This window comes from Ictidomys tridecemlineatus, chromosome 3, assembly GCF_052094955.1.
Source record: "Ictidomys tridecemlineatus isolate mIctTri1 chromosome 3, mIctTri1.hap1, whole genome shotgun sequence".
NCBI lineage: Eukaryota > Metazoa > Chordata > Mammalia > Rodentia > Sciuridae > Ictidomys > Ictidomys tridecemlineatus.
In genome coordinates, this window is record NC_135479.1 from 25,524,562 (window position 1) to 25,648,202 (window position 123,641).

At 53.1% G+C, this 123,641-nt stretch overlaps 4 protein-coding genes and 2 long non-coding RNA genes across 15 annotated transcripts; 4 read left to right on the forward strand and 2 right to left on the reverse strand.

Annotated features, from left to right (window-relative positions):
* Positions 1-10,358: 10,358 nt before the first annotated feature.
* Positions 10,359-13,215, forward strand: LOC144375778 (uncharacterized). The gene is made up of 3 exons (XR_013435662.1): positions 10,359-10,601; positions 11,025-11,088; positions 11,263-13,215. It is a non-coding gene; the product is annotated as an uncharacterized LOC144375778 (long non-coding RNA).
* A 3,417-nt stretch (positions 13,216-16,632) lies between these two features.
* Positions 16,633-23,954, forward strand: LOC144376067 (uncharacterized). Its single transcript, XR_013436109.1, has 2 exons — positions 16,633-16,743; positions 23,185-23,954. It is a non-coding gene; the product is annotated as an uncharacterized LOC144376067 (long non-coding RNA).
* Positions 23,955-24,949: 995 nt separating this feature from the next.
* Itga3 (integrin subunit alpha 3) lies at positions 24,950-54,591 on the forward strand. 4 transcript variants are annotated; one of them, XM_078042202.1, is made up of 28 exons: positions 24,951-25,639; positions 30,075-30,259; positions 31,078-31,141; positions 32,610-32,737; positions 33,011-33,090; positions 35,004-35,253; positions 37,285-37,371; positions 37,771-37,978; positions 38,416-38,612; positions 40,163-40,251; positions 40,373-40,509; positions 40,676-40,762; positions 42,491-42,558; positions 42,631-42,767; positions 43,333-43,482; positions 43,566-43,663; positions 43,954-44,101; positions 44,287-44,355; positions 44,907-44,986; positions 45,068-45,145; positions 45,647-45,749; positions 45,905-46,087; positions 46,279-46,401; positions 47,134-47,247; positions 48,309-48,407; positions 52,025-52,150; positions 52,509-52,650; positions 53,361-53,594. In XM_078042202.1, the coding sequence occupies exons 1-27, from the start codon at positions 25,434-25,436 to the stop codon at positions 52,617-52,619; spliced, it is 3,405 nt and encodes a 1,134-aa protein (XP_077898328.1). In that variant the 5' UTR covers positions 24,951-25,433; the 3' UTR covers positions 52,620-52,650; positions 53,361-53,594. The 4 variants fall into 4 exon arrangements, with proteins under 4 accessions (XP_077898327.1, XP_077898328.1, XP_005321735.2 ...); XM_078042201.1 differs by lacking the exon at positions 52,509-52,650 and having other exon boundaries at positions 24,950-25,639; positions 53,361-54,591; XM_005321678.5 differs by lacking the exons at positions 30,075-30,259; positions 31,078-31,141 and having other exon boundaries at positions 24,952-25,639.
* Positions 54,592-59,404: 4,813 nt separating this feature from the next.
* Pdk2 (pyruvate dehydrogenase kinase 2) lies at positions 59,405-73,999 on the forward strand. Its single transcript, XM_005321674.4, has 11 exons — positions 59,405-59,656; positions 61,719-61,860; positions 69,219-69,290; positions 69,666-69,850; positions 70,284-70,373; positions 70,563-70,640; positions 71,320-71,396; positions 71,486-71,584; positions 71,687-71,794; positions 72,263-72,376; positions 72,937-73,999. The coding sequence occupies exons 1-11, from the start codon at positions 59,539-59,541 to the stop codon at positions 73,075-73,077; spliced, it is 1,224 nt and encodes a 407-aa protein (XP_005321731.1). The 5' UTR covers positions 59,405-59,538; the 3' UTR covers positions 73,078-73,999.
* Positions 74,000-74,226: 227 nt separating this feature from the next.
* Samd14 (sterile alpha motif domain containing 14) lies at positions 74,227-91,272 on the reverse strand. 4 transcript variants are annotated; one of them, XM_040268918.2, is made up of 11 exons: positions 90,575-91,272; positions 88,373-88,569; positions 87,099-87,153; positions 80,198-80,359; positions 79,523-79,811; positions 78,496-78,583; positions 78,340-78,414; positions 78,099-78,258; positions 76,949-77,068; positions 76,699-76,854; positions 74,227-75,895 (listed from the first exon to the last, which is right to left on the reverse strand). In XM_040268918.2, exons 3-11 carry the CDS (start codon positions 87,108-87,110, stop codon positions 75,740-75,742), a joined length of 1,218 nt encoding a protein of 405 aa, XP_040124852.1. In that variant the 5' UTR covers positions 87,111-87,153; positions 88,373-88,569; positions 90,575-91,272; the 3' UTR covers positions 74,227-75,739. The 4 variants fall into 4 exon arrangements, with proteins under 4 accessions (XP_040124852.1, XP_021579822.1, XP_040124851.1 ...); XM_021724147.3 differs by having other exon boundaries at positions 80,193-80,359; positions 90,575-91,268; XM_040268917.2 differs by lacking the exon at positions 88,373-88,569.
* A 2,937-nt stretch (positions 91,273-94,209) lies between these two features.
* On the reverse strand, positions 94,210-112,051 carry Ppp1r9b (protein phosphatase 1 regulatory subunit 9B). 4 transcript variants are annotated; one of them, XM_078042204.1, is made up of 10 exons: positions 110,159-112,050; positions 106,062-106,194; positions 104,002-104,122; positions 101,703-101,807; positions 100,533-100,668; positions 99,849-100,001; positions 99,720-99,773; positions 96,468-96,697; positions 96,042-96,138; positions 94,210-95,859 (listed from the first exon to the last, which is right to left on the reverse strand). In XM_078042204.1, the coding sequence occupies exons 1-10, from the start codon at positions 111,530-111,532 to the stop codon at positions 95,806-95,808; spliced, it is 2,457 nt and encodes an 818-aa protein (XP_077898330.1). In that variant the 5' UTR covers positions 111,533-112,050; the 3' UTR covers positions 94,210-95,805. The 4 variants fall into 4 exon arrangements, with proteins under 4 accessions (XP_077898330.1, XP_013212513.2, XP_077898331.1 ...); XM_013357059.4 differs by having other exon boundaries at positions 104,002-104,125; XM_078042205.1 differs by lacking the exon at positions 96,468-96,697 and having other exon boundaries at positions 104,002-104,125; positions 110,159-112,051.
* Between the last annotated feature and the right edge of the window lie 11,590 nt (positions 112,052-123,641).

Here is a 123,641-nt window from a genome sequence, read left to right on the forward strand (position 1 = left end):
AGGGCCAGATACAAGCTATTTGGACTGGCAAGCCATATGTTCTCTGTCACAACAAGAAAGCAGCCACCGACAGCACATAAATACAACTGAAGTTACAAAGGCAGCTCCCGGGCTGGATTAGCTTGTGGGCTGGAATTTGCTGACCCCATTCCTAGGACACCCTCTCGCCCTTGCAGGCTCATGGCCGATTGCAGACTGGAATACAGCCTCCTTCTTACCCTGGTGATCTTCCAATCCAGCCACCTGTGCTCCCTGTCACCCCATATGGGCACGATGATCAGCCCCATGGACAAAGCAATAAGTAGATGATCACTATGAATAGTGGCGGAAGCCCTTTCCAGTGGGGGAGCACATTGACGCACATCATTCTGCTCTTGGGTCAGCCCCAGCCTCACCTACCTTTAGCTGGGCTCCCTCGGGCCTTTCCCCTTGAGGCTGAGCCTTCCTGGTCCCTACCCTGGCTGATATATGGGGTGTCCATCAACAGCCTTGGTCCCCAGGAAGATGGGCAGACAGAAGGACTTAGTTGCTCTGATGGTTAATTTTACTTGGCAACTTGACAAGGTCCCCAGATATTTGGTCCAACACGGTTCTGGGTTCTCTGTTTATGGATGAGATTAGCATTTGTACCAGTAGACTGTGTGGGCAGAGAGTCCTTCCCAAAGTAGGTGGGCCTCATGCAATCAGGGAAAGGCCCCAATGAAACAAGCAGGCTGCGTGTCTCCTCCTGCCTGGCTGCCTTCCAACAGGGACATTAGCTTTTCCTGTCTTCAGGCTTGAAAGGAAACACTGGATTTTCCTGGGTGTCAAGCCAGCTGGCTGCTGGGATGGACCCTCACCATCAGTCCCCTGGGTCTCCAACTTGCCAATTGCCCTGCAGAGCTTGGGACTTGCCAGCCTCCATAATCCTATGAGCCAATTTCTTATAATAAATCTCTTCGTACACATGTAGACATCCTATTGGTTCTGGAGACAAGGGCAGGTGTTTCCCCAGAACACCTGGGAAGAGCGGATGTATAAAAAGCATAGAGATTCTGTTTGATGATAGGAAGGGGGACAAAGAAGATAACAGCCAAGACCTGGATTTATGCTCTTGTGGTTAGACAGGTGGTAGAACTGTTTGTGTGCAAGACTTCAAGCCTTGGGGCCCACACGCACATGCCTGAATGGAGCACTGCTCTGTTGCCAGAGACTGGCGGCGTCGGGAGCCTTGGGAGACAGCACCCTGGGGTGGGCACCACATTCTACCTACGGTACTGTCAAGGCCCCTTGGAGTGGCTTTGTGAATGAAGGACCTCAACTGGGACTGGAGCAGGGGAGGAGGAGCCATGCAGATGTCCCTGCACCTGTGGCTGTCACACAGGGTTGCTCATGGCCTCCCCTCTGAGAGCTCCAGAGATTCTAGCTCTGCCCCAAGTAAAAGTGAAATTCTGGGCTGGGATGTAGCTCAGGGATAGAGCACTTGCCTAGCAGCTGCGAGGCCCTGGTCTGACCCCCAGAACTGCAAAAGGAAAAAAAAAAAGTTGAACTCTGATCTAAAGAGAGAGGGAAGGACAGATGTCCGGGGTAGGCTACGGTGGTCCCACCTTCCTGCCTCTGTGTGCTGTACGGCTGGCTCTGGAGGCTGAAGAGCAGGACAGAGCGGAAGGTGGGGGGTGGCTGTGAAATCCCGGCCTGCAGGAGGAGGGAAGGGTGTGGATGGCAGCCAGGTACGGAGAGGCAGAGCCACCGACCAGCAGACCCAGAGGTGCCTCTGCTTATACAGCTGGGGAAACTGAGGCCCACAGAGGGGCAGAGACATGACCAAAGTCACACAGAGATGCCTCCCGTCTTGGGCCAGCGTATTTCCCTGCATCAAAGCCACTGACCTCACTGCTGACTCGAGTGGCCCTTACCACCCTCCTGCTCTGTGGGGTGAGCGGCGGAGTGTGGCTCTGGGCCCCAGGGAAGAGACAGGAGGGCAGTGGGGAGAATTCTGCCAGCCCATGGCCTGGGCCCTTCTTGGGTGGACCCTCCTGTGTGGATGGTGGAGAGAAGCCTTTTCATTCGCTCTCGGCCTAGAGGAAAAGAAGGGGAAGGGGAAATGGCTCAGACTCCCAGGTGGGCTCTTCTAACAGGCAAAGGTGAGGGAGGACTCTTTGCTCAGAAAAATAAAAGAATATTGCCTGGCACGGTGGCACACTCCTGGAATCCCAGATGCTTGGGAGGCTGACACGGGAGGATCGTGAGTTCAAAGTCAGCCTCAGCAAAAGTGAGGTGCTAAGCAACTCAGTGAGACCCTGTCTCTAAATAAAACACAAAATAGGGCTGGGGACAGGGCTCAGTGGTCAAATGCCCCAGAGCTCAATCCCTGCTATGTGGGGAAGGGTGAGGCCCGGCCAGACCATGGCTGCAGTTAGAGCAGCCACCACCAGGTGGCAGGCCTGCCCATTCCTAAAGGATTGGCGGGGAACCTCCAGGACTTGGTTGGTTGATGGATTTGCTTATTCATTCCTCATTTATTTATTCACTCATCATTCATTCATGGTTTTTATTCCCCAAGCACTTCTGAGTCCTGACACATGCCAGCAGGCATCGTGCAAGGTGTGGCCAAGACCCTATGGGGACTCTAGGCACCTAGCGCACCCCTTCTCCCTAGCAGCACCACCCCACCCCCCCCAGCCAGAGTGGGTAAGGACAGCCAGGTCTCCATGGACCAGGCCTGCAGCCTGCTGGCTTGATTCCCACGGCAGCCACGTAGCATGGTGGCTCTTCATTCTGTAGCCGAGCCAACGGGCAGTGGGCCCTGAGCAAGGTTTGGATGGCCTCCTGCCCAGTCTCAGGCCGCCCACAGCGGGTCTCAGGTATAGCCACACAGCGGTCCCTGGGGCTGAGGTTTTCCCCATCTCTGTTCTCCTTCTATCAGGCCCAACCTCAAACCACCAATTCGCTCCCCACCCCCTTCCTCCCTTCCCTCTGCTCCGTTTGGGCAGCTTTTCTGAAGTGTCCATCCAGAGAGCAGAAAGCGGGTACTTGGAGAAGGCCCGGATCCAGGGCCTCCAGACCCCTCAGACTTTCCTCCAGCCGTGCTCCTGCCCTGCCCTCTCCTGGTTCCAGGCCACAGTCACCATCAGGGCATTGCTTTTCCGTTCACTGGAAGCATCCACCTCTTGGCTATTATCACTGTCCCTACAGGAGGAAAGCACCTGAGGGCGGAGACCTTGGCTTGGTCAGCCAGCTCCGTGCACAGTGCCCACCACACAGCAGGTCTCTACAAGATGGGCTGCTTCGCTCTGTGAAGGTGGGTGGTGGGTGGGTGCCATGCAGTGGGGAGGCCACTCGGGTCCACAACAAGGCAGGGTAGGGCAGGGTGGACACTGAAGCAAGTGTCCCCGTGTGCTCAAGTAACTGCTCTCTCCTAGGACCCCCTGGATCCCAACGGGGGTCCTAGGAGAGCCAGTCTGCCTCCTAAGGGCTCTCAACCCAGCAAGGGTGGAGGAGTGCCCACTGAGGTCCCCTTTAGACAGAACCCCTGAGGCTTCCCTGCCCGGCAGCCATGGTTCCCAGTCTCCCTGTGGAGTGCCAGCCACTCTGCCTGGCTTCCCTCTGCCCTCTGCCCTCTCCTGCCAGAGCCACTCCTTCAGCCAGGCCCCAAGCCTCTGACTCACAGCACAGCACAGCTGGAGAGCATCTGGCCGTACCCACAGCCCTGGCATCTGGCCTATCTGCCCCATACGAGGGGCACCCTCCTCAGATCTTTCACGCAGTCCCTGCATTAGGGTTGTGGTCCCTAAAATCCCACCAAGAAAATCCATTCTGCTAGGTGGGGGTGGCATGGCTCCCCCCCCTTGCTCCGTGCCAGGTGGAGTGGGAGCCCCTGCTCTTATCAGCTCATCACATTCCGAACATTCCCAGTGGGCAGCGTGGGGGCGGGGTGGCCAGAAAAGGAAGAATGGCATTTGACTATAAAAGCTGCACTGGCTCCAGTTTCTCCCCGGCCCAGGCTCAGCAACCTCATGGGCCTCCCAGGTCCTCAGACCTTGGACCCCAGAGCTGACTTTCCACTCCCGGGGCTTCTTTTCTTTCCTGTCCTGTTCTATCTTCCTTCTCTCAGCCTACTCCTCTCTGTCATTCCTGGAGTTTGTGACCAGGCCAAGATTCGGTGCAGGATATTTGTCCCCCTCTGGCCAGACAGCCAAGGACTCTGGGTTTGGTCTAGTTCTGGCTGGTTACTATCTCCTGTGTGTCTTGGGTTCAGGACTTTCCCTCTTTAGCCACGGGATGCTCCCACTCCTGGGAGCACTGGGGTACTGGGGTCCCCCTCCTGGTCTCTAAGACCCTCCTGAGCATGTGGGATCATAGATGTGCACCACTAGCCCCAGTTGTGCTACATTTTGATAGAAGACATGTTGGGGGATCATTATAAAGTTGCTACCCTTTTTGAGGCAACTCTAATTTGTTTTTAATTGAGCTGGGAGCCAGCCATGGGCTCATGGTTGTAATCCCAGGGACTTGGGAGGCTGAGGCAGGAGGATCAGAAGTTTGAAACCAGCCTCAGCAAGTTAGTGAGACCCTAAGCAACTTAGTAAGACTCTGTCTCAAATAAAAAATAAAAAGAGCTGGGGATGAGTCTCAGTAGTTAATCACTCCCGGTTCATCCTTGGTACAAAAAAAAAAAAAAAAAAAAATCAACTGAGCTAGAAGTTCCCTCCCAGGGGCCCTCAGTACTTTTTTGCAGTGTTCCACACCCAGGACCTCAAATTCTACCCTTATCAGAAAGATGTGTTCAAATAAATAGCATTGTGAAGAGTTACTAACACACACACACACACACACACATCAGGCTTAAGGTGAAATATTGGAAGTTTTCCTGGGCCTGGAGCTATAGCTTGCCTCGAACATGTGAGGCACTGGTTTGATCCTCAGCGCTGCATAAAAATAAATAAATAAAATAAAGATATTATGTCCAGCTACAACTAATATATATATATGTTTTCCTACTAATATCAAAAGCTAGACAAGAATCTCACTATCACCACTTCTGTCCAGCACTACACTGGAAGTCCCAAACAGGGCCATAAGGCATAAAAAAATTATGGGAATTGGAAATGGAGAAATAAAACTACCGACCAGGTGTGGTGGCACATGCCTGTAATTCCAACTACTGGGGAGGATGAGGCAGGAGGATTGTGAGTTTGAGGCCAGCCTTGTCAACTTTGTCAGACCCTGTCTCAAAACAAAAATTTTAAAAAGGGGGCTAAAGACTGGGCACAGTGACTCATGCCTATAATCCCAGCAACTTGGGAGCCTGAGACAAGGAGATCACAAGTTCAAGGATAATCTGGGCAACTTAGTGAGACTCTGCATCAAAATAGAAAATAAAAAGGGCTGTTGATGTAGTTCAGTGGTAGAGCACTCCTAGGTTCAATCCCCAGTACCACCACCAAAAAATTTTTTAAAAAAAGGAAAAAGAAATCAAACTGCATAATGGTACATAGAGAAAATCCCCCAATATACAAACTATTAGAATAAATTATAAATAAGTGAATTTAACAAGGTCATTAGATACAAGATTAGCATATGGAATAATGATTCATGATCAATGTACAATTAGAAAAAGAAATAAAAGCACAATATTTATACACCATAAAAATCAATTACTTAAAAATAAATTTAACCAAAAAAGTGTAAGTCCACTCAGTATACAAAAAGACTACAAAATATTATGGTATACTTAAATTCACATAAGTTAATGAAAGGATATACCATGTTCATGGATTGGAATGCTTAATATTGTAAATATGTCAATCTTCTCCAAATCAATCTATATATTTAATGCGGGATTACATTAAATATATAGATTAATCCTGCTAGGATTACAGGCATGCCACTGCGCCTGACATAAAAAAGAGTTTTTAAATGTGACACTTGCAGTATGAACTATGAAGGGAAAAATCTTGATAAAGTGTTCTCCATTAAAATGAGAAGTTCTGTTTATCAAAACTCACCTTTAAGACAGTGCAGAGGCGAGCAACAACAGGGAGAAGGTAAAGGTATCTACTACACAGAAAACCTGCAACCAGAACATGCAAAGACCTCTTACAGATCCATAGGAAAGAGACAGTCAGCTCATGAGAGAATGGGCAGGAGATCTGAACAGGCACAGCCCGGTAAGGCTTTCTGAGTTCCCTGGCCTCCTTCGGGGAAGTGTTCATCATCATTAGTCCCTAGGGAAATGCAAAACCCATAGTGAACTAAAAGGAAAAAGACTGACATTACTGAAGCAAGTAAGTATTGGGAAGCAAGCAGCACTCTTCTACCTGCTGGAGAGTGTACATTGATACATCACTTTGGAAAACTAAATGATAGCACCAGATAAAATTGAAATGTATGGGGGCTGGGGTTGTGGCTGAGTGGTAGAGCACTCATCCAGCACATGCAAGGCCCTGGGTTCCATCCTCAACACCACATAAAAATAAATAAATAAAATAAAGGTATTGTGTCCAACTACAACTAAAAAACATTTTTAAAAAATCGAAACGCATGCCATCTCTAGGACCCAGCAATCTACATTGATACATGTATCCAACAGAAAAGCATAGATCATGCTCCCAAAACATGCATGAGAATTCACCACTGTACCAGTGCCACAGCCCCAAACTGAAAAAACAAACAAACAAAATCCCCAAACTCGGATTTCTATTAGCAGTAGAGTGGATACCCAAATGGTGGTATATTTCTGTTATGTATGATGGAATACTATACATCGGTACAAAGGAACAAACTGTAACTGCAAGAAACGAAATGAATTCATCTCACAATCTTAATGTTGAGTGGGAAAAAAATGAAGCCAGACACAAAAAAACAATATTTTCTTAAAAAAAAAAACTTCAAAAACAGACAAAACCAATTTATGGTGGTAGAATGAAAAGGGCAGTTACCTGCTAGGAAAATAGAGACTGGAGATGGCATAGAGCGGTTGGGGGATGCTAGAAATACTTTATTTCTCTACCTGGGTTCTGATTACACAGTGTGATCATTTTGTGAAAACCCACCCACTCTTGTCTGTGGGTATTGAAGTATAACAATAACTCAATAAAAACGTTATCATTCAAATTAAAATAAAGTGGCCCCAGAGAGACCTGTGAACCTTCCCAGATCACACAGCTTTTAGACAGTCAGTTAAAAGTCCTCAGTTCTTTTTCCTGCTTTGTTCCTCACTGTTAGACCCTAGGAAGCTCATTTTCCCTTCTGGCATTCAACTTTCTTCCTCTGTGTAGAGGAGAAAGAGAAAACAAAAACAAAAACAGCACACACTCATTTGCTGTTGAAAAGCTGTGGGCAGAGCTCCTGGGGGACACAGATCTGCTGGGGAACCACCTTGCTGGGCTCCTGGACGAGAAAGTGGAAGTGGGGTGCCAGTGGGTTTGGCCAATAGCCTGGGAGGACGCCGGCTTCAGAAGACCACTTGGGAGAGGACTTCCTGAGGACAGACGGGGTAGGAAGACAGAGAGGGAAGACCTACAGTGACAGTAGGCCACCAGGGTGGGACAGAAGCCCCGCCAGGAGAGCTGGTGGGTAATGAGAGCAGAGTAGTCAGCTCTCTCCCTCCTCCATCATTCCGAATCTCAGGAAGGGCCCTCCACCCCTTGCCTTGGGTGAAGGGCATCTGGGGAGGAACCAGGGGAAAGGGGGTGCATTCCTCAGCTCAGAGCCCACAGCCCAGGTGGGAGGCCCCCCCCCCCCCCCCCCCCCCCCCCCGAGGTGAGGCGGAGGGTGCTGCAGAGACTCTGGGAGGCTTTTCCAAAGGGAGGGGGAAGGCTGAGCCTGGCAGTGCGGAGGACCCAAGGCCCCTGGGGTGATGGACCCTGGGGTTGGAGGACCTGCAGGGAGACTGGATGGGTCTGAGCCCCTTCCCTGCTCAGGGCTGCAGAAGCTCCGCCCCTCTGGCCCCGCGGAGGGGGAGGGTGCTGGCGGCCAAGGGCTGCATTGGCTGGAGGAGGCCAGGAGGCCCTGGAGAGTCACCTCACCTGCCCAGGAAGAGCTCCCACTCCTGTCCCTGCCACAACCTCGGATGGAAGGACTCTGACCTCCAAACAAGCACAGGGATTAAATGCAGATCCCGTCCCCAAGGAGAGGCAGCTGGCCCTGAGCAGAGAGGAACAAGTCCCGCAGCAATTCAGGGGCAGCTTGGAGGGGCCGAGGCTGAGGGCCACAGAAGTGCAGGGGGAGCAGGAGCTGCACCCGCACTGTGCCGACTGCCCCTCACAGTGTGGAGGTGACCAGGTCTCTGGGGTCTGATGGTGCTGCGTCCCCAGAGACCTCAGCTCTCAGGAGGCTGTCACCAGCACAGCCCTGGCCATCCCCAGGGAAGCCGCAGGGGTCCTGTTCTATTGCACAGATGCAGTCTCTAGTGTCTACTGCACAACCCATGGCAGGTGGGATGAGGCCAGCCCCTGCAAGAGCTGCCAGGGGCGCTGAGGACTTGCTTTGTTCCAGTGGTTAAGGAGGTGCCAGGTAATATGAGGGTGAAGGACAGCAGAGTGGGCACAGCCCCAGACAGAGATGGGAGCCTGCCTTGGTGGGACCCTACTGGGCTACACCCATCTCCGAATGCCACCTCCTCCAGCAAGCCTTCGCAGATGCCTTCGTCGGAGACTGTCCCCCTTCTCATTTGATCTCCCCAACACCCCAGAACACGCCAAGCCCCCTACCCTGAGTGGGGGTGTCTCCCTGCCCAGTGCTGACTGGCCTCTGAGCAGGGGTGGAAAGGTTCCTCTGGGCCCCCAGGCACTCAGTGAGGCTCTCTTTTCTTCTTGCCCTGCTGGGGAATAAGCCCAGGGCCTCCTGCAGGTTGGACGAGACACTCTACCACTGAGCTAACCCTGTGCCGCACTTTTAAAATGAACCAGGGATGAGTCACTCCACCTGGAAGGCTTCCTGAGGGAGGGAGGGAGGGTGGCCGAGGGCGGGAGCCAGGGAGAAAGGAAGGCAGCTGCAGGAGCCGGAGGCAGAGAGTGAATGCTCAGGGCTAGGGAAGGGTGCTCAGGTGGCCCATGACAGTCCCACACTGACTCTAGGTTGGCTCCTTTGCTGCCAGCCTCAGGACTCCCAAAAGGTGTATAGAGAAGAGCCTGCAGCCCCCCGCCTGGCTGGCAGGCACTGGGAGCCTCTCCACCTCGCAGGTCTGACCTTTCCTGTGTCCAGTCCCAGGGAGGGAACCCCAGATCTGGGGGGAGCCGAGACAGTGATGGAGCACAGGTCCCGTCCTTTACGGGAGCCCTTGCCCAGAGGCCCAGGAGTTCTGCAGGTCTCTGGCCCTTCCCCACACTGGCCATGAGGCAGAGGGGGTCTCTCCAGGAGGCAGATGGGGATGCCTGCCCCCTTGTTCTCTGGAGCTTTCCAGGGAAAGGGGAGCAGATGTTCTCCTGGCCAGGTGAGGGTTTGCTACTTGAACCATGCCAAATGAGGAGATGCCTTTGGTTCCTCCCCACCCCCAACCTCCCAGGACACAGGTGGGGCCTGAGAGCGACAGAGGGGGCTGAGGGTCTGGGCTGTCCACGCTCCAGGAGAATCCACGACCACTTCTCAGGGCTCCTTTCCCCTCCTCCCACCAAGGCTCTTTTGGGTGGGTGGCACCTGGATTCCTGTCCCAGCTTGTCCTGCCGACAGGAGAAACAGAGAGAGGGGGATGGAGACAGAGAGGCAGAAATAGGTGGAAATAGGTGGAAGTGGGGTCATGGAGACAGATGAGGGGTGGCGCAGAAGGTGGGCAGGGCCCTGGGAATAGGCCAGGTGCCCAGGTGGACCTGGCCCAGAGGGAGAGGGCAGCGCAGAACTGGCCACTCTGCAAGGCCTAGAACCACCCCCTTCACTTGATGGGGGCCGCCCCAGACTCCATACCTGGGGCTTCTGGGTGTGTCTCGGAGCACGTGTGAGGTGACCCAGTGCTCTGGGAGGTGGCTGCTGTCAGGGCTGACGTGCCCTGGGCAGCATCCCCACCCTCAAGCTCCTTGATTATTTTTTCCTGTCGGCTCTGCCTCCAGGGACTGCCTCCCGCCCAGGATGTAAGGCAGGCAGCAGCTTGTCTGACCCAGCCTGGGCCTGGGGGAGCCCCCTCTTGCGGTTGGATGTTCTGAGCTAGGAGCTGAGAAAGATGGCTCCCACCCCCATCCTGGGAGCCGGGGAGGCCCCATCCCTGCCCCCAGCTCCTCCACCTCTCCGGAGAGCAGGCCCTGAGCCTTGGGATGCAGCCAGACTCCTGCCAGGCGGATGGGCTGGGGGAGGGATGGTAGCTACTGTTCCCAGCTCCCCACCCCCAGGCCCGGCAAGCCAGGCTCCTGCTCTTGCCTTCCCCTCCCTGCGTCCAGGGCCTGCTTGAGTGAGACAAGAGTAATGGACTCGGCGCAGGGCCTGACCCGAGGGCCTTGGCTGAGGGCCCAGCGCTAGGAACGCTGTCCGTAAATATTTGGGGAGTGAATAATGCCAGCCCCTCCCCTCTTGCGTCGTCAACTCCGCCGCAGGTCCAGAAGCCCTCCTTATGGGAGGACGCCATGGGGTCCATTCCTCTGCCTCCAACTGTGAGAGCATCAAGGATCAGTGGTCCAGACTACTGTGCCCAGGTTTGGCCCCAGACAGAAGCACACTGCCTTTGTCACCTGGGAGCAGCTCCATCTCGGCCATCTCCAAGCCTCTAGGCTGGCTAGCGTCTCTTCCAGCCTGGGGACTCTTTCTCTCTTGGGTACAGAAGCCCTTGCTGTGGAGGTTCTTTGTGAAATCTAGCGTCTGCCCTGCCAGCCGGCCTTACTTGGTTCTGGGATGGAAATACCCCATCGGCCCTTTGGGTAGTTCACTGTGGTCCTCACCTGCTCTACAGCGCCCCCTCCTGGAAAGCCGTTTCCCTGCGGGTCACCCCTTAGGAAGGGCTCCACCAGGGCTGGATGCCTGTAAGCTCCTTGGGGGTCCCCTTACCTGCCCCACCAAGAGTGTGTAGCAGGAAACAGCCCTCAAACTCAACCTTCCCCCGCCTTTCCCCTCTCCTCTAGCCTCCAATCAAGAAGAGGCTGTCTTGAAAGAACTCTCTTGGCACCAAGCACCTGAGAATTTGAGGTAAGCACCAGTCACCAGTCACCCAGAGGTGGTGGGGGAGGGGTCGCAGGGGGCTGGGTGGAGGAGCAGGAAAGCTGGGAGAGGGCAACTGTATGCTTTCCTAAAGTTGTCCCTATGTACAATTCCATCACTAACCTAATTTCTTTTTTTCTTTTTCTTTTTTTTGGTGCCCAGACTGAACCCAGGGGCGCTCAACCACTAAGCCACATCCTCAGCTCTTTCGGCCTAAGTTGCTGAGGCCTGGTTTGAATTCGTGATCCTCCTGCCTCAGTCTCCTGAGCTGCTGGGATTACAGACAAGTGCCACCATGCCCAGCTTCCAACCTAATTTCATGAGACTCCCTTGTCCTACTTCCTTGTTGTATAATATCAAGATCTTGAAACCCTCCACGGTCCAGTTTTCTCACCTTATAAAATGGGGATAACAGTTGGGCACAGTGGCACACACGGTAGTCCAAGCCCTGAGAAGTGTGGCACTTGTATGAGCTGTGAGTTTGAGACCAGCCCGGGCAACATAGTGAGATTCTGATCCCCCAATAAATAGATAAATAAAATGGGAATAATAATAATAGGACCTCCACATAGGATTTTTTAAAAATATTAGATGAGATATGCACACAAAGCAATTGGTATAAGATAGAGTATACAGTAAGTGCTCAATAAAAACTATGATACATAGTTTTTTTTGGGGGGGGGTACTAGGGATTGAACCCAGGGGCACTCTACCACTGAGCCACATCCCAGCCCTTTTTATTTTTTTATTTTGAGACAGGGTCTCACTAAGATGCTGAGGCTTGCCTTCAGCCTGTGATCCTCCTGCCTCAGCCTCTCAAGTCACTGGGAACAGAAATGTGCCACTGCTCCCAGCATGACTAAGAATTTTCAGATGCCAAGTTCCCTTCCCCAAGTTCCTGCAGCCCTCTGCTCTGCGTCAGAGGGGAGCAGTTTGGGAAGCTGTGCCCGGGACAGGACAAGACCCTCTGCTCCAGCTCACCTGGACCTGGTGAAGCCAGCCTGCTCCCACCCACTGTTGTCCCCATTCTTGAGATTCTCCTGGGTCCCAAATCCAGTGCCTCCCTCCCATACCCACCAGCCTTGCCCAGCGGGGCTGCCCATCCCACTTCTAGGAAGAGGGACATAAACACAGCTGGCGTGGAGCATCCTCTCCGGAAGCCTCAGGCAGCCAGGGGCTGCAGTCAGGGTCGGGGAGGGTCTGGGGAATTCTGGAGCTTGAGTCAGGAGGTGCAGGGTAAGAAAAGGCTCCCTTCCTGCAGCTGGGGGAGGGCAATCCTTCTGGGTACCTGAGGAGGCAGGACAGTCCCCTCCAGGGCTGCCTGTGGCTCCGCAGCCCCCCGCCTGCACTCCTAGTGGGTGTGATACATGCTCTGGCCTCTCACTGTGGTTGGGTTTGCATTTCTCTGGTGATGAACGCTGAGCATTTTTGATAGGCACACTGGCCCTCTGTATAGCTCCTCTGGAGAAATATGGATTCAGATTCCGTTTACCCACCTCACTGGCACCGCACCACTAGGCTGTCTCCACCGCTTCCAGTCCCCCTACTACACCCTGGCTTCCCTCAAGGTGCAAGTCTAGCCAGGCCTCCACCCCCGCCCCCCAACCTTCAATGACTCTCCATTGCTTGCAGCCAAACTTGCAAAATTCCATTTTGTGAAATATTTTCTGAGGGGTTCCTTTGAAGATGATTCCACTGTTAAACCATGATCAAAGTTTTGGGAAACGCTGTACATTCTAACCCACCCTAGGAGTTTACCCAAGTGCAAGGCAATTAGCATGTGCAAGACTAGAGAAGTCCCAAAACAGTTAATTGTCCTCTCCCCCACCCACCTCCACCCCCATCCCCGATTTCTTTTGGTACTGGGGATCTATCTCAGGGGCCCTTTACCACTGAGCCACATCCCCAGCCCTTTTTATTTTTTTTATTTTGAGACAGGGTCTCACTGAGTTGCTGAGGGTCTCACTAAGTGATTGAGGCTGACCTTGAAGTTGCAATCCTCCTGTCTCAGCCTCTTGAGTCACTGGGATGACAGGTGTGCACCACTATGCCCAACAACAATTCCCACTTTAACCCAGCACTTCCCAAACTAATATAATGATAAATTCACATGCACACTCTTGTATTTTCTTTTTAAGCTTTATTAAGATATAATTCACATATCATACAACTCATTTAAAATGTACAAGTCAATGGGTTTTTTGTAGCAATCATGTGCCTCATAGTGATGTTTAAGTCAACCAGAGACCATATGTGATGGCATGTACCATGCATGCAGCCCAGGTGGGCAGCAGGTCGTACCACCCGGGTTTGTGTAAGTGAGCTTTGCACCATGATGAAATTGCCTAGAAATGCATTTCTCAAAATATGTCCATGTCATTTTTTTAGGTGACACAGGACTGTATATCAAATATATGTAGATATCACTATAATCAAATTCAGAACATTTGTCAGCCCCAAAGAAATCATCTTCAACTTGCCTCCTTCATTTCTCTGTCCTCTGCCCTAGACAACTACTATTCTCCTACCTGTCTCCATCTTTGCCTGTTCTGGACACGTTTTGTTTATCACTCATCAGTTGAAGGATACTCAAGCTGTTTCCATTGGGGCTATTATGAATAATGCTGCTGTGAATTTTTTTTTTTTTTTTTTTTTTGGTACTAGGGATTGAGCTCAGGGTCACTCGACCACTGAGCCACATCCCTAGCCCTACTTTGTATTTTATTTAGAGGCAGGGTCTCACTGAGTTGCTTAACAACTTGCTTTTGCTGAGGCTGGCTTTGAACTTGTGATCTTGCCTCAGCCTCCAGAGCCTCTGGAATTACAGGAGGGCACCACCTCGCCTAGCTTATTGTAGTTTTGACTTGTGTTTCCCTGATGGCTAATGAGTTGAGCATCTTTCCATGGTGCTCACTGACCATTTCTCTATTCTCTTGGGAGGAACATCTGTTCAGATCCTTTGCCCATTTTTAAAGCTAGAGTTCTTTAAATAGTCTAGATACAAATCCCTCATCAGATATGTGGATATTTTGTTCCATTGTGAGGGTTGTTCTTTAACTTTTTTGTGTGGGGAGAGTGTTGGAGATTGCACCCACAGGCATTTAACCACAGAGCTACATCTACAGCCCTTTTTTTATATTTTATTTAGAGACAGGAGCTTGCTGAGTTGCTTAGGGTCTTGCTGAGTTGCTTAAGTCCTCAATAAGTTGCTGAGGCTGGCCTTGAATTCATGATCCTCCTGCCTCAGCCTCCGGAGCCCCTGGGATGACAGGTATGCACCACCATGACCAGCTCTTTTACTTCCTTCATGGTATCCTTTGAAGCACAAAAGTTTTAAATTTCAATGGTGTTCAGTTCATCCATTTTTCTTGTTGTTGATTGTCCTTTGGTGTTATATCTAAAAATTTAATACGAAACCCAAGATCTCCCAGATTGACTCTTATCTTTTCTTCTAAGAGTTGTACAGGTTTATTTCCTCTTTTTATTTCTTTGATCCATTTTGAGTTATTTTTGGGGTATGGTCTGAGGTCTGGGTTCATCTCCATTCTTTTCCATGTGAATGGTCAGTCCCCTCCCCTCTCCTTGTGTGTTTACAAAACTCACAGGACTCTGGTGCCCCAGGAAACACCAGCTGGGAAATGACAATTGGGCGAGCTCACAGGCCACCTGACCAGGAAGTCTCCGCTCTTTACAAAACACTGTTTTCCTATCAACCCTGGTTATCACCTCCACTCTGTTCACCACTTCATCGGTATGAAAATGTATTTTCTGAGCTCCGCCATGTATTTTGCTGAAATACCAAGTTAGCCAGTGAGCAAAAGAGTGAGCAGAACTGCACTGTCCCGGCTGGAAGGTGCCATTCTGGGACAGTAAGCTGATTGGAGGGATGGAAGGCCTCTGGGGGTCCCGGCCACTGCTGGGCCCAGGTCTCTTCACCTCCTGCCCAGTAGCTTCCACACCATGCTCTCGGCCCCTCCCCTGTGCTGGGCACACAGGACAAGACCTCAAGGACCCTGCCTTGTCCTCCTCCTCCTCCTAGGACACTGGAGAGGATTGGACCTAGAGAAGCTGGTCTGGGGCTTCAAGATCCTCCTGCCCCCATTCGGGACCACCCCTGGGGGTTCTGGTCCAGCTTTCTCTGTCTCCTTGGAGGGAGCACCGGGAATAGAAGGTGGCAGGCGGCCAGGGGCACAGGGCGGGCCGGGAGGAAGGGCCCCTGGTCCGGGTCATTTCCTGGCACCCTTGTTTGCCGCGTGCCCCTGACTTCTGGTGGTTGTTTCCACCCCACTCCACCCACAGCCTCCCTGGCTGAGTGGGCAGCTGGCCTGGGCAGGAGTCCTTCCCCCGTCGGGCAGAGCGAGTCGAGGATCCTGCTCCCTGCGCCGCTGTGTGCATGGGGGCCTCGGGTCCCCTTTCTAAAAAGGTCCGCATGGCGGACCTCAAGGGCTGGTCATGAAGAATAAAAGATGAATGTCCATAAAAAATCTAGCCCAGGTTTTTTCCAGGATGCCTACTTTCCCTTGTGTTGGGGTCTCCATCTGAGCTCTGGGAGAGCTTTTTGGGCACCTCTCCCCATCAGCTAGTGCTAAGTACTAGTGGCAGAACTCAGGGACCCTCAACCACTCCACCACATCCCAGCTCTATTTATTTCATATTTTATTTAGAGACAGGGTCTCACTGAGTTGCTGAGCACCTCAATTTTGCTGAGGCTGGCTTTTAACACAGGATCCTCCTGTCCCAGCCTCCCGAGCCGCTGGGAGTTTTTCCACGGGTCTGAGGAGGCAGTTCTTGATCTCCACTCCAGCGGGGAAGTGCATAGGGGCTACTGGCAGGGTGGAGGGAATGGGGTATGAACTTGCTTTCCTGAAGGTCAAGAATTTGGGGTCTAGACTAGTGCTGCTGCCCTCCACCACATTATGCCAATAAATGATAACATTTATTGAGTTATGTGCCAGGCACCTGGCACGTTTTCAGTTATTCTCTACAATGATTCTATGGTTAGGGTACAATTAGCTCCATTTATATATAAGGGAACGGAAGTGCCCAAGAGCTTCAGCAACTTGAGACAAGCTAATAGGTGACCAAATGTGACAAATACTCTATTGGAGGGAGAGCCAGGGTGAGGGCGGAATGAAAAGCATCCCGTTTGCCCCAGGGAAGGTGGTGAGGGAAGAGAAAATGCTGAAGGCAAGAGGAAGCCGGAGCCTGTGGGCAGAGGGAACAGATGAGCGAGGGAAGCAGGGGGTCCACCTCACAGCCAGGACTGTTTGGGGAGCACGGAGAGCAGGGAGGACCAGGACTGCAGGTAGGCAGGGTGGCTGGCCCAGGACCTTGGGCTGTGGCTGGGGAGCTGGGCTTACAGCGTGGTCTGTACCGCATCTGGGTTGGGCTGTGAGTGGCGTCAGATCTGAGGGAAAGAGAGGATCTCTCGGAGCCAGGTGACGATTGTCTTTAAGGAAAGAGAAGGGAAGGCGCAGTGTGCTGGGCCCCGTGCCAGGTGCTTCCCGTGGCTGACCTCACTCAGTCCTCTCTGCAGGCCTGAGAGTCAGGCATGGCTGTCAGCTCTTTGCCAATAAAGGAACTGAGGCTCAGAGGTGAGAGTCCCTTGGGGTGAGGGGACCCCGTGCCTCCGTTTGCACACTGGTGAGTAGGGTGGGCGAGCATCCCTATGAGTTCTTCTCAGGGCATCCTGGGTACAGAGAATGGAATGTCATGGAATGAAATGGGGTCCCTTGGGGCTACAGCCAGAGCCACCAAGAAAGCTGGAACCACAAGAGGGCTGGAAGTAGGGAAGGAAGGAGGGCGGCACTGGGGACAGGGGGTGGAGTCCAGCTGCAAGATGGTTAAAGGCCCATAGGAAGTGGGACCCTGGGAGCTGTCGTGGGTGAGCATCCTGTGGCCCAGCCCAAACACATGGAGCCGGGCTGGCAGGCCCCAGGCAGCCCCAAAAGGAAAAGGCTATAGGAACTTCTTTCTGCTGGTGGATTTGGGGTGGGCCGCTTTGGGGTCTCTTATGGTCTCTGGTCTCCCTGTCTCCATTCCTGTCCTGGGACCCTAGAAAGATTGCTGGCCGGTCCTGCCTCTCTACCCAGGAGACCCTAGGAATCCCACTAACTCACTGGCCAGCCTTGCTGCTGCCCCTCACCCTGGGGCCCCATCATCCCACTAGCCCCTGTCCTTGCTCATCCTCCTCCAAATGTATTTATGTCCATCCACATCTCTACCTCCCCTCGCCTGCAGGACAGACCCCCATCCCTTCTCCTGTCTATCCCTGCATTGCCCCACATGGTCTTCTTGTGTCCTTACCAGAGGAAGCTCTGAAATCCACCAAGGCTGTCAGTTTGTCCCCTTGGGTGACACCACCGGCTTCCTTCAGTTCCAGGCCAGCAGGCTGAAGCCCAGTTCCTGGGCCTGGCACAGTGTCCCCCTGAGCATGGCCCTTGGAGGCAAATGTGCTTGTGACTTCTGCCCCACTCTCCTGCCCTCAGACTTCACAGCCCCTTCCCCCTCCTCCTGCATCACACCTGCCTCTGCACCCCCAGGTGCCATTCCCAGATGAAGAGGACTGTGCCCGACTGCTTCTGAGCTACACATGTCAGGGTGGCTGCTCAGAGTGATTCTGCCATTTGAAGGACTAGCCTTGATGTCCCTTCAGCCTTGTATGACTGCTCACTCAGGGGAGTCCCTGAGGTCCAGGGCAGCTTGGGGAAGGGGACCCCCAGGAGGAAAGGGCCAAAGCCCTGGGGGATTTTGCAGGACATTCAAATCTCCTTTGCCGTTGTCTTCAGGTGCTAACAGTTACCAGAGAGGGGTGCATGTGCATGTGAGTGGGGTGCTGTCTGGAACCCTGCCCGGCCCCTCCCCGACAGGCCCCTCTGAGCCTCTCTCTGTCCAGCCTCCTCATGTTCTAGCCTCCCTGCCCTCCCCCACCGTCACAGTTGCCTGACTCATCAGTACTCCAGGGCCTATTCTCTGGCAATGCTGTCACATCCTGCTTCCTCTCTGTCAGGTTGCTGAGGCCACCTTACCAGGTAGGGCACCCTGCATTTAAAAAATTTACTTATTTATTATGGTGCTGGAGGTTGAACCCAAGGCCTCGTGCAGGTTAGGCAAGTGTTCTATCACCAATCTTCAGTCCCGGCCGTCCCCTCACCCCTTTTCTTGACACAGAGTCTTGCTAAGTTGCCCACGCTGTCCTCAAACTTGCCATCCTCCTGCCTCAGCCTCCCAAGTGGCTTGGGATTACAGGTGCAGACCACCTTGTTGGCCGCTCCCTGGATTTTAATAGGCCTCTGCCCTACCCAGCATCCCAGGGTGGCCAGGAAAGGCGAGAGCACCATCCTCAGCAGGAGGTACTTTCCTGATGCCCGAATCAAACTGCATAAAAGTGCCAGGCCTTGCACACCAGCTTGGGCTCCGGGGGGCCAGGCAGGGGGCCTCCACCCTCAGTCTGCCCCACAGGGCGAACACCTTAGCTGTGCTTAAACTTGCAAGTAGGTTTTAAACCCACAGCAGCTGGCTCCACGGCCCTCCTGGGGTCACAGGCTAGGATGAGGGACAAGGGCCTGGGGGAGGCTTCCACCTGTATTACTCAGACCTCTGTCGTCCACAGCAGGCAGGGAGGAGGAAGTGAGTCAGTGGTACAGCGATTCACGCCTCAGAATTCTGACTTTCCTTTTCAACCCACTGAGCCAAGACATTTGTCCCAACAGGATCCCGGGGTGGGGGAGGGGCCAGGAACCAGGGGATATTAAAGAGACAGAGCTGGCCTCTTGCTCACCTCCACTGGGTTCCTTAGTTCACCCATAATGACTGTGTGGCCGATTGGATTCAGCTGGACATACAGGGGTTGAAGACCTGCTGAATGTCAGCGTCTGTCATGGGGGGGAAGTGTGCTGGTGTCACCACACTGAGTGGGACAGTTATTACCTAGAGAGCAAGGAACATGCTTCTGGGCCCAATTTCTGCTTCTTCAACAAACTTGTGAGTTTGGTGTCTTCAAGTTCAATTTATGGAGGAGGAAACTGAGGTTTAGGGAAGTAAAGGGACTTGTTCAAGGCCACTGTCCCACCAGTCTATGATCATGCTACAAACCCACATTAGCAGTCAGTGCAAGGCCTAGAAGATCCAAGTGACCTTGTGTGTGTGTGTGTGTGTGTGTGTGTGTGTGTATTACATGCCGTGTGTGTGGGTGTGAGGAAGAGTGGGAACTCATGAGAGATTTCCAAGAAAAATTGGATATTCTCCAAGAGGACAAGTGGGTTAAGAATGTTCTAGGCAGAGCTCTCTTGACCTGCATGTGCAGAGGTGGGTGGCACCCATCAGCCCAGTGTGGTGTGTCCATGGAATCCTGGCCCCTCAGCAGGAGGTGCTCAGACAGAGGCTGGCCCAGGGGGAGCAGGTTGTGGGGCAAGGGGGACCCACGGGGAACCTGATGGACATGTGGCATCTGGGAGCCTGCAGCAGCCAGCTGGAGGTGGCTGGCGAGGAATCGAGGTCAGAGCTGGGTGGGTGTCATCAACATGTAAGAGAGTAGTGACAAACAAGGGTCACATGAGGGACCACAAGGAGAAGCCTAGTGGGCTGAGGAGTCCTGTGGGGGACAGCGCTGGGAGGAGAAAGGGAAGAGGACCAGAAGAGGATGGGGGGGTGGAATTTCACCAAAACACAGACCTGAGTTCAACAGATGGCTGCCACCACCCTAGAGAGGTTGGGACAAAGGATTAAGGACAACCACGGGATTTGCCCATCACAGGAGGCTGATGCCTAGTTTCTGTGAGCTGTCGGGAGCTGAAGCCAGGCTGGAGAGGTGGACAGGGCCCTGGTAACCCAAGGGCAGGATCCCTGGTCCCGTGGTGATGCAGGGAGAGGCTGTGGCTTCTGAGCTGTGGCTTCTAGAAGAAGAGCAGGTGGCCCAGATGACTTGGGGGAGGTGGGACAGTGGGATGCCTGGCAGTGGGAACAGCAGAAGGGTGGGGCAGATGCATGGTTCCTTTGGGAACAGCAAGGGACTCCTGTGTGTGGCTTTAAGCAGTGAGGTCATGGACAGATGGAAAGATGAGCCGGCCCTTTCAAGGAGGGCGCAGTGTCCTCAGGGCGGAGAGGAGCCAGGAGTGGTGATAAGGAGGAGAGTGAGGAGGGAAGTGGCTGCAGCTGCCGTGCAGATGTGGGGAGAGCTGGTGGCAGGGCAGCAATGGGAAAGACTGCAGTGATCCAGGGAGAAGGGACGGAGGGAAAGGTGGCAAGATACCGAGAAGGCGAACCCCGCCATACACAGGGATTGTCCCGGTTGGGTGGAGAGAGGGGGAAGTCCAGGCTTCCAACTGAAATGAACCCCTGGGAGCTGAGCAGGCTGGGGGGGCACATGTGGGTCACTTTGGTGTGGCCCGAGTCACAGCACCTGAGGAAATTCCCACCAGGAACTTGGGTTTAGTTGACAACATCCACAGGGGTTGGAACCCTGGAGAAAGCTGGTTCAAGAGTCATTGGGGGCGGGGCTGGGATTGTGACTCAGGGGTAGAGCGCTTGCCTAGCATGTGTGAGGCACTGGGTTCTATCCTCAGCACCATATAAAAATAAAGAAATAAAATAAAGGTCCATCAACAACTTAAAAAAAGTCATTACTGCAGGATAACTTTTACCTAAATCTCAGAAAGACACAATGGAGAAAGGATTCCCCACATTTTTAGTCTTTTATTTCTACCTGGGCAAATAACTATGTTATCCATTGTGTGATAGATACACAAGCATCATATCACATTTCAAAGAAGGTGACAAAACTCAGCTATTGGTAAGTCATGATGACATTGGTCTTCAGTGGGGCAGGTCTTAGGGTGCACAGACCAGAACTATGTACCATGTGCAAGCTGGATGCCACTGTCATTTATTTACCTAGCCCCTCTCTAGGGTCTTTCTGACCCTACCCAAGAGCCTCTGGCAGAAGGGTAAATACGGACAGGTGCACGTCTTACACCTTGTCCCTGAGGAGCCCACTATGGGGAAAAGGAGCAGACCTTGGAGTCAGGCAGCCCTGGGGGTAGTACCACGTATATCAGAGGAGTGCTCCCACCTGATGTACCTTGAGTATCTCAGTATTTTCATCTGTAAACTGGGAGACAACTACCTCAGAGGGTTCTTAGAAGGTAACATACATAAACGGATGGGCTATACATAGTAGGTGTTCCATAAATATCAGCTCCCTTCCCACATTCAAATATACATAAAATATCCAGAGACACGTAGCCACATAGGTGAACAGCTGTGAACACAGAGCCCATGTTCTAGTCCACATTTATGTGAAGCCCTCAGTGGGAAGGAGTGAGGGGTGAGGGCTTCACAGGAACCTTGGGAGATGAAGAGATGGAAGATGAAAGATGCCCACTGGTACCACCTGAGTACAGAACACAGGCAGTAAGAAGGCTTCATTTTTCCAGATGCCAAGGCTCCATAGCAGGGACTTGGAAGAGGGCCTCGCTCATTTTTGATAGACGTGGAGCGAGGGTATAGAGGGGGACTCAGTCCTGCACTGATATATCCCTACTGGTCTTGAGTGGAGGACTGAGGATGAGGAATTCTGAGCCAGAGGCTTGGCCTGGGCTAGGCCCACATCTGGGTCATTGGGGAAGGAAATCTGATAAACCCATTTATGCTTGGCCACTCCTCCCTCCTCCCTCCCTCCCTCCCCAGTAATTTGCATTTTCAATTCAAGTCAGAGAGAGAGACCTGAGTCTTAGTTCAATAGCAGAGATTTAGTCTATTTAGTTAAACACATACAAGAAGCCTTGGGACACACTGGACGCTGATTGAAGAATGATAAGGGATTTTTTTTTTTCTTTTTTTCCCCAGCCCTTTCATTTTTAGCAATAGAGTCCCAGAGCAGGAAGGGAATTTACCCAAGGAGAGATGGCTAGAGAGCATCTGTGCTCAACCCCTTGGCTCCAGCACACAATCCTTACCTCTCCTGGGGCTGTCAGACCAGGGCAAACACAGCAAGCACTGCATGAACAGGATCCGCCCTTAAAGAATATTGACATTGTCACTTTTCTGGCTGGGAAACTTCATCTCACACAGGGCCCTCACATTATCTTGCTGTTCTTCTCTCCTAAGGATCACCACAGCTGGCGACTCTTTCCCTCTTGTCCAGATACTCCCTGACCCTCCAGCCGAACCTAAAGCTTGCCCGTTGTTGTGGTCACCTGCAGAGACCGAGGGATCTCATCTAAAGTTTCTTTTGGATGTCAAGAGGAGAGGACGCCACACACACCCTCGAGGGCTTGAAAGGGTTTATTATTTACATGCTTGTGGTCTCAGTAGAGCAGGGCCAGCCTCTCAAGCGGGTCCCACAGGGCTTGAGAGCCAGGAGAGGAGGTGGACTCTGGTTTTTATCATGGTTGGGGCCAGTGTTCAGGCAGGAAGGAGCTTGTGAATCTGCCTCCACTGCCAAAGGAGGCTGTACCAGGTTTTCTTATCCGCTCATCACCTGTAGGACGCTAGGGGAAGCTGGAGGGCTGAGGCTTAAAAGCCACCAGCAAACGTCAGTGTGCCTGTGTTTCTCAGTCTGCATTACTAGATGGGTCCCTTCTACCTAGGGAAAAGTTGACCGATGGAGATGGCATGGTCACCTCAACTGGGGAATGAAATGAGGCTGTGGATGGGAATAAAATCCAAAGGACTTCCGGTCTGTGGCATGAACTTGGGATTTCTTTTTCCCCATCTCTCCAGCCCAGACCCTTCCAGTCTCCTAATCTCCCCTTACATGCCAAGTCCATCTCCCCCAGATCTGTCTGACACTCCCCTACATTCCTTAGCCAGGCCCTCCCCTTAGCAGTCGCCCCAGCTTCTGCTCCCACATTCCCTCTGGACACTCCCCTGGAGTGGAAAAGCCATCCCTCATCCCTTTCCTGCTCCCAGGCCCCAGATCGGACATGCTGCTCATTCCTGTTTGGGATGGTCAAAGAGATAAGGCCTGGCGTGGAGCCATTTGTCATCATAGGACTCCAAGCTGTTTGGGGCAGGACCCCTGCCCACACTGAATGTCCACCCTGAACCCTGCCCTGCTGACCCTGGCCATCTTCCCTTCTTTAGGAACAAGGTGGAGGAGCTAAGAGGCCACTGGAAAAGCAAAGGCAACATTCAGCTTTCGTCCAACTTCCTGTTCCTTGACCCTGGATGTCTCAAGACTGACCATGAGAGAAGCTGGGTCACTGCTTAGGAACAAATGCTATCCTAAGGGCAGACAGGGACAAGTGTCCTCTCCCCAAACACCACAGAGAGGACTGTTATCGCAGCTGCTATTGTTTAGGCACGTCTGCCTGGCTGAACCACATCTGCCTGGAGTTTGTCTCTTAAAGATACAGCTGTGTTCAGCGGTTTCCATCCATAGCCGGGTCTCTCCTGAATCACATGATGCTGTACATCTAGGTGACCTCCTGAGGTTTAGCTCTGACCTAAGGCAAATGAAATGAGAATCTTGATCTCACAAGGATGAAATGATTTGTAAACTGTAAAGTCAGGCTGGGGCCCCTTCCCAGGCTCTGATTCCAATTTTGTATTACTCGTCTTTTCATTCTATTCCTTACAGAGAGTGCCAAATTATACAAGCTTCAGGTCCCACCAAACCTGGATCTGTCCTAAGGATTGTACAACTGTTAATTATTAGCATAAGTGATTAAGAAGGACTTTAGGTCAGGTATAACACCGGAATCAGAAGTAACAGAGAAATCCTAGCTGTGTGGCCTTAGTCAAATTGTTTAACACCCCTGAGCCTACATTTTCCTCTTTTAAAACACAGTTAACATCTCAGTATGTGAGGGATTGATGATATTTATAAAGAACCTAGTGTATTGCCTGCTTTATATGTGCTTAATGTGTGGCATTTTCCTTCTTATTGTAAGAGTATACAGAAAAAAGACTGCTGGGGAAATGGGTCTTCGTGCGACAATAAGGGATTCAAAGTGCAGAGTTACCTTCTGAAATTCCCTTTCAGTTTGAGTCTTCTGTCCATTATGAGATCTTTGGCCTCCTCCACCTACCTCCATCTGGCACCACCTACTACACACCTGTGGGGGTTGGTGTCCCCGCCCAGTCTCCAAACATACAGTTTGAGCTATGGGATGAGGGAGGGGCCATTGGGATTCTGTTAGCTTTGGCCCTGAAGACAGGAGTGGATGAGAAATGGGCTGTCTGGACACAACTCTCTGGCCACGCAGTACGCTCTAAGGAGAAACTCGTTTCCATATCGACAGCCTTATCCCTTGATACCAGAAGGCTTTGCCCAGGAGAAAATGCTGTCTTTTTGCTAATTACAATTAGCGATGCTTGGTTATTACCACTGCAAAATATCTGTTTGGCTTTGCTGACGAACCATTCCCAGCTTGGAGCATGATGGGTGGGAGTGGGTGAGCAGGAGAAATAAATCCCGACCGACCGACAGCGAAGGTACTGGGTGCGAGAAGAACGCCCAGAGACCGTCAGTCATCCCTTAGGGATTCACGGCGCTGCGGAAGCCAGTTCACCATTCCAACCAGCTGCGCGCAGACGTCGATTCCCAGATATGCCATCGCCTCATCTGTCCAGCCCGGACAGCCGAGGTAGCCGCGCCTGGAACGGCCTTTCCAAGTGGCAGAAACGGCTTCAGCGAAGCGGCCAGACAAATCCCACCCCTGGCCCCGCCCGTTCAATCTGTAGTGCTCTGGAGGAGACGGTTCCTGGGAGAAGCGAGGGGGCGGGGAGAGGAAATTCAAGCCTTTAGGGGTTCCTGACAGGTGTCTGGGGAAGAGGGCGGAGCCGGGGTAGGAAGGATGAGAAGGGAGGGGCGGCGCTGCCCCTTTAAGAGGCGGTGGCGGGGCCGGGACCTTTTCTCTTTCCCCGGAAGGAAAGCGGAGCCGGGACTGGGCGCGCAAGGTGGGGAGGTGCGGGGCTGGGCGTGAGGAGGCGGGGCGCACGCCGCGGGGGACCCCTCCCTCGCGTCCTCCCTGTGGTCCACGGGTCTGCCTGGCCGGATCCGCCGCCTGGCCGGGATAGAAGGCGATAGCGCGGTCAAGGGGGCGCGGCCGGGACAAGCTGGGGGCCGGGTGCTCTGGGTGTAGGGACGGTGACCCGGCAGCCGGACAGGCGTGAGAAGAGATCCACGGACCTTAGAAGGCGATCCGAGGGCGCAGACCTGGGCAGATGTGAAACTGAGCCGGCTAGGAGCGAGAAACTGATCAGCTCCGGGCGCAACGGCGCGGCAGGCTCGAGTGTCCTCTGAAGGCGCCCGGAGCAGGTGAACAGGTCCTCACTGCCCGCACCGCGCCCTCGAGCGCCCTGGTCCCCGCCCCGGCTCGCGCTCAGTCATGGGCCCCGGCCCCAACCGCGCGCCCCGCGCCCCGCGCCGGATGCTCTGCGCGCTCGCTTTGATGGTGGCGGCCGGCGGTCGCGTCGCCTCCGCCTTCAACCTGGACACCCGATTCCTGGTGGTGAAGGAGGCCCAGAACCCGGGGAGCCTCTTCGGCTACTCGGTCGCCCTCCATCGGCAGACAGAGCGGCAGCAGCGATACCTGTAAGTCCGTCCGCGGGGGTGGGGAAGGAGAGAGTATGTGCGGGGGTGCGGATCCGGAGCTGGGTGGGAGCCCTGGGCCCTCGGTCTTCCAGACCCGCTGCCACTGGCCACTGTGACCCAGGATTAAGGGGGCGGGTACCCCGGCAGCTCTCAGACTGCCGGGTTTGGCGGGAAGTGAAGGATTGGGGAGCGGTAATCATTGGCGAGTGCTGACTCTGCCAGAACCTGTCTAGACGACACCTTTCCACCCTTCGGACCTCTCCCGAGAGCGGAAGTGGGGTCTCTGTTGCTTGAGCCGGCTACCTAGCATTGATCTTTTCTCTGCGGGACTGGAAGCTGGGGAAAACTGCAAGATAAACACCTATCGGACCCTCATTCCCCTCTGCCTGGGTAGAATCCGCAGCAAATGCATTTAAGCCCCACTTACACCTTGCGTTTAGTCTGTGGCCACACCAACCACGCCCTCTGCAGAGCCAGCCTGGACTGCCTTCTCAACTGCTTGGCATTGCAGTGAGGTGATGGGGAGTCTGGGTGTTTGGAGCTGTCCAGAGGTTCCCTCCGACTCCTAGAGGAAGGGGCAGTAGAAGGACAGGCTTGGTCTCTGGCGCCCACCCACAAGCGGAGGGCTCTCCCACCAGACCTCTTCCCTGCATTCCTCAGATTCATGTTGAACCGGCAGCCCTGAGTGTGTTTGTTTTGGTTTGAAGAGGGAAATGGTGTTTTTCTTTTCCTTCTGCCCTCCTTCCCCACAGCTGCAAGGAGAACCCGCCTGCGTGTGTGATCGGGAAGAGCTGGGGGTTTCAGAGGTTTTTCTGCATGGGCTCAGTTTGCTGAGGTTGGCAGCTGGGGAAAGAGGGTGGCTGGAGGAGATAATGTTGCCCGGGAAAGGGCAATGGCTGGGACAAATCAGGCAGGCCCCTTTCACCTAGGTGACCCGCTAGGCATCTTTCTCTACCTGGTCTCTAACTTGGCTAAACTAGAAGACCTGGTCAGCCTAAAACTGAGTTGAAAATGCTTCAGCTATAACTGAGGCCTGCAGAAACTTGAAGTTTGGAGTGTTCAAAGTCCAAACTCTGCTTCAGCTACCTACCTGCCCCTGCTCTGCTGGCCCAGCCCCTGTCCAGCCTACCTACCTGGACTTAGCCTCTCCCCCATCTGGCTTTCTTCTCAGAAGGTAGGGCCACCACACCCTTCCCAGCCGGGTTTAGCAGCTTCAGTCTGGCTTTGTCCAGCCTTCCATCATTTGAAGGCCCTGAGTGACCACCAGTGAAAGATTCTATAGCAATGTTTTTTTCTACCCTAGCCCAGAAAATAATTTTCAGTTTTTAAAATTTTATATATATATATATATATATATATATATATATATATATATATATATATTTATATATATATATATATATATATATATATATAGATGGACCTTTATTTTATTCCTTTATTTATATGTGGTACTGAGAATCGAACCTAGTGCCTCACACAACCCCAGCCCCGATTTTCAGGTGTTTTGATGCAGAATCTCCATGACATAAAGTAACACAGTGAAAGAGCAGATTGGACTGGAAAGAAAGAATAAAAACTGATTCTTCAGCCCTTCCCTCTCTACTATGTGATCTTGAGCAAGTATTTCCCTGCCAGTGGCCAATTTTTCCTTAAAAAAGCGTTGGACCTGAATCTATGTGTTCCTCCCCACCTCTGTTGGCCTATGAAAGGCAACTTGGCATTGTGGAGGGAGAAGCGGCTCAAAAGTCCTACTGCCAGAGTCTTGTCTTGGATCTGTCACTAACACCTGAGACTTTGTTTGCTCACATATCAGCAGAAGGGGAACGACATGCCTTTTCCACGGGGTTTTAGTGGGACTTTCATGGGATGGTGTGTGTAAAATGCTCTGTATGTGCCTAATTCTCCAAGGACCCTCCAGAGGCTCTCAGACTGAAGCCAGGATGGGGTACACCCACTTTGCCCATGGCCTCCACCCAAGATAGCTCAGCAAAGGGGTTCTTCTTTTTGGAGGAGTTTCAAAGTTGCTGAACCTTTGAGTGGCAGGTGGTTCTAGATAATTTCTGAGTCTCCCCATTGGGTATCCTCAGTCTCACCCAGGGGTCGTTCTTTCTCTATTTTGATTCATCTCATCTTACAGAGTGCAGCCCCCTGGCCCTTTGGAAAAGTCAGCTGGCCCTAGCTGGGCTTAGCTGCAACCAGCTGTGTAGCCAGATGTGAACAGCTGTCTGAGCACCGAGCTCAAGGGAGCTAGTAGGTCAAGCTGCAGGTTTCTATTCTTTTAGCCTCAAAGTCCCTTTGGGAGAACCAAAGTGTTCATATGGTTCTGAACAGGCCTTTTGTGTGGAGTTCACAGAAGGTCTCCAGGAGATGCAGGGACCCCTGAAATTATATGCAAATCATGTATATTTGAACCTAGGGACAGGAGGAGGGAAGAACACAGCTTTTGCGTTCTTAAAGAAGGCTTTGTTCCAGAAATGGCTAAAACCCCAAGGTGGACACTCCTTGCTGTGTCATCACCTTCATCTCTGCACTCGGGTTCCCCACCCACAACCCAGCCCCAAGCTCCCAGTCTCTGTAAGGGAGGAATGAGGACCAAAGCACATTTTGTTTGTTTCCTTGTTTGTTTGTTTGGTTTTTTTGTTTGTTTGTTTGTTTTGTTTTGTTTTGTTTTGTTTGGTACTGGGCATTGAACTTAGGGGCACTTAACCACTAAGCCGCAACCCCAGCCCTTTTTTGTTATTTTATTTAGAGACAGGGTCTCACTGAGTTGCTTAGTGCCTTGCTAAGTTGCTGAGGCTGGTTTTGAACTTGCGATTCTCTTGCCTCAGCCTCCCCAGCTGTGATTTAGAGGTGCCTGGCACTTTGGGCTTCTTAGCAAGAGGCATGAGGAGTCCTGGGAGGCAGAAGTACTGTTCTTCTGGGAGGTGGTTACTGATCCACCCCAGCACCTGCTTTGCCGTTCCCTGGTCTGGCCTGATCTTAGACTCTAGGGGATCCCTCTGGGCCCCCTCTCCTTTCCTCACTTGCTTGGAAATAAAGATGTCTGGGAGGCCTCAGGTGGGAGTGGCTGCAGCTCCTGGAAATGAGGTCATACTTGGGGCAAGGGGAGCTGGGCAACCTGTTGTGCTTTCCCAACACACATTTCCCTGGGCAGGCGGCCGGCAGCCTCTCCTGCTAGTGCCAGCAGAAGCAGCACGGCAGCTTCAGGCCGAAGGACTTTTCCCTGGACTCTCTCCAATGACCAGTCCAGGCCAGGGGGCTTCAAAGTGGGCAGGAGATAGGGAAGGCTGATCTTAGAAATAAGAAGCAGCGAAAGGGACTCCATCAGAGCTAAACCAAGGAGGAAGATGATATCCATTGCAGCAAGTGGGATTGAGGCTAGACGACTTGAAGAAGAATGCCCTGCGGGGTCAAATATGGAAAAATCCTGAAGAGCCGGGGAAAGGGAGAAGAAAAAGGAAAAATAGTCTGTTGTGCTTATTCCATTACTTGGAGCACCCCCCCCCCCAGCCTCTTTCTGCTGTCCTCATTTTCTCCTTCCCTCCAGCGTGTTGCTCTGGTTCTTGGGCTGAGTCACCAGGAGGAGAGGGGGCTGTGTGGGCAGCCTAAGGAGGATGGGAGGGCTGCAGTTTCAGCCTCCATAGGAGCAGCCTCTGGGGAGGTGGCTAATTTGGGCAGCAGGGCTGGCACAGGGCTGGCATCTGAGCATCTAGGAGCTGCCCCTTCCCACCCCAGGGCTTTAGGCCAGAGCAGATCCCCTCCCCCTCCTGCTTCCTGGCCTGGCATGGGAAGGAGCCCAGGGGCTAGGGACCCTAGGAATAAGGCAGGGGACTGAGTGCTAGATCCCCTGGCCTCCTCCTCTTTCCACAGGTTCCACCCACACTCCCGAGATGAAGGAGTCTGTGAGGTTGAATCATAGAGACTGTTTCTTTGAGCATCACCCCAGTGCCCGGGGGGCCTCCTTTTTGGAGTGAGCCAACTTGGTGCCCTGAACTCTCCTGGGCCCCATTCCCCAGCCTTCTCCAATTCTACCACTTTGTGCTGCTCCATTAGCTTCTGCTGCCCTGGAGTAACACAGGGGCTGGGTGAGGAAGAACTCAGGGCTCAGGGGGTCTCCAGAGGCCAGGAGTTGCCTTCAGAATGGAACAGACTCAAGGGTGAGGAGGCAGCTAGGTGAGAGCCCTTGAGCCATCTTTTCCTCCACACCCCGTCCCTCCCAGCCCAGCTTGACTCCAGGAGAGGCCAGGTCCACCTCCTGTTTTCCTAGAGCTTCATCGGGCCACCCTCTGCCTTCTGACTGGCTGGGAGTTGGGTTAACCGCTGATCTGAGAGGGGTGGGTTTTTGGACTGCCTGATCTGGACCAACCCCAGCAGCAGGTAGCTAGCTGAGGTTTTCATTTACATAACAATTTGTATCTCATTTGCATATTAGTAAGGTTCCCTGCAGCCTCTGGATTCTCCAGCCCTCACCACGCACACCTGGCTGTGACTCGGGAAGCAGGAACCTGACTCTCTGCAAACCTGCCTTCCCCTATGCACACGCAGGCCTCTGGCTGGAGACCCATTGGATCCTGGGCTGGGAGCCAGAGGGCCTTAAAGGGCCTCTGAGCCGGCCAAGTAAGAGCTAAAAATACTCCAGGGGGTGTGGGGGGGCTCCTGTGGAATCTCTGAGGGGGGGACCTAGGATGTGGGTTTGGGATTAAAGCATTGGTCCTGCCCCCTCCTCCATTTGTGGGCACAAGGCAGCTCTGGCAAGGGGGGTGGATATAGGTGGTATAGGAATTTGTTTAATCCAGTTGCCATTTATGCCCAGCTCTGCTGGCTCAGTACCTCAGGCAGCTAGAAGGAGGGTTCCCTCAGCTCCTCCTGGCTGAGGCCAGGGAGCTGGGAGGCAGAGAGACCCCATTCCTTGGGCACCTCCTGCCAGCAGCTTGGACAGGGCAGGAGCAGCATGAGGGCAGTATTTCCACTACGTTGCATGTCCTGGAACGCAACCTGGGCTCCTTAGGGTCCCCTTCACTGCTGAAGCCTGTACCCTTTCAAGGTCATCATAGGTGACCTCCACCTCCAGCTGATACTGTTTTTTTTTCCCTAGAATGACTCTAGCCACCAGTGCCCACACCCTCAGTGACTGCCTGGTATCGTCAGGCTGCGGGAGCCCTACTTGTGTCCAGTCCCCTGCTCCCTCTAAAGGATGGCAGTATCTGTTCCTTTCCCCTCTGCTCCAGGCCCCCTAACCTGGTAGGACTGAAATTCCTGGGGTCCCTGAAGGGAGTCTGGGGTCATGCTAGAGCCAGTCTTGGTGCCACAAGAAATCAGAACAGCAGTGACCACATCAGCCATGGCTTCATAGAAAGCTTTTTACCAAGTGAATCCATTTATTCCTCCAATAACCCCCAAAGATGGGTAAGACAGCTGCTGTTTCCATTTTACAGATGAGATAATCCAGGCTCTGGGAGAGGAAATTACCCTTGGAGACAGAATGGATCCTAGAACAAGGTCACCAGCTCCCAGGCTGTGATGTTCCTTTCCCACGGGCCCTGGCTTTCTTCATCTGTTAGGAGCCCTGGGGGTGGATGTCCCTGGGTGGTCAGGCAGTGGACTCACTGAGCCACCCTCCCCATCCCAGGCAGAAGGTGACTGACCAGGCCACTGTGGCTCCCTGTCAGCCTCCCTGCGGGGCTCATAATCTCATAATGTTACTCTTCTTGGGGAAGCCCAGCCCTCACTCCCAGGAACACTTCCCCAGGGTAAGGTTTGAGCTGCAGATGTGAGGTGCAGGCAGAGGGCCACGCCCCTTTCCAGCACCCCAGGCTGTACATTCCTGAATCCCAGTGGGAGGAGACACTCCAGGCCCCAGCTTGCCTGGCCCTACCCTACCCACTCCCTGCCTCCTTCATAAGTAGGTCCTTGGCAGGGGCTGCAGGCACAGCCCTTGCTTAGCACTTCCAGAGTCTGATGGGAGCCCTGGAGCCCAGTTCTGAGCCTGGGGCCTCAAGGTGATAATGTTTCTGGGGCCAGTTGGAGGAGCATCTGAAAGGTGCATCATCAGGATCGAGGAGGGGTCCTGGCAGAACATTGAGAGGCTGCAGGGACGCTTCTGGGGAGGAGGCATGGAAGAACTGGGTTCTCCAGCAGGGGTGCCCTGGATTCGAGAAGGTCAGTGGTGGGCTGAGGAATTTGCCTCTTTCACGAGGATGTCTGATGGTCATGGCCCCATGACTATCCTCAGAGATAATATTTCAGGGCTGATCCCTCTGGTTCCAGCCACCCCTTTGGTGTGGGATGGATTGCCAGGGCTCTAAGCACCCTTGTAAGAGCTCATTGTCAATGTCATGTCCCCAAAGATGGATTCTGGAGGCAAGGAAATAGTCCTTGCCCATCCACCGGAACAGGGCTGCTGGACCACGTCATTCAAAGTGTCAAGTCATTGGAACCCAGTTCTCGGACTCCTCCCCTCTACCTTCATCTCTGAGGCCAAAACATTCCTTTGAAAACCCAGATCTGACCATGTCATCTGGTTGGGTTGCCCTCTGCGGCTCCTCCAAGGCCCTTCCCACCCTCTCCTCCTGTCCCTCCCCGGATGTTCCTGGGCTCTGGCTCTATGGAGGGCCTGAGCTCTGAATCACCCTGCTTCCTCATGTTTCCTGGCCCTGGCACATGCAGTACCTTTGCCTAAAGTGCCCTTGCTCCCCTTCTTCATCGGGTGACCCCTGGTCATTGTCCTCAGACACTCTCTTCTGCAGGTCTCTCTGTGTCCTTTTCCTGTGGCACTCACTGTCTGTTCCTGCCTGCCTTCCCTTACCCTGGGCTCTTTCCTGGAGGGCAGGGGCTGGGGTCCATTCTTGTCCCAGCCCCAGAGCCTGGCACAGAGCCAATACTCAGTAACTGGGTGTTGAATGACAAGTTGGCTGGAGGGGAGATTGGGAAAGTCTGAGCTTGGAACCCCCTGCCTCCCTGCCCGCAGGCTCCTGGCTGGTGCCCCCAGGGAACTCGCTGTGTCTGATGGCTACACCAACCGGACTGGTGCTGTGTACTTGTGTCCCCTCACTGCCCACAAGAAGGACTGTAAGCGGATGGACATCACGGAGAAAAGTGAGGAGCAGTGTCTGGTGGGGAGGCACAGCGAGAGGACAAGGCTTGCTTATGTAGTTTCAAGTGACTTCTGATCTAGTGACTAGTAAAACAGCGAGCCTTAGAGCAGATGTGGGATTGGTAGATACCAAAGTTTTGACGGACTGAAGAGGGGAGGAGCCGGGACTGCCTTACTGGGGTTGGGAGTCTAAGAGAACTACTGCCCTCTGGGGGTTTGGAGCACTGGTATATGGGGTGAGGTGCCCTGGTTCATGATCCCTCCTATGCCTTTAGGTGACCCTGACCATCATATTATTGAGGACATGTGGCTCGGGGTGACTGTGGCCAGCCAGGGCCCTGCAGGCAGAGTCCTGGTAAGTGGGCACTCACTGCTGGCCCTGCCCTGCCCCCTCTCTCCTTCCTTCTCCAGGGGTGCATGCATGTGGCCTTTGCAAGTGTCCATTCCAGTGGCTGCATCTCCACAGGCCTCTCTATCCTTGCACTCTGTACTCTAGGGGAGGGGGTGTGTGTCTGGCTGTCTCCCAAGGCCGGGCATGGCCTGGGTCCTGTCTGAATCACCCGCTTCCTCCCCACACCCACATGGGGTGTTCTTCATTCGTGGGAACTTGCAGGAGCAAAGGGCAGAGAGGGCCCCAGGCGGTTGGGCGCTGGCTTGCCTCCTTCCTGGGAGGCAGGCTGCCGGAAGAGGCGCAGCCCTGCTGACCCTAGCTTCCCCAGCTCTGCTTTGGGGGCTACTCCCTGCTGTCAGTTGTCACTTCCTACACACATCCTTTAGTGTTAGCCCCTGGGGGTCTCCATTTCCAAGGCCCAGATGGACATTTTTGTTTTCATTTTAAAATTCATGTAAAATATACATACAGTGAAATGTACAGATTTGAAGTCTCTAAGAGGGTTTTTTTTTTATTTGTTTGTTTTGGGTTTTTTGTTTTGTTTTTGTTTTATAGTACTGGGGATGGAACCCAGGCCCTCACACAGGCTGGGCAAGTGCTGTACCCTTGAACTACACACCCAGCCCATTTCTGTGAGTTTTGAGGGATATGTATATACCTGCGTAATCAACACGCATGAAAGATGAAGCATATGTACATCACCCCAGAAAGTTCTCTGTCCCTCTTTATAGTCAATTACCACCCCTGTAGCCATCACTGCTGTGATTTCTGTCACCTTTGAACACTATTCTGAGCTCCAGGTTTGCATCAGTTCACTGAAACACGTTTTTGTGACCCCTGTTGCGAATGGTTATAGGTCTACGAGACCATTTAAAGCCATTCTAGATCCTGAATCCTTAGCAATGAGCTAATCACTCACCCATTCAATAATTCCACAAATATTTAGTGAGTACCTACTGAGTACCAAGCACTGTGCTAGTCCTGGAAACTTAGGACAGGCTCATGTGACATGCTAGTGGCTCTCATAGCTAGAAGGGATCAGGGAAAAGCAAATAAACAAGAATGGGCCCAGTTTCTGATTGTGCCTGACCCTAGGCTATTTTAAAACACCCCCCCTTTTTCTTCTTTCTGTGTTCTGGCCTGGAGCATGCTTAACACATGCTCTACCACTGAGCTACACCCCCAGCCCTAGAACACACTAATCCGATTCACTGGTTTGTCCAATAAATCTATATTGAGTAGCTGCAGGGGGCCTGGAGCTGTGTGTAGAGTCACCTTTATGAGGCAGCACAGTATCTTGTGTTTGCATATTCTCTGCCTCTATGTAGGTGTGAGATCTTGGAGAGGCTACTAAACTCTCTCTGCTTTGGTTCCTTTATCTACAATGGGGGAAATAAGTGTCCCCACACTATGGAGTTGTTAATGTCTGGCAAACAGGAAGCACTCAGTAAGTGTTAGCTCCTGCTATTATTATTATTATGAGTATTACTATTATTATTCCGGTTTAATATTGGTCCTTTTATTAAGCAGACATCTGGGGACAGAGAGAAGCAAGTCCCCTAATCTCTCTGGAAATGACCCATTTTGGACTTTAGAACCTAAGCCCCACCTTCCCTCATCCTTTCTCCTAGCTGTCTTAGCTACTCTCAAGTCCATTTTCCAAAAATTCCAAATTTTCCAAAAATTGCTCTTGACCTTCAGAACAGATTTCTGGATATTGGAAAGGGAATGTGAGTTTAATTATCACCATAGAAAGGAAAAGAAGCCAGGGGTTCTCCTTCAGTCCCCCAAAGCCCGAGGTGCCTGGGCCAGAGGAGACAGCTTTCCCTGGGCCCCTGCTCTGGCTAAGGCCTCATGTGTTGGGGGGTGTTCCCCAGGTCTGTGCCCACCGCTACACCCAGGTGCTGTGGTCAGGGTCGGAGGACCAGCGGCGAATGGTAGGCAAGTGCTACGTGCGGGGCAACGACCTAGAGCTAGACGCCAACGATGACTGGCAGACCTACCACAACGAGATGTGCAACAGTAACACCGACTACCTGGAGACGGGCATGTGCCAGCTGGGCACCAGTGGCGGCTTTACCCAGAACACCGTGTACTTTGGAGCCCCTGGTGCCTACAATTGGAAAGGTGGGGACCATGGAAAAAGGGAGGAGGAGCAGAGAGCACTCACCACCCACCCTGTTAGCCACTGGGACTGCCCACCCCAGACCATCCCCACTAGGGGGCAGGAGAGATGGGCAGAAGCCCTTGTGCCAACAGTGGCAACCATGACCTCCACTATTTTAGCATTTACTGTGTGCCAGGGACTTTCTTAATTATACTCTTACAAGGCAAGTGTTATTATAATACTCATTTTATAGGATAAAAAAACTGAGCCTTAGAGAAGTGAAATAAATAGCCTCTGGCCAATAATAAGTTCTGAAACCTGGATTGTCATATGGGTCCATCTCCCTACTACTTTGAGCGGAAACTTAGCCACTAAAAACTTATTTATATTTATTTATTTTTGTGATGCAGGGGAGTGAACCCAGAGCCTCACACATGCTAGGCAAGTAGTCTACCACTGAGCTACGTACCCAACCCTTTATATTTTTGAGACAGGGTCTTGCTAAGACAAGCTGGCCTCAAACTTGACAACTCTCCTGCCTCAGCTTTCTGAATAGCTGGATTATAGGTGTGTACCACTGCACCTAGATTCAAAACTTACTTTAAAAATAAAACATGGGGGCTGGGGATGTGGCTCAAGCGGTAGCGCGCTCGCCTAGCATGCGTGCGGCCCGGGTTCGATCCCCAGCAGCACCACATACCAACAATGATGTTGTGTCCGCCCAGAATTAAGAAAAAATAAATAAATGTTAAAATTAAAAAAAAAAAAAAAGAAAAAAAATAAAAATAAAACATGCTCCTCCTGGAACAACCACTAAATAGTACAGCAGGATTTGGTAAAATAAAGAGTAAAATTGTCACTGGGCACCGTGGTGCATACCTGTAAACCCAGCAGCTCAGGAGGCTGAGGCAGAAGGATCGAGCGTTCAGAGCCAGCCTCAGCAAAAGTGAGACCCTGTCTCTAAATAAATATAATACAAAATAGGGCTGGGGATGTGGCTCAGTGGTTGAGTGCCCCTGAGTTCAATCCCTGGTACCCCACCCCCCAAAAAGTAAAAATGTCCCTCCTCTCCCATCCATCTCCTTCAACACATTTCTTTTTTTAAATATCTTTATTTTATTTATTTATTTATATGTGATGCTGAGAATCAAACCCAGTGTCTCACACATGATAGGCAAGTGCTCCACCACTGAGCCGCAACCCCAGCCCTCAAACCATTTCTTGATGCTAATAGTATCTTTTGAATCCTTCCAGACTTATCTTAGAATATAAGATAACTTTTAAAAGAAAAAAACCTGAAAACAGAATCCTACTAAACATGCTATCCTGCTACTTTTTCTTTTCACTTATCCAAAGCCAGGGGCATTTCTTCATGTCACATGCATGGAGGACCACCCTTTTGGGGACTATAGGACATACTGTCCTACAGGTGTCTGATGACTCAGGCATCCTCCATCTCTGCCTCTCTCCATCACACAGATTGTAGTGATAGTGACTTCTCTTCATGTGTCCTTATTGTCACAGAATCTACAGGCAGGGAACCCTCAGTCTCCTCCTCTTGACCAGCAGGTGGCCCAGCCATAGCCACAGCTCTGGGCTCATGGAACAATGAGGCTCGGCCCCCTCCCCTGGCCCTGCCTCCCTCCCCCTGGTCCTTTAGAACCTTGGCAGGGTCACAGGTACTCTACCTGGGAACAGGTAGGCAACTCAAAGATAATGGCATGGAGCCTGCCCAAGGCATCTGAAGGGTGGGAAAGTGTCAACTAGTGTCCACACCCAGGAGCCTGCAGGCAGGAGTCTGGCCATGCCTCTACAGCTAGTTTCCATGGCACTGTGAGGAAGTCAGTTTCCCTCCCAGGGCCTTACTTTTCTCATCTGCAAAATGGGAGTCATCCATCATAGGACATCATGACATTTCTGAAGGGGTCATGTTTTTCAAATGACAAAGTGCTCACAAAAGGTGTGATTACAATGGGGTGAGGGGGCTAGACGTGGTGGAAGAGAAAGGGTTGGTGACTCCTACCCCTCCCTTTCCCCAAATCCTTGTGAAGGAAACAGCTACATGATTCAGCGGAAGGACTGGGATTTATCTGAGTATAGTTACAAGGACCCAGAGGACCAAGGAAACCTCTACATTGGTGAGTTCAGTTCTGGGGGCCCATTGGGTGATAAAAAAGAAGGCAGCTCAGTCCCTAATACACTGGCTCTCTTCCTTCAGTGCCTGTGGAGGAGGGAGGCTAGAGTGTAGGTGTGACCAGTGGCATTTAGTTCAACTGGTACACACTTATTAAGCACCACCTATATGCCAGACTCTGCTCCAAGTTCTCACATGCAAAGTCGCTACCCTTACAGAGCTCAGTCCAGAGTGTAGGAGGAGTGGAGCTGGAAAGGGGCACAGACACAGGCGCTCAGGGGTCCACTTTCTTGTTCCACTTGGAATTGAACATAATGGGGTTCAGGAAACTAGGGAGATGGACCCAGAGTAGAAGGGGACACAGTTTGCTGGGGGCTTATCGAACATCTTCCCCTCATCCCAGGGTACACGGTGCAGGTAGGCAGTGCCATCCTGCATCCCACGGATATCACTGTTGTGACGGGCGCCCCACGACACCGACATATGGGGGCGGTCTTCTTGCTGAGCCAGGAGATGGGCGGGGACCTGCGGAGGAGGCAGGTGCTGGAAGGCACGCAGGTGGGCGCTTATTTTGGCAGCGCCATTGCCCTGGCGGACCTGAACAACGATGGGTGAGAATCTAGGGACATCCTCTGGGGCCAGGGTGAGAGGTGTGGGAAGGTGGGCTGGCCAGGCCAGGTCAGGGAAATGGAAACTTTGCAATTGTGCATTTGTTCAATGCTTGTGGTGAGTTTGCAATCAGAGTGGATGGGCGGCTCTGTATTTGCATGCCATATGCAGGACACCTGCACTCTCCTGTCTTTACCTGTCTTTGTATGGCTCCAACAGATTTGGGCTGTTTGGGTGTGATCTTTGCTTGCATGGCTTCTCCATGACGTGTGTTTCCTATTCAGTGGGCCATGTTGGCCCTTCCTGTGTCCTTCCCATGCGCTGGGACCTGAGGTGCCGTTGGCACAGTTGTGTACCCTGCCACCATTCTGCAAGTTATGCATCATCTGGGGGGCCAGCCTCACACTCTCATCTCCCCTGCCCTTTCTCACCTGTGCAGGTGGCAGGACCTCCTAGTGGGTGCTCCCTACTACTTTGAGCAGAAAGAGGAAGTCGGGGGTGCGGTCTACGTCTTCATGAACCAGGCGGGCACCTCCTTCCCTGCCCACCCCTCCCTCCTCCTTCATGGCCCCAGTCGCTCTGCCTTCGGCTTCTCTGTGGCCAGCATTGGTGACATCAACCAGGATGGATTCCAGGGTATGAGCCAGCACCCCTTCCCCAGCACCCCCACTGACTGAGCACCAGCTGCATACCAGGCTTGACAGGGCCTGTGGAGGAGATGGGATGGGGCTCGGGCCCAGCTTGCTCAGAGCCATCCTAGAGAGAGGATGTGCAGAGGGTGACAGGTGATCCTGGAGGAGGTGATAAGTGGTTGATAAGGATGGGTTGAGAGTACATAGTGGGAAGGAACAGAAGGGATGCAATGGGAATGCAAGAACTTATCCATGTGCCAAATCTAGCGGATGTGGAGTGTTCCATCAGAGACAGGCTGGAGAGGGAGTGTGGGATTCGGGGTGGGTGTCTTGAAAGCCAGGCAGAGGAACTGGTGCTTTCTATTGGCTAATTGGGGTTTCAGGGTGTATAGGAAACATCCAGAGAAAGTTTTGGAGCAGAGGTGCAATATGATATAGCTTCATACCTTGAAAGATGATTCTGGCGGAGGTTGTAGGACCGAAGGAGAGATGAGATCAGGATTGTCGCGTATCAGGTGTGGGATGACTAGGACTGGACAAGGTGGGGGCCCTAAATACAGGAGTATGACCAGTGCTCTGTAGGACTTGGGTGTCGTGGAGAGGGTTAGATCAGGGTGTCAGCCTGGATGCCATGGGAGCCCTTGGCTTATCCAGAAGTCACTTCTCTGACAACCTCAGTTTTCGAGGACCTAGTTGAGAACTAAAAGGAACCAAAGGCGGAGGGACCTCTGAAGAGACAAAATGGGTGCCAGAAACTTGGGGTGGTAAAGCCCAAGCACTTCCTATGGAAGGCTCATTTAGTTTCTGCCCGTGGCTGACACAGTTTGCTAACAAGCTTGGCTTTCCGATCATCCAGACCCTACGAGGTCAAGTGCAGCAAAATGAGAATGAGTTCAATGAAGTTTAAGAAGATCATAAAATGTTTTGGGTTTATTTGTGGAAATAATGAATTTTAAGTCTTGACGCTTGAAGTAAAATTTCACTGTCCTTATGATTAAAATCCCAGCGCCTGGTATCAGGTACGGGCTCACACATCCTCTTCTTCCCTCACTCATTGTGTCTCTGGGTTTCCTGAGTCTTTTTTCCTCATCCATAAAATAGAGGTAATAGTACTTACCCCACAGCCCCCTCATGAGGGCTCTGCGGCAGCCACAGATGGGAACACCTCCTTTTCAGACCCTGCTTATAAATGGCATTAGAAGAAGAGCCAGGATGTCTGGAGATTAGATTGGTGGGGACATGGAAAGGGGAAGTTACTGGGCAGGGCTCAGGAATCTAGGATGTGGCTTTGCCTGCGGCGTTGACTTGCTGCGTGACTGTGGGGAAATCACTTCCCCTCTTCGAAACCCGCCTTCCCACCTGCAAAAGGAAGCACCTGGGCTGCAGATGGTCACCTTTAACCCTGAGCTGCAGACCTCTGCAATGTCCCTGCTGCTGTCGGCACTGTCTGGCAGGGTGAGGTCAATGCCATGCGGGGCTCTGTGGCCTGCAGCACAGGGTTCGGGAGATGTGGGGCCTGGTACCTGGGTGACGCTGTCCTGCCTCTCCTCCCAGACATTGCGGTGGGAGCCCCGTTTGAAGGCCTTGGCAAAGTGTACATCTACCACGGCAGCTCCAGGGGGCTCCTCAGACAGCCCCAGCAGGTATGAAAAGCTGCCCCTGCCACCCGAAGTAGACCTTCCCTCCTCTCCCTACCCACCCCTTCCAGATTTCTCCAGGCCTCCCTCCCCAGAACCTGACTCTACCCCTTTCCCTTGTCCCCAGGTAATCCATGGAGAGAAGCTGGGGCTTCCTGGCTTGTCCACCTTTGGCTACTCTCTGAGTGGACAAATGGATGTGGATGAGAACTTCTACCCAGACCTGCTCGTAGGGAGCCTGTCGGACCATATCGTACTGCTGCGGTGAGCCAGGGGGATGCCGGACAGGGGCCTTTCTCCCCTCATCCCTGTCTGTGTGGAGTCCATTTTCGTCCATCTTCAGCACTAGGTCCACAGAAGGTTGAGCCCCAGCCCTGGCCAGGGGCAGGCGGGAGGCACTGAAATCTCCCTGCTTCTGTTGTCCCTACAGGGCCCGGCCCATCATCAACATCCTCCACAGGACCTTGGTTGCCAGGCCAGCTGTGCTGGACCCTACACTGTGCACAGCCACCTCTTGGTGAGACCACCTACTCCTCATCTATGGGCTGGCCAGAAGGGTCCCAGCCCCCAAGCCCTTCCCCTGGCCACTCCTGATATCCCACCTTTAGAGATCTGATACTGGGACTAGCATTTCTGTCCCTATCCAGCCTCATTAAAAAGCAGAATTTCTTACAGGAGATAGTGAGGGAATTGGGGGCAGTAGAGTATAGTGGTTAGGAATAGGAGCTCTGGACTGCAAACCCCAGCTGTGTACTGTGGGAGAGGGGGCAGGCTCTGAGGAGTGAGGACTCTGAGGGAGAGGGAAGAGGAATATACTTAGGTGGATGGATGTGCACAAGAAGGAAGAGTCACCCTGGGCAAATTATTCATTTCTGAGTCTTAGATCCCTCACCTGTAAAAGAGTTAATAAACAATTCACAGGGTTGTTATAATTACATAAGACAATGTATCAAAAAAAAAATCCCTAGAATAGCAACTTTATATACCTTAAATGCTTAAAAAATGTTAGTTGCTAAGAAAGTGGTGATAATGGTGGTGGGTGGACAGAGGAGGTCTGTGCTGGAGATCCAGATACCTGGGCTCAAGATGGGGCAGGGCTCCTAATTCGTACCTTTGGACAAGTCTTGCTCTCTGGGTGTGTTCTCCCAATTGTGATTTTTTTTTTCATTTTTTATACTTTATTTATTTATTTTTTTAAATATTTACTTTTTAATTTAATTTAATTTTTTTTATTGTTGGTCGTTCAAAACATTACATAGTTCTTAATATATCATATTTCACAGTTTGATTCAAGTGGGTTATGAACTCCCAATTTTACCCCGTATACAGATTGCTGTATCACATCAGTTACCCTTCCATTGATTGACATATTGCCTTTCTAGTGACTGATGTATTCTGCTGTCTATCCTATTCTCTACTATCCCCCCTCCCCTCCCCTCCCCTCCCCTTTTCTCTCTCTACCCCCTCTACTGTAAATCATTTCTTCCACTTGTATTATCTTGTTTTACCCCTCCTTTCCTCTTATATGTAATTTTGTATAACCCTGAGGATCACCTTCCATTTCCATGCGATTTCCCTTCTCACTCCCTTTCCCTCCCACCTCTCATCCCTGTTTAATGTTAATCTTCTTCTCAAGCTCTTCCCTACCCTGTCCTTGGTTACTCCCCTTATATCAAAGGAGTCATTTGGCATTTGTTTTTTAAAGATTGGCTAGCTTCACTTAGCATAATCTGCTCCAATGCCATCCATTTCCCTCCAAATTCTATGATTTTGTCATTTTTAAATGCAGAGTAATACTCCATTGTGTATAAATGCCACATTTTTTTTATCCATTCATCTATTGAAGGGCATCTAGGTTAGTTCCACAATCTTGCTATAGTGAATTGTGCTGCTATGAACATCGATGTAGCAGTGTCCCTGTAGCATGCTCTTATTAGGTCTTTAGGGAATAGACCGAGAAGGGGAATAGCTGGGTCAAATGGTGGTTCCATTCCCAGCTTTCCAAGAAATCTCCATACTGCTTTCCAACCAATTGTGATTTTTAACCCTACTTTCTTTGGCCTTAGGGGAGTGGGATGGAATGGGACAGAGACACCACAGACCAGCTTTGTGGATGCCCCAGTTTTGTCCCTGCCTTTCCCCAGAAGGGCCCTGGGTTCCCTTTTGCCTAGTACAGGAGTGAGAGCTAGGGCTTGGCTATCTGTGCCCCACAGTGACGGGACCCTCCTTGTCCTCCCACCAACAGTGTGCAAGTGGAGCTGTGCTTTGCTTACAACCAGAGTGCTGGGAACCCCAACTACAGGCGAAACATCAGTGAGTGCCAGGCACAGGGCGAGGGGGAGCACACTCACCTGGCTACTTACTGACTGCCCTGTGTACCTGTAGCCCTGGCCTATACCCTGGAGGCTGATCGCGACCGTCGCCCGCCCCGGCTGCGCTTTGCCAGAAGCCAGTCACCTGTCTTCCATGGCTTCTTCTCCATGCCTGAGACGCGCTGCCAGACACTGGAGCTGCTCCTGATGGTGAGGGAAGAGCACAGGGAGGAGACCCGTGTTTCCCCAGGTCAAGAGTGAGGGGCAGGGGTCTCCCCAGAGACAGTGTGGGGCAGGCAGCCTGGAATGCCATAGGCGGATGGATTCTAGATGAGGGTACAGTGCACAGTACCAGCACACAGTAGGCGAGAGATAGAGCCCCCGGGGTGGGGACGGGGCTAAGGTTCTTCTCACCTCTAAGAAAAGTGAGGGGGTTTGTGGGAGATCTTAGCTCACCTCTGGGGAAAAAAGGAGTCCATGATTGAGGGGCAAGTTCAATACCATTCCAGGGAGATTGAAAGGAGAAGGGGAAAATTCCTCCCGGGGAATAGATGAATGGAGGCTCAACCCCCACCTGGAGGGACCTCAGAAGGGAGAGCTAGCAGGCAAGATGGTAGAAAGTCTGAATCTGATGGTTGGACTAAGGGGTTCCAGGCTAACTTAGGGGGTCTTCAGGTTGGAGAGAGCGCCAGCTTCTCCCTCAGGCTCAGGGTGATGTGAGGAGAGGGTGACTTGGGAGAGGGCACTCTTGGCTCAGCTTGCCTTCTCTCCCCAGGACAATGTCCGCGACAAACTCCGCCCCATTGTCATCTCCATGAACTACTCTTTACCCTTGAAGATGCCTGAGGGCCCCCGCCTGGGGCCGCGCTCTCTGGACGCCTACCCGGTCCTCAACCAGGCGCAGACTCAGGAGAACCACACCGAGGTGGCTGGGGCCCAAGCCAGGAGGGCTGCAGGGTGAGGGCTCGCTCTATGGGGTGTAGCCTCTCACACCTCCGACTGCTCCAGGTCCAGTTCCAGAAGGAGTGTGGGCCTGACAACAAGTGCGACAGCAACTTGCAGATGCAAGCGTACTTCGTGTCTGAGCAGCTGCAGCGGCTGGAAAGGTGGGCTCTTAGCAGCGCTGATTGGCCAAGGGCGTGACGGGCCTCATTGGCTCACTGGGCTTGGGGCGGGGCCACACTGGACAGGGGCGGGGCCTCATAGTTAGATGAGCCTGAAAAGAGGAACTTAGATGGGCCAGGTGCGAAGTCTTCCAGGTGAGACTGTGGGGCATGGCCTGGCTGGCCAGAGAAGGAACTTTCCTCACCTAGGAGACCTGAGGGTCAGGACCTATGAATATGGGGAGTGTCCCGGGGGTTGGGCTTTGGGCTTAGTCCAGGGCTGCTCCCCTCAGGCTCCAGTACAGCAGAGACGTCCGGAAACTGCTCCTGAGCATCAATGTGACCAACACCCCAAGCAGGGAGAGGGCTGGGGAAGACGCCCACGAGGCACTGCTCAACCTGGAGGTGCCTCCTGCCCTGCTGCTGTCCTCAGTGCGCCCAGTGAGTGCCCACCACCAGGCCCCGAGCCCAAGTAGGGCTCCCCGTGTATTTGCACCCCCATGTTCATGTTCTTTACATGCATTATCCTTAATCGCGTCCCCACCTCTTCTGGGCTTGGCTTCCCCAATTGCCTGCCGTATCTTCTGCTTGGGAGCTTCTTGACCTTATTTGTCTTCTTTCTTCAGTCTGGGACCTGCCAAGCCAATGAGACCATCCTGTGCGAACTGGGGAACCCTTTCAAACGGAACCAGAGGGTGAGCACAGGCCATATCCTCCCACTCCTTGTGGGGCTCAGGCTGTTCCTCCTTCTCACCTGCTCGCACCTACCTTCTCGTCTGCTTGCCCTGGGGGCTTCCTTGAAGCAAAGAACCTGGAGGCCCTGGTGGGTGGTGGTGGTGGAGGGGGGTATGTGTGGGAATGAGGCCCAGCAACCAAGAAAAATTGGGCCACTAGGGAGCTGGGCACAAAGCTAGAGCAGGTGGAAGTAAGAAAACCAATTTTACTAAGTCCTGGGGTGTGCCCGCCCTAAGCTCAAGGGTTTCTTTTACGTGATGTTAATTCTCACAATGTTCTCTGAGGAGGTACGTGCCATTTTAGAGAAGAGAAAGCTCAGCCTTATAGAATTTAGTAATTTGCTCAAGGTCATGCCAAAGTCCAGATATTGCAAGGGAGAAAAGGGGAAAAGTGAACAAATAAGGTAGCGAGGTGGTCTAGGAGAGGAAGAGGCCATTATTGTTTGATTCTCCTCTTTCCCATCGCGACCCCTCCTGGGCCCCAATGTCCCTTTCTCCTCTGGCCCTTGTAGATGGAGCTGCTCATTGCCTTTGAGGTCATAGGGGTGACCCTGCACACAAGGGACCTTCAGGTGCAGCTGCAGCTCTCCACGTGAGTGGCCTTGTGAAGGCAGCCTGGGTCAGGGTGAGGTAGTATCAGGGCCTCTTTTCAACCCCTGTGTTCCCTTCCCAGATCAAGTCACCAGGATAACCTGCGGCCCGTGACTCTGAAACTATCTGTGGACTACACGCTCCAGGCCTCGCTCAGCATGTGGGTGCAACCCTGCTCCCCATGTCTCCCTGTCCCCAAGCTCCTCTGACACTTCTCTTGGCCTGCTAACCTCAGGTCTCCACTGCCCCTGGGTCTTCCTTTTGCTTCACCAAAAGTCACTGTCATTATTGATCTATCCTCCTATAGAGCAGGTAGAAGGGGAGTCATGAGCCACCCTAGGGCTAAGATATCAATCCCTACCATTTCTTTAGAGCTCATTGGGCAAAGGATTTTACATATGTCAATGGATCATCTTCTCACAACTGCCCTGTGTTTTTCCAACTATTATTAAGTCCACTGTGCAGATGGGGATACAGAGGTTCAGAGAGGAAAAATAAATTGCTTGAGGCCACACAGCTGGTAGGTACATGGCAGAGCTCAGGTTTATACCAGGTCCGTCTGATGTCAGAGGAGCGATAGTTAACCATCCTTGGTGCCCACCCTCTCTGCCAGGACCCCAGCCTCCCATTCCCCATGACTTGAGAAGCTTTCTTACCGTAGGGTGAATCACCGGCTACAAAGCTTCTTTGGTGGGACTGTGATGGGCGAGGCTGGCATGAAAACTGTGGAGGACGTGGGAAGTCCTCTCAAATATGAATTCCAGGTAAGGGTACCTCTGGGGTTCTGGTTGGGGACTCCTGGGAAAGTTGATGGGGGTTCATTCTGGATTGGGGGTTGGAGGATGGGAACGTTGGGATTGATGAGATGGAGTGGTTTGCTAGAAGACTGTAACCAGGAGGACACCTCTTGTGCCCATAGGTGAGCCCAGTAGGGGAGGGATTGGTGGCTCTGGGGGCCCTGGTCCTGGGTCTGGAGTGGCCCTATGAAGTCACCAATGGCAAGTGGCTGCTCTACCCCACGGAGATCACCGTCCACGGCAATGGGTCCTGGCCCTGCTCGCCACCCGGAGATCTTGTCAACCCTCTCAACCTCACTCTCTCTGTAAGTTCATGATGAGGAATGTTTTATTTGCATCTCATTTGCATTGAATCTCATTTGCGTGCTGAAGGATCCAAAGGCCCTCCCCACCTCATACCCCTTTGGGAGCCTGACTCTCCCCCCACCCTTTCCCCTCTCCCATCCCTGCTCCCACATTTCCCTTTGTCTTCCTAGCAAATATCTTACCTCTTCAGGACCCTGGGGACAGGCCACCATCTCCACAGCGCAGGCGGAGAGAGTTGGACCCAGGGGGAGGCCAGGGCCTACCACCTGTTACTCTGGCTGCTGCCAAAAAAGCCAAGTCTGAGACTGTGCTGGTGAGTGGTCAGGGCAGGGATGGGGAGCATCATGCTGACCCCGTCATGGGGTGGCCCATGAAGGCAGGGAGGTAGAGACTACTCACTGGAGACCCTTGTCTGCAGAGGCGAGGTGGTACCTGCCCTCAGGAGTCCCCAGACAGAGCAGGAGAACCACTGTCTGCCCTCAGAGGGTGTTCCATTCTGATAGGGAGCATCCCACACTGTGAACCAAGGGAGGAGACACCGCTCTATTCCAAGGGTGCCCTATCTATTGGGGACCACCCGGATGCTCACGGCTTTGGACACTAGGACTGGGGTTTGGGGAGGAACATGAGGATGTGTGAGGCATCCTCTGTAGGAAGGGAGACAGGAATGGCCTGGGAGCAGCAGAGGTCCAGCTGGGTGGACAGGCTGAAGGTGGTATCCCAAGGCACAGAGCTGAAGGGAAGGAGGCAGGCTCAGGCCAGGAGGGGCAGGGAGGAAGGGAGTTCTGGGGTTGGACCTCATTTATATAAGCAAGGGCCATAGTTAACATTACTCTTGTTCCTGGCATTTTGTGAGCTTGGCCCAAAGAACACGTCTTAAAGGTATATGTGTGAAGGCCAGGAGTGTGTGTGGATGAAGAGATGAAGTCAGGCTCCTTCAGCTCCCAGGAGTCGGGGGAAGTCTAGAGGGTGGAAGGAAAGGAGAAGGCACAGAGAAGCCAGAGACCCAGACCATCTCATGTCTCTTGTTCCCTGCCCACCTCAGTCCTGTTCCACTGGCCGTGCCCGCTGCGTGTGGCTGGAGTGCCCCATTCCTGATGCCTCCATTGTCACCAATGTCACAGTGAAGGCTCGGGTATGGAATAGCACCTTCATCGAGGTCAGTGCCCATGCCTGATGCCACCCACCTGGGTGGGGAGAGCAACAGGGGGAGGGTGAAACCAGGGTCACAGGGACTGTGTGTGTGTGCGCGCGTGCGTGTGTGTGCATGTGTGTGTGTGTGTGTGTGTGTGTGTGTGTGTGTGTGATAGCAGTGACAGCATTGTGTCTTATGCACAGCAGTATCCCTGTCACTGAGGGCCATGCCCGGGTGACATCTGCATGTCTGTGTGTGGATGTGTAATGTTTGTCTCCAGCCAAAATGACCTTCTCTCAGCCAGGTGCAGTGGCCCATCCCTATAATCCCGGCAGCTTGGGAGGCTGAGGCAGGAGGATCACGAGTTCAAAGCCAGCCTCAGCAAAAGCAAGGCGCTAAGCAACTCAGTGAGACCCTGTCTGCTGTGTCTGTACCTTTTCCACCCCCAAACCTTTGGCCCTGTGTTCCTTCCCCCTGAAATGCCATTTCCCGTTTTCCATGTGTCTCCTTCAGATACTTCATCTCTTTGCCATTTGTGAGGTCTTTTCTGACTTTAACAGCTGAAGTGACCTCTCTCCCTCGGGACACCCACAGAGCTTTCTGAGAAGCCGCACGTGTCTCCTATCGTGCCTGACTCAGGGTTGTAGCCTTCTCTTGCCACCTACACCAAACTTTTTTCCATGACTCACTTATAAATCTTTTCAGCTGAACGGGCCACATGGCTCCTGCTGCATCTACTCAGCTCCCTCATCAGAGGTCAAAAGCTGCCATGCACAAATGAGTAGGTGTGGCTCTGTGTCCCAAATATTTCATTTACAAAAGCAGGTGCAGGGCCATATTTAGCCCAGAGGCCTGACTGTGACCTTCATTGTCTCTGCTGTCCCCAGCATTCTAGCACAGGACCCGATGCACAAATGAAGGGATGAATGATGCGCATTTGTGTTCCGACTGACTGACAGACCCTTTGGGGTTGCTGCTTAAAGATGCTGCCTGGTGGGAGAGTGAGAGATTAGCTGTGCTTGGGGACAAGCAAGGATGCTCAGAGAGCCTTCAGTTTCTGCTTTTGACCCCCTTTCCCCTTCCAGGATTACAGAGACTTTGACCGTGTCAGGGTAGATGGCTCGGCTACTCTGTTCCTACGGACCAGTGTCCCCACCATCAACATGGAGAACAAGACCACGTGGGTGAGTGAGCGTGTTGACGAGGACTGCAGACCCTGGCCTGGAGCATGGAGTACAGGACATCTTTAAGAGCATGCAGATACTCTTGAGCTATGTGGGCCTCAAGCTTGGTAGCATGTGAAGTTCACCTGCAGGACTTGTGGTGTCTGAACCATCCCCCAGAGCAGTGGAATCTGATCATGGGGAAGGGACCATGGTATAAGGGTGTTTCAGAGTACCCCTAGGTGGGCTGGGGTTGTGGCTCAGCAGTAGAGCACTCACCTAGCACATGCAAGGCTCTGGGTTCGATCCTCAGCACCACATGGAGATAAATAAATAAAATAAAGGTATTGTGTTCAACTACAACTAAAAAATAAATATTAAAAAAAAAGAGTACCCCTAGGTATCCAGGCATGGTGACGCATGCCAGTAATGCCAATGGCTCCAGAGGCTGAGGCAGGAGGATCACAAATTCAAGAACAGCCTAAGCAACTTAGTGAGACTCTCAGCAATTTAGTAAGACCCTATCACCCTGTCTCAAAATAAGAAGAACTGGGGATATAGCACAGTGGTAAAGCACTAAAAATAAAAAGCACTCCTAGGTGATTCTGATATGTAGCCGATAAATAATAAATTGGGCTTAGATGAAAATTTTAAATGTAGTAATTAAACATGTCAGAAAAAATTCAGAACACAACCTTTAATTATGGGGAAAAATCACTTTATTAAACCCAAAGTTACAATGGAAAAATTTGACAAATTACATGAAAATTTAAATCTATATATAGCAAAAGAAATGGTAAAGAAACTAAAAGTACACATGACAAACTGCCTTTTAAAAAGTTTATAGCATATATGACAAAATATTGATATATATTTTAATATTTAAAAATATAAGTAGGTAGTATACATGAGGTGAAATACAGATGTTTCTCATTTTTTTTTTTTTTTTTTGGTACTGGGGATTGAACTCAGGGGTGCTTAACCACTGAGCAACATCTCCAGTTCTTTTTATTTTCTATTTTAGATGGAGTCTTGCTAAGTTGCTTAGGACCTCATTAAGTTGCTGAGGATGGCCTTGAACTTGTGATCCTCCTGCCTCAGTAGGAGTCTCTGAGATTACAGGCATGCACCACCATGCCCAGCACAAATGTTTAATTTACTCATAAGGAGATAAAAATAACAGAAAAAAAAAGAGTTTTTTCCTATCGGATTGGAAAATACTAAAAAGAGTAATGCTGGCTGATGCCGAAAGGAGGAGGGAAATTCTTTTGACTGGAGTATAAATTGGTGGATTCTTTTTGGAGATGAATTTGTCAATATCCATTAAAATTTAAAGCACTCATTTTCTTTGATCCAGCACATGATAATGTATCTTAAGGAGCTAATAGGACAAGTATCGGAGATAAGTGTATGGGGATATTTTAGAGCCCTGTGAATGAGGGCGGAAAATTGGAAACGATCTACATCTTTTGGTAGGAGATTGGGTCAATAAAGTGTGGTACATTTCCTACAGTGACTGCATGGCCCTCTGAAGGGATCAGGTCAGCTTTTACCAACAGTCAAGGAAGGATGATGATATTAGAGAAAAAAGGAGCCGGTCACAGAGGAGTGTGTAGTGTGACCCCATCAATGTGGATTATATGTAATAAAAAAAAAATGAAGAGATTCACCAGAGATTATAGAAACAGTTGTTTCTAGAGAGTAAAATTACTGGGAGCATTTAATTTTCTTTATATCATTTATACATTTTTATATAGTTTTTGTTTTTTTAAGTTATAAATGGACACAATACCTTTATTTTATTATTTTATTTTTATGTGGTGCTGAGGATTGAACCCAGTGCCTCATGCGTGCTAGGGGAGCACTCTACCACTGCCATACCCTAGCCTAATATTTTTTGTTTTAGATAGACACAATACCTTCATTGTATTTATTTTTATGGGGTGCTGAGGATCAAATCCAGTGCCTCACACCTATTAGGCAAGTGCTTTACCACTGAGCTACAACCATATCAGAGAGAGAGAGAGAGAGAGAGAGAGAGAGAGAGAGAGAATTTTTTAATATTTATTTTTTAGTTTTCGGTGGACACAATATCTTTTTTTAAAATATTTTTTAGTTGTAGTTGGACACAATACCTTTTTTTCACTTATTATTTTTATGTGGTGCTGAGGATCGAACCCAGGGTCTCATATATGTGAGACAAGTGCTCTACTGCTGAGCCACAACCCCAGCCCCTGGACACAATATCTTTATTTTATTTTTATGTGGTGCTAAGGATCGAACCCAGCATCCCACGCATGCCAGGTGAACACACTGCCACTTGAGCCATATCCCCAGCCCATCATTTATATTTTTAAAAATAAAAAAAAAATAAAATTCAAAGTCATGTATAATCAGGAAAAATCATATTTATGTATATTTTGAACAGCCCTAACCCCAAAATCCTAAATGCTTCAAAATCTGAACCTTTTTCTAAAAAATATTTTTTTTCAGTTGTAGATGGACACAATGACTTTATTTTATTTATGTGATGCTTAGGATTGAATCCAATGCCTCACACGTGCTAAGTAAGTCCTTTACCACTGAACCACAACCCCAGACAAATCTAGACTTTTATTTTCTTTAGTTGTAGATGGACACAATACCTTTATTTTATTTATTTGTTTTATGTGGTACTGAGAATCAAACATAATGCTTCACATGTGCAAGACAAGTGCTCTACCAATGAGCCATAACTCCAGTCTCCCAAAATCTGAACCTTTTTGAACATCATGCTCAATAAGTAAAATCTCTGCAAATATAAATATTCAAAAAAATCCAAAATCTTAAACAAAATCTAAAAAAATCTCTGCAAATATAAATATTTTTTAAAAATCCAAAATCTAAAACACCCCAAATACTTTGGATAAGGGGTATTCAATCTGTACATACATATACACACCACTCCATTATAGGGAAAGAAGATGAATACTAGGTGTTATGCATTGTTTGTGGCTTTTTTTTTTTTTTTTGGGTAAATGTTTATGGAGGGCTTGCTGAATAGCAGGTGTTGCTCTAAGCAGTTTATTCACATTTAACGTGTTTAATCCTCCCTAGCAACCTATGCGGTAGGTATTATTATAATTCCCATTTTACAGATAAGCAACAGAGAGGTTAAGCAATTTCCCCAAGGTCATGCAGTTAGTGAATAGCACAGCTGGACTCAAACCTGGGTCGACTGGCTCCAGAACCCATGCTTTTGGTCACTTCACTAAACTGTGAGTTAGGCATTATGATCTCCTTATCAGAGAGCATGAAATGGTGATTCAGAGAGGTGAAATTACTTGTCCCAGGTCACACAGCTCATCAGGGATGGAGCTGGTTCTCAAATCTGAATATGTGGGTCACAGTCTCAGATGCCAGGCTGCCTCCAGATCTGGGGCTGCTCCTCTGGAGCCAGATCTGTGAAAAGAAGCAGGACAGGTAGACCTGCTGGTGTCAGTGGGGCTGGCAAGGGATTTATCCAGTCCCTGGCTGCCCCCTACTGGCAGCAAGTCAAACAGCAGGGCCCCAGGCCCAGCTAGGATAAAAAAGGGTGAGTCTGGAGTCTTAAGTGTGTCGACAGGACAGGGGCTGAGTCCTTTCTCTGCCCTCTCCAGTTCTATGTGGACATTGACTCTGACCTGGTGGAGGAGCTACCAGCTGAGATCGAACTGTGGCTGGTGCTTGTGGCCGTGGGTGCCGGTCTGCTGCTCCTGGGGCTGATCATCCTCTTGTTGTGGAAGGTTAGGACCACCAGCCCACCTTGGGGACTCCCACTCTGGGACCTCCTGCCAGCACATGCTCACCAGCCCTCCCTTCATCCCACATTTCCCCATCCCAGTCCTCATTTCCATCTCAGCCCCACCTTTACCCCACGTCCTCCCCACCTTCTCCCAGCTCTAGTCTCACCCCCTTGCCTGGGCTCATGGGGGGAACAGCAAGCTGGAAAGGGGAACACAGGAGCTCCGGCCTCTGGTCATACCACCAGGCTGGGATCGGGTCCCAGGCCTCCAGGATCCCCAGTCCTAAGCCCTAGCCCCTAGAGCTGCTGGCCCGACCCCCAGCGCCCCTGATGGCCGCTCCCCACCTCCTCCCCTCCAGTGCGGCTTCTTCAAGCGAGCCCGCACTCGCGCCCTGTATGAAGCTAAGAGGCAGAAGGCGGAGATGAAGAGCCAGCCGTCAGAGACGGAGAGGCTGACGGACGACTACTGAGGGGGGCAGCCCCCCACCCAGGCCCACCCGGGTAACGCGGCCTCCGGGCCCTCCTCCCCGAGTGCCCCAGCTGGCCGGGGCCTCTGTCTCTGTCCTGTCTCTTCCTCTTGGCTTAGGGGCCTGCTCTGACCTCCTCTGTCCCCATCACCACCTCAAGACAGCAGGCTACTCTGTGTGACTTCCCCTCTGTCCCCCAATCTAGCTCTCAGGGACTTAGACCCCAAGAAGAAACCACAAAAATCCTCCCCATGATCACTTTGATTTTTGGGGGATTGCAAAAGGGTCAGAGCCAAGGCTAGGCTCATGTCTGTAGATCATGAGGCATGTCCAGATGATTCCACACCCCTGGGAAGGAGGGCACTGGTAGACTCCTGCCTCCTGGGATACAGCACTTTTCCTACTGAGCAGTACCCACCTCCTTGGGATAAGCAACCGACCCCCCAGTGCTGGTCAGGGGAGACCACCCCACTCTCCTGGCCCATCACTCCACCAGTAGTCTCTGCGGCTGCCCTTTGGTCTCCATCAGCTTCTTCCTCTCCTCTCTGCCTTCCTCAGTTCCTCTTTCCCCTGGACCTGGGGTGGGGGAACTAATCCTCCTTGTCCATCTCAGTGCAGGGACATGGGGCATGTTTGAGTCAGGGTCCTGGCTTTGAGGACTGGGAGTCTGGGGGGAGGCTGGCACATCTTACTTCCACTTGAACCCTGGATAGTGATTCATTTTCTCTTCTCGCCTAACTCCAGTGTGACTTCTTTAAGCGGACTCGCTACTACCGGATCATGCCCAAGTACCACGCGGTGCGTATCCGGGAGGAGGAGCGCTACCCGGCTCCAGGGAGCACTCTGCCCACCAAGAAGCACTGGGTGACCAGCTGGCAGACTCGAGACCGATACTACTGACATCCTTCCTGACCCCACTCCCTCCTCCCCTGGTGTCCCCTTTCTTCCTATTTATCATAAATTATGCCTTTGACAGTCCACAGGGGCCATTGCCTTTGGCTGGCACCAGCAGATCAAGGCACACGCACGTCTTTGGGCGGAGGCATGTGCTTCTGGCTGCAGACACCTCCCAGCGGGACCTTGCAATGCTGAGCACATGGCAGCCCTGTGCCCTAGACACGTGGAGCCTGCTGCTTGTGCCCTGGGCTCGTGCACCATGGGTAGTACATGGACGCACCCCGTCCCAGTCTCTGCCTACATCAGAACCTAGCCAAGGGGCCTCCATGTGGTGATGCCTCCCCCTTTTGCACTGGATCCATCTTGAGCCATAGTCACTGGACCGATTTTGCTGTTGAGAGTAAACTACTGATGGGAAGCAGCCAGCTGGGCCCAGCCACAGAGTTGGGGTTCTATTAAAGGCTGTCCAGGGGCGTCCAGCATGCTGAGATCCAGGAGCAAACAAACTAGAAAGAAGGTCCCAGGGCGGCTTTCTTTCATGGACCTCCTTGAAGTATCTCTCCCTGGAACTATCAGGGCAGACAGCCCAAAGGAACAGAGACAGACGGCAGGACATCCTGGACCGGAGGCTCTGGGCCTGCCCTGGAGCTTGATGGAAGTCTCTAGAGAGCAGGAGACCAGTCCTGGGCCAGACAGACGGCAGGACGCAGAGGAGATACCAATCCTGATCCTCTGCTCAGAAAGGCCTGGAAAGACCAAAGAGGGAGCGACGCTTGAATGTAGGGCAGGGAAGGAGCCTGTCCCTGATCCCACCCCAGGCCAGGCTCCACTCTGGTGCCCCTCCGCCCATGAACTGGGGGCTTAGAGGTGGAGTCCTTGACTGTCCTCAGCTTCCAGAGCCAACCTGGCTCTGGCTCCTCCCCAATGGGCTACAGAGGAAGCCAAGGCTTGTTCCCAGGACCTCCCCTGGCCCCTGCCCACCCCCTCCACGGTACTGTAGCAGGGAGCTCCTGCCCGCCTCGTGCCTTCTTTGTACACAGGCTTCTCACTGCAACCAATAAATTGCTCCCAGTTTGTACGTGCGGCACCTGCCTTCATCCTCCCCAGCTCAGCCCAAACAAATGACGACATCACCACCCAGCTGGCCCCAGGTAGACAGAGCTGGCTGCTGGGCTCTCAGAGGTTTGAGGGTAAAGATCTGTGGAGGAGACGCCAGCCCCTGCTCTCAGGGCTGCCCTTGCCTAAAGGCTGGTCATAGACACACAAATGAGATTGAGAGGCGAGGATGAGGGAAGAGCCCTGAGCAGACCCGGTAGGACACAGACCAGTCTCTTGGAGCACAGTGTGCTGGCCTGGGAAGGCAGGGTGGGGTGCAAGGATGGGAAGAGGCACAAGCTACTGCGTTGTAGGAACAGGTAGTCCTGGCTGTCACAGAACAAAGATGGTACATGGATAGAGAGACATCCCTCAGCCAGTGACTGAGTTCACGTAAGAGCCTGCTTTTCTGCCTCTGTTTCACGCACCACCACCCCTGAGCACCCTGATGCAATCACGGTGAACCAGTTACCCAAGGCTGCAAAGACGAGCAGGTCATAGTATCCATCCCCCAGCCTCTGAGCAGGAGGCCCTGGAGCTCTCGTCTTTTGCAACCTCCCTGGGAGTGTTTGGTACGAAAGCTTAGGTGGCCCACCATTTGGATGAAGCTCCCCCCTTGCATCCCGTGTTTCCTGAAGCACTTCCTCCTCTGTACTGAGGTTGTCCCCTCCACTCAGGCTTGGAAATGGAACAAGGCTGTGTCCCTTGATTTCTTGACTCCAAGTTGCGTATTAATACTGTTCATTTTCCCCAAGGCTAAGCTGGGGATGTAGCCCAGTGATAGAGCCCTTGCCTAGCATCAGGCCCACTAGGTTCCATCCCTGGCACCAAACACCAACCAAACAAATGAATAAAGAAGGGAGAAAAGGAGAGAATTTTATCTAAAGCTCTGACCCTTAACAAGATTCCAATAACAGGTGGAAATAACTGTCTGAAGAAATCTAGGAGCAGATGCCAGATTGAGCCACTCAAGAGCCCTCAGGCCCAAGCTATTCTGGAAGTTCCTCCTGATGTCTACCTGGTGTCTCTCAGCCTTGACCTTGCGGCAGCTCTCTGCCCGCCCCTCTTTCCAGCAGGGTCCAACACCCTTCCTGCACCTCATCCCTTCATTTTCTATGCTGGAGTTTCCCCTGTTTCAGGATGATTGATAGTGGAATGTTCAGTTCCCCCAGGAAAATCCCAGCCCCACCCCTGAGAAGCCAAGTTCTTAGAACCCAGTGATCAAAGACCTTCATTTTCCAGAATCTGGAATTCACTTGTTTGGGAATAACACCATGATGGGGGTGTCAAATCCCAGCTCATGTTGAGCAAAACTGAGCCCAGATCAGTCCTGTGCTTACAGCCACTTCCTGCTTGAGTCAAAGGAGAGTTTATACACCTCTCTGCCTGGTTGCACATGCCCAGTCCGACACTCACCCCAACACACACACACATGTGCGTGCATAGGCTTGGGAATAGACAATCTTCCTACTAAGCCACTTCTGAGTATAAGACAGTTGCAGGACCAGGGCAGCTACACTTCTAGGCAAGAAACACGGGTGGTAGAGATGCCACCACGGCCACTACAAAAGCACGCTCCACAGTGCCAAGCTTCCTGAGCTCCCGGGAGCCGGGAGCTGCAGCACCTCCAAACTGCATCCCAGAGAGGGTCTTGGCTCTTGCATCTCTAAAAGAACCATCAAGGTGATTCTTTCCTTTTTGGGTAGCAGATGGCATTGCACTTCCAGGTCCCCCCTTGTTGGGTGAGGCCATGTGACTCATTCTGACCAATGAGCTTGAACAGGAGGGAAGCAACTCAATTGTAGGCTGGGTAAATTGTAATTTACCCTTTAATTGCTGGTGTAAAACTGCTGCTGTGGAAACCTGTGTTGAGATGAAGTTTCTATCAGCCTGAGAGTCCCCTACCAACCCATATTGCATGGGATGTGGGATGTTTGAGGATTGGGAGCTTTGGGGAGCTCAGCACCACCTCACCTAGCATGACTGGGTTGCACCCTGCCGCAAGCTCTGCAGAAGGAACTTTTATTCAAGCATAGAGCCCACTATGTGGAAGTTGAGCTCTAAGATGAGGGTCATGGGAACTCTCTCCCTCTCTTACACCTAGGCTCAGAGTCCTGGGCTTGTCCTTGTTATTTTGACAATAGTAATAGTAACAGATACTGGATTGCCAGATTCGTGGGACCCCAATAGACCTCCAGGAGTTGAATCCGATGCAATCACACAAGAGTCTTGATTGCAAGCTCGAGCCTGGACTCACAACCGTTCCTGATGCAGCGGTCCCCCAGGGAGTGAGTCCTGGTCCATTGTTCAGTGAGATTTTATAGGTTTTGGGGGATACTCTATGTGTCGCAACATCACACAGCAAATCATTCCACATGGCAGGAAAAGTCAAACAACAACTCTTAACATTGATTTGCACATTCACTGGCAGGAACAAGTTAGTAGGGGTGATTGGTTAGTACAAGAAGGGGATTCCTTTGAACTGATTGGTTTAGGCCACGAGGGGTGTACATGCTAAACTACATGGTTTCCCAACATGTTATCAACCACCATAAACTACTGGGTGGTCATCTGGCATCCCCAGTATTTTCCCTGTCTCATGCTGATTGGTGGTTGCTAGGGGGTTGCTATGGGTCTTCACCAAGCCTAACTGAGTCAGGGACACCTGGCCCCACAGATCTCTCCTGTTATTTGCAGACAAACAACTCAGCAGGGTGGGTATGTGCTTAGGAGTGCTCTGTGGGTTTTTCCAAGGACAAGGATCATGCCCCCTTCCTTAGGACAGGCCTTGAGGTAGAAGCTGGTTTCTCAAAAATGGAATCACATCAGTTTCTCAATACCATTTATTGCTAGGCACAGGGCTTGGATTTTTATGCATAATATCCCATACATTACAGGGCACTTGCAGCCACGATTACCCAGGGCCTCAATTGCCTCCTAATTGCTGGCCCAGTGACATCTGGTAGTGCTCTCCGATATCTCTGGGCATGTCTCCCTGCTGACCGCACTTCCGTTTTCACTCCATCCTCAACCACATGCCAGGCACCGCGCCCCAAGTTGGAGAATAAGATACCAAGATAAACACGTGTCTGTCTTCCTGGAGCTCAGAGTCCGGTAGGAAAGACAGATGATTCAGCAAGAATTACCACTCATGTGGTAAACTCTTGCTAAGATTATGAGACCTAAGGAGCCCTTGGAGGAAGCTCTTAACCCAGGCTGGGAATATAAGGATGCTTCCTGGAGGAAGGAATGACTAAGCAAATGAGATATGAAGAATGGATAGATGAAGTTGAGAAAATTGATCCAGACAGAAAAGACGGAGATTGCAATGACTTGGAGATTAGAAGCCAGTTCAAGGCAGCACAAAGGTGGGGCTGGGAGTTGAGCTGGAACATGTGGAAGAGGAGGCTGGGAGTGAAACCAAAGCACATCATGGGACAACTGAAAAGGCTCCAGTAAGAAGTGGAGAGTCACTGAAAGGCTGTGAGCAGGAAAGCAACAAGGTCAGATCTGTAGTTCAGAATGATCCTCGAGACTCTGTTTTCCTATCTATCAAATGGGGGATAATAATAGTACAATGGAGCTGTCTTGAGAATTAAATGAGGTAATGCAGCAAACAGTGCCTGGCACACAGATTATTATCCATTAAGCCAGGAATGCCTTCCATTGTGAAGCCAGGCTACAATCACATCCTATTATTGATTCATTTCTTGTGCAGCCATCTCCCAAACTGAGAAATGAAATGATTGAGGGGAAAGGGTATGTCATGATCCTGTCTGTGTTTCCTGATTTCAACACAAAGCCTAGCATATATAAGACGCTTGGTAAATGCGAGCTCACGATTTGATCAAACCATTGGTGCAAATCCTCAAAGAGTCAGTTCGGGCCCCAGGCCCAGGATGGGACATACTACATTCTTCCACAAGTGGGCGCAAGACGTTTCTCACAAAAGAGGCGGCGCTGGTGGCCAAGGCTGGGCTCCAAGATCCCAGGACTCCCCAACCCCTCGGATCTTACTCTGAGGAAACACGTCCAAAGAAGGTTGTTTTCTTAGGTGGTCGCCGCAAGATGTCCAAGGCTTTATGATCAGTCAAATGAACCCGATAATAGAATGAAAGTGTTTCGAAAATGAGCACTGATGGTAGTTGCTGCCTCCACCGCTGCTAATCGTGAGGGTTTTGGGCTCTGGGTGTTTTTCACTTTAGGAAGGCAAACGCCAGCTTCTCCTGGGGCACTTGAATCTTTATGGAAGCGAGAGGGTTGCATGTATCTAGGGCAGATTAGTATAAGCTCGTATCCTGGTTCCTAATTTTGCAAATACTCAGTCTCTGTCAATCACCCGGATTGGGAAGCCACAAGACTCCATAAAGGAGGGCTGGTAGGGATCAGGACAGGTAAGACAGGTACCTTAATTTGGAAAAGGGATTCGCTGAAACTTACCTGGATAAGTCGGGGAAGGAAGGGTTAAAAAGGACCCGGCAAGTGAAGAAAAGTGGTGAGGGAGCAAAGCAAGGCAAGAGTGGAAGAGGAAGCAAAGGGCTTGCTGGCCTCGGGGAAGGGAGGGGTTAACGCGGGGCTAGCCTGTGGGAGGCACCGGAGGTGGGAGCAGATGGGGGCGGGACGTCGACACAGCCGAGGAAAACAACAGACCCACCCCGGCAAAGACCGGGTTAAGGGGGCGGACCCAGAAAAAGCCACGTGCCGGGGCACAAGGCTATTGGTTTTCCCGGAATTGTTTGTGCGCGGCTATTGGCTATGTCGAGAAGCCACGAGTGCCGATTGGCTGAGCGTCGGAGGGGCCGTCAGGGCAGAAGCAGGGAGGAGGCGGCCGAACAGCTTCGCTGGGCCGGACTGGGCCAAGCCAGCGCCAGAGCTGCCCGTGCAGGGACCGCAGCCCAGCTGAGCCCGAGCTGCGGGCGCCGCCGCCGCCATGCGCTGGGTGCGGGCGCTGCTGAAGAATGCGTCCCTGGCAGGAGCGCCCAAGTACATCGAGCACTTCAGCAAGTTCTCCCCGTCGCCCCTGTCCATGAAGCAGTTTCTGGACTTCGGTACGGAGTCCGAAGGGGGGGAGGCGGGAGGCGGAGAGCCGCAGGGGCCCGCCAGATGGGGCGCGGAGAAGGGGTCCTGGCAATGAGAGGTTAACCCCCTGGAGCGAAGAGGCCCTCTGTGGCCAGGAAGACTTGCTCCGAATAGTAGAGGCAGGAAGGGGTTAACAGGGAGGCAGGGCTGAAAGGGTTAAGGGTGCCCCCAGCAGAAAACACTGTCCCCTAAACTGTACGAGGGAATAGGGGGCGCTGAGGAGGAGAGGGTCCAAGGTTTCCTCCTGGGCTCGCTTTGAGAGGGGTCTGCGAGAGTAAGGGGCAGTGAGGCCTGATGTCAGCGCAGGGAGGGAGTGGAGCCCTATTTGGTCACTGAAAGGCCAACGGGGTTGTCTCCACAACTCTTAAAGAGTGAGTGACAGAGGAACTAGGGGGCAAGGGGTAGTAGCGACAAGGCAGGGTTGAGAGGTGCAGCCATCTGGAAGGAAACTGGGCTGGAGGTGAAGGGTCAGACCCTCCTGAGCAGGCAGGAGTGAAGACCCTGGGCAGATGGGCCAGGAGGCTCCTTCAGAAGTTGCCAGCAGGCGCCAATGCCCCTGACTGGTGTACCTCCACCCATTGCAGCTGCCTCAGTGGGCAAGGACACTTGAAGATCAAACCTGTTTTAGCCTGGCTGCCTGTCCTCAGCTGGACAGAGGCCCAGGTCACCATGAGGTGGTCAAGCTGCTTGTACCCTCCCTTGACTGTCCCCACTTCAGGGGCTGTTGGGTCAGGAGATCCCTCAGGATCTTCCCCTACCAATGTCCTAGGGGTGGCTTTGGGGCAGGAGGAGGGCTGTGCTAAGGTGGCAGCCAGACGTGTGGGCCCTGTCTAAATGGCATTTCCGTGGTGCCAGCTAGAATTTGGGAGGGAGGGCCCAGGTCTCTCAAGAGTTGAGTAGACAGTGGCTGGCTTAGGTTACAGCTGCGTCACTAACAGAAAGAGGTCAGGGAGGTGGCAGCCAAGACATACGGCACCTGTTTCTCAGGATATGTCTTCCCACCTACTGCCCTGTTTGAGTGTTGAGCTTCCCTCATGTAGGAAAGCCTGGTGGGCCCACCCTCAGCCCTTAGAAGCCACCCAGCCCATACTGGAGAGAAATGTCACACCTGCAGAGGACTTTGAGTAGTTTGTTCCACTTGTACAGTGGGGAAAGTGAGACTTTCAGAAGGATGGTGACTTGTCCTGGATGACAGATTTGGAGGCAGAACCTGGACCAGAACCCAGGTCTCCTGTCTCTGGCTCATAGCCTTCTCCAGTACTTTCATCTTTACTGGGGATCAAGGTTCCCATTTGCCTCAAAGATGGGCATTAATACCAGGCATGGTGGCGCATGCCTATAATCCCAGTGGCTTGGAAGACTGAGGCAGGAAGATCACAAGTTCAAAGCCAGCCTCAGCAACGTAGCTAAGTAGGCCCTAAGCAATTCAGTGAGACCCTGTCTCTAAATAAAATAGCAAAAGGGCTGGGGATGAGGCTCAGTGGTAAGTGCCTCTGGGTTTAATCCTGGTACCAAAGAAAAGTAGGGGATCATTAATACAGAGGCAACCTTACAGTGGGTATCCATCCACCTCACCAGCCTCGATAGAATGGCCAGGGACAATGCTTGGACCCTGCAGCTACGGGAGTCTAGGTATAGCCCCCCTCAACCAGGGTGCGGTTCAGGTGGGATGGATGTCCTGGGTGCTTCTGCCCCCCTGGATCTACTCCCAGTGCCAAAGCTTACTGGGAGGAAAGGAGAAAGAAATGAGGTGACTTAGGCCAGAGCAGCTCCAAATGGGTCCCAAAGGGGCCCTGTCCCCATGTTTAAAGGCAAATTGGATGGGAAGGGGATGCAGGTCTTGAAGTACTGGGCAGGTGATGGGGAGGCCTGAACACCGCAGAGGTTAAGAGAGCTGCCTTGTTTTTGTCCTGGGCAGGTCCCTTGTCCTCTAAACCCTGATCAATGCAAGGTTTAGCTCACCTGATCCTGGAGATGTCCTTGGATTCCCAGGGTTTGTGCCTATGGACTCACCCCTCTGTCTTCCACCAGGGTCCAGCAATGCCTGTGAGAAAACCTCGTTCACCTTCCTTCGACAGGAGCTGCCTGTGCGCTTGGCCAACATCATGAAAGAGATTAACCTGCTTCCGGATCGGGTGCTGAGCACACCCTCTGTGCAGCTGGTACAGAGCTGGTGAGACCTCTCCCATTCCATCACCCTGTGCCCCTCGGCTCAGGGATGGAGTCTCTGTGCTGCCAGCTGCCTTGAGGCGGGTGGGGATCAAGGGAAGACACAGGGGCTCTGAGAGGCTGGGGAGTTGCCCAGAGTCACATAGGAATCCTAGGCCCTAGCAGGAATAGTTGGCCTCCTCACTTCTGTGTCTGGGACACCCCTCTTCTTACCATCCTGCTTTCTCTGGGAACCCAGAATCCATTTTTCATAGTCAAAACCTTAATTCAGGCTAATAATGTCAGCAATGGCCACCAGCCCTAGGTCTGGAACCCCAGCCCCTACTAGTCTCTATTTATTTAGGGTAATTTTTTTTTTTTTTTTTGATACCAGGGATTGAACTCATGGGCATTCAACCACTGAGCCACATCCCCAGCCCTGTTTTGTATTTTATTTAGAGACAGGGTCTCACTGAGTTGCTTAGCACCTCGCTGTTGCTGAGGCTGGCTTTGAATTCATGATTCTCCTGTCTCAGCCTCCCGAGATGCTGGTATTTAGGGTGACTTTTTGAGAAACAGAAACAAGAAGCAAATCTTGGAACAAATTATATAATCCAAGCAACAAGTCTGATTGTTTTGGATGTTGGAAAATGCTCAAATAGATACAGGGATGACACAGTCTTTTCCCAGAGTTTTGGAGGACAAAGTCCATAAGTTTATTGCAGGCAGCCAGAGGAGCAGAGGTGAAGCCTGGGGAAGGCACTCAGGAGGGTGCAGGGTCAGGTAACTAGAGGTCATTAGCCAACAGCCTGTTCCATGAAGCACAAACAGGATGTGTCCTTCACCAGGCATATAGCTGGCTAATCATCAGTGGGCTGTCATGGTGCCTGGGCAGAATCGCTTGGCTGTTGGGACCCGCGGGGTGGAATGGCTGTGGTTTCCTTTTGGACTCCAGAGCATGTGTCCCCCCACCTGAGCCCAGCAGCATGCTGTGTCTAAGAAAACAACAATGGCTGCCCTCAGGGAGCCCATCCTCTCATAGGAAAATACGATTTCTACCAAGAGTGGGCAAACCAAGTGCATCAGAGATAGAGGGAGGGGCAGTGAGCACTGAAGAGTTAGTTGTTTTTAAATGAAGAATCAAAGGTTATTATTATTATTTTTTTAAATGTTGTTTAATTGTCAATGGGTCTTTTATTTATTTATTATTTATTTACACATGGTGTGAGAATCGAACCCAGTTCCTCACACATGCTAGGCAAGCGCTCCACCACTGAGCCACAACCCCAGCCCTAAGGTTATTATTCTAAAAGTATAATCGAGTGTTTTCCCCCTTCATTGAAGAAGGATAACATAATATCATTTTGACACGTGGAAAATACAAAAACACAGAAGAAGATGCGAACCCCTACCCTCTTCCCATAACCAGACACTGCTCAGGGTTCAGGGGCTTTTTTGGTGCCCTGCCAGCATTAGGTCTGTACAGGAACATGCACACCCCTAAATTATTCTAATGAAATGAGCCACGGTAGATATTGTGTTACACACAAAGCCAGGTATACATACAGTAGATGCACAAAGAATGTTGACCAAATCAGAAGTTGTGGGAAGCTGGGCACAGTGGCGCACACCTGTAATCTCAGTGGCTCAGGAGGCTGAGGCATGAGGATCACAAGTTCAAACCCAGCCTCAGCAACTTGGCAAGGCCCTAAGCAACTCAGTGAGACCCCGTCTCTAAATCAAATACAAAACAGAGCTGGGGATGTGGCTTAGTGGTCGAGTGCCCCTGAGTTTAATCCCTGGCACCAAAAAATAATAATAATAAAATAAAAATAATATATAAATAAAATCATGGTGGAAGGTAAAATGGACTTCAGAGGAACATAGGCAATTCATAGCCAGAATGGGAAGGGGCTGGCTTGGTCACCCGGCTTGGTCACCCGGGAACGTGCTCTGAGGGGTTGATTGTGCCCAGTGTGAGGATGAAGGTGGGATAGAGGGACAGAGGGCAGAGTCTGGTCTTCCTGTAGCCCAACCAGGCTACCCCTTGCTGAGCCCAGAATCTCCGAGCCAACCAGCGTGTCCCACCACAGGGTGGTGGAGCACTGGGGAGAGACAGAAGGTGCCATCTGTTCTGCCCAGCCTTCCTCCCACTCTGTCCGGCTGACTGGCCTGGCTGCCTCTCAGGACTGACCGACTCAGGCCGACTCCAGGACCAGGCCTTTCAGTTCCCTCCCTGGACATTGTGTTCCGGGGACAGCCAGAGGTGCAGGAGGAGGGCAGGGGACTGCTGGACTGTCCATGACTCCCCAGGATGCTATACAGAGTCCCTTTCTGAAAATCAGTGACCTGGGGGGGGGGGCTTGACCTAATTTATTCTTCTCTCAAAGCTTGGAAGTAATGTCAAGTAACAGCAGGAGGGAGTGAAGTTAGACGAGAGAGAATACTTCACCAGAGGATGATTCAGCGTAGAGGAGAGCAAGCCAAGGGATTGTTAAGGCCTCCTGGCATGCTGAAGAGACAGCCTGCTGAGAGTTGTTTCCCGAGCCAGTGGGCATCAGCCACAGCAAGAGAGACTGAGGTGTGAGAGCAGAAGGACTTCCTGATGGGGACAAAGTGGTTGCCTATCAGAGTGCAGATCTCCTTTTCTAGAGAAACCTCCAGCTGGCTGAATGATGGATCAGATGTGGTGGGCGTGGGCAGGGTCTGTATGAAAAGAGGCGGTGACTTCCCAGGGAACCTGGCAAGACAGCCACCAGACTAAGTCTGATGAGTAAGAAATAAAACTCCCTGTTGGAGGGGCTGGAGTTGTGGCTCAGCGGTAAAGCGCTCGCCTAGCATGTGCGAGGTGCTGGGTTCGATCCTCAGTACCACATAAAAATAAATAAATAAAATAAAGGTATTATGTCCAACTACAACTAAAACAATATATTAAAAAAAAAAAACCCTCTCTGTTGGAAACCAAAAGAGTACTGTGCAGACGCAGCTGGCAGTAGTGTCATAGTCACTGTGTGGTGATGGTTGGCAGGGTCTCCCCTCAGCTGGGGCAGGGTCTGGGCAGTCCCTGTACCTGAAGAATTCCTGGTTCTGAATAAACCTGATGTGTTATTTCAGCTGGACAGACTTGGGGTAGCAGGCCATGTTTTAGAGGTGACAGGAAGGTGGCGACCTTCTAGGTATTGCAGACAGTATGGTGACCCTACACCTCTGCTCCCTTGTCTGTAACTTGGGGACTCATTCTGTCTCTCAGGGTCAAATGCCCTTGCTAAAAGTGACAAGCAAGCAGAACTCTGTTAACACCAGCAATGTCCGCAGGCCTCCGGGCAGCACCTCCAGGCCACAGATGCTCCAATTGTGGTGGAGGTTTCTAGACGGTGTGATATAAGTGACCAGGGGGACAAAGGCTGCATAGCTGAAGGCCAGCCTGAGTGCTCACATGCGCCACTCGTCCCCACAACCTTCCGAGTGGACTTTGCTCTCACCCCCGCACTTTGTAGATGAGAAACTGAGGTTCAGGGAGGTGAAGAAGTTCTTAGGCCACCCTGGGAATGGGTGGTGGAGCTGGGAGTCGAACCAGGGCTACAGGATCTGGAGGCTGTGTTCTGGAAGGGAGCGGCAGGCCACCCTGTGGGCAGTGTTGCAGTGCTGAGAGGTTTTCCAGAGCCGGTGGGCATCTACCACAGCGGGAAAGACTGAGATCTCTAAGCTCACGTGTAAGTTTCCTGCAAAGTAGGGTCCACCAGCAAAGAGTCTGTCAGCTGGTGGCCACCCGGCTCCTCTTAGCAGGGGAGGATGGCCGGAGGAGGTGTGGATGGTGGGGACGTGCTTTTAGAAAACTCTCTGGGCTAAGTAGGAGTTAGAGTAGAATCAAATGACTGTGAGTCATTCTTGTCATTAAGAGTCTGTGGGGGTTGCTGGAAGGGGGCAGGTGATAGGGTGTGGCCAGCATCCTCTCTGCCAGCCTCCCTTGCCCATGAGCAAGGTGTGTGGACCTCAGACCCTGCTGCCACCCCAGGGAACCACCCAGTCCCAGAGAATTCCATGCAGCAGGCCCAGGTGGATCTGGTCCCCCACTGGACTAGGGCCTGGGCAGAACTGGCTGCGGATCCCCCAGACCCCCCTGCATAACTAAGGAGCAGATGCTGAGCCCAATAGGAACCAGGGGCCGGGATTATCTCCTTCTATCTGTGCAGTCCCACCCCGTAGTTCCTGCAGGGAACCCCGTTGTGCAGGGGTGGGGACTGGGCAGCCAGTGGACTTCAGTGCATAGCCAAGCCTGCCCCCGAACCCCAAGAGAGTGCTCCAGGTGCCTGCCGGCTCTGGTCCTCTTCACTCAGTACAGAGAGCCACCCCCTCACATGGCCCTCATGTGGCTATCTCCTGGTCTACTTTGTCCCCGGCAGCTGTGAACACTAGTGCACACACACTTGTACCCCCACAGGCACGCTCCTCATGTTCACAGTCTTACGCACCCCCTCTCTGCACATCCCTCACTGAGGTGTGCCCACCCCCCACCCCCCACCCCACATGCCACCCTCCTGCCTTCCCTGTCGGGGCTCTGGACTGGTGAGAAGCCTGAAGGCAGCCCTGGGGGCACCTCCAGGTGGGAAGCTTACCTAGGAGTAGCAGGCTCCCAGGCCCCAGGCCTCCCCAGTTGTTGGGGTGGGCCCCCACTGCCCGCTCTGCCTGGACATGCCATCTACTTTAGGCCCAGCTCTTCCCGGGTGCTGGGAGGGTAGGCAGCCCAGGAACCAGCAGGGCTCTACCCCCTGTGTCTCCTCTGTAGGATCCAGGTTTAGCCCAAGGGGGACATCTGGAGTGCCAGGCCCCTGGGAGGTTCAGGCCAGGGCCAGGCCAAGGATCCTCTGGGAATCTCCTCTCTGTCCTGGGAATACAACCCGGGCTGTCAGGGAGACCAAAGCCTATGGCTACTGTGATGTCCCTTATCATACTGTGCTGGCTGGCTGGCGGTGCTGCCCACTGCCAGTTCATCCTGCTGTCCTTTGCTCCACATCAGAGGCACGTGAGCACCCCGTGCTGCTCGCTAAGCTTCACCGGAGCAGCCCTACCCTCCAGCACTAGGACTCTGCCCCTGCTGCCGATGCGAAGTCAGGGAGCAGCTCCATCTCCTCCTCTGGCCCCCTCCATCCCCACCTGCCCCTGGGTCTTGAGAGGGGATCCCAGGGCCATGCTCCAGCTGGCCCCCTACCGTTTCTCTTTCCCCCTCCCCCGAGCATTGGGGATTCTCTCCCAAATCTCCCTAAGAGTCATCTGAGCATGAGGCTTTATTCTGGACGTGGTAGAGGACAAGGATTTAGAGTCACAGGGGCCTGGGAGAGAGCATCCGGGCTCTGCATGTTCACCTCCTCATCAGCAGCGCCTACCTCATGGGATCCCTGTGGAGGTCAAAGGGAAGCACCAGGGTGTCACAGAGCAGATCCAGAGAGTGCTGCCTACTGTCGCCATCGGCAGCAGTAGAAGCATCACTCTTAGGAGCAGTGTGGATGGGGAGCAGCTGGCCACAGGGTATAGCCAAGTAGACCCGGGTTCAAATCCCAGCCTGCTGCTCACTGTGTGGCTGGGGCACGGTACCTGCCTTCTCTGAGCTGGTCCCTTGTCCTCAAAATGAGGGAAATACTTCGTACTCTGTATCCCAGCTCCAAGCGCAGGTGGAGACAGTGGACTCTGCGTAAGTGTCAGCTGTTATAATTCTTCAGGAGACCAAAGTGAGGTCTTAGTGCCATCCAATGTCTTTGGACAGGGATGGGGTAACTCTGGGAGGAAGCTGATCTCAACTGTGGCTCCCTGTCCCCACCCTGTCAGCAAGGACACCTCTGCCTGCCAGCTACATCCTGGGCCCTGGGTGGGGAGGCTGCGGGAGCCCCAGGGGTAAGACCCCCTTTCCTGTCCACAGAGGGGAGCTCTTCAGGGCAGTGTGGACCAAAGAATGGTGTGATTTGGGGCCTATAAGAAGTACAGGGGTGTCGGAGGCCATGGGGCTCAGGGTGCACTCAGATGGAGCGTTTCTGAGCAAGCATTCAGGAAGTGCAATGGGCCCCACACCATCCCAGTGATCATTTAGTCCTCACCAGAAAGCAGTAGTAAATGTGTCTAAAGTCCCCATTTTCCTAACGAAGACATTCAGGCCCAGACAGGTTCCTTGACTTACTCAGGGCCACACAGCTTGATGTGGAAGAGCCAGGACGGGGACCGAGCAGAGCCCATTCCAAGATGTTTACCGTCTTGTCTGCTCTCTTAGCGAGCGAGGGAAGGGCAGCAGTTGGTGGGTGTAAGTGGAAGGACACCTGAGCAGAGGAACAGCCTGAGTGGAGGCCTGGAGGTGGGAATCTCGAGCAGTCACAGCCTGATGGGTGACAGGAGAGCTGGAGACCTCTGGGCCTTCATCATCCCGTTCCCAGCTGTGGCGCTGCCCCAGGCCTGGGTTGAGGTGACTCAGGCTCATCCCTGCCTCTCTTACCTCTTAGAGGTCGCCATGAAGGTCAGTGCATCCTGGCCTTGGAAGTGGCTCTGAATCTGGTAGGGCCCTTTCCAGACACACCGCCAAGCCTGGGCCCCCTGCCACGGGGCTAAGGACAGCCCCTCCCCCACCCCGCCTCCTGGCTGGAGCGGTTCTGCCAGAGACCCAGTGCTTCCTGCCCTCCCAGGAGAACAGGCTGCAGACTGGGCATGTTAGCAGAGAAACCGGGAGCCTTAGGGGGGACAATGGCTCCAGGTTGGCATCATCTGCTAGCCCAGGTGACTCATATGCCCCCTGCTGGCCCTGCGTTCCTTTTGCATCCTCTGACCTAGCTGCAGGTAGGAGCAGGCACCCTGCACTGCTGCTGGGGCCCGTCAAAGCAAAAGGAGCCTCTCTGGGCTCTCCAGGGACCTAGCCCTCCCTCAGGCCCTACCTACTCACCATGTTAGGATCCTGTTCCCTAGGCCTAATGTCACTCTGGAAGAGGCCCCTGCTTACTAGTCTCTGTCTATACCCCAGGGGATGCAGCAGACACCTATGGGAGAAGTGATAGGATGTGTCCGAGAAAGGGCAGGTGGACCTCAGTGTCTTCTCACTGCTGGGCCCTTGGTCCACTCTCCTGACCTATGAGTCCTCTTGGATGGAATTATCTCCAGGCTCCCCTAAGACTAGTATTCTAGTTTCCAAAGCAGAGGTGCCATAGGGGACCATTGGATTAGAGGTTTGCATAACTTACCAGGCTGTCAGGGAGACGTGCAGATGACAGGGGTTGAGGAAAGCTGTGCTGCAGCCTGTCCCCAGGCCCCACAGTGGGAACAGAGCAAAAGCAAGGTCCAGCTTAGGGGCTGGAGGCGGCCTCGCCAGCTGCAGCTGAAGCCACGTCCCCTCCTTCCCTCTGCACACAGGTATGTCCAGAGTCTGCTGGACATCATGGAGTTCCTGGACAAGGACCCTGAGGACCACCGTACCCTGCATCAGTGAGTGAGGGCCCTGAGCGTGGCAGGGAGGCAGGTCCAGGTGAGGGGCATCTGAGGTTGCAGCTCCTGGCAGAATGCCAGCAGGGCAGAAAGATGCCTAGGCAGGGGTGTCCAGTCCGAGGGGAGAAGCAGACTCCATTCTCAGTGTGGGAGTCAGCTGGGTGAGGCTGGGCCCTGCCCTTGGGGAGCTGCCCTTCAGAGGATCTGAGAGCTCTGGGCTTTGAGCACGAAGACTGTGGAACAGCAGAAGGAGACTGAGGGTGGGCTTCAGGAGGAAGGGGTGCTGTGTGCCGTGGGGTTGGGAAGGGAAGATGGGGAGGAGTCTGGGTGCCCCAGGGCCGGGGCTGGGTGGGGTGAACATCTGACCTTCCAAAGGTTCACTGATGCCCTGGTTACCATCCGGAACCGGCACAATGACGTGGTACCCACCATGGCCCAGGGCGTTCTAGAGTACAAGGACACCTACGGCGATGACCCGGTCTCCAACCAGAACATCCAGTACTTCCTGGACCGCTTCTACCTCAGCCGCATCTCCATCCGCATGCTCATCAACCAGCACAGTGAGCCCAGCTGCCGGGAAGGTGGGGGTGGGAGGAGGGGGGAGCCCCTGGGCTAGACCCCCAGCACATGAATTAAAATAAACAGATTGTTGTTTAGAGTTTCTTTGTCCAGGAAGGTTCACTGTGATTGTTGACAGATCATAGCCATCATAAATTCTCATGCTCAACTAATTTCAAAATCAAGATGGGGAAAGCCGTAAAGGACGGCTGTCAGGTGGGATGGATGTGGGGAGAAACTTCTGGAAAGAAGCATGCTTCAGGCCTGCAGAGGTCCCAGGTGGCCTGAGCCAGGGGTGCAGCCAGGGATGGGGGCACTTTGGGATCAGAGCCCCTAGGAGGTTGGAGAAGGGTGGATTCTAGGATGGCCCTGGGAAGAGGGGACCCAGGGACAGGCTCTAGGCCCAGCCAGCAGCACCTTCTGTCCCACCCACAGCCCTCATCTTTGATGGCAGCACCAACCCTGCCCACCCCAAACACATCGGCAGCATCGACCCCAACTGCAAGGTGTCTGACGTGGTGAAAGGTGAGCCTCCCTGGGCGTGGCCTTCAGGAGACTCGGGGACCACTCTAAGTCCACCTGCCAGGGTTGACCCATTCCTGGTGGGTAGGGGCACATCCCCATGAAGGTAATGTTGGTGATGCCCTGTCCACGCCAGGGAGACTGCCTGCTATGTGAGCCACCCATACCCCGAATGGCCCATTCTTCTTGCAGATGCCTACGACATGGCCAAGCTCCTCTGTGACAAGTATTACATGGCCTCACCTGACCTGGAGATCCAGGAGGTCAACGGTGAGCAAGTGAGGCTGTGCGTGTGTCTCCAGGAGGGCCGGGCAAGGGAGAGCCGGGTGAGGGGGGAAGCCGGAAGGGGGTGCTGCTTTCCAGGCAGGGGAGAAGCAGGGCTGCTTTTAGGATTTTTTATTTGATGGCGACTATTTCAATATTTGATAAATATTTATTGCAAGCAAGACAGACAAGGTCCCTGTTCTCATTGGGGAGCTTATATTCTGGGTGCTGGGGAGGTTGGGGGATGGGGCCAACAAACACATAAACAAGATGATTTCAAATGGACAGGAAGGAAATAAGGCGGACTAGCAGGAGGGCGATGGGGGAGCCAAGTTGGAGGTGGGCCGTCAGTCTGGCTGCCTTTCCAGAATCCAAATCCCAGTGGCTAAATTAAGAGAAAGGTTTCCCTCTGGCCCGCCTCTGGGTGGCAGGGTATTTGGAGCTGGCTCCCCACCCCCAGCTCTCAGGAGGACAGGGAAGGCTGGGCTTCTGTGAGTCACTGGCTCCCCCCAGCTCAATGGAGGCTGGAGATGTCTCTAGCTGGGCAGCCATTGCCCAGTTACAGCTTGGGAGGGGTGGCTGTTACCCAAAGAAGAGGGGGCCAGGAGGGCTGCAAGGCCTGTCTGGAGGAGGGTGGGAAGTTACTCCAGGCTGTGTCCTGACCTTGCTCTCTGACTCCCTGCAGCTGCCAACTCCACCCAGCCCATTCACATGGTCTACGTCCCCTCCCACCTCTACCACATGCTCTTTGAACTCTTCAAGGTGAGGAGGCTGGGGACCCCCATTCACAGGGCTCCTATTAGATCTGGCTTCTCTCACTCAGCTCAGCCCTCGTCCCCCCCCCTCCCCAGAATGCCATGCGAGCCACAGTGGAGAGCCACGAATCCAGCCTCGTTCTCCCCCCTATCAAGGTCATGGTGGCCTTGGGTGAGGAAGATCTGTCCATCAAAGTAGGTGGCCCTTGTGGGTGGGGAAGACCATGGAAAGGGCAGGGTGGTGGTGGGTGGAAAACTAAGCTTTGGAGGGCTCCTGACATGTCCCCTTGGCCCCAGATGAGTGACCGGGGTGGAGGTGTCCCCTTGAGGAAGATTGAGCGACTCTTCAGCTACATGTATTCCACAGCACCCACCCCCCAGCCCGGCACTGGGGGCACCCCGCTGGTAAGATGGCTTCATCCAGGCCCCTCGCGCTCCTGGGGGATGCCTGCCTCTTCCACCTCTCTCCCTCTTGCTTCCCTATCTCCCAGTGATGCTGTACCCTCCTTGGCGGTGTGTAGTGACAGTTCCCTCTCCTGAGTCTGGGCCTCCTGGTCCCCTCATCTCTCCCTTTCCTGCACAGGTCCTTTCTTGTGACATTGTTGTGTTGTCCGGTGCCTCCCTGCCCCGTCCCAGGGGGAGCCCTGTGACCTGCACAAGCCTCCTGGCTACCTGAGCAGACCTCCTGCCTGCCTGGCCTCCTCCATCCCACACCCCCATCTGGCTTCAGAGGCTTCTCTTTTCCAGGCCCCTCCCCCTCCCAGTTCTGGAGGCCCCTGAATAGCCCCAGCCCAGCAGCCCACTCACCTGTCACTCCCTGTGGCCCCAGGACCAGCCCCAGCCCCCTCACTGCTGCCTTCTTGCTCCCTGCAGGCTGGCTTTGGCTATGGGCTCCCCATTTCCCGCCTCTATGCCAAGTACTTCCAGGGGGACTTGCAGCTCTTCTCCATGGAAGGCTTTGGGACTGATGCTGTCGTCTATCTCAAGGTGAGGCCCTGCCCACTGAGTCCCCTGGAGAAGGATTTTCTGGGCAGGCAGGGCCGCTGTGAGGTTTCCCATCCACCCCTCCCTCCTTTCCTGGTTCTAGACTCAGAATCAGCAGAGGTACAGTTCCTCAACCCATAAGCCCCCAGCTTGGGAGGGAATTTCAATCTGTGGTCCATGATTAAGACCCCTCTTTCAGGGACCTTTGACCTTTTAGACCAGGAAAGAAAGGGGACTGTGGAGGTCTTGTTATCCAGCTCAGAGGGTGAGACTGAGGACCCAACCTGGTGACCTTAATCAGGGTCACAGCCCACCCTCCTCCCTCTTTCTCCCTGACCTTTGAGGGAGCAGCTTTCTTGAATGGGCAGGAGCAGGACACAGGAGGGAACAGACCCTTCCATTGCCCTTCTCAGCAGGGTCGTGTCTCAACCAGTGGCTGGTGGCTGGGCTGACTTGCGGTGGGACATGCGGATCAGGGACCAGCACAGCCACCTGGGGAAGGGTGGTTTATTGAGGAGTGGGCAAGTCTCAGGGAGGTGCGAGGCTCACCCTGTGCTCCGCAGGCCCTGTCCACAGACTCAGTGGAGCGCCTGCCCGTCTACAACAAGTCAGCCTGGCGCCACTACCAGACCATCCAGGAGGCCGGCGACTGGTGTGTGCCCAGCACAGAGCCCAAGAACACGTCCACCTACCGGGTCAGCTAGGGGCCGCCCTCCCCTGTAGTCGAGAGGACAGACTGCTGCCTTGGGGTCTGGCCACCAAGGCGACCCTCTCCGTCACCCAGGAAGTGGGGTGGGGGTGGTTCTCCCTGATGACCAGTTTCTATCTCTGTGGAAGTCACTGCAGTGACTGGTATGTGGTGGTCCTTAAGTGCCAATCTGTCTCCGTGGAGACACCTGGGTGGTCTCCCTGGGTCCCAGTCTCCATGGGTGATGCCTGAGGATGGGGGATGATCCACCCCGATGGGTTGCCCTAGAGACACTTTCCCACGGTGGTCCTGAGACCAGGACTATCACTCTTCTGCCAGGGGTCCTGCGTCCCCCTCATGCCCACCATAGCCCTGGACTTCTTCCTGCCTTACTCCCCACCACTTACAGGCATACTGCCCTGGTCCATCGTCAGTGTTAGGAAGGGGCCAGGTGCCCCCAGGCCTGGTGGGGGGAGTGGAAGGGAGAGGATGCACCTCTGACCCTTGTCGGGGTCTTGCTCCGGCACCTCTCCCTCCACTCTGGGCATCAAGGTAGAAGTCGGCAGGTGAGGAGTAGGGAATGGTTCTCAGCCCAGGTCTATCCCAAAAGTAGAGGAACCTGGGGAAACCTCGAGGTTGCTTGCCCTGCCAGGGAGCCTCAGGTGACCTTGGCAAGGTTGTGCCACCCTCCCCAGCATGTCCTCACGTGCACACCGTCTGCCCACCCCACCCCCACTCAGTCCTGCCTGACCTCAGCCCTGCTGTGCCCAGCGTGTACTCGAGTGGCTTTCTCCCTGGATGCTCTGTACATAGCTAGTTTTATAGCCCTGAGTGCCCCCACCCTTCCCCTTAGCACACAGGGGGTTAAAGCTGTGTGTTCCTCCCAGTGGCTGTGACGGTGACAATGACATTCACAGTAAAGAGGAGATTGAATAAGACTGTGGCCTGGCTGCATTGCTGGGGGCGGGGAGCCACACACACCCACATTTACATAGACTGCCATACCCTGTGTCACACATGATGTCACCAGGACATTGGCATCACCCGTATGTACCAGGAGTAAAATACCAGGCAGCTCCTCCAGAGCTCTTGACAGCCCAGCAACAGTGACACAGCTTCGTCCCTGTGTCCCCACCCACCCCCACAACTGGGACAGACAGAGAGGTCACTGGCACATTGTAAATGTTTATTGAAAGAAATTGAGAACCGCCTCCCCCCTTCACATGCAGGTGGACACCCACTATAGCTCCTGATGGCTTCAAGGACACGCATGCCTTCCCACCTCCCCACCAGCCCCTCTGCCAGGCCCAGGGGTGCCCGTGCCCCCGCTGCCCCCTTTCTCTCTGGAGCCCCACTCCCAGCCCATATGGCAGAGGGGAGGAAAGTGCTGGTCCCAGGGAGGGGGCCCTGGCCTTGAGCCACAGACCCCGGGCAGGAGTGAGGGGTCAGCATGCACTGGTCCTGTCTACCTCTCCAGGCAGACAGTTGGGGGAGGGGTTTCTAATCCGAAGCCCCTGGCTCCATTGGTAGCTCTAACCAGGGCCCCAGAAGCTGGGCTGGCTGCTGGCCAGCATGGTACCTGGACAACCTGTCTCTGGACATTTTCCAAAAATGACAGACACCACTCCCACCCGGGGGTCGTTCCTGGCCCTCCCGGCAGCCTGTGAGCTGCAGCCTGCGCTCCCTGCCCAGTCTAGAGCCCTGAGCTCCTCACAGTGGCCGGGGCTGATGGAGAGAGCCAGTGGGCCCTTCCCATCCAGCAGCTTCCAGGTAAACCCCAGATTTTGCCTCTGCCGGCTGGGGTGAAGTGCCATGGGTTCAGCAGCACCAAGGCACCGGGAGGGCTCTGTCCCCGATGCTTCCAAGTGTGTTCTGCCCCCCAAAAGAGCTCAGGTGCTCTCTGAGGGAGCAGGAGGAGGAGGAGTCCTGGCTGGAGAGCAGGTGAGAGACCTGCTCTTGAATAGGCCCTGAAGGGACAGGCTGCCTGGATGCCGTCCTTGCCTTGGGACTCAGGACAGGGCAGGAGAAAGAAGGGGTTTTTGTCCTGTCTGTCTTCTCCTATCCTTGCAGAGGCCACACGTATCTCTTCCTGCTCTCTCTGCTCTCCTGTTGAGGAGTTGGCTGGGAGTCTACCCTGAGTGCGACTTGCTGTAATGCTCACTGATCTACCTGGGGAGCAGAACAGCTCTCCCCCAACACAGCCACCTTGAAGAGCTGGAGAGGCACAGCTCTGTCCCCTGCTGAGATGCCCAGACTACCCTCTGAGCCTGAAGACCCTGCCAGGTGCAGGGCCTCTGGGAGGCAGGCAGGCACCTTCATGCCCAGCACCACCCTGGCCTGAGGACATAGGGCCAGCCTGATCCCGGCTCCTCTGGGCTTCTGGACTTAACTTCAGCCCTGGCCTCTCTGTCCCTCTTCCCTTCAGCTGCTACCTGCCTCTCCCAGGAACTCTGTGCCAAACAAGTCCTCAGAATCGGATTTATTACTGGGCCCTCTCCCTGGGGTCTCCCTTCCCGGGGACTCTGGGTCCAGACAGAGTGAGAGAGGGCACGTGCCCCCAAGAGTGTGGGGCTAGGCCAGCCCAAGCCTGGCACCCAGGCCCACCCCCCTGGTGAGGCCTGTGCCCGCTGAGCCTGGTGGCTGCCCGCACCCAGGTGCCAGTGCCACCCTGCCCGCCCCTAGCTCTTCTTGGCCTCCTGCTCCCGGCGCCGCAGCTTCTCCCGCTGCCTCGCAGCCTTCTCCTGGGCCTTGCGCTCCTTCTCCGCAGCTGCTGCCAGTTCCTTCAATTTCCGCTTCACTAGTGCCCGGTCATGCGAGTTGCTGAGCCCCAGGCTCTGGGGGGAAAATTCCAGGGTGGAGGAGAGCATCCCAGAACCTTCCAGGTTCAGCTCCAGCCAACACAAGCCCGGGGCTTCCTTCCGTCCCAGCCATACACCCTGAAGGGCAGCCTCTGCCTCCTACTGTGACTTGCCCAGGGATCAGAAGCCTCAGTGAGAGTGTGGAATTGGAGTGGTTGGGAGAGATGAGGCTTGAGGTGGGCCTCCCCATCCGTGTCTTCCCTCCTTCCACTTGGGGTTTCAGCCTCCACACAACCCTGCCCAACCTGCTGAGGCCCAAAGATGGGGAGTGACTTGCTCAAGGTCACAGAGCTAGTTGGTGGCCAAGGCCCCTCCCCACTACCCCCAAGCAACTCAGATGACAGCTGGAGACAGGCTGGGAACCTTCCAGCAGAGTTCAGAGGCCACCCTGCAAACTGTCCCCATGACACATCACTACCGCTAGCCTCTGAGACTGAGAATGGGGCGGAGCTGACCAGGGAGAGGCTTGGCTTCCCATGATACTGGAAAACTCAAGTTCCAGAGGTCAGATGACCGTCCCAAAGGGAAAGGTCAGCTTGGAGGCTTGGGCTGGAGCTAGATGATCAAGTTCAAGTGGTGGGCTTGGATTTCCAGCTGGACTGGGGTCCCTTACCAGACCCCTGTAGGACCATCCTAGAGGTCACAGGTCTCAGCAGTGGCTGGAGAGCGGAAAGGCAGCTCAGGAAGCTGGGCCGAGGGTCAAAGTAGCATGAGGAGTTCCCCAACCTTGAAGTTGCCTCAAGCTCTGTCTGGGTCATGACCTTTGCACTCTGACCTACCTTCAGTTTGCTTCCATCCAGCTGCAGGAGTTGTGGCCCGTCCACTTGCCGGGCCGCAAACTCAGCGGCGTACTGCTCCAGATTGAGGCTATGCAGCCACTGGCCCACCTGCTGGCTGGTCCAGTGCTGGACAGTAGGGAGGGGCTCATCCAGGAACTGGGACAGAGACGAGGAGAATGTGGGGAGAGGCTCGACCGCAGCCTGCACACTCAGCAGGACTCCAGCCGGCATGGCGGCCAGCCTCACTCACCTCATCTGAAGACTGGGACAGCGTGTGGTAGGGGTAGGAACACTTGGCCTCCTGCCGGGGACCACTCGGGATCTTGGGGCTGCTGCTGGGGGGCGTGGAGTCGTCACTCAGGGTGGATTCCTATATGGGAAGGGGTGTGTGCTGATGAGGAAGGGAGCCCCCTTGGGCCCACCACCCTGTCTACATGGAGCTGAAGTCCTGGACTAGGCACCCAAAGTTGCTCAGTGCCCTCTGAGCACAAGCTGGGAGCTGGGCAAACACAGGACATGGTAACTTGTGTGACATGTCATGACCTGGGGCCTTTGAGAGGCAGGCAGCCATCTAGGGGGCACAGGGCTAGAACTAAGCCAGACAGAAGAACTGGCAGGAACAGAGGTGTTAGGTTCGGTGCTGCTTCCTACAAGAAGCCCACCAGGACTCCCTCAGGTTGGGTCAGTTGTCCTTGGGACCTGACTCCTGTGTCACCTCGCTGGTAGATGCCCTCACTGGATTATCAGTTCTATAAGGGCCTATGCTGGATCTTGTCTACCACAGTGTCCCCAGGGCTGGGGGTTATGGAGCTTTGCAATGAAATCTGTGCAAGTCAGTGAGCAGGTCCCCTCTGTGGGACCCTTCATTTGTCATCTGTACAATAGAGGAGTGAGCCTGCCTCCCCCACCTCACTGTTAAAGCAAAAAGGTGTGCTTGGGGCGTGGTGACCCTGGAGAGTGCCGATGAACATGAGCACACACTCAGTGTGGCTTCTGTCCCTGGGCTTGCTCCTCCTGCAGGGCTGTGAGCTCTCAGAGCACCAGGCTGGGTCCTGTTCACCTCTATATCTCTGAAGCTTCACCCCACAAGCAGGTGGCCCAACTCCTAACAGGGTGTCACATCAGACCTGAGCCAGGCAGAGGGGTTAGCAGGCAAGGAGACCCCAGGCTGGGTGAACAGCAGGGCCCCAGTGTCAGAGACGCGGGAGGCCATGAATGAGTGAGGCAATGAACTACTGAGATGAGTGAATGAACTCAGGTGACGATGGAGTCATGGAACACACAGTGGCTCTGAGGTGGACAAATGGATTCTAGGAGGGCCTGGATTCCCGTCTGATTATGGTGTAGTATGTCACCTGAATCCAGGGGCCAGTTTGGGGGCAAGAAAGTCCTGGGATTACCTGTGACGCTGACTTCTTGGGACTGAACCCCTCATGTTTAGGGGAGCAGGCAGGAGAAGTGACGTTGCCTGAGGACGCTGAACCCTTGCCGCTGTCTGTGAACCAGGAAAAGGGCAGGAACGGGGAGGCCCCTGACCGGCCAGACCCTTCCACCGACTCCCTGTGAAGAGAGCACCCAGCATGGGTGTGGGCACCAAGGGGAGGCTGGGAGCTGACGGTGGGCACTGTGGGCACCTCTTACCTGCTGCCCATGGACAGGCGGTTGCTGCCCTTCTCCTTCCGGCTCTTGCCAGTGGATGCTCGGCGGAGGGTGACCCTGTGGGGAGGGCAGGGGAGTGGCAGAGCTGCTCTTACCCCAGCAGCTTCAGCTCTGGACCGTGGCCCCTCCTTCACTCACCCCAGGTCCAGAAACTTCCGGCGCGTCTTCTTATCCAGACCGATGGTGGGGCTGGCAGGCTCAGGAGGGCTGGCATCCCGGCTGTCATCTTTCGGGGACAGGGGGAGCAAAGAGCCAGTACAGTGGCTTGCCTATCTTCTCTGGCGGGTTGGCATATTCTTGACTTAGAATCAGCCACCCTGGCTCTGGTGTCCTTCACTAGCTGTGTGACCTAGGATAAGTCACTTTTTCCTCTGAGATTCTGTCATTTCAAATGTGGGGGTAATAATCTCTGACCATGTCATGGTACCTTTGAGATGCATAGGAAAGGCTCTGACAAACCTTAAAGCACTTTACAAATTGACAAGGTAGGGACCACTACTATTTTTTGGGGGAGTGTAAGTTCTGGGGATAGAATTCAGGAGCACTCAACCACTGAGCCACATCCCCAGCCCTATTTTGTATTTTATTTAGAGACAGGGTCTCACTGAGTTGCTTAGTGCCTTGTTTTTTGCCGAGGCTGGCTTTGAACTCGCTATCCTCCTGCCTCAACCTCCCAAGCCTCTGGACTACAGGCGTGTGACATGGCAGCCGGTGGATCACTACTATTTACTGTTAACTTTATCCTGGCCTTCCAATCTTGGCTCAAATGTCATTTCCTCAGAGGAGTCTTTGATGATGCTCTCAAATAGGTCAGATACCCTGATAACAGGCACTTCCACCGCCATGCACATTTCCTGCGTAGCAATCATTACACTTTGTAACTGCACATTTATTAAGGGATGGTTCTATTGTTGCTCCTCTAAACTATACACCCCAGGAGGACAAGGACTGCCTCTATTTGCCCTATTTGTGCCCCAGGATCCAGCAGTGTCTGGCACATAGTAATTTCTCTGTAAAGGAATGAATGAACCTTGGTGTTCATTCTCCCCAGCTCCCCATGGCCACCCAGTTCCACTGGGCGCAGCCACTGCCTCGGTGTCGCGGGGCGCGGCTGGGGAAGCTGTGGTGGCTGTGCGCACCGGCAGGGGGCGCCGTCCGCGCTCACCTTCGCTGTGCGGCTCCGCGCGCGGGTGGCGGCGTACGAAGCTGGGCGAGCTGTCCGAGGAGGGTGCGGAACGCGGCGGCGAGCTGGAGGCGGCAGCCAGGCCCTCGTGGGAGGCCGCGTTGTGCAGGGGCCGATAGCGTGTGAGCGGCGACGGAGGCGGCTCGTCCTCGTCCAGACTGCGCCGCAAACCAGGAGGCTCCAGGCAGAAAGATCCCCCGCCCGGGGAGCCAGGGCCCGAGTGCAAAGGCGAGCGCAGCCGGTGCAGGGGACTCCCGCAGCCATCGGTCACCTGGGGGAGGGGACAGCCGTTCATCCTCCCCACTGTGCTGGAGCCCTGGCTCCTGAGTCCTTCTGGGGCCTGGAGGGAAGGTCTCCCCGTGAGCTGCATAGGGAAGGGTTGAGGTCCCCGGCCTTGCTAGCTATTATTGTGACCAATACTGAACCTGTGCTGGCCTCAGCTTCCTGATCTGCAAGCTGGGTCTTGGGGCACAACCAAGGCAAGTGGAGCTTCTACTTTAATAGGAGGAGCCGGCCAGACGTGAAGTGCGCTAACATTTGGTAGCATTATTATTACATCAGCGCTCTGGGAATGAGGCTTCCCCCAAGGGCAGGGAAAGCCCAGGGGAATGAGAGGTGTGTGGGTGTGGGGGTGGGTGGGTGTTGCCCCAACCTTGCCTCCAGGCCCATCGGAACCTTCACCATCCTCAGCAGAGCTGGCACTGTCCCGAAGCCTGGAGCGGGATGGCCGATGTCTTCGGCCCTTGGCCAGCAGCTGGGCCCGGGCCTTGTGTAAACTGCTGTCCAGTCTGGCGGTCTCTGGCACAGCCAAGTCCAGATCTGCAAACCAGGTGAATGGGCAGAGACCAGTCACCTGAAGGTGGAGAGCCCAGAGGCCCACCTTGTTCACACCCCAGGCATTAAGCCAGTACTTCTGAGTGCTAGGCACTGCAAGGCCAGGGAGATGGAAATCAGGACCCCCCTCCGCAGACTGGGGGAGACCTAATCATGTCAGCACATAAGTACAGCCTGCATAGAGGCACAGAGCAGCCGTATTTGGAGGGGTCAGAGGGGGAAACGCCAACCCAGCTCCTAAGGTCTGGAGGGGAGTTTCCAAATGACTAGGTGGCATACGGAAGCGGGGATGACACCTCTAGGGGTGGTGGGAGGGAAGCTCTGTAGGGAGAGGAACTGGACAAGGCTGCAGACATCATGGTGATCCTGGCTACCACTCAAGAAGCAACTACAATGCACCAGACACTACAAACATCATCTCTCATTCAAAACAACTCTGAGAGCCAGGTGTGGTGGCACATGCCTAGAATCCCAGCAATTGGGGAGGCTGAGGCAGGAGGATCACAAGTTCAAGGCCAGCTTCACAATTTATCAGGGTCCTAAGCAACTCCGTGAGATCCTGTCTCAAAATTTAAAAAATTTAAAGGAAAAAAAGAAAGGGCTGGGGATGTGGCTCAGTGGTTAAGTGCCCCTGGGGTTCAAACAAAAAAAATTTGATACAAAAAAAGAAAGAAAAGAAAAGAAAAACAACAACCCTGGGAGGGGAGGCCCCCACAGCTACTACACACACTGTACAAACTAAGGCTCAAAAAGGTCGAGTCACTTGACTGAGCCATCAGCTAGCAGTCCTCTGGGATTTGAGCCTGACTAGACTGGCTCCAGAAACTGGCCCTGTGGGGACACTTGCTGTGTCACTCTTAGGGTAGTATTCAGAGAGAACACTGGTGAGTATTTGGGGGCCTGCATTTGAAGTGAGGCAGAGGGACTCCCACAAGCCAGTGGCAGTGGCAGGAAGAAAGTCCCCACAGGCCTCTGAAGCCTGTCCTTGCCATCCGGGGGTCTGTGGCCCAGTGCTAGGTCCTGCATGATGACCCCAAGGAGGAGCAGGCAAACGCAGTGGGTCACACACAAAAGCACTTATGGATGAGTTTCTCTTTTTGTGTACCTACCTGAGAATGGTGCCCTCACGCTGGACTGGACTTGACCTTGGCATTAAGACTCTTCCTGCGCCTCAGCATGGTTCAACCCTTTCCTCTCCACACCTCCCTTGGGACCTCTGGGACCCCATTCCATCCCTCACACACCCTTGTCCTCCTTGTTCTGCCCTCTTTTCTGTAAACACCCCAAACACACCTGGCTTAATGGCCACTTATGCCTATTTCTAGCTGACTGCTCCCCTGAATTCCAAGCCCAGGCACTTGGGCCATGTCCAGGGAACTTGCTGTGACAAAGGACCCCAGACACCTCCAACTCAATACATCAACACAAACCCTCTGCCTTGCCTCAGACTGCTCACCTCTCTGGCTCCCTGAAAGGTCCCACTGCCCACCCAAGCCACCCAGGTTAGGCAGCTCTGGGCTACCGTCCTCCCTCAGCCCCACGCCCAGCTGGAAATTTATATGTCCAACTGTCCACTCAGCACTTCCGCTGACATGTCCGATGGGCTCCTTCTTCTTCCACACCAAAACCCAACCTGTGGCTCTGCCTCCCCATAAGCTGCCCCCCCAGGCTCCCCAGTTTGATAGCTCCACCGGTTCCGTTGCTCAAGTCAACCCCCCAGAGTCATCCTTGACTTCTTTCTCTCCCATCCTACAAACTGATCCAGCCAGAATTCCTGTTGGCTCTACTTTCAAAATATATCTAGACATACTGAAATATTTATGGTGAAGTGATATGATGTTTTGGATTCCGTTCAAAATAATCCAGAGCAATGAGGGCAGAGTGTGGGAGGGACAGAGGCAAAACAAGACTGGCTGTGAGTCGGCGCTTGTTGAAGTGGGGTGACCTGGACATGAGCACATGGCAGAGTACACTGCACTCTTCTTTACTTCCCCCCCCTTTTTTGTTTTTTTTTTTGGTACAGGGACTGAACAAAGGGGTACTTAACTAATGAGCCACATGCTCAGCCACTTTTTTACATTTTATTTTGAGACACGGTCTCGCTGAGTAGCTTAGGGCCTCACTAAATTGCTGAGGCTGACTTTGAACTTGTGATCCTCCTGCCTCAGCCTCCTAAGCCTCTGGGATTACAGGTGTGCGCCCGGCACTCTTCTCCACTTCTGGACATGGTTGGGAGCTGGGGATATAACTCAGCAGTAGAGTGCTTGCCTATCATTTGCAAGGCCCCCGTACCACCAAGGAAAACATTATGGTTGAGACTTTTCAAAATATACTGTTTATGATTGAGTCTACACACACTCATCCATGCACACAAGGACAGGAAAGAGAAGAGGAGGGCGGGGAGCAAGCAGGTACCTACTCACAGCGAGGTACCATCATCTCTTGCCTTGTTTATTATAAAAAACAAAACAAAACAAAAAACCTTCCCCCTTCTTTTGCCACATACAGTCCTTCTGCAGCACACAGCCTGTGTGATCCTAATGAAACCCGATGTTCTGTCACTCCTCTGCTCAGAGCTCTTCTCCCTCCCTCCAGTAACCCTTCCTCACGGAAATCCAGCCTGCACCTCAGGGCCTTTGCATGTCTCTCTTCCTACAGAGACCTTGGCTAGATTTCTACTTGCTTCTCTCCCTCACCTCCTTCAGGTCCTTGCTCAATTTCACACCAAGGCCCTTCAGACTACTCAGTTGATATCACTTTCCCACATACACTCCAAAAGCCCACTCCATTTTTCTTTCCACATCATCTATCACTTTCTGGCATATTGTGTGATTTTATTGTCTCTCTTCATTCATTAGAATGGCAGCTCCAAAAGGACAGATTTTTCTCTATTTTGTTCACTACCCCAGATGCAGAACAATGCCTGGTACATAGTACACATAGTAGGTGCTTAGTAAATACTTATTTTTCATTTTGTTTGTTTTTGCAGTAACCAGGTCCTCACACATGCTAGGCAAGTATCTATCATGAGCTACACTCCTGCCCCTTTTTATTTTGAGGTAGGTTCCCACTGAATTGCTGAGACTGGCCTCAAACTTGTCATCTTCTTGCCCCAGACTTGTAATTTTTTTATTATTATTTAATTTTAGTCCTGGACATTAGACCCAAGGGTGCTTTGCCACCAAACTACATCCCCTGCCTATTTTACTTTTTAATTTGAGACACAATCTCGCTAAGTTACCAATGGTCTTGCTAAATTGCTGAGGCTGGCGTCAAACTTGCAATCTTCTTGCTTCAGCCTCCAGAGTGGCTGGGTTACAGGAGCGCGCCATCACGCCAACATTTTTGTAAGCACTCTTTTAATAAAACAAGGAAGTTCTGTTGACTGGCCTTTCTTGCACACGTCGGGCAGCCTGACCTCCCCATCTAGACTGCACTACCTCAGCTCAGGCCTTCGCTAGTGCCCCCACCTCTGCCAGCGGCTGCCATCCCAGAGCATGGCTTCTGCATCTGGGTACACTTCCCTTCCGCACCTTCCACAGGTGAGAAGAACTTTCCAAAGCACATTTCTTGCCATGTCCCCTACTCTCCTGCTTTGAAACCCTTTGGGGTCTGTCGGGGGTGGTGGTGGGGTGGATCCCAAAGCCAATATAAAGCCTAGCTCCCGAGCCTCAGCCCTGCATCAAGACCTGGAGACCCAGCCCCCCTTTCCGAGTTTCCTGGACTCCTCCTGCGCTAGACTCTTCTATCACACCTCAGGTAAGAGCACAGGCTCTGGAGCTGCATGGCCCAGGCCAAGGGCACTTCTGTCACTTGTCTGGGTGATCCTGGACAAGTTACTTACATTGGGTGCTGGCTCCCTCATCTGTAAAAAGGGGCCAAACTAGCAGTGTCTTACTGAGAGCCTTGTCGTGAACTTTAAGTAGAATCGTCCATATAAAGTGTTTCATCATAATGCCTCCAACTTGGCATTTGCTGCTGATGGCGTGAGCATGTCACTACCCGGTTTTGTTTTGTACCAGGCCTTGTCCTATGCCCGAGGTGGTGAACAATGCTCACACCATGATGATGTATTTCTGCCTGCCTTTGCCTCTGTCCCCACCTGCCCCAACCCTCCCTCAGTGCCACAACTCCACCCTTCTTTGTCTGGCTGACTAACACACCCCTCCTTTTCCCACCTCCTCTGGCCTCACAGGATGGTCATCTTTGTTTGCCTCTGGTGCTCTCAGGATAAGGGCCCCCACTTGCTCCCATCCGAGAAATCAGGCTCCCTAAGGAGAGTGACTTGGTCTGCCTTGTTCTTTGCTGACTCTCCCCAGAGCCTTGCATGGAACCTGGCACCTATTAGGAGCCTGTGGATCTTTCCAGAATGGCTGAAGAGACAAGGATGGCCTGAGGGCTGCTACTCATCTTAGACAGCCAGGCTGAGGCCTGGGTGACAATAAAGAGCTAAGGTAATAGAAAGACCCAGAGTTTTCTACGGAGAGAGAATGGTGCAGGCTTGGGCTTGGAGTGTCTGAGGAGCAGCCAGGGGACTGGTGCAGCCTGCAAAGAGGAGCCAGGAGTGGGCTGGCGAAAGGGGATGATGGAACAGAGAGGCTGCTGCAGCTACCAGGGGCAGTGAGCAGCTGAGGACTCCGAGGGGGCAGATGCTGGCTTAAGGACTGATTTTTAGACCCAGGCTTGGCTCAATTCTCTGGCCCCACAGCTGCACTTGCTTTGCTTCTGGTGTCCACAGCCCCTGGGCTGAAGTGGGGAGGGGTCCTCCTTTCCCAGCCCTCGGGCCCCCTCACCCAGACTCCCCAGGCTGGCCTGGTATCAGCAAGCCCTGAAGACCAAACCTCGGAAGAGGCAGAGCTACTCCCCACTGGGCTCCTCAGTGCCAGGCCCTCCTCTAAGTGCTTCACAATTACTCGCTCATTTTACCTCCCACGACCCAGGAGGAAGGGACACTACCAATCCCCAGGGCAGCCTTAATTTGCCTGAGGGCACAGAGCTGGTAAGATCCTGCCAGGGCTAAAGACAGGCAGTCTGGCATATCTGTAACCACCAAATACACTACATCCTTTCTGAAGCACAAATGGGAGCGACTTTGAGTCAACTCCTGATTTTATGGGCTGGGAAGCTGAAGGTCAAGGAAGAAAGGTTTGGCCTGGGTAGGAGGGAGTTAAGGATGGTGTCCAGGTCTCCTGGCTCCCAGACCTGTACTCTTGCACCCTCTACCCTCCTGTCACTCAGCTGGTGCTCAGCCAACCTGTGCCAAGGAGAAGGGCCCTCTGCTCCTGACTCTGGGCACCACAGTCACCCTCCGTGGGACAGTTTAGAGGGCAAAGGGAATCCTGGTGGTTTCTAAGTTTTTGTTTTGTTTTGGGCACTGGGGATTGAACTCAGTCAGGGGCACTCCACCACTGAGCCACATCCCCAGGCCTATTTTGTATTTTATTTTAGAGACAGGGTCTCACTGAGTTGTTAGCACCTCGCTTTTTGCTGAGGCTGGCTTTGAACCTGGGATCCTCCTGTCTCAGCCTCCTGACCTGCTGGGATTACAGGCAGGTGCAACTCTACCCTGACAGTTTAGAAGTTTTGAGGTGAGGTTACCAGCCTCTCCTGGACCCCTTGGTCTGCCAGGCCCCTCAACCCCTTCTTCCACCTCTTGCCATTCCCTGCTCCCTCCTCTGTGCCCCCTCTTCTTCCCTCCTGCCCTGGGCAGTGGGAATAATGAATATTTAATTGCCTTTCCCATCAGGAAGCAAGGCCCAGCTATCTCAGTAGAAAAGGGAAACAGGAAAGGCCTGGGTGAGGAACAGAGGGTGGAGACTGGAGGGGGAGGGGAGGCAGGAAAGCCCAGGGGAGGGACAGCTCACCTGTTAAGCCAAGGGTTAGGCTGAGCCTGTGTGGGGACACAGGGACCCAGAGACTGAGGCCCAGGGGAGCCCCTGGGAGCCTGGGATGGGAAGCAGTGTTCCTCAGAAGCCAAGAGGCAGCAGCCCTGGTGTCACTGTGGCCAGGAGCAGTGACAGGGAAAAGAGAGGAGGAAGATGGATATAGGAAGGCAGGGGAAAGAAGCTGGGAGCCCCTTGGTGTTCCGGGTATAGGAGCCCCCCACGCCACACACCTTAATCCAGCTGGGAAACAGCTTCTCCACCCCAGGGCCTGCTAGGAATGCCGCCCCACTGGGGCAGTCAATTTCCAAATGCAGGTACAGGTGACCACGCAGGCACCCAAGTATGTGCTGAGGACAAGGCCATGCAGACCAGCATGTGGGGCTGATGTGGGGGTGTGAGGTTGTATGTGTGCTGCATTTGATTCCAGGGCAGAGCCCTGGAGTGAGGTCCCATGCACTATGCAGGTGACTAGGAAGTGATGCGTGTTGTCTGGGCTGGAATAGACAGGGATGGAGCACAGTGAGTCAGGCAGTCTGGGGTTCTAGCCCCAGGCCTCTCACCTAACTTATCATGTGATCTTTAGAGCAAGTCACTTTAACACTGCATTCTATGCTCCTTTTCTGTATAGAAATGACACAGTGCATGTGAGATGGAGTAAGATAAGTAGATGAGGACCCACTAAGATAGTAGTGACAGATTCAGGCCACAATACACACACACATACACACACACACTGAACACCCGAAGGTCCTCTCTCCCCCATTCCATGCCCAGTAGCCTTGGAAAGAAGTGCTCTTTGGCTGTGTCTATTGGTAGAGATGGAGTCAAATAGAACTTACCAAAAACCTCATCTGCGGGTTCTCGGAGCTTTGAAGAAGCCATGACTCAAGAGAGCTGTGGAGACAAATAGAGAGAAAGAAAAAGAGACCCTGGATAAGAGGTTCAGGTTGGTCAAGTCAGGGGACAGGTCCATGGCTACACCTGCTCCTGGTCTGCTGGCCCTCACTTTCCCTCAAAGCTTTTCTTACAGCCCTGGGAGAGAAGCCATCTGAGTCCTCCTCTACACTGGGGGTGTTAGGGCAGCAAGCACAAGCAGAAGGGGATGGCTGAGCCAACCCTGAGCACAGATGCAGCTGGCCCTGCAGTGGTCCAAGCCTGTTGCCTTCACTCAGGGCTCTTCACTGTCCTGGGCCCTTCCATCACTAGTATCCCCTAAAAAAGCTTTCAATCATCATAAACCGTCCAACATCAAGTGTAGAAGAAGTCATGGAGATTATTAAATCTGATCCTCTGATTTTACAAACACAGAAACAGAGGAGGGAGTGGCTAACCCACAATCACATAGCAAGTTAGTGGTAAATACAGAATCAGAGCCCAGGGTCTTCCATCCATCTACCTATCCATTTATCTACCCATCTGCTTGATCTGCTTGATTATCCACCATCCATCCAGTCATTCATCCATTCCTCCCCCAACTTGTCTAATATCCATCCCCCCATCCCATCCATCCAATATCAACCTCAATCCATCCATCCACCCATCTTTGCAACTATCAGTTCTGTGCCCATCTTCCATCCACCATCCAATCCTGCTTCCCCCCTCCCCACTGTACACTGGGGCCCTCACCACCTGCCTTTCTGAACATGACTGTTCAGGAAACTGGCACCATCAGCAGGGCCACTGTTCTAGGCAGACTCTCAGTTCTCCCTGTTCTTGACAGACGCACAGATGCAGGAGGGTATGAGGAGTACTCACAGCAGAACAGTGGACAGCCAATGCTCAGAGCATCAAGTATGTTCTGGGAATGAGTGTGGATGGACCACATTATTTTGTTCTTGTTTGCTTATTTGGTGGGAAGCAGGAAGGGATGGCAGGTAGGGAAGCCGGATATAGCAGGTGAAAGCATTTGGACAGGCTTTCCTAGCAGATGTAGGGGAATACTGATGAGAAGACAAGGAGGAAGCCTGGGAGTCACTGACGGTTTAAGGCAGGAACACTGCATAGCCAAGACATGATCTTCAGTTACTTCTAACACTCAGGTCCCTTAGAAAAGGGCATGGCACTGGACTACACCATGTCCTTGACAGATGTACAGAGAAGCTGGAGCACATACCTTCCGCCCCTCCTTCTCTGTTCCTAATGGTCTCACTGTGAGCCAGCCAGGCTTGAGATCTTAGTATCCCCACTTTTCAGATGTGAAAACTTGAGATGCAGAAGAAGCAGAACTCTGCCTTGACCCATGCCTGGTTCTCAGCGCTATCTTGAGGGATGGCCTGAAATTCCTGGGGTACTCCTGAGGAAAAATACCCCCTAGGGGAAGGGACAGGGGAGAGACAGGGGAGCTGGTATACACAGCCTGGGATTAGGGGAAGTATTAAACCCATATTAAAACCACCTCCACCCCAGACACCATGGATACCTAGGGTTGAGCAGGGTAGGGGAGGAGTTGGTGATGCAGGGCCTCCAAGAACCTTCCCAACATTCTTGAACTCTGGGGATTAATAGTAGCCAAGATCTAGAATGGTTCTTCCTGCCCTGAGGGGTCAGATGAGAAGGGAGGCTACCCCAAAGAATAAACCAAATTCTCACACTGGATCACAAAGCCTTATCTGACACCAGGGCCCAGCTGTCCCCTCTTCCAGAAAGCTGTCATAGTAGTTCTCCTGTCTATTTTTCTTCATAGTTTCTAAACTCACCCTTCTCCAATCAGTGGCAAATGAGGAATTTTTCAGACTTCACTGATTCCCTACATGGGTCTTCTCTCCCCATATCAGATGGGAGAGAGGCCATGTATTCCCCCATTAGAACAGGGGCTTTCAAGACAGGAGCTTCCCATCAGAATAGGGGTCCTCTGAGGGCAGCAGTGGTGTCTCCTCTTAGACACTGAGAAGGGAAAGCTCATGTGCTCTTTATTCAGGGACTCAGTCCAGGACTGAGACCCTCTTGTGTGTGGAAACCCCTTTCAGCACCCTCTGGGCTGAGCTAGGGCTTCCAGGTGGCACCCACTCTCAGTCCACCTGATTCAACACAAACTGCTTTTGCTTTTCCCTTCAACAGCCAGCTCCCTAGGGTGTATGAGGGACCCAACCCTCCCTACACCGCTCCATGGAGAATTCTAGGGAAGCTTGATATGTAGAAGGTCACTAGATCCTGCCACCTCTCCTTCCAAAATTGAGTCTTGGAAAATTAGATACTCAACCTCACCCTTTTCCCTGGGTGAGAAGTGTACATGAGCACGTACACACACACACACACACACACACACACACACACACACACACACACAAACATACTCCTAGACAGGTAACAAGGGTAGAAATGAGCCTGTTCCTCTGGACAGCCACATTACCAGACCATTCTCTTCCCCTATAACTTCCAGTTTCTGGAGGAGCATCAATGACCTCTGACTTTCTTCTGGGAGAAAGGGATGCAGGTGAGTTAAAAAAAATAAATCTGGTACCCAAGGGAAGGAGAAAGAGAAAGTAGAGGTGCACAATCTAGGGAGGAAGCAGGAGTAGGAATAAATAAGCATGCCAATAAGAGATTGGCGACATCAAAGGGGGCTGAGAAGAAAGAGCCAAAAGGAGCAGAGTGGGGCCAGAAAAGCAGTGGAGAAGGCAGAGGGCTGGGAGCCCAGAGTGGGGCCCAGGGTGGGGTGCCAGAGAGCCACTGCCTACAGGCTAGAGGAAAGAAAGGGGCCCAGGAAGAGGAGAGAGAGAGAGAGAGAGAGAGAGAGAGAGAGAGAGAGAGAGAGAGAGAGAGAGAAAGAAAGAGAGAGAGAGACACTGACAGACAGACAGACTCAGAGAAAGTGCAACTGGGAAGGCCAGGCAGGATGGACTGTGGATCTAGGGAGGCTGTGCCCCTCCCTATGTGGCCAGTCTTCCACAGGCCCCAGGCTGGGGACAGCCTGCAGGAGTCTGACACCCCTCTTAAGCTCCGCTGGACAGCGGGTGGAGGTGGGGACGGCTACCTATTTCACTCCCAAGGCCCCTCTCCCTAATCACAGCGGGTGGCCAGTTTCTCTCCAACCCACCAGTCCAACTTCTTGCTGGGCACGAAGGAGTTAAGTCCTCTACCCCTTCCCCCACACCAGTGGGTTTTTTTTTTATTATTAATTTCTCTGGGAGAGAGGGAGGGGATTAGGGACACAAATCCTATCTCCGCCCCCTCCCCTGACAGCCCAGCTCCCCAGCCCCGCGGGTTCCCCTAGGGATAGGGGGAAAAGGTCCCTATCCCTTGGACCCATCCAACCCCACTCGGGCCAAGTGGCCGGCCCGGCTTCCCTGTCCACCCCGGGGGCCCGGCCTCTCACCTCTAGCATCGGTCATCTTCAGTGGCTGGCGCCTCGGGAACCCCTCAGGCCCATGGTGCTCAAGGCGGGGGCCGGTCAGGAGAGGGGCGAGGGACCGTCACCCCGGCCGCGGGGGGCTCCGGGCTGGCTCAAGACGCTCCATCCCGGGGTGGGGGGGAGGGTCGGCGGGGAGGGTCCCGCAGCCGGAGAGAAATGGAGAGCGGGGGCAGTTTGGGGGCAGAGGAAGGTTTGCAGGAAGCAGGAGCGAGGGCGGGGCTGGACCTGGAGACCTGACGGAAGGATGCTCCGTGTGTGCGTGCGTGTGCGTGTGTGTGTGAGTGTGTGTGAGTGTGTGAGTGTGAGAGAGCGCGAGGGAGCGAGCGCGCGCGCGAGCGGAGGAGCGCCACCTCCCGCCCCGCCCCCGCCGGCCCGGCGGGTCGAGGCCTCGGCCTGGGAGGCGGATTCGCTCGGCGACGCGTCCGCGGGGTCGACGGGGGTTCCCGGGAAGGGGCGTGCGGGGGCGCGTGGCGGGGAGGCCGGGCGCCGGGAGACAAAGAGCGGGCGGCTGGGGGCGGAGGCGGCGGGATCCGAGCGGAAGGAGGCGGCGGGCGCCTCGGCCGGCCCAGCCCGGGGTATCCCACTTGCAGCTACTTCTCGGCCCGCGGGAGACGCCACGCACTGGAGCCGGCGCGGGGGCAGGGGAGCGGCCGAGAGGCGGCCCCACTGGGCTTCCGCCCAGTCTGCAGGGCCCGTGAGGACTCCTGATTGACTCACTCACACACTCATTCAAAACACCCGCCCAGCAGCCAGCCCCGCGCTGAAGCCGGAGGGGACCGCAGTGAACCCAACCGACCCAGTCCAGGCCGAGGGCGCTGGCCGTGCAGCCCTGAGGACTGACGAGTAGAGAGGCCCTCCCCAGCCCCGGGCTGTGGGCCGGGTCTCAAGAGGACACTTCGACCGGGAGGGAGAGAGGACGCGAGGGCGCCTGGTTGGTTTGGGGAGAGTGGACAGGGAGGATTCCTACAGGAGGAGGATTCCTACAGGCCGTTAGGGGAGAAATGCTCATCGCCATAGGGGTTGCGGGTGAAGGGGCCAGAGGGGAAGACCAGCTGATGCTGCAAAGGTGCACGGGGAGGTTTGGCGTTCCATTCTAGTAGCCATGGGGGAGGGAGGTGGAGAACGTTGACGCAGGAGAGAGGGGTGCAGTTCTGCGTTTTGGGAAGAACCCTTGGCTCCTCAGTGGAAAGCTGATTGCAGAGGACATCCTGAGGGCAAGAGCCCCTTCAAAAGAGGCTGTGAAGAAATGACAGTAGCGGACAAGAAGAGTAAAAATCAAGTTGAGAACTATCCAGGATATAGAAGGAAGTGAATCAAGTGGCAGGAATTGAAGGCTGGCTGGACAGAATTGAGGGAGAAGGAGGGATCTTGGATGGCTGTGGATATTGGCTAGAGGCAGGAAGCCCTAGAGCTGGGTGGGGTAAAGGAGGGATGAGCTCAGACTTGGACCTGGTGAGCCAGCGGGAGGTGGTGGTGGAGGAGAGGTACCCAGGGAGATCATGTAATCAACAACTAGCTGCCGTAGGCAGGGATTGAGGTGTGTCAGGCACTCTACTAAGTACTTATCAGATTATTAATGTCATCCTCACAATAAATCCATAAGGTAGGTGTTTGTTACCCCCTACCTTGGAGAAGCTAGAGACTTAGAAGGAATAGAGACGTAGAAGGAAAGTGGTTTAGGAGCAGGTGGTGAAGCTGGAGAAGGGTCTTGAATTCATGAGGCCAAAAGGTTAGAGAAGGAAAGCTCCCTCAGGGCCCATCCATATCTGCAGTCTGAGGCCTCCAAGGGTCTGTGGCATGGAACTGTAGGTGAGGGCAGATCCTAGGAGATCTGTGGAAGTCTGGGACTCTCTGGATATCTATAGGATCTGCTAGCAGCCATGGGTTGCTGAGGGGGTAGGGTCTCTGGTGACAGCCTGTTTGGGCTGTGTCTGGAGTGTTTTAAGAGAATGTGGTTTACAGGCTGAGATCTGGAGTAGGGGGATTGAATATATAACCCATATAGATCCCAAGAGTTGGGGGGTGGTGGTGATAGAATATAAGGACACTGAGGCATTCTGGGGGAGGATATGTTAGACCTGAGAGGACCCATGTTATTAATGAGGCCTAAGTTGCTGGGAACTGAGACAATTCTCAGCTAGGGTTGTGACAAAAGTGCTCAAGTTCTCAAGATCTGGGCAGGTGACCTGGGTATGGGATCAGAAGGGGGGTAGGGGAGCTAAGGTGGAAAACTTCACACAGGCCTGGCCATGGCCAACTGGCCCAGCCTCAAATGTGGAGATAATTCAGGGGCAAGTCATATCTCAGGTTGAGAAACTCACAGCAGAGCCACAATACACCCAGCCATACAAGGGCTTAAACATGAGGTGGCTACTAGGCCCACCTTCTGGAACATATGTATAAGGTCCCTCACATGACCCATGACAGATGGTGATAGCAGGACTCCACCGTGGATGATTAGCCCCAGATAGACCAGCAGAAACCCTCAGTAAACCCCCAGGTCTGCCTCCCCAGCCATGTCACTTCTTGGGACTTATTGGCTAGGTTTCTCCAGTGGCCCTGGGGTTTTGACTTTTAACTATGGAACCGTGACCTATGATCATGGGATGACCTATGATCATGGGATCATGCTGGATGGATCTGTCTTCAGTATCCCCAGGGCACTCAAGAGTGTTCCCAGGATGATCTACTTTGGAGGAGATGCTCTGAGAGAAATGGTCCTTAACCATCAGGTTTGGACTGGACTGGTCCTACATGGGCCATAATATAAACTAGAAATTTAGAGGGGTAGTTATGAGATGCCAGAATTTGCCTTGACATGAATGATATCTGGGTGACAGTCATCCACAGGGAGTAGCTGCCTCAGGAGCTGTCATCTGAGTTCAGGGCCCTTCAGGTTGGCACTTCTATTTCTTATGGTAAAGAGTGGGGAGAGTGAGAATCCCACTGGGGCCAAGTCAAAGAACACAAGCACCCAGCTTCGGTTCTCTCCCCATACTTGCACCACAGCATCAAGGAAGGGAAGTTTGCACTGGGAACTGCCGCAAGTTCCTGCCCCTCCCTTCTGCCTTCACCTCTGGGACTCAGCAAAGCTTGTTCCTGGAACTCCAGAATCGGACTCATGACCCTTTAGTATCAGATCTGGAGGCTGCAGCCAGATCTGCTGGAAAAGAGCAGGAGACTCAGGCTGTTTAAGACCTCTCAGGCTCACCTCTAGGAGAGAAAACTGGACATTTCTAGGATCAAGACTGCCCTGACATGTCACTTCCCACTCCAATAAATATTTGATCCTTCTAGGACCTAAAACGGGGCACCTCTGAAGAGTATCCCTTCATTCAGTACTCAGGGGAAGGGCTTGGGGTTCACCTTATCATATCTAGCCCATCCTCTGGATTTTTTAAGAGACCTTGCAAAAGGGATGCGACAGACTGTCTAGAAACGCCAGGAGGACTGGACAAAAAGCATATATGCTGATAGGGTAATGATGGCAGAAAGGCAGTTTGCAGGGGCTGGGAACTCTGCAGAAAGAGCATCAGGATCCGGGACAACTCTGGTGGTCTTGACCCCTCCACCCCCAGTGAATCAAGAAACCAGGCAGCGAGGGTCTGGGGGCTGCTTTTATGGGGACGACCTGACAGAGGGCATGGTCCGTACAAAACCGGGAACAATACATACATATATATATTATATACAGAGACGGGGTCCTCCAAGGACGGGGCAGGGGCGGCCGCTAGCCCGAGAAGCCGGAAGCGCCCCGCGGCCCCGCCCACCGGCTCCGCCCCCTCCATCTGCCGGGTGAAGCACAGGGGCCCGGCACTGAGACAGCCAGCTCTTCCGGGGGTGGGGGCACGTCTGAGGGAAAGAGAGGGGCAAGAAATACTGATAGATGTTAATGGTCTATTTACAGGGAACAAGGAGAGGCCGAAACGGATGGAAAGGGGTTGTTTTTAAAAAATGAACAAAAACCCAGGCTTGGGGCAGGGGCATGAGCAAGTGGCAAAACGAGATGGATTTTGAAAGGGGAGGGGTTTGGGGGGGGTCTCACCTCCTTGGTCAAAGCCCCAATTTGGGGTTGAAGTGGGGGAAACGGAGTCGATTTCACTTAGAAAGCAGGCTGCCGGCGGGGCAGCCCTGGTCTCCAAAAAGAAGAGTAGTAAAATTTCGCCCTCCAGTCAAAACATTGGAAAACAGCGGGGGCGGGATGGTGGGAGGCTGAATCTCTTGGATGTTAGTACAAGGCTTCCAAGTGTGGCCCTGGGCAGGGCTGCGAAGGGCAGGGCCTGGCTTTTCAGTGAGAAGTGTTGCCCTTGCCTGAGACTGGCGTCTCTGCAACCAGGCCCCCTAAGCTGACCTCCCCTCCTCCCTGACATTCCCAGGCTTGGCCAGGAAACCTGGACCCCAGAGAGGCCACAAAACAGTTCAGGAGGAGGTTATGGCTATTTGGCACCTGGGAGAGGGGAGGCACAAGGAGAAATTGAGGGCTGCTGCTCTTTCCAGGAAAAGGGGAGCTGGGGACCAGGTGTCCTGGACTCTACTTTCCTCTACTCTCACTCCCCTTTCCCTGAAGGATATATGAGAAATCAGTGCAGGGCCAGGCCCAGCTGCTGGGCTCTGGGGTGGGCTCTATCCTTCCCAGGATAGGGAACAGGTACAGGAGGTGTTGAGGCAACCCCCACCCCCAAGCAGGAGGGTCAGAATGCAACAGACAGCACAATGATAGGGGAGAGGGAAGGGCCAAGAAGGTAGAAAGAATCTCAAGTCAAGAGGCCCAGGGGCATCCAGAAGCCCCGTGGGTAGGGAGCAGCCTCCAGTTGGCGAGATGCTGGGAGAGCCTCAGCCCCACTCCAGTCCAGAGACAAAGGCTGGAGGTTGTAAAGTCTGGCAGTTTGTTCTGCAGGTCCATGTGTCCATCCACCACCCAGGCCAGCCCTAAGCTTCCCTTGGCCTTTATGCCTCAGCCCTATGGGGCAAGAAGGAGGCCGCCCTTCCAGCCACCAGTGTCTGCCTGGGCCACCTTAAGGGGGCCTGTGATATGGGCCCTCTGGTCCCTGAAGCTGGGGGGAGGTGGGGTGGAAGGATAGGGGGAGTCGGGGCACCTGTCCCCAGGCAGAAAGAGGGTGGGGTGGGGTATTGAGGACAGGGGAGGGAGGACAATGGGAGGGGATTATTATTGTCCGGTCAAGGAATGATTCCTGTTAAGTAGAATTGGAATTCCTCAGTGTTTGCAGATTTCCTTCCAGTTCTGAGATCTGGAAAACAGGATTGGTGGTCAAGCTTAGGCACCAAACATGACCCTGCTCCCTCTGCCACCCCAGTGAGGAAATGACCCTGAGCTCCCAGCCAGCAGCATCCTGGGGTCCACAGGTGCTAGCTGGAGCAATCATGCTGCTCCCTTCACAGAGCCCTGCCCCCAGGTTACCGTTGAGCCTACCTTGTCCAGGAGCTTGTCCATTTCCTCCTTCCGGGCTAGCTCCGACTCCTCCAGAACCCGTCGCTGTGCAGTCTCCTTTTTCAGGAACTCGATCTCCCTGGAGACAGGTGATGGACAGATGGTGGGTAAGGGTATGTGGTCTGGCTTCTGTCCAGGGAAGAATCAGGGTCCGCATCCCTGTCCTCTGATCCACTGCCAGCTCTGCTGCGCTGCTTCTTAGGTCAGGAGGTCCCAGGTTTCCTAATGTCTCCATGGCCTGGCCCTGCGCTGCCTCTGGGCCCTAGTCATTCCAGGCCCAAGTACCCCATGGTGGGGTCCTCCAACCTCTGTGTTCCTTGTCTCCCTGCTCAGGGGAGGGGATAGGGACTACCACTGAAGGCAACTCAATACTCCTGGGCCCAGGACCCACAGCCTCCTACCACGTACTTCTGCTGGTAGTCCTTGATGAGGCGTTTGGCCTTGCTGTACTTGCGCTCCAGGGCCTGGTACTGGGCCTGGGTCTCCCGCAGGTGCTCGTCCACAGCCTGGCACAGGCTCTGGGCCTCGCCCCAGTAGCCCTCCAGTTTCTCCATGCGCTCCTTGTTCTCCTCCACACTCTGCTCCAGCTGTGCCTTCTCCACCCGCCAGCGCCCCTTCTCCTGCTCCAGGCTCTGCAGCTGAGAGGGAGGATTGGCCCTGGGTTGGTGTGGGCCAGAGGGAGCTCAAAGGCATCCCCATCTGGCACTGGGGCCAGAATCTCCTGAGGATTCCTGCAGATATGGAACCCACTGACCCCCAACTACTTATTCTCCTTGGCTGAGCCTGGGAACTGAAACCCAGAGGGAGAAGACATAGGACCCCAGCCTCAGGGTTCCTAGCCAGAGTCCCTGTCACTGCACCACACTCCCAGGGAGGCGGGAGGCCTCTATTAGTCACTGACTAGTTCTTACAGCTCAGTCTCAAACCTCAGCCCTCCCATCTATAAAACAGTAATGACAACTGCCACCACTGCCCCCCGCCCCCAGCTTGCAAGGGAGCTTTTAACACAGATGAGATGGAAGATGTGAAAGATGTCACATCAGCAATGGTGAGGGTCATCACTGCTCTCTGTCCTTTCTGCAGTCCTGGCCGCTGAAGTTTCTGGGGCTTCTTGAACAATCTAGTCTCTCCTAGGTCCCAGGTAACTTTTGGTCCCCAACAGCTCAGCCTTTGTTCTCTCCACACATACTACCTGGGGCAGAGACCCACCTCCCTCACCACCTCTGTGTGCTGAGCCCCAAATCCCAAGCTTCAGCCCAAATTCACTCCCAATTTCCAGCTCTCCAATTACTGGAGATCAGCTCCAGTCCTATCTCCCAGCTCCTCTTAGGCACCATGCCCCAAACCAGAGTCCCCATCTGCATAAACCAATGCCTCCTTTCTAGACTTTCTCACCTGTTTGAAGGCACCACCATTTTAGTCACCTCAGAAGCAGCTACTTTGTTCTCTGTGCCCCATCCACACAAGTCTTCCTATAGACCCTCAGACTTGCCAAAGGGCCTTTGCACATGCTGTTCCCTCTGTGGGGAATGGCATATATTCTCTCTGGCTAGTTTTTCCTCACCAGCTTGTCCCATGCTCTCTACTCCATCTGTCACTGCCCCAGAGAAGCTCCCTGTGACTCTAGCAGCAAAACATGGCCCATTCTCACCTGGGCCAAGTTTTTTCTGCTCTAGGAGCTTATTAGCCCTGTCTACTCCTACAGAGTCCCATGTCAGCTTGTAACAACAGTCACTGGTGTGCAGACTCTAAGCTGCATGAGGACACGGACCAACTCTGCTTTTGCCCATCATGATGAGTGACTGGAATAGTGTCAACCATCTAGAAGTAACTTGATGGATGTTTGTAAATTGGAGGCCCCTTAGGTCAAATACAGCTTGTGATCCCAGAAGGAGGGTCACAAGTTCAAAGCCAGCCTCAGCAACTTAGTGAGGCCCTAGGCAACTCAGCAAGACCCTGTCTCAAAAATAAAAAAGACTGAGGATGTAGCTCAGTGATAAAATGCCCTTGAGTTCAATCCCCAGTACAAAAAAAACAAAAAAAAACAAAAAACCCCAAAAACCCAAAAAACCTGAAGGCCCTCTTGCTCTCTGTGACCCTGGACAGAACTCTGACTTGCCCCCCCCCCCCCCGCCCCACACACAAATGCCCTGCATACTCCCAGGAACATGGCCTGTCAACTCAATCCTGGAAATGAGGTTCTGACCCACCTTTCCTTTCCACACCCCTGACTTGTATCTGGGTAGTCCTGGACCACTCTAACAGGTATTGCCCAGGCCTCCAACCAGTTTGCCAGCCTCCAAGTCCTTTCTACCCTCACATCCTCCCACTTTTTGAGCAGTGACATTTTGAAAATCCCCAGTGACTGCACAGCCCCCTGTCATCTGTAGCCAAGGCTAGAGTCCTTAGAGGGAAGACGGCACACTGCTGGGCACAGCCCACTCTAGTCCAGCCTGCCCACATGACTGCCCTGCAGCCTGACAGCCTTCTCCCAGAGCCAGCCTCCAACTTCCAGCTTGTCTCTCTGTGAGGAATGCCCTTGCTGTGCCTCAGCCACTTACATCCTGCCCACTCCATATATAAGTGGGAGTGAATGCACACGTGTATCTGGGTGTGTTGGGTCCACGTGGCCCCTGTAGACCCATCTCTCCCAAACTAGAAAACTTGTGGGGGTGCAACTCCTTCAATGTGAAGTCTGTGTATCTATGCCTGCAAGAGTGCTGGCACCCAGTGTTCTTGTAAGCATCTGTGCATGGACATATGCATGTTTGTATGTCACATGTCACCAGCTGGTGCTGTCAGCATTAGCATCTGTGATGCTTGCTCAGGTGAAAATATGCATGTCCCAAGCCAGGTGCTCTAAATGATGGTCTCACCAGTGTGTCTCAGAGCACTCAAGGGCAGTGGGTCCACGTATCTTGCTGATGGCCTTGGGTAGAATGTCAGGAAGCACAGGTGCGTTGTCCTGTGATTAGGACTCTGCAGAGGGTGTGTGTGTCTAGGTGTCTGGGTCTGTGAGTACCATGTACCTGGGTTAAGGCTGGCACATATCAGTGTGTGTTCCTTTGGTAGTGTGTATTTGGCCTGTACATGGAGGAAGTGTGTTGGACAATGCAAACCAAGACATCTAGAGCTCAACTTAGCTGCTCCACTGTAACAGCTAACACTTGACTTTTGACTGATCACCTCCTGTGTGAGGGACTGTGCATTATCTCATTTAATCCTCACCAAGCTCCTAGGTGCTGCTAGTATTTTTACTCCATCTTTTTTTTTTTAATCGATGGACACAATACCTTTATTTTATTTGTTTATTTTTATATGGTTCCGGGGATCGAACCCAGTGCCTCATGCATGCTAGGCAAGCACTCTACAACTGAGCCACAACCCTGGCCCCATTTGTGCCCCATCTTAACAGTTGAGGAGATGGAGGCCCAGAGTGGCAAATGAACGGTGCAGCAGATGGGGTCCGAGCTCGAGCTCTCAGTCTGCATTCCCTCACCTCACAGCAGTCTGCTCCATGAGCACCTGTGGCCATGGGTGGAGTACGGGTATCAACTGCTGCAGGTGTGAGGGGGGATCCTCCCTCCGGCCCCCAGGCCTGCCCCTCAACACACATGCAGACGCACACACGAGCACACCTGCACACACATGCACCCTCACCTTCCTTTTCAGCTGCTGGATCTCTGCCTCGGTTACAGCATGCTTGATCTGGAGCTGCAGGGCAGAAGGGGTGGTACTCAGCTCAGCAGGGCCACCACCCAGGGCCACCACCTTGTGCCCTCCTCCTACCTCTTTGAACTTGTGCACCAGCTTCTCAGGCTCCATGTCCACAGGAGACAATGCATCTTCATTCTCTGCTAGCTCAAACACCTCGATGGCCATCTCGCCACCTGGGAACGTGGGGCTCAGCTCCTCATCCTCGTCAGTGGCATATTCCCCTGTCTGTGAAGGGAGACAGGTGGCCGTGGGCCCTACCCACCCCAGCTGTTCAGCAACCTGTGACCAGAGCTGAGACCAGTAGCTGTCTGCCCATGTCATACTTGGAGCTAGCCAGGGGTGGGTTCATGCCTCCCTCAATAGCCCAGGGAGTCCCCTGAAGGACTAGTAGTTTCCCCATAAGACTAGGACCCTGAAAAACAGCCCATACTGTGCCCTTCACAGTATGGGTCCCCTGAGGTCTGTACCTGTCTCCCTCCTTAGATTAGGACCCCTGAGGTCAGGGGCTATGTCCTACGCTCAGAGTGGGGACTCTGCGAGGGACCAGGAAGGCTCTCTGAAGACAAAGGGTGTAACTCTTCCATCAGACTAGGGGTTCTCTGAGTGAAGGATCTGCTTTTCCTCCCTCAGACCAGGGCTCCACAAGGGGTTTGGGCTTCTTTACCAGGCTTGAGAAAGCCTAGGAGGAGACGTCTGTACTGCTTCATCTGGCCAGCAGAGGGCAACCAAGCCACCAGGCAGGCCCGGAGTCCCTACCTCCTCATCATCCTCCCCATACTGGGCGTATCTCTGCTCCATCATCTCCCGCTGCCATCGCTCTTGTTCCAAGGTCTGCTGAATTAGCTGGGCTACTTCACTCTGCTCTCCCGGCCGCTCCCGGCCAATCATAAACCTGCAGGGGCACCAGTGTCATCCCCTGCCTATCTTCAGCTGGTAATGCCAGCATCCTCCCTGCTAGTGCTCCCCTCTCCAGGCCCAGGCCCTCCCAGGGGAGGTGAAATGAGAGGCTGAGTCCAGAGGTTGCAGTGTTAATAATGAATGGAGGAACTGGGGGGCCTTACTGAGTTTCCTTCCCAGAGGAGGCAGGAAGGCCCACTAGCCCTCCTGGCCAGTTAATGGGAGGTGGATATCAGCCAAACTTTGGGCTGGACTGCAGAGGACATAAGCTCAGGAGCTGCCAGCATAGGGGGCTCTCTCACTACCATGTGAGAAAAATGAGGCAGGGGAATGGCAAAGTTGACCCATCCGGGAGGGCTGGGGCTGTGGAGGTGTGTCTTGGGTTGGCTCCAAGTCCCTGAACTTCAGGAAGGGGCGGGATGATGCTAACTGAAGATTAGGATGGAGAGGAAACAGTGGAACTTCCAGGCACCAGCCCCTCCTCCCATGGCTACCCACATCCTGTTTCTCTCCACCACCCTTTCCTGGGGGTAGTGCCCCTCTTATAGGGGGAAGGGAGTGATCCTTAAATGTTATGCCAGAGATGAAATGGACACAGGGAATTTGGAACCTAATCCCTGGGTTTCTGGGTTCAGGGAGCAGTCTTCCCAGGATTGCTTGGGGCAAGCTGGGAGGGTGGTTTGAAGTGCAGATGAGAGGAGCCCAGTTTGATTGGCATTCACCCTGAACACCTTGGTTCTTTAAAGAGTGAGTCAGAGACAGGCAGGGGAAAGGAGAACAAGCCCAAGTGGACAGGATGGAGGGGCATGGGTGGGGGGCCTAGAAACCTGAGTATTGGTGGCCAGCAGTGGCCAGGGAGCTCAGGGTATAAGGCAGGCCTGGAGCAGGGGACTATGGACACAGACATTTTTGCAGATAGGGAGCCAGTGAAACCTTGACTGGAAGTGAGCAGGTGGACAGAGTAGCCACATGAGGGCCCAGCCTCCTGCCTGCTCCCATCCCACCCTTCCCCACCCCTTGGGCTCTCACCGCACTCGGCCCTTGGTGTTCCTGAGCACGGAAGCTGCAAAGCTCTGGGTCACTCCCACCAGACTCGTTCCATCCACTTCCACCAGGAGATCATTCACCTGAATCCTAGGGGAGGTGACATTGGTTAATGGGGATTATAAGGGGAACTGTGACCCTGCGGCAGAGATGAACCCCTCCCATCAGAAACCTGAGGTGTTTTGTCTACCTGCAAAATATTCATGATATCAGGGGATTAGGTGTTGACCAGGCCCACCTGGTGAATAGGAAGACCTTGGCAAGCCAACCAGACACAGGTGTCTAGGACTGGGAGAGGCGGCAGGTACACTTCCTGTAACAATCACACTCTTGCCCCCTTTTCCATCACATTCAACAGAGTGGTGTGACATCCTCAGAGTTCACCTCTGCCATGCATACATGCCCCATGCTCCCCTCTTACATGGACATTTCTGCCCAGACCTGAGTCCTCAGACATTTTCTCAAAAGTCTCAGATCTGAGCAGCACCCTGGTGCTCACCCACACTGACAGAGGTACATCCCACAGGCACTCCAGCTCTGCCTCCAGAGGCCCTGTCCTCCACTCAGGGCCGAGATGGTGTGATGGAGCCTGGACTGTCACAGTCGGTGGGGACTTGAGCACCTCCTTCCCCCACTCTCACCTCTGTCTGGAGAACTGCAAGCTTTCTCTCGGAGCTCCCCATGGAAATGGAGACACAGCCTAGCACAAACAGCTGGCCCCACAGGTCCCAAGCCCACACATGGCACGAGCTTACGGACACACTCATGCACACACACACTCCCCAATCAGCAGGTGACAATGAGTGAGGATCTGGAAAATTCAAATTGGAAGGGAGAGGAGGTAAATAAAAGAGCAGGGGGCCGGGGTTGTGGCTCAGTGGCAGAGAGCTCGTCTAGCATGCGTGAGGCACTGGGTTCAATCCTCAGCACCACAGAAAAATAAATAAAATAAAGGTATTAGGGCTGGGGATGTGGCTCAAGCGGTAGCGCGCTCGCCTGGCATGCGTGCGGCCCGGGTTCAATCCTCAGCACCACATACCAACAAAGATGTTGTGTCCGCCGAGAACTAAAAAATAAATATTAAAAATTCTCTCTCTCTCTCTCTCTCTCTCTCTCTCTCTCTCTCTCTCTCTCTCTCTCTCCTCTCTCACTCTCTCTTTAAAAAAAAAAAAAAAAGGTATTAAAAAAAAGAGCAGGGACTGTCCACCCTTTCTGTTCTCTGTCCCTCTCCATGCCACCAGGGCCACAACAGGCAGAAACCCTCTGAATGGGGAACTAGGTTCTACCAACATGACCCCAAGGTCAGCCAGCCCTCACAAAGACACCTGCTCATCTGTCACAGGAGAGGGTCTGGGTTTGGGGGTGCCACCACCGAGGACTCCTGATGCCAAGCTCTCACTTACAATCTCCCTTGGGGGTGCCAACAGCACTGCTCACCTACACCCCACCTCCCCCCTGCAGCATAAGCACAGGAGAAGAGCTGGCACAGGTGTGACCCTGTTGGCCCAGAGCTCCATGAAACCCTCCCTGGTCCCTCTGGCCCACAGAACTTACCCTCCACCACAGATGCTCAGCACAGGCACACACGACACAGACAAAGAGCAGCCCCACCCCCAGAGCGCACCCCAGCTGGTCTCAAAACACCAACACCAGGATCCCCCTGCCTGCCTTCTGCTCCCCTGCCTGGAACTTCCTGCCCTTGCTGGGCCTAGCCAACTCCCATCCAGCCTTCCGCTCTCAGCTCCCATGTCACTTCCTCCAGGAGGCCTTCCCTGACTCCCGGAGAAATCAAGCCTCCTGTGTTCTACCTTTATGTAATGTTCTCCATCTGCCACTTTCTGTGTGTCCCTTGTCTGGTGTCCCCTTTACTACACTGCCTGCTTCCTGAGGGCAAGGCTCTCAACACTGACTTCGTGGGGCCAGGCACCAGCCCACGGACAGCCAGGCACACTGTATTTATTTGGTGAAAGAAATGCCCCAACGTATCCAGAAAAACAGCCCATGCTCCCGGTACAATGCCAACACACACAAGAAGACACACAGTCACCATCTTCACCAAGCCTCCTCTAGAATGTCAGCACCATAAGCGAGGGGTTCCCATCTGTTTGTCCACTGAGCATCCCTGGGGCCGGGCACAGCACCCGGCAGCACAGCGCTCCACAACATCTGAACCACACAGAGCGCACAAGCTCCCAGGAACAGCCTGTCCCCCCACACAGTGGCTTGTTCCACAGATGACGTTGGGGAGGGGGTTTAACAGGAGTGGGGAGGTTGGGGGTGGTACCTGCCATCCCGATGGGCTGCGCCACCTTCCGTCACAGTCTTGACAAAGATGCCCAGCTTCTCCAGGCCCATGTCGGCCCCAGCCCCCATGCCGATGATGCTGATGCCCAGACCTTCAGAGTCTGCTGGACAGAGGGGCAAGATGTCAGGGACAGCGGGACATCCTTCAATCTGAACCCTCACTTTAGGGAACAGCTCCCCTCCAGGAGGCTGTCCTCAAGCTGAGAGGACGTCCCCCAACTGGGACAGGGGCATGGTTCTGTCTACCCCTCTTTGCCAGGACACCAAGAATGGCACTTGGCTCATTCCCTCCCCTTTGCCCCTTTTAAAGAGCTCACAGGCAACAGAGTGTGCCAAGGGCAGTGGGAGTGAGAGACTACTACACATGCAGATAAGAGCACATGGCCGGATACTACAGTGACGCAGCCACGTCATGCTTATAGCAGCACAACACACAAGAGCTAAGCTATGGAGCTAACCTAGTGCCCTTCAACAGATGAACGGATTGTGATATATACACACAGTGGAGTATTACTCAACCAGAGAGGACTGGAATTTTGGCATTTGCTGATAAATGGATGGATCTGAAGGCTATGGTGCTAACAAAATAAGCCAAGACCCCAAAAGTCAAAGACTGCATGTTTTCTCTGATATGTGGAAGCTAGTCCAAAGTAAGGGCAGAACTGGGGGGGGAACTGGGGGACTCCATTAAAATACAAGAGAGATGGGTGGACTAGATGATGGGGATCGAGTTGGAAGGAGGAGGGATGGGATAAGGGAAGATAATGGAATTAATCTGACCTAACCTTCCTATGTTCCTATATGAATAGACCACAGTGAATCTCACCACTGTGTATACCCACAAGACACTGTTTAAAAAACACTAAAATTAAATAGCAGAAAGATTAGTAATGAGAGAGGATAGGGAAAAAAAGGGAAGAGGGAAGGGAAAGGGCAAGTACTGGGCACTTAATAGAACAAACTGTATTCCATGCTTTTACTATTATATCAAAGTGAGTCTTAATGTTATGCATAACTAAAAAGACCCAATGAAAAGGGAGAAAGTGTGTGGCTGGAATGGGGTCTGTGACAGGGCTTGGCCTTAATCCTTTTGGTCCCTCTCCAAGCAGTCTCATCTATACCCAGAGCTTCACTGACCAAAAACCTTGTTTTCTCTTGCCTACTTCCTCAGCCACAGTGGTCTGGTCTACCTCATGGGCCTCTGATATCCAACCTGGTGACCTTCCCTCCCTCAGACACTCCTCCAGGGGCTGGCACCACCACCCTCCTACTGCCAGACCTGGGAAGCACCCCACCCCCTCATAGCCTCTGATGAGCCAAATCCCACCAGGCCCTGTTGATCCCCCACCCCTGCTCTGCCGACACCTGGTCCACGCCACAGTGGTCTCTCCATTCACTGCTGAGCCTGCATCACAGCCTGATGTGGTCTTCCTTCTAGAATACCTTCTCCATGCCCTGCAATAGCTCCCAGTCCATCCCAGGGAAAAGGCATGGTCTGGGGGCCCTGTCTTCACACCGTTCCTGCTTTCACTGTGAAAATTCGTCCAAGCCCCTCTTCTCTCTCCCTCACCCCCTGAGTTCCTTCTCTTCAAGCTCACTCAAGTGTTGCTCCCTTATGTACTGCCCGCTCTCTGGTCAGGTTCTGTTAAATGCTTTTACAGTAGCAACCCTCTCTTTCCACCTGTTACGACTCCTAAGGACACAGTGGCAGCTCATCTATGTCTACTCCCTGTTGTCTCCCTGAGGGGACACCTCCCTGAGAGAGGGAGCCTGGTTTGGCCTACCACCAACCCTCCAACAGAGCCCAGGGCCCAGCACATGGTGGTTTGTTAACTGGATGAGTGGGGCAGGGAGCGCCCCCGCTGGGCTGGAGTGCATGAGCAGCTGTGGGGCACTCCTGAGGGAGGCCAGATAGGGCTGCCAAGGGCCCAAGTTGGAGGAGAAGCCCAGCATGCTTGTGAGAGCCCCGGAGTGCTGCTCGGAGGCTGGCACCAGAGAGGAGCCTAGGTGAGCCCAGGTGGCCTAGACCAGGCCTCTCACCCTTCTCCAGCTCCACAGGGAACAGCTCCAACCTCTCCACCCGCTTCTCCAGTTCATATTCTGCAGAGGCCGCCATGGGATCCACATCCTCATTGCGCCGGTCATAGTCCTCGTTGGAGTAGGTGCTGAATACCTGGGGAAGGGCAGCTTGTCAGAGGCCCCAAGAGGGCAAGGGCAGAGCTGGCATGAAGAGGCTGAGCCCCACTGATGCCCCCTGCTCCCCTCCTGCCACAAGCCTTTCCCTTATCCTCATCCCCCAGTCCCGGGATGACCCCGGCTCTGAGCAAAGTTCTTGAGCCTGAAGCAGGGGCAAAAAGAAAGGCACCCAGCCTGCCTCAGCCACACTGCAGCCAAAGCTAGTGCAGCAGGCCTGTGCAGAGCAGACGGGCACTACTGGAGGGACTGTCAGGCTCAAGAACCTAGACACCCAGAGCAGAGAGAGAGCGAAGGACAAGACCCAAGGGTCAGACAGGTGAGGGTGGACATAAAGACAGAAAGATGGGAACAGCTGAGCAAAGAGGGAGAGGAACGGGGATAAAGGATGGCGACTGTGCTGGAGGACGCCAGATGTGGGGTGGGGGCAGGAGGGAGTGATTAGAGAGGCAGACAGGACCCCACTCTGCCCTACCTGAGGGGGACTGGGGGTAGGGGAGGGAAGCAGGAAAGATCCTCTGTACTCCTATGGAGAAGGTCAGGCCCTCCAACCCCAGGGGCCCTCAGGGGCAACAGCAAAGGCAAAAGCTGGCCCCTACGCCCAGGCCTGTGTCCCTCTGGATTGGCTGCTGAGTTGTGCTTCCTGTGCACCAGGAGACCCAGGGAGAGACCCTAGGACCCATGCCCTGAGAGGACCAGGGATCCTGGGGAAGGGGCAGCCTCTCTGCCTCTGCCATGGTATCCTCTGTGTCTCTCAGCTGTCCCCCTCCTCCTAGGTCTCTCTGTTAAGAAGAACTCCCCAGCTCCCCTCTTCCCTCAAAGGACCAGAGAAGGGGCAGGACTCTGTGGGAGTGCTTGGTTCTGGTAACAGGCAGGGTGCCCCCATGGGAGTGTAATGAGCACTGTTTGGGGTTCCATGACTTGCTTGGCTTCACTGCCTGCGTTGACAGGTTGGCACTACTTGGAGCCAAGTGGGGACAGGGGAGGGAAGGAGCAGCTCTAGCAGCTGGCTGGGCCTGAGGAGCTGCAGTGGGACAGCATCTCCCCCAAGGACCCTGCCAGGGCCCCCTCTGCTCTAGGAGCCGGCCCCATGGGCACTCATGTCCCAGCCTTTGTTTGGGCTTGCTCCATGTCATCCCCACCCCCAACCACAGAGGCTCCCTGGCATGGTGGAAGGGGGAGGGGCACTTATAGGACTAAATAGAAGCATAGCTGGGAGGGGCCTATGTGGTCACTTAGTCCAATGCCCTCAATTTCACAGCCTGAAAGGCACTCAGGATCAGGCCCATGGGGATCATCTGGCACTGTGCAGTGGTAAGTGGGCTGTTTTCCCAACATCTGTCAGAATCCCAAGCCCCATGGAGGAAAAGGACACCCATTCCACATATAATCCAAGACGCTGGGTCCGCTGGCCAAGTCACAAGGGTTAGTCAGTGGCTGGGCAGGGTGGGACCATACCAGCTGGGCTCTGGCAGGTGGGTGACTAGTGACTTTGTTCCCATCACACAAGTGCTCCAGGCCTTGGGACAGGGGCTGCGGTAAACCTAGACTCACTTTTGCATCTGAGGTCCCTTCACCTCTGCTCCAGGGGAGAGGGTCTTCCATTCCTTTCCTGGATACCCCACTACCACCACAGACATCCCACTGAACCCCTAACACACCTTTCCATCTTGTCATGGGTTTTGCCCTCCTGTCTTTCCTCAGCTTATCAAACCTGTTCATTTTTCTTTTTTTCTTTCTTTCTTTTTTTTTAACTGGGGATTGAACCCAGGAGCATTTTACCACTGAGACATATCTCCAGTCCTTTTTATTTTTTGAGACAGGGTCTCCCTAAATTGCAGACAGTCTCACTAAGTTGTTGAGCCTGGCCTCCAATTTACCATCCTCCTGTCTCAACCTCCCGAGTTGCTGGGATTACAGACATGTGCCATAGTTCCCAGTGCCTATTCACCTTTCAAATCCTGCCCCCTGCAGGAATTCCAGGCCTCAGGTTCAGAGGCCCCAACCCAATAACCCCTCCTATCAAATGGCCCTGGGGCCAGTCCCACCACCCAGGTGACAGTCTGAAACTACATTCTCTGTCATCCATGGAATACTCTGCTTCCATAAGGGCAACAACTGGGTCACTGGAGGGAGAGGGAACCCTGGACTCAGGATCAATGCAGGGTTGGGGGCAGGGAGAAGGAACCTGCAGCCCCTGCATCAGGGGGAATAGGAGAAAATCCCCAGCATAGCCAAAAGTCACTCAGCGCCTACATAGTGCCCTGGCTCTCATGCAGGGCGGCCAGTCTCACAGTCACTAGGGAGTCGGGAAGCACTGCTCTAAATCATGTGCTATTTTTTACCAAAAAATCAGGGTAAGGTGTCAGATATAGACAGAGGCCCAGACCTCACTCCATCTCTGAGGGCTTCCAACTGCTGGTGGGGGCAGGGGTGGGGGCCTCCTGACTCTCTCCCAAGAATACCACATCTTTCACTCACTTCAGGATCCCACTGCCTTCAGAGGGGACAGAGGATGGAAACGGCTCCTAAGGTCCGAGCCAGGGCAAGGGGCAGGCCTGGGAGGAGAATAACAGCCACTCTCCCTTAACCTTTTACTTAGGCTCTTGCTAGGCTGGGAGGTGAGAGAGGGCAGAGGGTGAGAACCCTGAGCAGGGAGAAAAACTTGGGCAGTTTCAGTGTCCAGGAGTAGTTATGGAAACTGCAAGCAAACAGATGGGTCTTGGCTGGGGAAGGTAAAAACTGGGCAGGGTCCAGGCCAAGGAGAGTACTTCCACTGGGCAGACCTGGGGCCAGGCACAGATGAGTCTGGGGTGGTGAGAAACAACAAGGCTGAATGTGCCAGACAAAAGTGGAGGGCAGTGGGGTGGGGGGCTCGGGTTCTTACTTCTTCCCAAGAGACATCCCCTCCTCACCAGCACTACTTTGAGGATCTCAGAGCACAGGCACAGCCCACAAACCAATTACCAACAGTGGTGGTGAGGATGGGAGTGCAAATTGAGACCCCCCAAAAGGGGAAGTTCCCGTCAGGGTACTCAAAGAATGTGGCAAGAGCATTTGGGGCCTGCTAAGGCCACTGGAGTCTGCTCTATGGAGCAGCCAAGAGCAAAGGCTTGTGGGCCTCTGCCAGGCACCCTGGGGATCTCCCAGCCCCACCCCTTCTCCTTCAAGGTCTGCAGAAGGCCTTCCCCCTCAAGGGTAACGCGAAGTTTCCCTTCCCTAGCAATGAGGGACCTGGGAAGCCAGCCCAGCATAGACCCCAGGGAGCAGAGTCCCAGCGCCAGGGTCTTTCCCTCAGCCTCAGTCACATGTCCATGGCCCAGTTCACCCTCAGGACCCGCTTCCCTCTTTCACTTCTGCAAAGTTGGGGTGGGAGTACAGAGGAGGAGGAGGGAGGAAGGGACACCGTCCAGTCCCCTGCATCTTTGTTTTGGAAAGTTTCTGACTCCCTACTCCCTCACCAGACTTAGCTCCCCTACAGGGGACAGCAGCAAGTGTTTCTAAGCCCCCTGACCCCCTCTTTCTCCAAATGGAACAAGTCATCTGTGGGGAGTGACTCCTGAGGACTCCCACGCCCTTTCACACCATCCAAGTCCCAGCCTCTGGCAGGCTCTGGAGGAAGGAATGTCTGGGAGAGGAAGGGAAAGCAGGTGTCCCAGAGCCCACACGGGGCAGGGCCGGTTCTGCTGGTGCTAGGCGGGGCTGCAGGCAGAGGAACCTGAGGGCAGGTCCGGGCAGGTCGCCAGGTCACAGACCCGAAAATCGAAAATCGCCTCCCTCTGACAAACAGCTGGAACTCCCCCACGCCCCCCTCAGGGTGGGAACTTCTGGGAAGGGGGCTGGGTGGCAGGGGCTGACTCAGCCTGCCAACCCCCCCGCAGGCGAGGCGGGGGCGACCGCGTGCACGTGGCAGGGGCGGCGCGGGCAGCAGGGGGTTCACTCACTTGGATCGGCGCGGTGCTGAAATGGATCTTCCGGCTCGGGACCGGGTCCTCCTCCTCCGAGAGCCCCGGAATCTCCACGCACCCCGACTCGGGCTCATAGGGGGGCTCCGCGTCTTCCTCGTCTTCTTCATCGTCCTCCTCCAGGGCACTACCCCCAGAGTCCTCCCCGAGCCCACTGTAGGCGCTCACGTCCACCAAGTCCGCCTCCGAGAAGTCCTCCTTCTTGGACTCGTCTACCTCCTCTGGGGCCACGTCCGGGACCCGCCCATTGCCCACTCCCCTCTCTGGCGCTGCCACTGTAACCGCCTCCTCCTCGGGGGCTGCTTGGGCCTTGGGTTCCTCGGGTGCCGGGCTGGCTGTGGTTCCCGAGGTGCTGCCATTCTCCAGGGCCGCATGGACCGTCACCTCGGCCTGGATCACTTCCCCGGGCGCTGATTCGGCCTCCGACTCCCCGCTCTCCTCCACCTCCACCGGCTTAATCTTGCGCACCTCCCGGGGCTTTGGGGGCGGCCGGGCGGGGGCCACTCGGTGCTGCGGAGGCTGCTGCCCTCCCGGGCCGCGCTCTTTTTCGGCAGGGGCATCCCCCGACGGGGCGGGCGGTGGCGGCGGTGGCTGGAACACCCGGGACCGCTTACTGACCAGCTTCGAGTTGACCTGGGGAGCCCCTGCGGCCGCGGCCCTGGGGGGCCCGGGCCCACGGTGGAGGCCGGTCCTCGAGTCGGCCTTCTCGAAGACGGCGCTGAGCTGGCTGACAGTCGGCGACACGGCGTCGGCGTCCAGCTTGTCCAGCGCCTCGGTGCTGCCGTTAAAGCGCACCACGACGTCCAGCTTCCGGTCCTGTAGGCCGGCGCGCTCCTGCCTCAGCAGCCGCCGCGCCGCGGCCTCCTTGTCGCCGGCGGCGGCTGCCGGGATGTTCCGTTCGAACAGCTTCCGCGTCTCCTGCAGCCGGGACGGCGGGTGCGGCGGCGGCGCGGGCTGCGCCGAGGGCGCGGGCTTGGAGTCGAAGCGGCTCACGCGCTCGGACACGCTGGTGCCCAGCTTGAGCAGGGCGCTGTGGTCCACGTTCTCGTTCAGGCTGCTGGCCCGCGGCAGCGACAGGCGCACGCCGCGCTCGGGAGCCCGCGGGGCCTCGGCCAGGCCTGCGCCGCCGCCCGCCTCGCCCGGCGGCCCCGCCGTGGTGCCCATCTGCAGGAACATACTTTTGATGCGGTGGACGTTGGAGCCATATTTCTTGTGGTGGGCCGCCTTGGGTGCCTCGTCGGGCCCAGGTGCGTCGGGCGGCTTCAGCGCCTGGATGCCCGCCTCGTAGGCGCTGCGGTGCGGTGAGGCACTCCGGAGGGGACCCCCGGGCCCCCGCGGCTCCGTCTTCATCATGGTGGGGGGAGCCGGGTTAGCATCCCCCCGCTCCCCGCTGCCCCCCTCCAGCAGGCGGCCGGCCAAGTCGGGACCACCGCCCCCTCCCCCGAAGAAAGAAACCCCGAAAGGCCTTTTTCAGGGTCCTCCAGAAACCCAGCTGCCAAAAACAGTTAACCCCGCTCCAAAAAAAAAAAAAAAAAAAAGAAACAGAAAAAAAAAATCTCCGAGCGCCCTGTGTGGGTCGCCTCCCCCAATCAAGCTGCCAAAGACAGCCAGCCCCCCTTAAAAAGCCCAAGCGGCCTGGTGCGGTCGCCCCCACCCAAATTAGAAGAGCGGCGGCCGGGGCCACTGGGACCGCGCGCCCAGCCCGCGAAGCAGCGGCGGCGGCGGCACCGGTTCACATCGTCCGAGGCGGTGTCAGTGGGGCTGGCGGCGCGGGCGCTCCCCATTCCAGCCGGGGGCCTCGGCTCTCCGGGCGCCCGGCACCCCAGCGCCCATGGCTGCTCGGCCGGCCGGGCCGCTCCGCCGCGCCTCCCTCCCTCCCTCCCTCCCCCCCTCGCCCCGAGCCTCGGTCTTTCTCTGGCTCTGCCGAAGCGGCGGCTGCCGGAGACCGAGCGGCTGCCCTTCTCGCCGCCGCCGCTGGGGGACTGGCACCTCTGGGTCCTAAAGGGATCGGATTTCCGGGGCCGGAGCCTGTGAGCCCTCCCCTTTCCCTCCACCCCAACGTCTCGCTTCCCCTGCCTATGGTTGGCTGGGAACCTTCCGCTGTCCCCAGACCATGACCAGTTCTCTTTAGCCTTTCCATCCCGATCTCTGCGGCTTATCTCGAACCGCATAGGCGCACTCCCATTTAAATTGGGAAGAGCCAACTCAGCCACGGTGGTCTCAGTGCGGCCCCTCTCTTTCCCCAATGGGAGGGAATGGTGGGGAGGGGCAAAGGATCATTTCTTTGAACGTCCTTAGGGCTCCTCGAAGTGCTTCAGGGCTATCAGCATCAAAATCGCTGGGCGACTGGTAAAAATACTGATTTCTAGGCCCTTCTCCAAATCTTGTGAAAGAGAATCTCAGAAACTGGACCCTGGGATCTGTATTTTAACAATTTCCCAAAGAGAATCTTTTTTATCTTCGAAGGTGTAAAACCTTGGCCCACCGTTTTTGACCTTGCAGTGGTGGAGGAGGAATAATAAAAGGGGGTGTCCCCTTTTCCTAAGTGGCAAGGGATCCTTAAACCTGGCCTTTACTCTTGGAAAGTCTAAAGAGAGTGTCCTGTCACCTGCTTGCTCTGCACCTAAATCCAATTCGTGTGTAAATACCCAGACCAGGACACTCTTGTCTCTCAAACAGGAAAAGGGGTTTGGGAGGAGGAATACTAGAGGCCTGGGGCCAAAGTTTCCCCAATGAGAGTTCTAACTTGGCTCTGATTTAAAGGATCCTGGCCACTGCCTGCAAAGGGAGGAGGGGTGACAGTGACCTACACATGCCCTGTCCTGGAAACCCAGAAAGGTGCCTTGAAGATTCCCCATTCCTCACATTCACAACTAGTGGCCTAGGGTTGCCTTTTATCTCTCCACAGCTGTCTGAGTCCTGGAGGTGAAGGTCCACCCTCTGGACAAATCCAGATGTGTTGATCCAGTCTGCAGATCCCAGACGAACAGAGTGGACTCTAGGACCCAGAGAACAACCCAGGCACAAAGCCTCCCCCCCCCCTCCCAGCTGCTTCCTGCATCTCGGGCCTTCCTGCGGCCTCTGCCTGCCTCCCCCCCTTCCCTTCCATCCTCTTCCTAATCTCCCACTGGCTCCGTCTTGGCCTGGTAGGGCTGGCGGAGGGAGCTCTGGTACCCCTCCACTATGGGTGTGGGTTTTGTGGGATACTGACCCGTCAGCACGTGCTTAAGAGCTCTGTATGTGGGGGATGGGTGTGGGGAAGCCGCCTGGGAACCCTGAATATTGGGATGGGAAGGGGCCAGGAACCACAAGAGTGGATCTCAAGGCTGGTGCCAAGGGGGAGGGAAGATGTGGGTTCTGAGCTGGAGCCGGAAATGAACCCAGACTTCAGGCTTTCCAATGCCATGTACATCTTTGTCCCATCATACAGGAGATGATCCTCTCCCCAGTTTTGCACTTCCGGATGGTGCACAGTGAGGACGCCCACCTCAGGCTCCCATCAGTACCACCTTTTTAATGCTTTTTAGAAGGCCTCTTTCGGGAGAAAGCTTTGGGACTTGGGTTTCCAAGCTTAAGTTTGGGACTTGAACCCCTACCTCAAACCAGCTCTGGCAGTTGGGAGAGGACTGAAAGCTTACCCAGGTGGGGGCTGGGAATTTGGGCAGTGTCCTTAGAAGCTCTTTTGTGGATTGGAGGAGGGCGAAGGCCCCTGGGTATTCTGCCCAGAATCTCCCACACCCTTTGTAGTGAGTCATCTTAACTAGTCCCAGCCCAAGGGGTCTGTGCCCACGCTTCTGGCCAGGTGGGGGAGCCCCCAGCTTCTGAGGGTGGGAGGAGGAAATGAAAACCAACTGCAGGCACCCTAGGACCCCCAACAACATCTCTGCAGCAGCTTGGAGTGAAATAGAATTACAAGGATGCTCGGGTCTTCCTTGTCCAGGGATTTATGAGGGTGAACCCCTTTAAGGGCTTTGGGATGCAAGAGGGTGGAGCCAGCCCTGACGTTGGGTGACTGAGACTAATGAGCTGGATTCTTATTTCATGGGCTCCTAGTTAGCTGAGCAACCTCCAGCTAGGATTCCTGAAGAAGCTTTTAGGGAGCTTTAAGTGCTTCCCCATCACTCGTCCCTGAGGTCAGGCACCAAGCTGCTGGATTGTAAGATGGGTGGGGAATGGGTGTCATGATCTCCATCCTCTCTGGAGGATGAGGAGAGGGCTACATTTGGGAGAGTTACAGTCCAACTGAAGGCTTTATACCCTACTTCACTTCTCAGGCTCCGATGCCCACCTATTCCCTCTCACTCAGCACCCCAGGGTAACTCAGCACCCTATTCTTCCCATGCTCCTCCTAGTGGAGGAGACCTTGATGGTCAGGGTGCCCGGTGGTCTTCTGATGGACATTCTTTCATTTCCTTTGTGCCTTAGGAGTGGCTCCCAAGGTTCTGACTTTGGCTTTACAACTTAGTAGCTCTGTGATCTTGGACAAGTCATGTAATCCCTCTGTTCTCCCACAGGATAAATCAAGTTCCAGGAGAGGTGACAATGACTGCAACCCAGACAACTAGGTACATGGGAAAGGTGAAGCTTTCCCAGAGCTTGCTAAAAGGCCGAAGGCAGATATAATTCACCCCAACTCCCTCCCACCTTCCCACACACCCTCATCTGATGAGAGCCTTTGGAAAGATGCTCTTTGAGGACTGTTCTTTGAGGCTTGCTTGCTTTAAACATGGGGTGTAGCTGCAAAAACAGCAATACAGGCAGGGAGAGGCCCGATGTGTGATAAGTCCCCAGACTTCAGCGCCCTGGGCTGAGGCCCAGGCTGGGTGCCAAGACTGGCTTCTCTTCCCAGCCCTGGGGCCTTGAGACAGCCTCCAAAAGTGGTTTTTCCCTGGGCACGGTCATCTGAGCAGGGACAGGTCTAGACTCTGTCCTTCAGATGTTTTGTGGTAAGCCAGTAGTCCTTGCCCCAATTTCTTCCTTTATCTGCCGGGGCACTGGGAAGTATACTTGTGTGTGTACACTGACATAGAGCAGAGCTCAACTTTAGCATGTCAGTGTTAGTGGGGCCTTTAGAAGCCCCTGTCTGACCCTTTCACAGGGGAGTGAGGAGGGCTGAGCAGTGGCTTACTCATTTTGAGGAAAGAGACCAGGCTAGAGTTCACGAGGGTCACCCATTTGGTAGGTGACCTTGGATTACTCATTTCCCCTCCCTACGCCTCAATTTCCTCAACTGGCCTAACTTGAATGTCTAATCATCTCCTGAGTATGGGTGATCCTGAGTGTTCCACAATCTGTGTGTGGAACAGAGCAGGACGTGAGATTTGAAGCCACACCATTTTTGTTAAAATCCCCAAGCTGCCACTTTCAAGCTAAGGGACTTAAATGTAATGTACCAAGCTCAGAGAGTTGTTGTAAGGATTAGTGGTGCTAAATGCATAAAGCACAGAGGAGCTGGGGGTGTTCCCTGTTATTGACGGCACATATATCTGGGGGTGTGTGTATGTACACACATGCACACATATGGGCAGGTGTGACTGAGAATGAAAATTGGTATCTGCAGCTCTAAATCTGTTTTCATGGAACTTTGGGCCTCTAATTTCTTTTTTAAGGCCCATTTCATGAAATTCTGAAATACAAGTACCCCCTGCCTGCAGTTCCTCCAAGTCTCTTGAGATCATTCTTGCAGTGAAGGTCACCTCCTTTCTCTACTTCCCAAAGGGTCTTTCATTCCTGTTTGTCCATGCATCTGCAAGGAGAGGGGTGGTGAGGTCCTCCTGTAGCTGAGAGACTCCTCCTGCCTCTTCTTTCTGGTTTGCCCCCTTTCTTTCCATCAGTTTCCCACACTTCAGTCTAGTGCCCCTTGGAAAGTTCAGATACATCTTGGAGACTGGCAAGAGGAACTGAGAAGGAGGAGTTAGTGTGTGTGTGTGTGTGTGGTGTGTGTTGGGGGGAGAGGGTGGGACAGAGGAAAGATTTCTCCAAATCATCAGTTGTTTTAAAGGAAAGCCTATATTTAGCTTGGCTTGGAGGGCCTGTAAATATGTATTTTGCAGCGCAGACAGCCGTAGCCATGGGAGCTCCAGAGACACGCAGGGAGGTCAAAAAGGAAAAAAAGAAAAAGAACCGGAAAGATTAGGCAATATATTTTGTCATCAGCAGATTCGAAGAACTCTTTCTACTGCCTGCTCCAACTGCTAATAATACACATTTCTATGTTTTGATGGTTTCTATTTTTCATCTGCTCTCTGGATCTTGTGCAGTGGGTGCCTGAGGAGGCGACTGACACTCAGAGTCACCTTCTTCTTCCAGCTTTTTCATTACCTGCCCTGGATCCTGCCATCTCCCATCTTGACTGGGTTAGTGTGGCATCCAGCACATGTATAGCCTCTGGCACTGTCCAGATATCGGTCCCCCATACCCATCGCCTTGCACTTCAGGAGGTCTCAGTCCCAAGATGAGAGATTCTGACACTTAAGGACAGTTCTACTTCAGAGAGGGAGAGAGAGAGAGGCGTGTGTGTGTGTGGGGGGGGAGTTCTGCTTCAGAGAGAGAAAAACTTTCTAATTAAAAAATAACTTATTAGTCCTTATTTTTTAACGTTTAGCTTAAAAAGTTTCATATATATATATATGGTTGTAGGTGGACACAATACCTTTTATTTATTTATTTATTTTTAAAAATGTGGTGCCAAGGATCAAACCCAGTGCCTCACATGTATTAGGCAAGGGCTCTACTACTGAGCCACAGCTCCAGCTCCTGAAAAGATTCTTTAAAGATAAGAACAGTGCAGAAAATCAGAATCAGAATTAACAAATGCTAGCGGTGTGACATTTTTTGATTCAGGTTTTTCCCTGTAATACAAAGTGACCATTCCGATTTGAGTGAAGTTCCGGTTCCTTTTCCCCTAGCCTTGCTCGCCTGTCCTTTCTACTCTCCCAAACTTGGAACACATCCTTGGTAGATCCCAATTTTGTATTATCACTTTTTAATAGTAGCAAACTAACGTAACATAAAATTCTCCATTTTAACCATTGGCAAGTATACAAGTCAGTGGCATTAAGTACATTGACATTGTGTAACCATCACTACCATCTCCAACATTTTTTTTCATCTTCCCAAACTGTGACTCCATATAGGTCCAACAGTAACTCTCTGCTCCCTCTCCCAGCTGCCCTGGCAACCACCATTCTACTTGCTCTATGAATTTGACCACTCTTGGTACCTCATATAAGCAGAATCATACAGAAATTGTCTTTTTGTGACTAGCTCATTTCACTTAGCGTCATGTCTTCAAGATTCATGAGTGTTACTGCATGTGTCGGAATTTTCTTCTTTTTAAAGAATAGACTTGCTGGTCCTGCTGGTGCACGTCTGTAATTCGGGTGGTTCAGAGGCTGAGACAGGAGGATCACAAATTCAAAGCCAGCCTCAGCAACTTAGCGAGGCCCTAAGCAACTTAGGGAGACCCTATCTCTAAAATATAAAAAGGTCTGGGGCTGGGCCTGGGGTTGTGGCTCAGCGGTAGAGCACTCGCCTCACATGTGTAAGGCCCTGGGTTAGATCCTTAGCACCACATAAAAATAAATAAATAAAATAAAGGTATTGTGTCCAACTACAACTACAAAAAAGGGGTGGGGAGCTGGGGGTGTGGCTCAGTGGTTAAGTGACCCCAGGTTCAGTCCCTGGCACCATGAAAATAAAATAGCCCATAATTTCATATTTTTTCTACACATTTAAATTTCATAAAACAGTAGTGCTTTCTGTCATATCACAATTAAGGTGATAACCATCATACTATGTGTACGAATTTGTGCCTTTTCTAAGATGTTTTTCACAATTCAGCCATGTTAATGCTTCTGGCTTTGATTTGTCCATTTTAATTTCTGTTATTTTTTAATGTGAATGAGCCATGATTTCTGTATAAGTTCCTCCACGGATGGTTGTTTAGATCATTTCCATGTTTTGCTGCAATGAACATCCTCAGACAGTTCTCTCAACCGTCTTTAGAGTGTCTCCTAGAAGCAGAACTGGGGCAGGCACGATCTCCACCTGACTAGTATTGCCAAATATCTCCAGCAGCTGAACCTATTGGTTTTTCCATCACCAGCCTTTGTACAAGATGTCCTGTCTGGCCTCATCCTTGCCAACTTTTGCTCTTGTTAGATTTTTTATCTTTGCCAATCTGATGGATGTGAAGTGGTATCTCATTTGAGTCTGCATTCCCTGCCTATGAGGTCAGGCTTCTTATCATGTTCTTTGGACCTCTGAATTTCCTCCGGATGAATCACTTATGTTCATATCCTTCTCTGTCTTTTATAGCTTTTGATACAAGTTACAGAAAGCCCAACTAGAAGTGGTTTCAGCAAAAAGGATTCTCTTATATAACAGGAAGTCTTTGAGTTGGTTCATTCTGAGATTCAACTGTGACTTCAAGGACCAGGTTCTCCCATTTCTCCATTTTTCTTTCATGAGGATAATCCCACCCTTATCATGTTTGCTTGTCTCTTAAACCAGCTCCCTCATGATCCCCAAATTGCTGCCTCAGCTCATGTATCTTGTGTAGGCAGCAATATCCAAGGCAGGAGAAAGTGAACGCTTTCTTCTTAGACTCTTTTCCAGAAGCCCCCCTAAGGAAATCTCCATCTTGTCTTGGTGACCAGAATCACATACATATCTACACCGAACCCAATCACTGACCAGAGAAATGAAATTTTTGCTGTATTTAGACTAACAGTTTACTGCTGAGACCAGGCAAGGCTCATTCTTCCCCAAAGCCCAAACTCCTGAATCAGACCAAGATTCTAGTGTGGAGAAGGGAAAGTGGCATTCAAAAGGCTTGCCTTTTCCTTATTGGTTTCTGGGAGGTCTTTATATATTCTGAATACTAACCTTTGATCTGTTTCATGTGCTGCCAACATCGCCACCCAGGCTGTTATTTGTCATTTTAATAGCAGAAGGCTTTTCAGGGGGTCCTGTAATAAAATCAGACCATCTTTTATAACTTGTGTCTTTTGTCTAAGAAATGCTGCTTTCCTATCCATGGATCTCCTAATTACCTTAAAGTTTTGTTTTTCACTAGCAGATATTTAATCCATCTGGAATTAATATTTATGGATGATGTGAAGAGTTTTCATATGAAAAGCCAATTGTCCCAACACTCTTCATTGAATAGTCTGTTCCTCTCTTGCTGGGCTGCAATGCCGCTGCCATCATAAATCAAATCCCCACATATGCTTGCATTTGTTTCTGGGCCCTCTATTCTATTGATCCCTTTGTCTAGCTGGGCACCAATACCACACTGTTTTAATTACTATGGCTTTCAAAAAAAAAAATCCTGGTATCTGTTAGGTTTAGGACCCCGTCCTGTTCTTCTTTGGACGTGTTTAGCTCTTTATTAGCCCTTTGCTCTTCCATCTGAATTTTAGAATTTGTCTACCCAGCTCTGGGGAACATCCTGTTGGGATATTTATTGGACATTCATTGAATCAACAGATTAATGCGGAGATCACTTTTTTTTTTTGTACTAGAGTTTAAACCCAGGGCATTCAACCATTGAGCCACATCCACAGCCCTTTTTTAAAAATTTTCTTTATAGACAGGGTCTCACTGAGTTGCCTAGGGCCTCCCTAAATTGCTGAGGCTGGCTTCAAACCTGTGGTCCTCCTGCTTCCTGCCAGGAAACTTAGTCTGGGGATGGACACTGGGATTAAAAGATTGCACCACCCAGACCAGTGAGAGAATCATTGAATGAAAACGACATTGAGGAGTCTGGTCCCTAAACTCAACCATACTCTACTTCTCTCCTTTTATTACTTTTATAGGCTACAATAACTTTTTTCCCCACAAATACTTGAAATTGTGTAAGGTTTTCTTCTTGATTTTCTTTCTTTCTTTTTTTCCTTTGGTACCAGGAATTGAACTCAGGGGTATTCGACCACTGAGCCACATTCCCAGCCCTGTTTTGTATTTTATTTAGAGACAGGATCTCACTGATTTGCTTAATGCCTCTTCATTGCTGAGACTGGCTTTGAACTTGCAATTCTCCTGTCTCAGCCCCCTGAGCTGCTGAGATTACAGGCATGAGCCATTGTGTCAGGCTTCTTCTGGATTTCCCATCATTTAATTTTTTTGTGAATGATTTATTTTTAAAAAAACATATAATTTCTAATAAATTATTGCTACTAGAAACACTAGAGTTTTGTATTTTATTTGTAGCTGGATGCTGATCTTTGTCCAGCAACCCTGCTGAGCTCCCTTAGTAACACTAATAATAATAATCCCTGTAGAAATCCCTTGGGTTTTCTATGTAAATAACCATACCGTCTACAAAAGATGTCAGAGATGTGTCTCTTTTATGTTCCCAATACTTTTATCAGTGAGTTCTGGCTTCTAAATTTGACCTGTCCCAGCTCTCAGGCCCTGCCAGTGGCCTGGCCCTGGGCAGCTTTGCCTTGCACTGTCCGCTATAAATAAATAAAAGACCCCTTACTTTCTCCAGAGCTTTACAGTTTACAAAGCACTTTGGCTTCCATTATCTCATTGATCCTTCTTACGCCCCTTTACAGACAGGGAGTGCCTCCGTAGAAATGGCTATGGCACTGACCTCCGACGGTCTCTCCCCCACTTCATTTCTCCTGGAAGCTAAAAAGTTTGGGCAGGAAGAATCTCTAGCATTCTCGAACTCAGTGATGATGGCTTGGGTGGAGGGAGGGGGTGTCAGAGATTCAAGAAACCCCTTAGAGGGCTGGAATCCACTGGTAAGAACGGGGAGAAGATTCTGGGTGGATGTAAGTCTTTAGGCTGGTGCTCCAGAGTGCCTGCGGGGTTAGGGGGATATGGAAATGTCTTTGGAAGTCGTCGGATTGACACAGATGATGGGTGGGTGGGGGACAGGTGGGGAAGAGATCGTTCTGCCCAGCCACCTGCTTCCGTGCAGGTTCTCTTCTCCGTAGGGAAGAACATTCTCTGAATCGGGAAGAGGAGGACAACATGGGGCGCGCGGCCTTGGGTGCCCTTCTGCGTCGCCCCTTCAACCATCGCGTTCAGCACGCATGCACCACGATCGCGCATCCTCAACCCGGGGCGGGGCGCCCTGCCGCCCTCCTCCTCCCTCTCGCCCCCGGGCTCTCCGCTCAGCTCTTGGTTCCGCCTCACCAATGCGCAGGCGCAGGACGGGCTGGAGCTGGCGAACGCGCCCTCTCGTGGCTAACTGACGAGTCGCACCCTTTGTTGTTGCGCTGGGGGCGACGAAGAGGATGGGGGAGAAAGATGTGGGTGGAGCCTGGGAAGCAGATGCGAGAACCAGATCACAGTGACGAAAATGCCTTTCCTTTGTCCCTCACCACCACGTATAATCCCCTGTTTTAGATGCAGATAAAGAAAATATGGCCCTCAAAGATCAAGAGACTTAGGGAGACAGGCTCATGGATCCTGGAGTGGGATGAGAGAGTTGGGAATATCGCGCACGCATTCATTCATGCAGGATTCCTTGGGAGGGAAGAGACAGGGTAGGAAGCTGGGGAGATGGACGCGGATGGCAAAGAAGACAGAAAACCAGCTAGGCTAGGGCAGGACTGGGGTCGCAGTAGTGAGGCAGAGGCGAGGGAAGCTCTGGCTGAGCCTGCAGAGACAAGGCTGAGAAACACACAGGCAGCGACCTGACCCTTCTGTATGGTCCCTCCCCTCCTGGCCGGATGCTCCCACTGGTGAGGAGAGCTAAAGACCGGCCAAGTGGACACCAGGAGGGACACTAGTCGCAATGGGTTAAAGTAAATATATTTAAACCATAAATTCACAATTAAACTAATAGTGAAAAGAAAGCTAATTAGTCACAGTTTGGAGGATGCTAGGAAATCAGCCTACTATTTTGAAACTGGTCAATACAGGAAACAAATCAAGCAATTACCCTGGTTTTTTTTTATTTTATTTTTTTCTATATGAACTGTGCCATTCAGGTAACCAAATCATGAGTGAAGGGCAATATCATGATGATGATGATGATTAATTTAAGTACCCATGGGCACTCTACCACTGAGCTATATCCCCAACCCTTTTTATTTTTTTATTTTGAGATAGGGTCTCACTAAATTGCTGAGGCTGACCTTGAACTTGAGACCCTCCTGCCTCAGTCTTCCTAGTTGCTGGGATTGTAGGTGCGTGCCACCACACCTGGCCCAGTTTCTCTACCTAGAAGTATTCCAGCTAGTAAAATAAAGAAAGATCAAATTTTAATATCATCATTTTCCAAGGAGGAGGAAAAAACATCTAAACTAAAAAAGCTGATAGTGCATGATCTGCCTCCAGATGGAAGACACTTGCAGCACCTATAAAGTGGTTCTGCAAAAGAAAATTGAACCTAAATCTGATCAGGCCTCTGGATCCAACTACAATGTACAGGAAATACCATTTACAGAAAGTGCAGAGGTCAGAGGAACATGTTAAAGAACACCAGAGAGATGCAATCAGCAAAATCAGAAAACTGCAGAAGAGCTGACTCTTTCAAGGAAGGAGAGAGTGGTAGGGAAAGGAAGGAAGGAAGATGGAGGGAAGGAAGAAGAGAAGCCAGGAGGAAGGAGGAGGGAGGGTGGAGACGAGAAAGAGATGGACAAGGAACTTATGGATTAGAGGGGTTTTTGTTTTTGAGTATGTATGTATGTATTTATTTATTTATTTTGGTGGTACTGGGGATTGAATCCAGGGCCTCACTCATGCCAGGAATTTGGAGATACTTAAAAGAGACTATCAATCAGTTGTATTTCCATCTTATTTAGGTTATATTTCAAACAAATACATTGTAAAAAAAAAAAAAGAAGAACTTAGCTGGGTCCCTAGGCATGTGCCCTTAGTCCCAGCTACGTAGGAGGCTGAGGTAAGAGGATGGCTTGAGCCCAAGAGTTTGAGACCAGCCTGGGCCACATAGTGAGACCTTATCTCTTGAAAACAAACACATGAAATTTGTATGAAATTGAACATTGAAAGTTTGATATTAAGGGATTGTTGATTATATTAATAATTGATTATGTTTTGTGATTATGTTAAAAGGAGCCACTGTCTTTTACAGATATGTACTGGAACACTGACAGATGAATCTGGTGGGAGAGGGCAATCGGAAGGAGCACAGATGACAGTAGATTGGCCACAAGTCGATAAATACATAGACGCTATTATATTATTCTGTATACTTCTTTTTTGGGGGAGGTACTAAGGATAGAACTCAGGGGCACTCGACCACTGAGTCACATCCACAGCCCTATTTTGTATTTTATTTAGAGACAGAGTCTCGCTGAGTTGCTTAGCATCTCACTTTTGTTCAGGCTGGCTTTGAACTTGCCATCCTCCTGTCTCAGCCTCACAAGCCACTGGGATTATAGGCTTCCACCACCCACGCCCAGCTCTGTATACTTTTTAAAAACTTCCCAAATAAGAAGTTTAAAGACCCTATGACTTCACCCATCCCAGCCCT

Bases quoted from the DNA above. Each gene is read 5' to 3' on its own strand.
- Itga3 (XM_078042201.1), top strand. From the start codon at position 25,434: ATGGGCCCCGGCCCCAACCGCGCGCCCCGCGCCCCGCGCCGGATGCTC. The intron at 25,640-30,074 runs GTAAGTCCGTCC...TTTGCATATTAG, and splicing joins GAGCGGCAGCAGCGATACCT to TAAGGTTCCCTGCAGCCTCT. The intron at 37,979-38,415 runs GTGAGAATCTAG...TCACCTGTGCAG, and splicing joins GCGGACCTGAACAACGATGG to GTGGCAGGACCTCCTAGTGG.
- Ppp1r9b (XM_013357059.4), bottom strand. From the start codon at position 111,532: ATGATGAAGACGGAGCCGCGGGGGCCCGGGGGTCCCCTCCGGAGTGCC. The intron at 106,195-110,158 runs GTGAGTGAACCC...GCCCTTCCCCAG, and splicing joins TCAGCACCGCGCCGATCCAA to GTATTCAGCACCTACTCCAA. The intron at 100,669-101,702 runs GTGAGAGCCCAA...GTGCCCCTGCAG, and splicing joins AACACCAAGGGCCGAGTGCG to GTTTATGATTGGCCGGGAGC.
- Pdk2 (XM_005321674.4), top strand. From the start codon at position 59,539: ATGCGCTGGGTGCGGGCGCTGCTGAAGAATGCGTCCCTGGCAGGAGCG. The intron at 59,657-61,718 runs GTACGGAGTCCG...GTCTTCCACCAG, and splicing joins GAAGCAGTTTCTGGACTTCG to GGTCCAGCAATGCCTGTGAG. The intron at 61,861-69,218 runs GTGAGACCTCTC...CTCTGCACACAG, and splicing joins GTGCAGCTGGTACAGAGCTG to GTATGTCCAGAGTCTGCTGG.
- Samd14 (XM_021724147.3), bottom strand. From the start codon at position 87,141: ATGGCTTCTTCAAAGCTCCGAGAACCCGCAGATGAGGTTTTTG. The intron at 79,812-80,192 runs GTTGGGGCAACA...CCCCTCCCCCAG, and splicing joins CCGATGGGCCTGGAGGCAAG to GTGACCGATGGCTGCGGGAG. The intron at 78,584-79,522 runs GTGAGCGCGGAC...TGTCCCCGAAAG, and splicing joins CGCGGAGCCGCACAGCGAAG to ATGACAGCCGGGATGCCAGC.